Source organism: Ornithodoros turicata, chromosome 2 (genome assembly GCF_037126465.1).
Source record: "Ornithodoros turicata isolate Travis chromosome 2, ASM3712646v1, whole genome shotgun sequence".
Lineage (NCBI taxonomy): Eukaryota > Metazoa > Arthropoda > Arachnida > Ixodida > Argasidae > Ornithodoros > Ornithodoros turicata.
Window position 1 is genome coordinate 11,397,799 of NC_088202.1, and position 129,742 is coordinate 11,527,540.

Here is a 129,742-nt window from a genome sequence, read left to right on the forward strand (position 1 = left end):
GCTGGAGGCCGGTCTCAAAGAATACATCGGAAAAATAAAACACACAAGATATGACCCCACTCTAGATTGAATCGCTTTATCACGTTTCACACGTCTTTGTTTGGTACACACAGTGAAAAAACGACAAACATGAACCAAAACCATTGTTCAGGTTTCCTCCGCCAAAACTAGCGGGCTCCGCCAGTTCTGGCCGGGCAACACGGGGACGCCTAATTGCTGCTTCCTTAGTTTGACGGCAGTTTGGGATGAGCTCCGGTGACCTGGGTTACAGTAAGTATATGAGTGGAGTCCAGCACTGTGCAGTCCAGCACCCACCCACCCACTTTTTTTAAAAGATCTGGGCGGCTGTGAGGGAACATGCACTGAACAATTTATGCCATGAATTGCGGCAGGGATGCAAGGCTGATCCACACAAGCAATCGGCGATAGCGTGATCGCCAAACTCAGCGGTAGATCCCACACCTGACAAGCGCACTTCAACGCCTGCTGCGTGCTGAGACCATACCAGTGAACTGTAGGAAGACTGGACTACCACGGTGACTCTATCAAGATACCGTTCTGCTTAAAATTTAACGTTTAGATCTTGAGATACGAGCCACAAAGTGCCGCGCACATGCTTCAACAACAACGTTTTGTCGTCCGGCTGGTGGACTAATAAATCACATTTCTATGTAACACTAAGTCACTTACTTGTGAAATGTCGTCCACAGCGCCTTGCCAGTACGGGCAGTACACCCATAACCACAGCTGGCGGGCATGACACTATAAAAATGCTACGCGAAGGCGCTTCCAGAATATGCAGCTGCAGTCGCGGACGGCAGTGTTTTGAACTTCCCAAGATGGCGGCCGGTGACCGCACGGTTGCAAACTCAGTCCGCTATCCAGCCTATTACTATAGATATCGGTGGACTCCGAGATGCAAGGGGGGAGGAGAAACTGACTGGACGCAAAACCCGCGCAGCGCTCGAATAGTTTGCATTTTCGCATATTTTTTACTAGAGCACAGAAAGGCGCTGCGGTTTCAATTCTTGCGGGGTAGATTCCCCTGGGTTGTGCTCCACAAATGTACAATTACGCAATCAACCTATTTTAAGTAGTTATGAAGATTAATGATGAACGTTAATTAACGGCTGGTCTAATTACTGAAACACCACCAAGTATCCTAGGAATCGTCGGCTCCATCTGGAAGAGATATATTCAACGATTTTTGCGAAAGAAAAATAGATCGCGAATTTAATAAAATTCTAGTCAGACTTACACGACGAAACCTGTATATTGCGCTGTAGTTGACATCGCTGCTGTTTTCTCTTCTGCACGGCATATTCATCTGACCGCAGTTTGCTATGCTGTCACCAGACGACCAAGAAAGAAAAAGACGTCATTTGCTAAGGTATCGTCTGTGAGAGAAAGCGCTAGAGCTTAGCTCTAGATCATTGATGCACGTTTTGACGTTGTTGCTGACGTAGGAAATGTAAATTCGATTAAACAACAATCGAAAGAGTTCTTGTGTTTTTCTACAAAGCAGACAAGAGTCGTGCGGCTTGGTCGCGATGTGGTCAAGTTACATTAAAAGGCCAATGGCACGCGACCCAACACGGACGAACTAGGATATCGAGAATTCCCTATCCTGAACTCTGTCGTGAAAAGTGACGGGCTTTAGTGAGCGTAAGGCTTGGCGCAACGTATAGTTGAGGGCTTCCATCCACTGAACTTCGTTTGAGGTGCTCAAGGGATAAGCCGCACTTGCAGGAACGGCGTCTTAAGCCGAGATTGGTGCAACCGGCGGAGAGAAGCGAGTTTGCTGATCCTACTTGTTTCTTTCTTTCCTCCTCATAGAGAAACTCATAAACGGTCACTTCATCGTTCGTTCAGCGAGGTTAAAGTTACATGTAATTCGTAGCGCGTTACTTGATCTTAGTGTCATGCAGGCACACAGATGTGATGTGCTTCATTGCTTGCTTTGAGACAGACAAATGTTCCAAATCGTTCGTTGGCTGTTTTGTTCCTGGCGCCGACGGTTGAAAATTTAGCGAGGGGGACGGAAAGGGTAAAGGAGAGCGAAGAAAGGCAATATGCATCTGTGGAAAACATCCAAAATGAGAGGGTGACCTCTACCTATTGAAAATGTTAGTGGTACACTTAGCCATACCCTTTGTGGTACCCTTTAAATCAGGGCTTACATTTTGCAATGTTTTACCCTCTGAATAAGCGGTGTATGTTACCGCGTACGTCCCTCACCAGTTTCGAGTGAGGTATGGCAAAAAGACCTCCTGTACTGTTACCACGTCCTACAACAACATGCGCAACATTTCCCGGTATCACTCCGTCCTGAATTCCCGTGTATAGATGATAACGCCTTTGCACACAGGGCCTCCATTGCACGTTCAGCAGCGGGATCGGGTACCCCAAGAGTTACTTGACGATCTGTTATGCGCATATATTTCCATGCTCTTAATAGAACTGTTGTGTCCCTCGTTCAAACGTCTATGCGACGTGACAAACTCCAACAATTGGAAAACGCCAACCGAATGAAATAACAGTAAAATTGTTGTCATTCGAAGTGCTTTATCTTACAAGATAAGGTACAAAACACTGCCTTTCGTTATGGTACTCATTGTGATATATTGCCGCACAAATCCAAGATGACAAACAAAGCTTGCGGGAGAGCGAATGTCCAATGTTGGGTATTGCTGCAGGAAGACGTCCTCATCGTCGAACGACACCGAGCTTGAGCGGTTTACACAGCTCACGCAGCACAGAAGCAGGTTTGTGTTCCAGGCGATCCTGCATCAATTGAAACGTTTGGAAAAATTCGATTACGTTTGCCTTGAATCAGCGGTGGTGACACAGTGGCTTGTCCAGAATCCCAACTACGGCGGGGGGGGGGGGGGTTCAAAAATTGGGTGTGGGAGTCATTGTTACAGTTACGTGATAACTGCTAACCATATCCTTACCGACATGTCTTTAAAGCTAAAGTAGCAAGGACCCTCTATACGGGATGCAGAGGTGAAACAGCTACGGGAGTGTCGCCAAAGATTGGTGTGTTGGGTGTCTGGATAAACCGCTGCTGTGACAGATCTCCGTAGCGAGTAAGTATTGCACGAAGCTTTTCGTTAGACTGTGCACAGGAAGAAGCACACTGGAAAGATTATCTGCGACATCGCACTACAAACGATTACACCCAATGCTGCAGGTGTGAGTGTTTTTTTGATGCGCAGTGGTACATAAAGACATGTTCGCCACACTGACACCCGTAATTCATATATAATATTTCGAGCTACAGACCTCGCCCGACGTCACCTTTTGTATTTTTTTGCGTTTTTACTTTTTATTTAATTCTTGTACCTTCATTATGGTGTAGTTCTGTCGCATGATGCTGTCTAGCGATGTTTGCAACACCAAGTGTGTGTGTGTGTGGGGGGGGGGGGGTCAGACAACAAGTCATTTACTATGCGATCTGGAACACGCCAAAGCACGTCTCATACATCCAATAAGAACCAGCTTATCAACTCCATAATACGTTCGCAAGATTTGTTTACATGTTACGACTTAAGTGTCCGTGACGTCGTAGGTCTCTCCTACCTTGAGGCAGACTCGCCATGCAAATGGGACTGCTCCGGCTACTTTTCTCTGGAGGGTTATGACCTCACATACGCTCCTTTGGAATTTTCTGTAGACTAACTCGGACTTACTTGGGTTGAATGAGGAAATGCGGCTGAATAAAGAAACAGCAGAACACTAGAGAACAATCATCTCTCACAAAACTATCAGCGGTATATCTCGACCAGCGACCTGTCTCACTATTAAAGGGGCACTAAAATGCAAAAGCAACTTGCCCTCAAATGAAAGTCCGTGTTTCAATTCGTATAGTAGAAGGAAAAACAAAGCCGTCTTTGGCGGCAAAGAATGGGATTCACAGGAAGCGACGATTGGCGGCATCCAATGAGATAGCAGGAGAAGCGCGCGAATAGCTATCGTAGCCGTGTAGATTTGGAACAGGCCCGATCGTAGTGTTCCGTATACGCGCGGTGACGCGCACTATTGCATTTTTGAATACTGATTCACTAAATTCTAGCTCACAGCTTGTGAATGTTCTCGTGAATGTTCCAGTGACAACATTTATCTTCACGTCCTTCGGACGGCGACGCCAGCCCGCATCGCAACGCGCACTATGTTTTTCACAGAGACTGTTGCGTGCACGCTCAGCATAGGCTAAAAACACCGATGCACCAGCTGAAACGACGTTCACTGCTTACCGCCGAAGCAACAAAAAGTCCCGTAATTTTTTATTGTAGCTTCGTAGCGGAATCAAAGTTTTGAATTACGAGTACGAAATTGACATAGCGTGGAACGTGATTTCAAGTGAACTTGTTTTTGTATTGTAGTGCCCCTTTAAGCAAAGTCAAGTTGGCGGAGGGAAGCGTATAATCGTCCGACAGCTCCGAGATTTTTATGAGGCAGATAGATCACAACTAGGGACGTGCCAACCGAATCCACGAATTGTAGGCAGATATTCGAGATTCCGGAATCCGAATCCCACTGCCCAAAACGACGAATCGAACCTTTCGAATCAACCGACTACGCTTGTTCGTTTCTTTTTCAAATTGGCACCTCCGGAGTCCGCCGAAAGCCTCACTGGCCGACGGGTGTTTTCTTGTTTCTTTGTTTACATTGCTGTGGACTGAAAGAGGCAGGAAGTGTTACGTTACAAGTTTAAAAGTAATACGGTTCTGCTTTGGCTTGATGGAAATAATTCAGACTCGGGAATGTATGTATTTCTTGTAGTCCATTAATAATATGTCAAGTATAGTGCGACCCGGTCCTAGTATGGAATGGCGCTGGAACAACGCGAGATGAACGAGGCTCTCAAGCTTCAAACGTTTAATGCTTGCGCTCGTCGTGCTCGAGCCGTTATGACACTGATAGGCGTAACATAGGAAAAGATATCCACTCTCCCTGGTGGCAGCACATTACAAGGTTGATACAACAATTTATTTATTCATTAAACAAATGTACCATATTCTGCTTCGAAACACTCTCCAGCAGCAGTTTCCTGTTCTCTTTCTCTCCTATTCTCCTCTTCTCTCTCTCCTTTTGCGCTTTAAATTAGTTGAAAGAAAAGATTCGAAAAATTCGAGATTCGGAAGGTTCGTGGATTCGCAGAACATTCCTTGCATTCGGATTCGGAATCGCAAAAATCTAGATTCGACCCATCTCTAATCATAACCTTTTGCAATGATACGATTTTTTATGTGTATTCCTATTACACACGTAGGTCGTTTGCTTTTTACGCTTTACTCTGTGCTCATCATGAACGCCCGTGAACATTTCACCCTAACGGACATTCCAGCACGGTGTCGGAGATTTCCGACGCACAGGTGGTGTAAACTATCCAACTACGTGAAACAAATACACGGACTCACCCTACGTGTACATGTACTCCTAATTATTATTATGCCACCCGAATTATTCCAACCACATATATTCTTTTTCAAACAGTTGTAGAGGATGAAGCAGGACAGGTGTGCTCAAGAAACAAAATAGCTTACTCTGGTTTCGCTGCATCGCTCAAACTTGACCTTCTGGTAGATGCACACCACAGCAACCTTCAGCTGAATCATTGCTTGACGAGAGCCTATGCAAGTGCGTGGACCGCCTCCGAAGGGCATGAATGTGAATGGAAGAATGGAGTCTTTGTTTTCGGGAAGGAATCTACGCAGAAGTCAAGCACCACATTATAAAATAAACTATGCAGTCGTAGTGCGAACAACACAATTAATTTATGGATGATAATGTCGTGTTTTCCTTGTGGGTGTTTTCCCCGCTTCGGGTGCGAGCCCCTACCCAGTGCATACAAGTTGATATGATTTGATGAGACGGCATGAGGAGAACGTCAAAAGTTCGTTGTGGTGTAACAAGATGCATTTCCATAGACCACACTACTGAGGAAAACCCAGGAAAAACACAGACAGCACAGGCGACACCGGGATTCGATCCCGGGTACATCCCTGTTTGGCAGAGACACGGCCAGCATGCTAACCTCTGAGCACTATTAAAGCGAGACTTCGGAACGATCTTTGAAAAAAGAAAAAAAGAACTGTTGCACGACGCATTTGGTACATATTGGCCCTCAAATACAGGCTACGAGCATGGTTTCCGCCTTACCCGATATATTACGCGGAGATATCAGTTAATCTAAACCGAAACTACAGTCGGGGGACGAGGCGGCCAAAATTTCCCTTTCCCAGAACAGCCGTGCAAAGACAACGCATGACCTCACCGATGATGCAGAAGCAGCAGAAGTACGCGTGTGTCGCGGCGGGTAATAGCGGATGAGGAGCAGTGTTCCGTCATGGGTTGAGGCCCATAGGACCCTGTATGCCTTTCGCTTACTCGGATGAGTACGACGAATTTTTTTTTTAGCCAGAGGTCGATGCCGAAAGCAACCTTCGTGTTGCACGCGTGTTTGCCGCGTGTGTCGAGTCTTCCTTTAGAGAGTCATGTGCAATTTGTATGTTTTTATCCTCTCAGACTTGTGTCGATCACAAAACTAGGTAGTATGAATGAGCACCACTTTGTATATTTATTCGTCTTGGAGTTTTCTTTTTGCGTACGTATCACGTTGCAGCGTACCCAGCAAGCGACGTAGGAACAAAGTGGCTCGGCAACACTTTTCGTTTGGAAGACTCCTGGCTTGTGCATCAGACATGTTCTGATGTCGACTATCTCAGACTCGAAATTGTTAGAACATGTTTTACTCTATGTGGAATCATTCTACTCATTCCAATCGTTCGGAACGGTGCCCTCTAACTTCCGGAGACACCTTTCATCTTTCGGAAAGCGAAACTCTACAACATCTGACAAAGAAGTCGACTTGTTGCCGCAAGTTTTGACGAAACACATCATACTACCTCTCTTATCACTCATTGTTGCACAAAAAGCGAGAAAGCTACAAGGCATTGAATGCACGTCACAAGCACAGGTCAAGCGAGCGCCTACCCAGTGATGCAGGACGGCCGCCCAGTGTTGCTTACAACACATCCTTCCAGCGGCGGCTCAGAGCCAGCGCTTCTCACGTTTCAAAGACCATTTTTGTGACGTCTGCACAGGTTTCACTCGAGACATTTCGTAACCGCATTTCAAACGTGTCAATAATTCTAAAAGTAACAAAAACCTGTAATCGATTTTCTTCTGAGTTCTGCCTTTAGCACAGAACTTCGCCCAAAAGCACAGTCCTAGTCAACCACAATTCCGAACGATATCGTTCTAACTAATGTTTTGTTCAGAACAGGGGGACGCGCGTATCTTGGACAAGCATCCGCACTGGATCTGCGTTCACCAACTGTCAACTATTCAAGGCCGGCTCTATAGGGGTGACGCGTGCTGTGGCCACGGTCAACAACCTGACACAATCGAACACATCCTGCGACACTGCCGATCATACCATTCAGCGCGCGAAGCCCATCTCCCTCACTCCAGCTCAGGCACGCTAGCGGACAGCCTCTACCTCAGTGGTTCTTCTGCCGAACGTTCCGCTAAAGCAGGAAACCTTGTTCTCTCTCTGCAGAAGGCAGGTCTTTCTCAACGACCCCTCTAACACTTCGCTCTTCCCAACGAGCTCATGCACCCTCTACACACATCCACACTCCATACTCTATCCTCCATCCTCCTCTCTTTCTTTTATTCTGCTTTTCTTTTTTTTTTTGGCTATTGTCGCGTCGACGCCCACATGTGCGTGGCCAACCAACAACGGCGAGCCGATCCTGCAATCCCCCCTCCTTTGGACATGCTCAATTTGGCCAATTTGTGTACCTCCTCCCATTTTCAATAAATCAGAATAGATTGTGATATCATTCAGAATGGCGATGGAGTAAGAGTGTGTTATGTCGTGAAGTTTTGTTAGCGTGCTGGCCATGTCGTGTCGATCTATGTATGTATATCTCGTACGTATCTCGTATGTATATCTTCTGTCCAACGCGAGAAGGTGCTGTAATTGAAGTTGCGGTTGATTTGATTTGGCCTGCAAAAAATGATGGAGAAAGTGGTGGTACGCATAGACACGACATCGACCACCTTTCACCGAATAACCTATTAAATGTGACAATGTTTTGTTCGGTATGTGTGGATTACCGAGTGTTAAAATAACTAGTGCATAATTATAGCCCTTCACACTGAGCAACTGAATGTGACCTACGCGTTTAGAGATGGCTTTCACTGCGTAGAACGCTCCTACCCAACCATCGTCTAGAATGATATCGCTATCTACGCTGATTTGTTGGAAACGGCGAATACGCCGTACGCCTTTTGGTGACACTTATGCTCTTCATAGCTGTCACAGAAAAGGTGTACGCCTCCCGTTTTGAACAAATCAGGGCAGATAACGATACCATTCGAGATTACGGTTGGCTAGGAGCGTGCTATGCGGTGAAGGCCATCTCTAAGAGCGTAGAACTGATCTTGTAAGGGCCACGTGGTCAAGGCTTCTTTTAGCGGAGAACTTAAGGCACGAGGGGAAGGCTGAAGTAACAATCAATCATGGCTTCTTCATAAAATAGATGTCTTTAGGTGCTTGCTACTCAAAGCAAACTGCATAGAGGTGCACACGACTGTTAAAAATGCGGTTTGCTACGAGTAACAAGGAGGAAAACACCTCTGCTTGCATATACTGTGTCCATGGGATCGATTTATATAATGTTTTTTGTCTCCCTAACTTACCTCAGAATAGCAAATCTTTCGGTTAGTTTATTTTCCGTATATTTTTTTTATTTTACGGAAATTATTTTCCGTAATTTTACGTAAACCAGCAGAGCAAGGACAAGGACGCAAGCAAGAACGAGGAGCAAGGACAGACAGACGGTGCATCGGGACAAGCGCTCGTCCCGTTGCAGCGTATGTCTGTCCCTGTCCTTGCTGAGCACTTTTACGTTCGACTGATTTAACTGTCTTGAAGCTCTTTGTGACTGAGCTGCCCTTTCAATTTTTCCTGTCGACGTACTGATACAAAGCTAAAAAAATGATTCGAGTAGTAATTCGAGGGTTGTGGGACTTTCGGCAATCACGTTCTGGAAACTTTTGCTGCCATTAAGGAAGGCTTTGGACAATTGTTAATTGAGGGAAATTTATTTTTTTCAATCGAACTTCGAAAATTACAAATGGAATCTCATTTTCTTTTTCTTTTACAGAAATATGAAGCTTTCCACGGATAACTGCGAACCCAGGAAAAACAGTGCATAGCAACACAAATATTCGAGAAAATAAGTGAAATTGCTACTTTAGCCCCGCCTGATTGTTTGTGGCAAAAAAAAAGAAAAAAGAAAAGCGCGCAGAAGGTGCGGCGAGATGAGGAAGTGTTCGCGCCTCATGTTTTACGTTCCTTTCCCCAGCTTTGACATTGATGCTGCTGACGACCGTCTTATCACAAACAAATCGAAACAAATGAAGGCGGGCACAATCCGTCCTCTAGCTGCACATTTCGCGGTTCGTTCTTTCTCTTCCTTTTTGTTTTTTCGTCAATTAAGCAGGCGGGGCTAAAGTACCACTCTCACTATTTTCTTTACTATCTCTGTTGCTGTTGCTGTACGTTGTGTTGCGCTTGTTGGTTCTGCGTTTATCCGTGGAGGACATCACGTTTCGTTAAAGAAATTTGAGGTTTACTTGGCAATTTTCAAAGTTGACTGAAAAAAAAAAATTCTCTGAAATAAAAATTGTCCAAAGCCTTCCTAAATAAGGTCAAAAGATTCCCGAAGGTAATTCCCGAAACTCCCACAATCCTCCGGCAAGTACGTCGCCCGTTAGAAATTTTTATCACTTTAGGGGAAACACCCTGCAAATCAACACGATCACAACAGTAAAATTTTTCTCTGCACACTATGTACAACACTGTTCAAAGACAGATTGACCACATAGCACGCTCACACTCTTAAAAATGAACTTCACCGCATAGCACGTTCTTAGCCAACCATCATCTCGAATGATATCGTTATCTGCCCTGATTTGATGGAAACGGGAGGCGTACGCCTTTTTTGTGACACTTATGCTGGTCATAATTGTCACAGAAAAGGCGTACGCCTCCCGTTTTCAACAAATCAGGTCAGATAACGATATCATTCGAGATGATGGTTGGCTAAGAACGTGCGGTGAAGTTGATTTTTAAGAGTGCATAGCTGACCACGATTCTGAATTATATGACTCTGTCCTCCGATTTGTTCAAAACAAGAGGAGGCGCCTATCTTGGACAAGAGGACATCTTGGACAAGAGGAGGCGCCTATCTGGGATAATGTATCCCAGATAGGCGCCTCCTCCCATTATCGACAAATGAGGTGACGGAACGACATCATTTGTAAGGCCGCGTACCTACATGCGGAGAATCTGCGCGGAAACGCGAATGCGGCGCGGTAAACGCTAACCGCCGGGCGGGAAAAGTCACCTCCGCTTTCCGCTTTTTTTGCGATCGCGCAGTACACGATTTTTAGGGGCATCCGCACATGCTCGGCCAATCAGGAAGCAAACGGAAGTTGCGTGCGGTCTTGTTTTCTTCCGGCCTCCCGGACGGAGAGCATTGACGGCGTTGTTGACTGGAAAGTATGTTGCAGTGGTGCTCACGTTTTCCAACCGGCAAATTTATGAAGGAAATAAAATGTCATTGCTGCCTACATTATAGAGCGTTGCTTTAAAATGACATTTTGGACCGACACTAGAATAAAATTTGGGTGTGCAGGTAAGTAAAGTCTAAGACATTGACCGTCATAGATACTGCCAGGAAGTTGAAATCTAAACATTGTTCACAAGATAAGAATGCGCTATCGCCACATTGAGTGAACCCAAAGCCTGCGTTTCTTGCGTCTGAGATGTTGATTTCGCAAAAGCTCAGATGCAGGAACGGAAACGTTCACTACAGTAAATAACTCGACTTCGCTGTCGTTCGCCATCTTGTCAAACACTGTCTCAGAAGCTCTCGCTGTGAAGAGTCGCAGGCGGAGGCAGTATAGCTGGGGCGGCATGCATACCCGCGGCAAGCGGCAGGCGGTTGCGCACATCTTACCGCATGTGGGCACGCGGCTTAATGGTGGTTGGTTATGATCGCGTTATGGGGCGAAGCTCTGTGTTAACAGTGTACATCATCTACTGGTCGCAATAGCTTGTTGCCGTTTACCGGACTGGATGCGTATTTTTAATCCATACCTTTCAGGCTTGAATGTCTCTGGCTCATGGTGGAATTCAGGATCCATGTGTATTGCTTGAACAGGAATATAAATGACGTTTCCAGGATTCAGTTCGATTCCGCGGAGTGTCGTCTTCTTCGTACAATACCGCATTATGCTGGAAAGGAAACCGCAACAGAGTTAAACGCAGTAAACAATCGTAATAGCCCTCCTGTGGTGGTGGTGGCGGCCGTGACGAGATCGACTTGCTGTTGTTGCACTCCGATTCGGTGTGCCCAGCTAATCAGAGCGGAGCCCGCTGAGTGGGATGCTGACACGTTTTACGTGCCAGCGACTCCCTGAGCGTGAACACTTTAAAAACGTAACTTCACCACGTAGCACGCTCTGCGCCTACCATTGCCACGATAGGATTATCACTTCTGATTCGAGGAGAAAGGCAGGCGTACGCCTTTTTATGTCGATGATCATATATCCAAAATTGACACAAAAAGGCATACGCCCCCTCTCTCTCTCTTCCAATTTGGAGCGGTAACTCTATCATTCGTGGTAACGGTTGGCACAGAGCGTGCTATGCGGTGAAGTCCAGCTTTTAGAGTGAAAGGCAGCCCCTCTCCGTATCCGTCTCGCGTAAAATCAATATGGCGACACGGCGGGACTCGATGACCGTTTCGGGATCCTCGGGTCAGTAATTTTCCCAGCACCCCTGCACACACCCCTAACACCCCCTCCCCCCAAAAAAGTTGTCGAACACCCCCCCCCCCCCCGGGGAGTGTCACCTGGCCCTGGCGAGTGTTCAAATCAAACGTTGATATTTACAATGCCTACTGGTTTTGAACGCTGTGAGTAAAGCATAAAAAAGTATCAGCGGTTTAACGAGGGTCCACCGGATCATCGTGCGAGAGCACGGTGCACTCGGTGGATCACGTTGCTAAATATGTGGTAACTGTACTTGTGAACGAGATATAGAGGAACCAGACCGAGTGTTGTGCCCTTGCACTAAAATATTGGTTTCATCGCTTCGGCTGCCAGTAGAAGCAGCTCGCCTCTGTGCAGCTCTCGCGCGAGATGCGCGCGTCTCACGCAGGTTGACGCTCTCATGAAGATATCCATCGAAGGACCACAGATTCCACGACAGCAGGTGACGCCTGATGGCAGCGCTGACAAGTACCACGAGTTAATAGATGAGCTTTTGAAAAATGGGAAACCAAGGAAACCCGGAAACCAGGGAGGCTATGGAGGGGAAACTTACCGCTTCACATGTAGAGAACTGCTCTGCGTCGTGTGCGCTTGTCTTTTTTTTTTTTTTTTTGCGTTTCTCGAGATCTGTTCTTGTTTTCTGTTTTTAATGTCGCACAACATTTTTACCAGAAATGAAGATGCTCGCAACTCTGAACTACCTAGGTGGTATTTTGAGAGCAGCAAAACAATGATCATCGTAATAAAGCGTTACTGTTTGAAAAGTGAATGTCGCTTCATCTAGCCAGAAACACTGTTGTTAATGGGCAAGTCTTCTACAGCCCCCCCCCCCCCCCCCTCCATTCCACTCCTTCACATCCCGATTCCCCCAAAACGGAAATCCTGGGAAAAGCCACTGGGTCACATCATACGTGACGTCATAGGATATGATCACCTGGTTGTGACGTCATGTGACACCGTCACGTATTATGTCGCACCCCCCCCCCACAGATTTCCAACCCCTCCCCAGAAGAAAATCCTGGGAGAATCACTGCCTCGGGTATTACAGGAAAGCGCTGAAAGGTTGGCTGTGATTTATTCCTTATTTGTCAAGTACTTGATGGACGGAATAAACGAACAAAAAGATCAACAGTTGAGCAAAACAGCTAAGCGGACGGAATAGACCCATTCAATTCATCCATAGTTCATAGGTGTCGCCATGTCAGCGGAGTCGCAATCGCGCTTCGTACCGTGGGGAGGCGTACACTTGATTAATAGAACATGTGACAAAACTGCACCGAGGTAGCCTCGGTACCAGGTGCGGAGTGTTCCGCACCGATGGAACCCAGGGCAATGGTAATAGTGCACATAAACCTTAACCATGGCGGTGCACGTAGTGGGGGTAGGGGGGGGGGGGACTGGTGTCTCGCGACGAATTTGAAAAGTTCTGCCCTTCGGTTTTGGCATCTATATGGAAGCAAATATCAACGAGGCAGACCTTATTGTAGACGGAAGGAAAGATCGGCTAACAATGACACAAGCAGATAAAATAGATATTGAAGGATTAATGCCCTTTTTGCGATATTGATCACTACGAAATTGGCCCTCCCCACTTATTCACATCAATTATGCCCTAGCGTTCGTCGTTATCACCGTCCAAAGAAACTCATTTATCAAGCAGCACGCAACGAATTACGTCTCTGTGTGCGAATAAAGTGATCACTGTCACTGTGCAGCTTTCGGGCGTTCTTCGACTTCGGTAATTATTTTGATCCAATAATATCGCATTAAAAGCGCAGTCTTCCACACGGGACCCTCGTACTGTTGACCACTTCGAAAGACGCGATGGCGACAGGGCATTATGACACACTGAGCCGATCCAATGTACTTAAACCAAGGAGAAATAGGCTACGATGTCGCGGAAGAAGCACCGTATAGTTTACGCTGGCAAAATACGTTCATCTCTTGGCTTTATGCCGACGGGAATATCTCGGCAATCACTAGAACGGCATGTAAACAGAGTCACATGAGCTCAAAACGACGTTGCCTATGATGTGTGACCAGAACACGATGGCAGTTTGGCGAAAAGCACCTGCTCGAGGGTAGGTACAAAAATGGGGGGGTTTATGTCACCCCTGTGCTACGTCATCTGCTCATGCCACCTGTCGCTGTCGCAATGCTGCCTGTGATTGGAATCAGTCGCCCTGCCTGTTTCCTCGGTGCGCGTCGAGACAACTCGATAACGCACCGAAGGTGTGCACCCCGTTAATCAAAGATGTCCGGTGCGCACCGGTGTGGTTTATCTAAAATGGGTAGCCGCACCAGGGTGCACAGGTGGAGTATATCGAAGATGCTATTGAACACTACGAAAAGCGCTGCGTATCTCATTCTGAAACTTAGAGCGAGTCGGAGTCAGCGGGCTGCTTACTATTCTCTTGACCTCTCTGATATTAGCGAGTTGTAGTATATATCGATAGGAGACTATAAAAAAACTATACGATAAAGGAATTTTCAAAGCCACTTCAAAGGGATAAGGTGATACACGTCCGGAACCGTTATCGTGGACACCTTCTAATCTAGTAAAACTCGCAAATGATGTGCAGGATCCGCCCCCTATCGATTGAAGGACCGTGGTAACTACCGGTCTAGATTCATTTGTGCTCTATGTATCGACAGTTATAATTAAGTCATTGTTTGAAGTTTGTACCGGGTTCCAGAGAAGGATGTGTCCGGTAACTAATGCAGCTATATAGTCGAGAGAGAGGACCACAGCCGTTCGCGAACCAAGCGACTTTAACAACAAAAGTGCGTGGTCGGTTGGGTACAGACACAAAAGTGGATCCTTCGAAAATCGAATATAGACTGAGGGAGGAAATAAGATCAGGCCGCTTGCGTCTCTTGCTGAGCAGAGCTCAACCAAATCAGAACCTAAAACGAAAAGAAGCTGCATCAAACATGTCCAAAGCATGAATGGGGAGAACGACGTAAATTGCCTCTTTGCCTCTTTGATTGACAGTTCGCGCCGCCTTAAAAATCACTCCAGTGCATGACGTTGCAGTTTAAGCAAAGTTATGCGGATCACAGGAATGCTCGTCTTAGATATTCAGTCAGCCGTACGAAGTGAGGAGCAAAACTACATTTCGTGACTGATGCCTCCCTTAAAGGAGCGTGGAACTGACATTTAACATGGCTCGAAACCCTGCTTTATCTGTGAAGCTGTCCACCAGGAGTCACGATGCACAATATTTTCGCTCTGTTGTGTATTGTCACCACGTAATAAAATTTACAAAACGGCAGTCGGAGAAAGCAGTCGCGGACGACAGACACGATCCTCGCGTGACGTAGAAACTGCTCAGTGCCTTTTTTTTGTTTTTCCATCTCGGCTCACCTGCCGCTTATACATGCTTGAGCTCTGCCGTTGGACGTCACTGGTCAGTAATATCGTTTATTAGTCAGGTTCTGACAGTCGCGCTTTACCGATTTCTGAAGACATTTCTAGAGCCAGGCGCATCCACCTCCAGCGCCTATAGCATGCGTCGTCTGTTAGCGTTGACAAGGAAGACGACCCTTTTCCCATGCTTCTTAGAAAGCACCGGTTACCTATTGTAATCCACAGATGTCACATTGCGTCTTGCTTCCAATTATGTCATTTCAGCAGAGACTGCAGTCGTGCTCCGGCTGTGTTTTGATGGTAGACGATGACAGCAGCGCTTCGTTCACGTTCCTGGCCAGGCAGTGCCCGTTATCCTGGGCAGTGACCTCATCATCCGGCAGAATTTGGCGCTGTACCTGAATAATGGAGGACACGTTTACTACGGGTCGTCAGAATTTTTCCCCTTTGCCGCTGCACAGTGCAACAGTTCAGCTCAGCAAGCTGCTGCGACGTCCGTCGAACTGTCTGGACTCCCGATTGCCTTGGGGTCATTTCATGGCGCCGTCGTTCAGGACATCAGCGTCAGCTTGAACAAGTACTGCGGCAGTTCGACGGTATCTCCACGGAGAAACCCGTTAAGTCGTCGTGTTACGGCATAGCATAGGCACGAGTAGCGCTAGGTCCTGACGTTGTAGTCCGAGGCAATTGAAGGTGCATAAGCATACTTTGTTAGACGCTGCTCTTGATGAAATGCTCCAAATCGGTGCAGTTCAAAGGTCCCAGAGCCCTTGGGCATTTCCTGTCGTCCTGGCACCGAAACGTGCTAGTAGGCGGTGTTATGCGTCGACTATCGTCGACCTAATGCAATAACTATAAGGGACCGTGACTCCTTCCCATGCATCAAGTTCCTTATGTATGCCTTGGGCAACGCTACAGTGTTTCCGATGCTTGATTGTAGCAGAGGGTTTGTGCAGATCCAAGTTGTTCGAGAGGATGTCCCGAAAACTGCCTTTAATTGTCATAGGGGTTTGAGTTTGTACGGATGCCTTTCTGTCTGTCTCTCACGCCAGTTTCTAACACCTAAACTCTACCCAACTCAGATGCGAAGTATAATTTCGCAATGGCGTACATGAATGATGTCGTGGTGTTTTCCAGGAATTTTCAGGAACACTTGGAACACATGTCAATCGTCCTTGCAAGGATGAAGCAGGCGTGCTAACCATCAACCTCCGAGTGGTGCAGGTGGCATGGCCTAGGATCAGCCTTGGTGGACGGAGGAGTCATCAGTCCTAGATGTGACAAGCTAAAGGCGATCGTGGAGTATCCCGTCGCCGGTAACGTAAAAACCTTGCAGCGTTTCTCGGGTATTGTTGGTTTCTGCCAGGGTGTCGGAGCGAACCGAAAACCGGAACCGAAAACCGAAAAAACCCGCTATTTTGGTGCGAACCGGAATGGAATCGAAACCGTATACGTTTTTTTCGCTCAGGAGGGAAACCGAAAAATATATTTAACGGTTTTCGGTCCAAAAAAAACTTCGCCGGTTTGGGCTACGGATAGGCGAATGAAACAGACGTCGTGTGCTCTGAAGTCATGTCATGGGTAACATACGAGGGTTACGGTTGCGGTGGAATGTATGTCGGTATACTATGACCCTTAGGCTCCCTTTGTAATGGTTTATCGTTCGCGCACGCACACAGACTTAGAGGTACATGTGACTCTCTAGCAATGTGCCATACTGTTCGTTCTAATTTGATCCCCGCAAACTCTCCTCAACTAAACAGCGACCCAAGGAAGCTGCATAACGGCTTCTTTATCGGTAATGTCGCGCAACGCGTCCCTTGTTTGAGAGCAGCTAAGTTGAATACATTTACGTATACGCGAGGGCAAGCCCGTGCGAAGTGGAAACTCTTTTGTGGACAGGACACGAAGAAAATAAAACGGAGCCGTCGAGCGCGTTTGTGAGTGAAGGTGTTCCTCGATTTACGTCGTACTCGTGCGGTGGTGCTTCCTGGCTAGACAGTAGCAACAGACATTCGGAAGGGACGCGATCGCTCCAACCCAGCAAGAAAGTACTTTACGTATGACATCACGACAAACAAGTCCGTTTGTAGCATGTGCTTCAAGAAAGGAGAAAGCCTATTTGAACAGACACTAACCTACAGGAACCAGGAGCTACCAATTTCACAGCTGTCTATTAATATTAAATACCATGTATGCGGAATAAACGGGTTTACCTTTTGTAACATTGATTTTTTTTGTGGGGATAAATATTCCCATCAGAAGCGAAACCGGTTAAAAACCGGTATGAACCGTTGTTTTTTTGCTCCGGAGCAGAACCGGTACTGGATCGTTTATGATGTAACCGGAACGAAAACCGGAACGAAAAACGTTTCGGTTCGACACCCTGGTTTCTGCAGGTAGTTCATTCCTAATTCTGCCGAATTAGCGCAAGCGCAAGCGTTAGCGAGTTAGCGAACTAATGAACGTTGGGTACAGAATATACCTGCTTCCAGTAGCTTATGAGACCCACAAACACCAACCCCTTTGGCGCCCCTTTAACATATTCTGTCCCAATGCGTTTTCCCGCACTTTCTCTCTGTAGTTGCGCTCTTTTTGATTCCAGACTTTGCTTCTCTAGCTCCTTTGTCACGTAATGCGATTTCTTATATGAAATGCTTTCCGCACATGGACATTTTTAATGCTAACATCCGTCTCTTCTGGGAATCACTTTTAATTGATAGTTGTGTTCGCTTCTTGTGCACCATTATTATGGCGCACTGCTGTCATAGGCACATAAAATAAAGTTCGAGATTGATATTCAGGTTACCACCACCATCACCATCAGAAGGAGTACGAAAGCAGATTTCACAGATTCGATCGCTCCATCTTGAACCTCATCATGTCCGATAAGCAACAAAAGTAAACAAAAAAAACGATGTAGTTAAGGGGGAAGCGAATAGGAAGACGACAAGAGCAGCACGTGTAACAACGGCTGACAAGCGATTAGAAGCCGAAAACCAGTCTCTCAGTCTACTAAACTTAATAACAATAATACCTTTATTCACAAAGATGTGAAAAGCAGCGAGCAAACAAGCTTCACTTGAAGCTTGACGAGACTCGTCTCTTGTTAGCACGTGCTCTGTAGCCCCCTAGCGGGTTGGGTGGCATGTTGAACATCCTGCGACACTAGCGTTCTGCTCCCCCTTTTTTCCTGATGAAGAGCTTCCACTCGAAAGGTGAGTTGTCGTCTTCCCTATCACTTTCCCCATAGGTACACCACTCCTCGGTTTTTACCGACATGTTTTGTGTGCCCATCTTAGCTTTAGGATGAGCAATCTCTGCGTGCAAGTGTTCCTTACTATGAGTCCGGTGTGTAGATCCGGAGCGTTTCGTTGATCACAGCCTCAAGGTACTCCAAGGACTGCAACTTTTCGTAGGTCACTTCCTCCTGCGCAAGATACATGAGACGGATATCTGAGAACTTCCACATACTGAATGCCCGATACACGACGCTCCCATAGTGCTAATCGATGCGTTGAATAACAAAAATAATAGGTATAGTACGTACCCGCTGTGCTGGCAAGAGCCGACAGGCGATGCATTGTTTCGGTTTGTTAATTACGTTATCTAGACACTGCACTGCCCTAGAGCAATGGGCATGCCATAGCAGGATTGTTCTTCTAATCACACAGACAACGGTCAATGATATGCATATTTTTGAGAGCACTCCTGCTACGGACGATGACGTTAGAACAGCGTCGGTCGTTCCTATTGGTTCTCATAAATACGAGAACACTCCCAATGCCGCTCTCTAGGTAGCCTCACTGACTGCAGAGGAACGCTTTGTTGTCACAGTGGTGCTACTGTTGGTATCTTCAGAAGCGATGTTGCACTCGTGTATACGTGCTTTACTGTATGGAGCTGTGACTCTAGGTACACCTCGCAGCGTCAATCGGTTTGTAAGGCAATCCAATACAAGTTAGGGAGGGGGGCGGTTCCACTTAAGTTCAGGTAGGCTGGTCCGGACGTGGTCTCAGATTTTGATTGAGGAATTACATGTTGTTGGCCGATATCTCTAGGTGGGAGAGCCATTTGTTTTAAACCTCTATGTCCATTTGTTGCCGAGAAAAAAATTACGCCCGAAGTCAGGTGGAATTAGCATTTATCGCATTTTACCTTTTCCGGAACTATGGCCGCTCCTGGCAGGAGACGCGACGCCTATTTCCGATTCTCTATTTCCACATAGAGGACAGTGAACAGCAGTGTACAAAAAGAGAACAAAAGAAAAACTAGAGGAAATCTTATCTTTATTTAGAAAGGAGAAACGAAACAGGCAAACTTGGCCGGTCGTTCACTTTACTGTTCTGTTCCGGTCCGTTCTGCATAGCGTCTGTTGAAAAGTCTATGATGCGCAATATACGATTTCGTTCGTCGTGAAATGCGTTTTTCGGTGATATACGCTTGATGTTTGTACGTGCAGCCTCTCGCCAATTTGCGGCCGGGCAAAAATGGGAAAAGATCGGAAAGTAGGTCATACACTCGAGCCAGTTTCTTAAAAGCCACGTCATTTATTGCCTTGATATTTTTGTCGTTACTGCCTAAAGGCTTGTGGTGACAGGATATGCAAAAACATGTTGCATAATTCGCGTCGCATCGGAATTCGGCGACACATTGCGCTTGTGGTGGTTATAACCCAATAACAGAGACCCATGCACGTTTGACCAGAAGTGATGGTGATGCTTCCAGGTTCCATGTAGGTTCCTGACGCATTATACTAAGCGAAAGTAGACGAGGGTGTTACTGCTGATAGCAACAGTCATAAACGCAGTGGCCATGGGAACTTCCACTTCCCGGGTGCCGAGTGCCACCCTGGTGAGATATCGGCATGGCAAGGTTCGGGACCTTATAAATTGTCTACGGTTACCATGTTCCAGGTTTGGTATGACGTTTGGTGCCATTCCAAGCTAGAATGTCATTTGTAAGCATTGCGATCGCTTGATGGTGGCGCCACGCGTAGCTTCTATACGAGTGAGGATTTTTTTTCTCTAGCACCGCGCGCATTTAAGAGATATTACAGGCCAATTAGAGCAGGCCTTTACTACATACGGGTCTTTTCATGAATGAGAGGATATTGAACGACTACATGTCGTTCATGATGTGTCCTCCATCCTGACAGGAGAGGTTTGTAGTCAGGTCTTCCTCGACTTCCTAAACCATTCGCTTAATCCCTTTAACGGTTACTCCTGTAGTAGGGACACTCAAGGTTTTAGCTTTTGTTCCCTACCATTTAGTGAACTGATACATGAAGTGTATATCTAGCCAAACACAGCAAGTGGTATGCCAGACACGTGTGATATGCAGCAGGCAAGAGATGGGCACACTAGCGGTTATACCCGCCTCACGGGATCGGAACGGCTATCTGGGGGGGGGGGGGGGGGGGTTGAAGGGTCATGTATATTGGTTCAGTTCAGCGTCGAGTCTAGAGAGGAAAAAGTAAAGGCTCGAACCAATTTGAACCGATTCAAACCGCTCCATCCAAGCTAAATATTTTAATTTGCGGATAACACAATTCATATACATATACGTAGCTTAGCTCATGTTAAGTACACAGAACTCTAGTATCTCTCAGCGTGGTTTCATAGCACTCCGCGAGCAGAAATTTAGCTGACAAGTTTAGCACAGCGTGAAAGCTATCAGTGCGTTATACGCTCCGTAAGCAGGTTTCTACGCAGCAGCAGATGGCAAGGGTGTAAAGTGACGTGCGCGGCACCTTGCCGCGCTCCCATTCGGCAAGGACCCTGTCGGTTCCACGTGCCAACCACAAAATGGTATCCAGTAGGGAACCCGCCATACGTTTCCTGTGTTTTCTCATTAAGCGATACGATGTTTAATAGCTGCTGTATTTATCAGCGTACTTCGCCGCACTTGCATGCATAGTGTCACTCTCTCTCTCTCTTTGAACTGCACACGGTTGCACCGGCGGTGGGAGAATGCGATTAACTGTTGCTGCTGCTGGCGGTTCCAAACAGCATGCTGACGGCTGGGGGATGTTCCTGTGTTGTGCTGTGTATTGCGGTGGCTACAGAAACAGTTCGCACATGGTGCACTACCAAGGCTCTGCCTTCGTGGCGAAAACGAAGAGCACGACGGTAGGTCACAGCTTAATAAACTGTTTTAAATCGCACCATACAGGTTGTAACTTCTAACAACTGTGGAGTCTCACACTTTACTAGGAATGAACCTCATCATCGTCCGTTTGGATGCACTGCCACAGTATCAGGTTCCCGTTGGCTCACATTATGAGATACAAGTTCGTACGCGTGCTGAGGCACGGTTGTCTTCGTCCCGTATTTCACGGTAGTTTAGCGAATTGTGGCTGTCACGTGACTACATGTGCCAATTCTATGAGAACGCTAGTAGCTCGCGCTAGTGGGAAAGTGGGAAAAATGTTTGCAGGATGCTCACACGAATGAACTTATACGATAGCCGAATGGTTTAAACTCCAGCGACCGTATTGCGTTAGACATCCGTTTGTGTTCCGTCGATAAACCAAGGTCATCCCCAATGAAAAGTTGGAAATCTAGTACAGAAGTCAGAGCACTTTTAGGACTCCCGGAGGCACTCTGTGTATCGAATGTCCCTTTGTTTACCTTTATGAGGCGCGCACATGGTTCCTTCGGCCAATCGGGAGCGTCCTAGAAACGTCACCGTCGATGACGTGTGCGTGACGGTGCCCGCACTGACTTCCTGGACTTGTGGAGCGTACAGATAGCATCACCCTTTAAGCCTTTAAGCTTGAAGCCTTTAAGCTACAAGTGTGAGCTGTGGTACCTCGTGGAACGGAATAACAAGAACAACAACAACAACAACAACTTTATCTTATCATCGCTAGAGGCGGAGGGGAGTTTCATCGTGGAATGGAATATGTGTTCCATTTGGAAGAGAACTCAGAAACGAATTTTGGGGTTACACGAAACACTGCATTTACGACAAGTTGGCAATAATATCTCTTGACAAATAAATAAATAAATAAAGACGAGAGAGATAAGGTTGGAGTAAAGACAGAATTTCACAGGGTGGTTCTCGCCTTTATCCATGCTCGAAATTCAGAATGAATCAAGCAAAGTTGCTATTCGTTCCATTGTTAACTTTCTGAGCAAGCGCACACTGCCACGAATGAGCTCTGGTCTGGAATGCGACAGTACTTTGTACTAGATTCATATGTTGGTTGACGAAAGGCAAGAACTTTACATAAGGTGTCCCCACAAGAAAACACAAACACAATATAACTTGCCGTCTCTAGCCTGCCTTCAGGCAGCACAGGGATATTGAAGGGAAATCATTATCACATTGAATACTCGTTTAAGCACATTTCGGCTTGCGAATTTACGCACATTACGGAATTTCGGCTTGTGAATTCCCTGAACGAACACACTTGATTTTTCTCAATGTAAGGTTTTTAAAACGTAGCGTGTCTATTGGAACTCGACTACATGATTTGTAAGACAAACACTGTCGGAGCTGTCTTGCTGCAGCAAGCATCCCACCTGAACAGATGCTTGAGATTCATTTCTGCTCAGTTCCGGTTCGGTTCACAGGTAAAATGATGAGATTCACAGGTTCACAGGATGATGAGATGATTCGAGTTTTTGTGGCGCATCGACAACAATGAGGTAAAATATGCAATATCGGATCGGCGCAGTTCCGGTTTAGCAGAAATAACGGCTTTTAGCGGTTTTCGGCTCCGGTTCGGCTCTGGTTCCGATCCCTGCCGCCACATGCGTATTGTGGCCGGAAGGCTAACGTTGGAGACCTGTAACGCCGACGCCACTCAAATATTGCAACATGTCCTCTTCTGTTTTGCATATTCTGTAACCATACTCTGTTAGACATTTTTTTTTTTTTTTGCATTAAGTGATGGTTTCCTACAGCGTTTCTGCGCACCTCTGTCCAATGTCCTCTATGTAGACAACAAGAAAAGAATCGCAAAGGTTTGATCCAGGCGTCGCGTCTCCACCAGGAGCGGCCAAAGTGCGAAAAAACTAAGAGTGCGATAGAAGCGAATTCCACCTGACTTCACGCGTATTATTATTATTTTTTCTATGCAACGAATGGATATAGAGGTTTAAAACAAACTCATTGGTCACTAAAGACATCGGCCAAGAAGATGACCACGGAGACCACGTCCGGAACAGCCGGCCTGATCGTACGTGGAATCACCCCAGGGAGACCTGTCACAACCCATTTAGAACCTCATATTATAATTGTTTCTTCATCAGCCCCGCCGTCCCAAAGTTTAAAACAGAAGACACAACGATGGCCGTACTTTTCCGATGACACGGTCGATCTCTTCGATGACCTTCTCTTGATGTTCCGGACGCAGAACGAGGTTGTGGAACACGTAGACGAGGGTCGAAGCTACTGTGTCAGTCCCGCCGAGCATCAGAGTGAACACTTGAGCTACAGTGTCGTCCAAGGAAATGCCTAGCACACCAAAAGACATGTAGAATATATTAGTGCTGCTTCCCTGGTGAGTAGGCTTATCGAATCTAACTAGGCATTGCTTACTCGTCGCATTTTTTACGAAGTGTTATACTGGGGGAGGGAGAATTGAGACAGGCAAATAAAATAAATCAAAGAGAGAAAATAAGACAGAATAGACCAGAACAAGAAATACGGCTTTTGCTGCCTGTACCTGTTCTAAAATACTTTGTAGATTTCCCCTCTCGCGGGACGCATTGCCATTCTGAAGTTGCCTTTTCGTTTTTCGTTCCGTGAGTACGTGAAGGCCGTATTACACCATTTCGTTCTCATAATACAGTTATGCCGAGTGAGGTTCAGATGTCACTGCCGACAGGAGAAGGGCAGAGCCATGTATTCAAGCAGCACGGACGTCATCCTCAACACGCTGCTTTATTTCTGCGAAACTGTTAACCAGGTCTGTAACATGCACCATGAGAAGTATTCCACACCGCAGCGTCTGAATTATCGCAGAAATCGAATTTAAAGTGCGCCGCAAAAAGCGGTAGTGTGCAGTGGTGGTGGAGAGTGGTAACAGCCCCAGGTTTGCAGAGTGCAAAACGAGAAATACCCAAAGATAAAAAGAAAAGGACAGGCGGCGACCTCCACTGTCAGAGGGGTGACACAATCTCGCCATTGTCGTAACTACCCTCAAGCGGGTGCTTTTGGCAAAACTGCCATCTTATCCTGGTCGCACGTCATAGAAAACGTCATTTTGAGGTCATGTGACTTCCTTGACATGTCGCTTTGCCGCTTACCGACATATCTCCGTCGTCACAACGCCAAGAGATGAACGTATCTTACCCGCATAAAATGTGAGGTGCTTCTTCCGCAACATGGTAGCATATTTCTCTTTAGTTTAAGTACATCGCATTAGCTCAGTGAGTCTTAACGTGCTGTCGTCATCTCATATTTGGTAGTCGTCAACAGTACGAGGCCTTATGTGCGAAACTGTGCGTTTTACTGCGAGATTATCGGATAAAAATAATTACCGTGGTCGGAAGACATCCAAAACGTCGCGCAGAAACAACAGTGTTTACAAACGGTTTGGCCGCCAATCACGAGCGCCTCCATCCTTAAAGGAACTGTAATGTGAATTTCAACACAGGGTAACCTCATGATTTTGTGAAAGCCTAGAGGAAGAGTACATCTCAGTTACGAAATATTGCTTTTCGAATCCCTCTTTTCTTTGAGTAATCGAATTTCAAAGATTACATTGGAGAGCAAAGCTGAGTACTCCAGCAACAACACTGGGTTGGCTCGTGTCCGCTATGGCTAGTCTCGCCTTTCTCATCCGCGTCCCGGTGTGTGCCGAAATCGTAATGGCCGAAATGTTTTAGGAAATCCCGCTGTGTGATGTCGATTTTTCCAAACTTGAATGTGCTCGAGCTTGGGATAGGCCAGAAGTCACGACGGCAAAACGTTTGTTCTTACGTGGGCACGCCGGAGACACAGCATGACACGGTAGCATCCGCAGAATCATCGACGGAGAAACGGAGTTGTGGGAAACGGTCTTCATGTATAATGAAAATGTTGAGAGCTTCATAGCGGAAATATGGTATTGCTCCTTCGGTTCAGGTGTCCTTGCGGCAAATGCGTGCCGATGCCGACGGCACACGAATGCCTTTGTTCCCACGAAACATGACGTTACTGAAGCAGCTCACCGGTTGCATTTCAAGAAATATGTACTTTGAAATACTGTGCCTGGAGACTGAGGTGCTCCAGGGGTCCTACTGCTACGTGAGAGAAAGCAACGACTACGCCATTATCAGGAACACCGAAGTCAACAAGCGAGTTCATTCGCGTGTGCCTTCGGTTTGTTATCATTAAAGTTACATATAATTTTACGCTGCTCATGGTACATGCAGGAACTTTCGGTACGTTGCCTACAAACAGCTTATCAGGTGGCTCTGGGGACCATTAGGAAAGCACTGCAGAAAAGTCCTCGAAGCATGTGCTCTACATGCCATAAGGGAAAACTTTCCTTCTGAAGCATGCAAAGGTTTTTGCCTTTTTGACGTGTGATGAAGTAGGTGCTGTCAGACCATGTGTACGTTTATTCGCTTTCACTGAGATGAAGGTCTCACTTTTCTTTCATGTGGTTGTGGGCAGCATTGAGCGCCTGCCATCTTGACAGAGGTACACTGGCTGGTTCATTCGTGAACACTGCTTGATCACAACAGTATAACCTTTTATGCACAATAGAGGACTGTTATATACCCTTCTGGAGTAACCAGACAGCCACTACACAGTTAAATACATTCTGCAGACACCAAAGCTTGTAAATATTGCTTTATTGATCACTGTTTTATGAATGAACATACGAGCGATAGCAGTAAACAAACAAACAAGCAAGGAGAATATCCTCATACTATATCCATATCAATTTGCAAGAGCCGTATCTCTTACCAACCAGTAACGCAATGTATGCATGCTTTTTTTCTCCTTTTCAATCCACAGGTATTTGCTACAATCTCGTTCCAGTCCATAAGCTCTAAGAGAACATGGGCTATCACCTTGCCTATCAAACTTCACGAGTTCATGACTTCATCAGTATAAGAAGGCCTCAGATGGAGACATGCCAATGTCTTCAATAGAGGCTTCTCTTCTGAGGCATCAATATCATTGACTCCGCAAGCATGTGAAGAACAATTTTAGACGTTTTCTGTGCACATCCATCTTCGTAACCCTTTCCCAATTTTTTATTATAAATTCCCCATGTTTTCCCTCGTACCAGTCCAATTGCAGTCATTGGTGCGGGCTCAGGGCTTTTGTGGACCGCTACTATTAGCTTACGTCTTTGCAAGTCGTCGGAGTTTCCTCAGGAGATGATCTACATCCTCTGCCAAGAAAAGATAATATGGTCATGACTAAGTGTCTTCCCGACGCTCTTTATATGAAAACATGTTTTCCAATGGCTCTCACAGATGTTGATAGCGTGCCAGGACAAACCCAGACAATTATGTCGAAGTAAGTATACACTGTTTCCTGAATGATAGATCATTTGTACATGTAAGCTCATACTTCCCCACATGGTAAGTAGAAGCTCTGGATTTCCCTCAGAATTGGAACTACACCTGTGAAGATGGTTACAAGTATGTTGCATCCACGGGTTTAGCTCAGCACCTGCACGGGACTTCACCGCAGCCACAAGCTTTTTTAACCCTCTGTTACAAGATCTTGTGGACTACATGGCCCATGATCATTTCCAAGCATGGCAATTGCATATCGAGATTGTTTACTATAAGTAACTACAAGCTAGTTCTTTTTACCTTTTACGTCATTGTTGCAGATAGAATTATTGTAACAGAAAATTCAAGTACGCAAAGATCGTGTGCCTGCTTTTATATTTTTTTTTGCACCTTCAATCCTTTCTAACAAGAATTTTTATTTTCTCCTCGCCACCTTCTTTGCCCCCTTTCTCCAATGTACATCAGTATACATATCTGTACCAAGTGTGTGTGTGTGTGTGTGTGTATGTATCGTACCTGATGAAAGAAGGACAGCCTCTATTCGAGACAGCCTCACTATTCGAAAGCTTGTGTTTTAGTGAGATAAATTATTTGAATGTTTTAGTCTGTTTCAGTTGGTGAGAAGTGTGCAATGCACCATAAGTCATTTCTCAAACAGTTCTAATAGTGGAGTTCTGAATTTGATGCACATCTTGCACAACACTGCAAAGTAGCAGAGCTTTTAGTATCAGCAGGCTATGTACGATTCAAAACTGTTGACTCAACAGCTGGTTCCTCTAGTGGTGAAGATATTGTCATATCATGCACCTGAAAGGAATGCAGAAATTAAAATGTAAAAAAAAAAAAAAAAAAAAAAAAGAGCTTGACCCACCTGTGAGCATGAGTGTGTATGGACAACAGGTGTTGAAATCATCACCGGATAAAGGTTGAGAGGTGTCGACGGTAAATCATCCGTTTGCCTGCTTTTACTTCCGACTTTCACTTTCTTGTCAGCCACGATGGAAGCCTGTGTCGTTGATATCAATGAATAATACGGTCAGTAGCTATAGCGCACAATTTATCTGATGCTTATATTATCCTGCGAGAGCTCAGGGCTCCACAATGGAAGGGGGTTGTTCCGTTTGGTACATTACGGAGCGTAGGCATCACAACAATCAATCTGAATTTGAAATGAACTATATATATGTATTACCCCTGTTTATCGGCACATACCTCGTGTGCACTGGTGTTCGTATCGTCAGACGTGACAAGAAGAAATACTGGTGTCGGAACTGCGGTTCGTTTCAGAAGTTTTCGGCCCTCCGCTGCTACCATTTCGTTCGACTCGTCAGAGAAATGGGTTGAGCAAATACAGCGTGGATCACGAATGTCTTGACCAAGCGCTTGCAACCACTTTCGTTTTCGCGCATTATGCGTTGGAATCTTGTGGTACACAACGTCCCTTGTCGAAAGAGCACACTTGGTGTATCACCGAACACTACGGTAGATGTAATGTGTTTATTGGTAATTATAGAGGAGAACTGAACAACCGAAAGGCGGGCTTACAGCAAAAGTGGACAACCGGAAGTGGATACCCGCAGTCAAGTATAGAGAGCAAAGGGCGCCCAATGCATTTCTCTCGCATTTACCTCTAAATTGCCACTGAATGTTTCTAGGAAAATTTGCATACATCAAAAACCGCTTGCCCTATTCGGCAAGTTAACGCACAAACTTTCTCATGATGTAGGAAAACCACTTGCACATAGTTTCATCGGACGTCTTCAACTGAAAAATATTCTGCGTCGAACCCCGTACTCATTTAAAAGTGAGTCTAGGGGCTCGACCTGTGAACCAAACTTGGGCGCCTTTTATTGGTTGCTGTTTTCTAGACAAAAAATTTTCAGAAGCTATGGAGGTGTTCCTTGGTACTGCGAAGCGCAAACTTCGTGACAGAAAAGTTTCATAACCTACTGTAATTTCATTCGCTCCGTCGTCACTATATAAACGAAAAGACATGGAGCGTCGCTAACGTTAGGCCTACACTCTAAAAACAGAGTGACGACCATAAAAGAAAAAAAAAAGCAAAAAAAAAAAAGGAGAAGGAGAAGCTATTCCTAAAAGCCCTAACCCTATCATTCGTATCAATGGTTGGCACACAGTGTCATATACGGTGAAGTTCTGTCTTAAGAGCGTGGTGAAGACTGTGATCCCTCCAAAAAAGCAGGAAAGATGCCATTCATTCGTAATATTTTGTAGTATCACATTGAATTTTATTTATACATACATCTTTGCCCATTTTTGATTACAGCTGCTTGTGTTATGTGATTAAAAGCAGTACCGGCAGCCGTCTGTGGTCGTAGGAGCAACCCTCGCACCAAAGCCCTGTGGACGGCCAACGGAGATCTCGTGTCACTGCCCACCTCATGCCTGCCAAGTGACGGATCACCTCAATCCAACGGTGGAGCTTGATCTCCAAACTTCTAATATGTTTCTTCCAAGAGAGCCCAGCATCAACAGTAAATCCGAAGAACCTACGGTGAGACCTTTCCCTTCTATTTTTTTACTTTGCATTAAACATATCCCCCCCCCCCCCCCCCGTGCTTAAAAGGTGTGCCAGCAACTGAAAGCTAGAAGGGCCGCGTGTTCCGCCTAGTAACTGGGACTATTACTATCTTCTGCGTCGAGATGTCCAAGCCAGCCAGCGACAGCTACTGTTGGATAGCGTCGAGAGCGAGCTGAAGGCGTGGTTGAAGGGCAGCATGACAGGATTCATCGCTGGTCCAGAAAAAAATGTCATCCGCATAGATGAAAAGAGCCACCTTGCTGCCGATGCAACCAGGAAGACCAGCCATAACAACTTTAAATAAGATGGGGCCAAGAACGCTCCCCTGGGGCACACCATGGGTCAAAATGACACGCTCTGTATCACCCTGGCTTCTGCGGACGAACAGTTCGCTGGAGAACAGAAGCGTGGCTTACTTCGTACGCCCGTTTAACATCGAGGAAGGCTGCCAGCACGGTCTTCTCGTGAACCTTTGCCTTTTCCACAGACGTAATTAAATCCAGAACAGAATCTACCGCTGCTCTGTGCCGACGAAAGCATGACGTTTCTTGCGGGAAAACGCAGCGGTGTTCGAGCCATCATTTCAGTCTCCAGTCTGGCGAGTACCATGACCTTCATGAACTTTCCAAGGCAACTAGTTACGCTCACTGGTATAAAGGAGGAGAGCTGCGATGGTGATTTACCTGGCTTCAACAGCGGAATAACACGTGTGCGCTTCCAACTGTCAGGTACTTTCACTGACTTCCATGACTTGTTAAAGACCTCCAGCAGATACTTCGCACATTTCTGGTCGAGGTTGCGGCGAGCCCTATAGGTGACGGGAATATCTTCCAAAAGCCGGGAGTCGACATAATAAAAAAAAAAAAAAAAGACCGACTTAATGTAGCGAAACTTTAATTGCCGTTTCGTCTCTCATACGGGAGACATAACTGATCCATCCTTATCCTCGTCTTTCATTACTCAGGCAGTGCACCACATTTCGCGCCCTCTGGGTTCGAACAACCGTCCCGTAAACCGTAATCTCTCTCCTGTTAAGTTAGTTCGCAATGAATTGTCTGAGAATAATTTATGTCTGTTGCAAACTGATAAGTCTGCAAAATTCGCTGTTCTATACCTGAAAGTGTTTTTGCATCTAAGAGGTCGGCAGCTGTTGGAAACGTTTTGGAAACCGTATAACCATGCTTTGGACAAGATCAAGAAGTCGATTTGTTCTATCCTTCTTGACAATGATCTGACTGCCATATGTAACTGTATACGCTCTGCTTCTCGTGGAACTTTCGCTGTAAAGTTCTTGCTCAAGGATCACAAGGTGTACATGCCGCTTAGAATCGCTTAGAATCGTAATCAATGCGAATCAAACCTGGCAAAAAATTGTTTCGATCTTTTTGCAAAATGGGTTTCCCACTATTTTTGTCCCTAGCGGTTAACTTTGAAAAATTCTGAACAACTTATTTCGGATTTACAATTGTTTCATGGTAAGAAATGTTTTGCTTTTTCCTTAGGCATCAAGGATCTATACTATTCACTGCAAGAGAATGTGTTGTTGATCAGAGTACGCAGATTTTTTTTAAGATAACTTGGTGCGCTTTCAATCGAAAGTTGGTACATCTGTGACTGAATTTTTGCGCTTACTAGAACTTTATCTGAGATCGACTGCCATAAGTATTGACGGGCATCTGTACACCCAAAAAACTGGTATCTGTATTAGCTCGAGCATCGCGCCTTTTCTTTCTGAGATTTACCTGAGTGTAATTGAAAACGCTGTATTATCCTTTATATCCTCTCTGTCTTCAAATGATGTCGTTGTAAAAAGGTTTGTAGATGATCTGGTTTTCATTTCCAGAAATGAGAGTGTTATTGATCAGTGTAAAAATGTAGTTGTGTCCGCGGCCCCAGAGCTTGTATGTACCGGTGAGTTCCCCACTGTTGGCGTGCTTCAGTTTCTTGATATCAGGCTCTTGTTACAACCCGCTCTTTGTTGGTCTTACGGCAAATCTCAAGCTAAACTCATTTTGCCCGATTCAAGTTGTCATTCTAAACTTGTTAAACGGGGTTTGATCACAGGTATCCTATCAAATGCCGTAAAAAAATCTTGTTGTCATCATATCATTCCCTCTGTGGAAAGTCAGCTTCTCCATTTGAATGATGCTGCTTATCCCCATCACATCCTACTTGGTGCTTTAAATGTTTTGTTAAACACTTTGCTACCTGGTTCGCCTGAAACTAAGCCCTCTGTCCCCAAACGGGATGACGCCGAAATAAATCATGTAAAAATAAAACGTTCAAAAATAAATCTCTTAAATATCAAATTTGCAAAATAAACTCTTCAATACAAATCATGAGAAAATCCACGCCGTCGAAATAAACTCCAAAAAATAAACTTTGAAGAATAAACACTTCGAAATAAATCTTTTAACATCCATCGTCCCTGATTGGTGGACAGCCGACGGCTCTACGTCCGCCGCGGAAAATAGTACCCTCCTCGCGCTTGGGGCTAGCCATTATGAACGAGCCAACTGTGAACGAGGATTTCGGTACACCGGAAGTAGGTTGTCTGTCTGTATGTGATCCGTGACCAGTTTTGCCAACTTACTAGGGGGGAGGGGGCGGGGAATGATGGATGCCCGCGAGCGTATTATTCGGTGAAGTTCTGTTTTAGCTGTGCAAGTAACGCACGACATCGGTGTAATATAGTCTAATATAGAGCCGACTATCAGGAGAGTTTGGCCATTCTTTGGTATGTTTTCTGATTTTGAGTTTCTCTTTTTCGTGTGCGTGCGCACTTTCTTGGCCTTTTTTTTACCAGTGCGAATGACCCTCGCCGCGCAATCCGTCCACAGCGCTCAGCTGGCTCAAGGATCAAGAGCATACCTGGGTAAATTACTTCTAAAATGTAATTAAATTGCATTACTCCAGTTAGAATTTAATTAAATTGCATTACTCCAGTTAGAATTTAATTAAATTGCATTACTCCAGTTAGAATTTAATTAAATTACATTACTCATTACTGGAATTGAAACGTAATAAAATTACATTACAATTACTACGAAAAAGTAATGACATTACAATGTCATTACTTTACCATTATTGGCATACATGTTCCCGAGTTTGTGGAAGGCACAAGGGACACACAAGTTGACGAAACTTGCCTTTCCCCGAAATTTGAGGGAAAAAATGTATGCTTACAATGTATCAACAGTTAGCTTGTACTGTTCTATTGTCTCTTCTACATGTCATGCTAGTGTGCCACGTATGACGTATCGTTCCACAATGTAGAGACGAAGGAGACACCGTGTATCAGGACAACAGGAAGATTGTCAGGAGGATGGGGCCCGCAAACAATGGTTCTCCAGGGCTACAAACCGTTGACCTAACAACGTTTGTTTGTGGGTACCCTGCCTAAGGCAACTGGCTCGTCGAAGGGAATTGACGTTCCACGTGCCGATTGTGTGCGTCACCGTTCATAGTGCCGTTGGAATTCTTTTCACTCGTCAGTCCCCCAACTCTCTTTCTGCCAAGTGCCAACACAGAACACACATTCGATTCTTTTGTCAAAAGTAATGAGTAATGTAATTAAAATTACAGCCCAAATGTAATTAAATTACATTACAAATTACCTAATATCAAAAGTAATGCATTACATTACAAATTACCAGAAAAAGTTATTCATTACTGTAATTTCATTACAGTAATGCTATTACTACCCAGGTATGATCAAGTGTGCGTGTCCTGTATTCATACGCGCATCGTCGTCATCACTTTTAAGCTGGATATTTCAAAATCCTAAGTTGTTATGTAATTGATAACAATACAAACAATAGTAAGAAACATCATAATAGCATGTTTCGCCGAAAAGAACATCGTGTCGCCCATACGGCTATCACTACTTTGATACGGAGCGTTACCTTCCTAAGCCTAACCATGATTTATTTTAACAGTGTTTATTTTGAGGACGTGTATTTTTAAACGGTTTATTTCAGAAAATGGATTTCGAAGGGTGGAATTTTAAGCGTGGATTTTTTAATGTTTTATTTTAAACGATTTATTTCGGCGTACAGCCCCCCAAACGGGTGGTTTTACCTTACTTTCACAAAGTGTCTCACAACTTGTTAGCCGTTGCGAAGAAGTTTCAAGTCAACCTCGTTTTTGAGATAGTCGGTATGCGTGGGAATAACAACGATTTAATACGAATAACTAGGGACGAGACAATACATGTTGGAGCCTATGTCTCCAGACGAATCAGCCAGAAGAATGATCCAGGCCGAGCTCTCGCGCATCGTCTTCAGTGTCCGCAACCCAACCCACTAGCGCCACTACAACACCTCCCCCTTTAATTAGTAGAGCCATAGCGGTCTACTGAACGACGGATCCTCAAGGGGTATCGGCGTGTATTGTCGACCGTAGGAGCCGCTTCACTTGAAGGTGTGACAGCCTGTCCATCCCTCGGTGGTTGAACACTTAAGGACGTATGACGATTTCCGTCACTCAATGGTGGGTCCTCCACTTCGGGGAACGGCAAAGGAAATTCCGGTCCCTCGAGCACAAGATCTTGATCTGCCGTTGTCTTCGAAAATCCGCTTTCCCACGATTCCAAAGATTCCCTGAGCTTAAGATGGTCCTTATGTACTCGATTAATCTTCCCATCAGCATCTCGCACATGGAAGATCACTCTCCCTTCTTTTTCCATAATTTTTCCTGTTTTCCAGTGACCTTTCCTCTGCGGATGAAGCATCCACACGCATGCGTCTTTTCCAAAAGATCGGTCCCGTGCCCGTTTATCATGACAACGCCTTTGTCGCTCTCGGGCACCCGCATCCGTTGACGTAGGAATCGGAGAAAAATCAGAAGGTCTAACAAGGTCCAACACAGACCGATAGTGCCTGCTGTTGAGCCGCTCGCACGGTGGACGACCTGTAGATGCATGTGGCGTTACACGGTATTTGAACAGGGACTCTAATATTTTCTCTCCCCTCCATAGCGGAGCGAGATAGCGCTGTTTTAAACGTTCGTACGAAGTGTTCAGCTTGTCCGTTAGACTTCGGATGATATGGAGGCGTACGAACGTGATGAACTCCAAGTTCCGCAAGGAAGGTCGTAAACTGCTGACTGGTGAAGGGAGGTCCATTATCTGTCACCAGAACCTGTGGAAGCCCATGCTGCACTAAAATGTCTTTCATGGCATCCATTGTCTTCGTCGCTGTAGTTGCTGCCATAGGCACCACCTCTGGCCACTTACTGAATGCGTCAATTATTATGAGGTAATGTTTCCCATGCAACTCTGCAAAGTCCGCGTGTAGCCGAAACAACGGTTTCTCTGGCGGCTCCCATTGATGAAGTGGAACCGGGGACTCCTGGGCTGCAATGGCTGCACACTGATGACGTCGTCTCACTGTAGCTTCAATATCTTTATCGAGGCCTGGCCACCACATGTATGAGCGGGCAAGCATTTTCATCTTTGTTTGACCGACATGGCAATCATGAAGGGTGTTCAGAAGTTGCAGACGATACTTATCAGGAACTACCGTACGTAATCCGAGAAGTATGCACCCTCTGTGAGTCGTCAGCTCCGCTCGTCGTTGAACATATGGTGCGAACTGAGGTTCGGTTCTCTCAGGCCAGCCGTTTGTAATAAACTGAATTACTTCTTTTAAACAGGGATCTTCGTGTATTGCTTCAGCAATCCGCTTCGCGGTGACGGGAAGGGTAGACATTCGAAAATCTTGCACAGACTTTATCTCTTCAACCTCGACGTTGAAAATACCCTGTTGCATTTGCAGATCAAATTGCACATCCGGCCCTTCTGGAAGTCTGGAAAGACCGTCAGCATTTGCGATATTTAATGTTGACTTGAACTGGAAATCAAAAGAATAACTCATGAGGATGATAGCCCAACGTTGCAGACGGCTTGCTGTAGTAACGGGAATGCCTTTGGACGACCCAAAAATCACCGTTAGAGGCTTGTGGTCTGTGAAGAGCGTAAACCTCCTCCCCCAAAGATATTGGTGAAATTTTTTGACACCAAAAATTATGGCGAGAGCTTCCCGTTCTATCTGAGCATACCTTGATTCGGCGGGTGTCAGAGTCTTTGAAGCATGTGCGATCAGACGATCTGCGCCGTTAATACGGTGGTAAATGACGGCCCCAAGTCCTTTCGAGGACGCATCCACGGCCAGAAATATTTCCTTGCGCGGGTCATAATGTGTCAGTACTTCGACTGAAGTCAATTTCTTCTTAATCGTCTCGAAAGCTTCAACACACGACGCCGACCATTGCCATGGCACATATTTCTTAAGCAAGTTGTTCAGCGGAGCACACACGTCTGCCAAGTGTAGTGTTCGTATAACCGAACATACGAGTATAATATCACATACACGGATGGCATCGAAGTAAAGTAATACACACCGCCACGTAGGCGCGTCGATCCAACACGATGTCTGTAAACAGACACGCTGGGAGAAAATGTAGAGGTATGAGGGAGTCGAAAATAAAGCATTGAAGTGTACGGACGGAAAGGAGCCTCTGTCGTTGTTCTGTTCAACATTGGGCACGATACAGAATATCCTGTCAAGACACTACACCAAGGAGGGTATGTATTTGCCGTAGTGCTGAACCATGCCCAGAAACGAACGTAATTCCGATACTTGCGTGGGAGGCGGCATGTTCAGTATCGCGGATACCCTTTTCGGAGATGGTCGAAATCCCTCCGCTGTAACAACATGACCAAGGTACTCAACCTGTTGCTGCATGAACACACACTTCTCTTTTTTCAGTGTGAAGCCAAATTCACGTAGTCGCAATAAAACCTGCTTCAAGTTTTCCAAGTGTTGATGGTCGTTCTCGCCACTCACAATAATATCGTCCAGATAACAAGCCACTGAGGGTATTCCAGCGATCACCTGTTCCATGATACGTTGAAACACCGCTGGGGTAGACGCGATTCCGAACGGCATTTGGTTGAACTGATAGAGACCCTTATGAGTGTTGATGACCAAGATTCTCTTCGCATCTTCATCCAGCTCCATCTGGAGATACGCCTCGGACAAATCTAGTTTGGAAAATTTCTCGCCCCCGTTTAGCGTTGCCAAGAGTTCCTCTGGCCGTGGTAGGGGATATTGCGTAATCTCGATCTGGGGATTCACCGTAACACTGAAATCTCCACAGACTCTTACAGCCCCATTAGGCTTTGGCACGACAACAATAGGAGTGGCCCATTCCGAGACTTCGACAGGTTTCAAAACGCCGTTCTTAACTTGGCGTTCCAGATCAGCTTCAACTGCCTCACGAGTCGCAAAAGGAATCGGGCGGGGCTTAAGGAACCTTGGCCGGGCGTCCTGTTTGAGATGAAGGTGCACTAAGGTCTTAGTACATCTTCCCAGCTGACTGCCAAAAAGTTCGGAATACGTTGCCAATGTTTTCTCCAACGCCAAATTCGAAGTGATCCTGTCCACTCCCACTCCTCCAGATATCTTGCCAACGAATAGCTCATTGAGGTTCACGCCAAGCTTACGAATCCGATCTCGCCCAAGAAGGTTGGTATGGTCAGGTGAAGAGGGCTTGTAGTATCTCTTCTTTTCCACCGATGGCAACCTTAAGATCTGCCGCTCCACGAAGTGGAATTTCGTCCTTGTTAAAGGCACGTAAGCGATATGGAGGTGAACGTAGCCTTGGCTCACCCAGTTTCTTGTAAATGCGGTTGTCCAGCAGTGTTGCCCGAGATCCAGTATCTACCTGCAACACAACCTCTTTGTCTCCCACGCGACAAGTCAGGAACTTTCCATCTTCTTCGTCAGCGAGGAACACATCAGTCACCAGCTTCACCTTCCTGACCCTGTTACCCTTCTGTTTCACCTGTGGTCCAGAAGAGCAACACATTTTTGCAATATGGCCCGTTTTCCCACAGGCATGACACTCTTCCGTGCGGAATCTACATGATTCTTGGAGGTGATTGGGATTGCCGCATCTGTAGCAAGCCAAGCTGCTGGCGTCCCTAGTTGCCACCTTATGCACGTCCGTCCCCGCATGCAGTTGCTTTGATTCAGCCTCCGCGGCTAAGCAGCTTTCAGCCAGCTTAATTGCCGATTCTAACGACAAATTGTTTTCCAACACAAGCCGGGTACGAATACGAGTGTCATTAAGGCCAACAATGAACGCAGTGAGGAATGAGCATGCTCGAACATCCGTTTCCTTTTCGTATTCGCAACGAGAAATGACTGCAGATAATCGCTGAACGAATTCTCGGACTGATTCGCCATCTTGCTGATGCGTGGAGAAGAGTTTGTACCTTTCAAACTCCTTGAAGCTTTTAGGCGTAAAGTGCTCAGACAACTTGGTCGTTATCTCTGAGAACGGTACCTCTGTGATGTTTCGAGGCTGCAACAAGTTGTAGAGCCGTTTGAAGACGTCCGGAGTGAGCGCCGAAATTAGAAGTCCAGATTTGTCTGCGTCGTTAGTGACCCTTGCCACTTGTAGCGATGCCTGGAAACGAATTTCGTAAAGCTTCCAGTCTTCCTTCTCTGGATCGAATGTCCCGGGACTGCGAAACCTTCGGACAGCATCATCAGGAACTGCGCCCGTAGTAGGCGCTGGAGTCTCGTCCCCTTGCATTTCCAGACAGCAAACCCGCTCGTCACCAGTTGAGATAGTCGGTATGCGTGGGAATAACAACGATTTAATACGAGTAACTAGGGACGAGACAATACATGTTGGAGCCTATGTCTCCAGACGAATCAGCCAGAAAAATGATCCAGGCCGAGCTCTCGCGCATCGTCTTCAGCGTCCGCAACCCAACCCACTAGCGCCACCACAGTTTTCAAGAACAACTTCCGTCTTGACCGCCTCACGCCTTTCGCCAAACCTGAAGTTTTTTGCAAGAATCACCGGAATAAATTTGTCCCCTGTTCTTCAAACGTTGTTTACCAGATCCCCTTAGCTTATGGTTTCTGTTATATTGGCCAGACAAAACGTTGCCTAAATGATCGTTTGAGAGAGCATTCATTAAAAGTAAAAAATAAAGCTTCAAGCTCTGAAATTGCAAAACATTTGGAAGAATGCTCAGATTGCTTCCCTCTATGGGATGAAACAATTGTAAAAGCATCCGAAGTGGACCCTCACAGAAGGCTTTTGAGAGAGACCCTTTTCATAACTTCTTGTGGGAACTGTGTCAGCAAACCTTCCGGAATCTTCAGTCCGGCCTTGAACAGACTGCTCGTTCCCCCGAAATGACCTCCAATTTTGTCCTCAACTGGTGTTCCCTTCCCTTCTGTTTGTATATAATTCTTGTATGTGAAGTAAAATTTTCAGCTGTGTTTGAGACTTCGTGTTGTGTCTGTCCCTTCGTGTTCCCTAGTCTCGGGGTTTTTACATTATGCATCATCTTCACCAGCTCGCTTGCTTCCTAGCCATTTTTTCATTGACATAATCAGTGCTAGCATTAGGGGCAGAATGAGGATACAGCAAGCCGTTGCGCTATTTAACGATGTCAATGTGGACATCAGGAAGATGGCAGCGGTTTACATTGGATGATGTCTTCTTACGCTGGATCTACCATGATTCCAGGAACTTTGGAGGTCCTCATCTTTGGTCTCGGGCCAGTGTCTCCGCGTTTTCAAAGTCCAACTCGTGACCTGTTTCCCAACAATACTCAACCAGTTCCGCCTTCGACCTTGTCGCGTTCGTACTCTTAGGCACGTCGCGTCTGTGTTCTTTTATTCGGGTGTTCCGCTTTCATCGGGTTTCACGCCACTTTGCGACTCCGGTGGTATAGGGTCTATGGGCTTGGAAAGCAAGTCGCGGAGCCTTATGTGGGGTTTAAACGAGTTTCGTATGCTTAAGGTACAAGTGCCCGGAGAATAGATTCGGAGGTACCCTTGGCGTAGGGGATAGTTATCACTTGGCTGGAGCTTGAGCCTTTGTTTGGCTTTTCATTCAGCGTCTGCCTCCGTGTGTTCTCAATAAAATGAGCCGGGTAACCACGTTTCATTAGCAACCGTGAGGTCGTAGCACTCTCCGAAGTGTGGAGCTGACGGTCAGAAGAAAGGTTTTTGGCGCGTTGTAGGGCCATCACAGCAGAACGTTTATGGTGAATTTGTTTATGTGAGTCGAAGCTCAGGTAGTTTCCTTTGTCACAAGGTTTTCGGTGAACACTGGTGGCAAATTGTCTCGAAGGTTCGCGGTGCAGTTTCACATCCACCAGGAAGTCTAGGGTGCTGTTTAGTTTCTCCTCGCGGGTGAATTGGATGGATGGATTTACGTTGTTCAATGCCGAATGAAAGGTGTTCACATGTGTGTCCACAGGTGTCCCTACGTCAAAGATATCTGCGAATCTACCCTCAGGCATACGAACCTCCTTTAAATCCCATGTCAGGCTCCGCGAGTTGCTTTCCATGCCCATAGACCCTGCACCGCCGGAATCCCAAAGTGGCGTCACATACCGGCTATGCTGTCTGGACTGCAGCACAATGTACGTGGGAGAAACCGAACGAAAACGAAATACCCGAATACAACTACGCACATGCGACATGGCTAACGCTACGAACGCGACAAGGTCAAAGACGGAAATGTTTGAGCATGGTTGGGAAACAGGTCACACGTTCGACTTCGAAAACGCGGAGACACTGGCCCGAGAGCAAAAATGGGGACATTGAAAGTTCGTGGAATCATGCTGCATCCGGCGCCAGAAAACATCATGTAATGTAAACCGCGGCCCTCTTCCAGACGTTTGCATTGACCCCGTTAAACAGAGCAGCTGGTTGCTGGATCCTCATTCTGCCATTAGGGCAGCACCGATGATGTCTCCCGTACGGGAGACGAAACGTCAATTAAATTTGTTCCTAGGGGTGACGTTATCTAGACCAGGAGAGGACCCAACCGGAGACAGCAGCAGCGCATTTCTGAACTCGGCCTGCGAGGAATCCATATTCATGTCCGGGTTATTGACTGTGGACGCAGCTTGAGTCCGTTCTAGTAAGGTAGTCATAGGGGAAGAAAACCACGTTGTATACAACGTGGTGTTGCAAAACGCCTGAGCCACCTCACCTCAGGACTTGGAGAAGGATAACGCAAGCGCACCTAAGGGACGCTGGTTCGTGGGAGGTTCGCTTGAACCTCTTGCCACACTCCATATCTTCGCAGGGTTGTATATAAGCTTTTCATTCAAAATCTGTCGGGGTTCTTTGGTAGGAGGTAGGAGGCAACTGCTATGAGGTATTGGCGCATGCGATGTTTTTCAGGTGCTCTGGGTGTCGGGTTTGTGCTATAGTGTGTCGATGTAAATATCTTTATTTCATTTAAGGGAAAAGCCGCCCATATTTCCAACAGAGACTGTTTTTTGGTAACCGTCCCGTCGTTGGCATCGTATGGTTAGGGACGACGTTTTATAGGGTTCACAGTTTTCACATTCACATTCTAGTTCACACATACTGTTGGCCTACAATACCTACGAACCATTCACGCTTCATCCCTAACGGTTTAAATACCGCGCAAATAATGAGGATTGTGTCCATGAAAAGAACAGTGTATTTTCGAAATACCTCCGGCTCTCGGCCTGTGGATCTTCTCTCAACGTCTCATTACACGTTCGTCTTTTACCTTTCCACATTTGGTACATTTAGTTCGTTTCTGTTATTGCTAGACCAGGTACGTTGAAGATACCATTACATCGTTTCTCTTTTGCTTCGTGCATCTCTTATATCGAAAACGGTTCCCCAAAATCACGTATTAGGTGCCATGGAAGCGTTTTGACTGCAACTCCTGAAACGAAAGGCTGCGTGCTACTTCTCTTTCGCATCTCTCAGGGGAAAGCTTTGCTCATACAGTTGGAGGCGAGCCATTCCTTCCCCAGCATAAAGGCCCGTTCCGACATACAGCGCTTTGCTTCACAGCACTGCAAAACAGTGCTGTATTTCCACTGTGGGGTTCGCACTTGCAGCCCTTGTCCCAGCGCTGTACTTGGTGATGTCACGTGATCGAGAAAAAAAAGGCAGCCCCGTCACGTGAACGCGGCGCCGCGTTCTCATTGGTTCAGGGAGCCTATCGCTGGGAGACAGCGATGGGAAAGTTCACCGAAGCTCAACTTCGGCAAGCGCTGTTTTCCATCAAGTCGCAGCCGGAAGAGGAGGGGAAAACAGCGCTGTTTTCCAGTGCTCTGGAGCAAAGCGCTGTATGTCGGAACGGGCCTTATGTGCCGTTCACTGTACAGCCAGTGTGGGGCCCTCGACCACCACTCTCATCTTCGAGCCCAGCCCGTACCACTCGGACATTGTATCACTCACCGCTGACAGCCACCGCCGCCGCCAGCCACGCACCCGTCCGGCACATCACTTCCACGCTGTTTTGCAAACCGAACGGGAGAGGGCACTTGTCGCGCCCGCCGTTGACGAAAAAAACCAGCGGTACCCATCGCACGACCGGCGAGCGTGCACAACATTCGGCTTGGCAGTCAGCCTCATCGGCACCTTCAATTAAACCAGTTCTGCCTACTTGGTCTCATGTCCTGTATCCCATCTCCTCTACACCGGTCCCGTAACCAGGGAAGGGTATCGATAAGGGTAGCAGAAACAGAAACGGTATATTACCGAAATTGGAGATGGTAACAATAACGGAAACGCATACCACTGTCCTCCATTACCGGAAACGGAAAAGGAAACGAAAATTATCGTCCGGTATTGAATTCGGGTAATGACATTTTAGTGACTTTTCGTTTTATTTTTGCTCCATTCCCTCTAATGCTCTAAATACTGCATGACAGCATGGAAACAAAGTGCAGTATTGGATATCGAGGGTGCATGACTCGCTTACCGTGATATTACCTACCTGCATGACATCAAGACTTTCTACTCCACCATAGCACGAGGATGACAGCGTATGATTTTTTTGTTTATTATTTTTACTTTCTTCATTTCATCGTGGCTATGGCAGTATTGTATACTACTGCAAGCGTCCGCCTATGAATGCGACATTGGATGAAGGTTTGGTCCATCTTGGGTTGCTGGACTCAGAGTGACTGAAGACAGAAGACTGGCTGAACACATGTTCCTACACTTCTTCAAAAATCTTGCAAGACGTGCGCATCCCAACGACGCAAAATTACTTGTGTAGTGTGTATGCGTGACACCGAACACACAGTACTTGAGCAAAACAGGGTGCTGACAGAGCCGGATGGGCTGTTCTCACGCAGCTCTGTAACAGCCGTTCCATTACCGGAAACAGTAACGGAATCGTAACGGAAACGAAATGAAAAGCTGATACCAGAAACGGATAACGGAAATGAAAATGTAGCAGCGAAAATGGAAACAGTAATGGAAATATGTCCGTTACTCTTCCCTGCGCGTAACTAATTAACGCAAACACAACTACACGAACAAACATATCTCCAAACTCTACAACATACGCAGCTCTTAACTGTACCGAAGTAATAATGCAAAACACTTTAATACCTCTATTGCAAACACACAAAAATATACAAAAAAAAATGGCAATAGCGCAACACCCGAGAACTTCCTGAAGAAAAAAAATATTCCTGGAAACAGCACAGCAAAGCAGCAGCCTTGCACCCATCGAACGTCCGCTTTGATCAGCGCCCCTCGCGACCGTCATGGAAACCATTGCCGGCACAGGCTGTGTGTGACACATGCATGAAGACACCGAGACACCGAGGGACACGGACACTGAAAACGCAAGTTCTCAGCGTTCCCCAAAACTCGCTAATGTCACTGAGAACTAGCTCGTGGCGTTTTCTGTGTCCGTGCCTCTCGGTGTTTCTCATGGATCTAGACCACTAGCCTGCACCCCTTCCCTAGTCTCATTCATGCGACAGGCCGCTCCAAGGGAGCATGAGCATACAAACGGCCATGCTCTGGCACTTAGTACTGAATTGAGAAGGCAGTTCTATACTGGGTGTTCATCGTTGCCAAGGTTTCCCACACAATCCTCGGTGAGGATTTCCTGTTTTCGGTGAGGATTATGATGGTGAGGAGGTCGATGTTTCCCGATCAGAACTCATTCATAGAGGAACAACATCTCCTCTACACCTAAACCATTTTCACTCGAACAGTTTGCAAACGGTTTAGAGAAGAAGGAATGACTTATAATAGAATAGATTGGGCTGTGGCAATACCGCTCACGAACCCTTTGGGTCAAAAAGACTCACCAAGGCTCCCTTATGTCACAGCGGCACTTACTTTTTCCGCTGGATAAATTCTCCGACGACTCTCCCTTTTTACCACTTCCTGCTTCCCTCTCCAGTGCATCGAGGAATATTTGAAGCTGGTCATTGAATTTCTGCGAAATCAATTATATCCAATACAGAAACTGAAATGCATGCTCCGAATATGATGGCGCACAGAACTCGAAAAAAATGTTTTAGTATATTGTTTGCTTTACTTACCTGCACGTAACTCAAATAATCCACCCAAGTGCTCTAGTCAGTCACTTTTTACCTTACACTCAGTAACTTCAACATATTTTGTCCCGGCCAGTACCATACTGGGAATCGTAGACCCAACATTCTCGTGTCGCTTACCGACATCTCTACCGCGCGTCATTAAGTCCCTCCTACATCGCTTACGGCTGAATGTTGCCTTTTCGCCGTACTACCGTTACCAGATAGGGTGTGCCAGTAGTCCCTTGTGCCGGGAGTGTGGTGTGCCAGCGACCGCGGACCATGTGATCATCGCATGTGTCACTTATAGGAGGGAGCGTCACTTGTTGGTAAACGACCTTGCGCGGATTGACAGCCGACCCCTTGACCTCAGACTCATTTTGGGACCATGGGACACACGAAAGCAGATGTCCGTCTTACGACCCTTCATCAAATTCCTGCAAACTACCGGCCTGATCGACTCTCTCTAAAACCCTGTCAGCGTCGTCAGCATCATCCTCATCACCATCCTCTCATTTTCCCCCAATAGCAATGGGGTAGCATTCCGCTCAATGAGCGGAAGTCATCCCCATATCATCGTCATCATGTATTTCTCTCTCTCTCTCTCTCTCAACATATTTTGTGTGTGCGTGCGCGTGTTTTGACCCTTTACTGCTACGCGTCCAATGTCCTGTAGATCTTTTGCAATATTCCAACTACCAGGCTGGCACAGAAAGAAAAGACGACATTTGAGGCGAAAAGGAACGTCCCCACTTTCAGATGTTATCGTGCGAATTTTCGTTCGCCTAGGGAGAGCTGTTCCTTATTTGCCAAACTACTGAGCACTCCTGAAGTTTAAAAGTTTCTGCGCTCAACTAACACATATACGATGACGACACGCGTGCTTTATTGACAATGCAGGATGCATATTCAATTTCTCTCAGTATATAGGCTCAGGATGTCGTAAGACTTTTGCGGCATTTGTGTTTGATTAGAGTACTTCGTAGTGTTTACCTAAGCCTAGAACAAACGTTGTGTAAATGAGAGCTCGGTTAGAATGTTGGCGAGAATGCCGCTTAGTTGTGAGCCTTTGTCTTTTAGATATACGCGTATACAGGATGTTTCACCTAAAGTGATAAATATTCTAGCTGGCGACGTACTCGCTGGAGGATTGTAGGACTTTGGGCAATTACCATCTGGAAACTTTTGCCGCCATTTAGGAAGACTTCAAAGAATATTTAGTTGAGGGAAATTTGTTTTTCAATTGAACTTTGAAAACTGCTAAGCGAACCTAACTTTTTTTTAACAGAAATATGAAGTCCTCCGCGGGTAACCACGAACCGAACTAAAACTGTGCATAATATCGCAACAGAAATAGTCGAAAAAAGTACTAAATATCGCTTTAGCCCGGCCTGTTGATTGTCGCACAGAAGAGCACACGGATGGTGCGGGGAGAGTAGGAAGTGTTCCCTTGTTTTACCTTTCTTTCCCCCCTTTGACCTTGATGCCGGTAACAACCGTTTTACCACAAAGAAAACAAGACAACCGTCTTATCATAAAGACGGCAAATCAAGTGAAGGCAGGGACACTTTCTATTCTAGACACACAATTCCCGTGCGCTTATTTGCAACAATCCAGCAGGCGGGGCTAAAGCGGAATTTTCACAAATTTTTTCCACTATTTCTGTTGCGATATTATGCATATGCTTTGTTGGATCTGCCATTATCCGTGCAGGACTTCCAAGCGAGGCTCGCTTGGCAATTTTCAAAGTTCAATTGACAAAAATAAATTTCCCGCAATTAAAAAAATGTCCAAAGCTTTCCTCAATTGTGGCAAAAGTTTCCAGAAGGTAATTATCGAAAGTCCCACAATCCTCCGGCGAGGACGTCGCCGGTTCGAATTTGTTATCATTTGAATGTTATCATTAGAATTTGTTATTTGTTATAGTTATGAAAAATCTATGAGAGCAGCATAGCTGTTTTTGTGGTTGAGTTCTACGGCCAGGCGGACATCCTCTTGAAGAAAGTGTGCAACTACAAGATGATTACCTAAAATTCTTTAATTACCTTTTTATGTAGGATATTTTTAACAAACCCGAGATGGCAGATTGAGAGACTATTCTATTTGCAAGCAATTTCACGTTTAACAAATCCTGATATCCTCATGCGCGTATAAAATCCATCCCCGAATTTTGATGTGCAAATGAGCCGCAACCGAAACCGGAGAGCACCGCGCTCATTACATGTAAGAGGGCCACGTCATTTGGAGCAGTGGAGATAATGGGAGTAGGTGCCGTCAGCTGGCCAGATAAACCGCTTTCCGACCCAGATAAGCCTCCATCGGCGCCGGTGATGCGCTCCTCTGGCGCGCTTTTTCGGTTTCCGCTCATTTGCGTGCCAAAATTCGGGTATGGATATCTTTGCGCACGTGCGTGTTTCAGGATTTTTTTTAAACGCGGAATGATGCTCAATGAGGATAGCCTCTCAATCTGCTATCTCGCTTTTGCCCGAAGTCCCCTAATTAAAAATTTAATGAATGAAAATGAAAAAATGGCTAGGAAGCAAGCGAGCTGGTGAAGATGATGCATAATGTAAAAACCCCGAGACTAGGGAACACAAAGGTGTTGTGTCTGTCCCGTCGTGTTCCCTAGTCTCGGGGTTTTTACATTATGCATTAATGAATGAATTCCATGTAATAGTCATTTGTGGGCGTAGTTAGCTGACGATTTTAAAATAGCAGAAAGAAAAGAAACACATTGAACTATAGACCTTTGTTTATATGAATTATATTCTACAGTTCATGGAGATTAATTCAAACTCAAACGCACGCAAACACAAAGTGATATTAGCGGATAAGTTGTCGCTAACCAAAAATGACGTCTTTCGAGTGGTCGCCGCGTGATGGTACACAGCATTGAAGTTTTTGTGTGAAGTTTAACATCACGGGAACCAAGACGTCCTGCCCAATACTTCCAATTGCTCGCTCGAGCAACAACTTTATTTTTGACCTTGGAGAGTGGGGAGTTTCATCGCCACAGGCGATACTCTACCCCATTGCTGGTGGGAATGGGGGGAATAAAATAACGAGCCCCTTCACAATAACGATCGAAGTCCGATGGTGTCCAGAAATGTCAGAAGAGCTTTGAGCGCAGAGCGTTGCTGGGCTGGATTGGGCCAGGGACCAAGCAATTTCGATAGGGAGAAAGGGCGAGAGTCCAGCTGACGAAGAGACTTTGAGAGTGTGGTTCGGGAAGGTTGGTAGTGAGGGCAATGAAAAAGAATATGCTCCAGACCCTCAAGAGCACCACAGTGGCAGCAGGTGGGAGAGTCAACTCGTCTCAAGCGGTAACGCCACTGAGCTGTAAAGGCCACATCGAGGCGCATTCGGTGGATTAATGCAGCATCTTGACGAGAGGTGTTTCGCGGCAGGCGGAAAGCAAGCGTTGGATCAACTCTGCTCAACATAGAGGGGGAAGAATGTCGGTTGTCCGTTGGCGGGAAGCCAGGGGTGTCACTAGGCGTCGCAGAATTGAACGGCGGTCTCCTCTCAGCAGAACAATACGGGCCCATTTCCGATACGACAGTGCTGCTTCTGCGGCGCTGTCGGTCTACTCGTTCCCCACGACACCACAATGGGCTGGAACCCACTGGAGAACTAGCCTGTGGCCTGCGGCGTAGATAGTGTGGTAAGCCGATAACACATCTGTGACTAGGGGTGGGGATGGGCCTCGTATGCCGGAATTTTCAATTGCTTGAAGTGCAGATTTGGAGTCTGTAAAGACTGCCCATTCCCGGGGTGTAAGATCTGCGATAGAAAGAAAAGGATGGCATAGAGTTCCGCAGCTGTGGAGGAGGCTGCATGTGAAAGGCGTCTTCCGTGCACTACGCCTTCGGATGGTATGACGAATGCTGAGGCGGACTTGTTGTTTCGGGATGCGCCATCGGTATATGCTGCCGTAAACGTTGAAAACTTCTCGTCTACCAGCGCATGAAAATGGGCTCGGAGGACTTGAGGGGGGACCTGATCTCTTCTTTCGCGCTCGCTCGATGGACTGCTTCAGGTCCTCTATGGTCCTTTGTTTAATGCGGTAAACGGTTTCTTTCAGATGTCGCCAAACAAAAGAAAAAGTCAGGCGGGCTAAGGTCTGGAAATGACGGAGGCCAATTAAGACCACCAGATTCAGAAGTAAGGCGCCCTGCAAACAGCTGATGAAGAGCTTCGATGCTCAAAGGTGCTGCATGTGGCCGCGCTCCGTCTTGTTCAAACCATGTGTCCTCCTGGTTTGCGATTTTGGGGGCAAGGAACTAATTGATCATGGCAGTGTAGCGCTCTGCGTTCACTGTAACAGCTCTCCTATTCTTATCTTCAAGGAAGTACGCATCAATAATGCAGAAAGATGAGACGGCACACCAGACAGTAACCTTTGGGCTATATAGTTGCATCTGGTGAAGTTCGTGTTTGTTTTCAGCCCCCAAGTATCGGCAACTGTGTCTCTTCACCGCCACGTGAAGATGAAAATGAGCCCCATCTGAGCAGAACAAATTGTTCAAAATATTCTAGTCAGCGATCAGGTCCAACAGTGCATGACAACTATTGACCTGTCGTTGCTTCTGTGCATCGTTTAGTGATTGCAAAACTTGGTTTTTGTAAGAATGAAACCGTAAGTTTTTTAACATGCGGGACAACCTTCGTCGTGACATGTTCAACGCAACAGCGTGTCTCACTATTGATCTCCTGGGACTCCGGGTTACTGCTGCCACCACGCGTTCCTCACTTTCCACATTGCATACAGGACGACATCTTCCTCTTCGGTGTGCGTCTCAAACGGAACCTTCATCACGAAACTTGGACACAGGGTCGTGTTGCGTGACGGAGTGCCACGAATATAAAACTGTCTTCCGAAGTCGCATTGGGTGGCTATAACTGACTGTTTTGAAAAACAGCTCTATTGCTGTAGCACGATCCCGCACGTGCCAATGCGCTACAGCTAAGAAAACTCCAGAGTGGCGTCCGTCACGTGTGTCGAGGATTGTCATTGTTGCCAACTCCTACTGCAAAAAATATCACACTGCAAACCGTCAGCTAATTTTGCCCATCCCTGTATCTTTCAGAGGATGCCCGCCTGGCGGTGGCTATATTGCTTTCATAGGTTTTGATAAAAATTCTGGTCAATCTTACGTGACGCACTCTGTATACATATGTAATGAAAATTTAGTACAGACTACAGATGAATGTGAAAAAGATATAGACTACAAGTAATGAAGATGCATGGGGAGCCGCATGAGGGTTCTAGGCAATTGATAGTTTTATTACATTTAAAAAGAAAACTAAATGGGAAGTGCTAGAAATAGATTTACAGTTACATTTAGGGGTGGATGTTTCGCAGTCAGCGCTGTCTTCAACAGGACTAGGTTAGGTTTGTTAGTCCTCAAAGAAATGGTTTCGGGCAACCGACATATGACCGAATAACAAATGTCTCTTGCAGTTTTATACAACGGTACAATCACTGAAGCTTTGTATAAGCCTAGTAGTACTGTATAAACCTCCAAGCGACATTCGTTATTCTTCAGTCATCTCGAAGGCGTAGCCTCCGCCGCAACGTTGACGTGTCCCTTAACTTTCTACATGTAAACAAATAACTACCCAATTTTCTCACTTCTTATGCCTGCGTTCTCTACCTCTCGTTTTTCGAGGGGCTTCTTGATTCTCCAGGTTGATTTATCAGACGAAGTTGAATAAGACTAAAATAATTAGACGTGGAAAACAGGTTACAGCGAAGTTAACATAGACTAGTTAATTTGGTGGGTAATTTAACACAAATGTAATATAATATGAGGCGTTTAAAGGAATGGTCGACGTTTCGATAGTGGCATTGTCTATTCATCAGTACAGAAGTGTTATAAATGTAGGGCGCAGCTTAAAGGGTCCATAAACAGGCCGCCAAACATTTCACAAATAATGGCACCCCATGAAAGAACGCCGGACATAATACCGAAATATACCTTTCGTTCGGCTCGTGCCAGCTCAGTGACCCACATAAATGCTTTCAAAGATCAGTAACCCGCGCGCTTCTTTCAACCACGCCTACGTCACATGGCTGCGCGACCTTTTGCCGTCCAATCGGGGGTCGAGCTGCACGCTCTGGAGGGACGTGACGTTTCCGATTTCCAGCCAGTAAACACGCTTCATTATCAGCTGTGAGGCGGAGTGCTCCGTCTGTTTCTGCAGAACTACATTTTGCGCTCCGTGATTCCGAAATTCACCGTCATGACATCTCCAACACCTCCGGCTGGACTAACCAATATTGAGCGCCTGAGCGCGATCGTCAACAGTTGGGCTGCTCTCATATGACGCGATTCGAACCCGGGTACCTCCCATTCACGACGTGACTTGGCCGTGTTAACCGTTAAGCGCGTTAACCACTGAGCCACGCGAGCTGACGACGCGATGACGTGTGGCTCAAACCAAAGTACGGCCTGCCAGTGTCGGAACTATGGCGGGCTAGTCGGAACCATTCGAAGATGACGAATATGACCCATCGCGCACCTGGGACTTCCTGAGATTCCGAAACAGTATCGTCGGACACCCATTCGCGCTCGCTGTGTGCCGCCTTGAATAGAATAAGACACACACTCATCTAGTCAATTTCCGCAAGTGAAATAAAATCGTACGTGGCAACGTTGACCGTAATTGGTGAAGAAAAGCGGCACGTCAAAATGACGTACAGTTACAGCGGAGGGCAGAGCTAAAAGGCGAAAGAGTGCTGTGAATATTTCACCCGTACGCAAGCGCATTCTGTATTTGAGCACTAATAATTACAAGGAGCTTTTACTGCATAAGTTTGCAGTGTGCGCCACGTGGCGATCGTCTGCTTGAGGAACTTGAGGGTCCGAGGAGTGATGTCCGAAGGGTGATGTCATCGTGTAAGTGTCCCTGTACGGCTTATCGGGAAATTCCAGAGAACTACCAGCTCGCGTGGCTCAGTGGTTAGCCTGCTGTTTTTACAGCGCATGAAAAGTGCCGGAAGACTGCCTTTCCCTAAAGGAAATACACAGCTACCTCGTGTCACCTAGAGGAGCGCACGCAATCTGCACGATAGCTCGGTTCATTCTAAAGTCAACGAACCAAATGATTCACCAACGGGTTGTCACCCATGTGGAGGCCTGAGATGACCAATACGCTACTCAATGGAAGGTACCACCATAACCGAAAGTACTACAGCTTTTTCAGCGGTTATTAATCCTTTTGTTGTACATTTTAATCCTTATACCATGGCATTTAATCCATTTGCCATCAGAATTAATCCTCCCTTCATTATTTTTAATCTTCGTTTCACATAAATTTAATCAATTTCTCATGCAATTTAATCCAAGTGGGTATGTGTGGGCTACGCGACTTTTTTTGTATTTTGGGACAATTCCCATGTGTACGGGTATTGCACATGGACATGGTATTGCACGGGTATCGCACACGGGGGCTGCACATGGGTGGGTTTCTGCACCATAATGGGATACTGTGGGACTGTCAACTTGGATTACAGTATTGTGGTACTATTCTCAAGCCTACGGGTTTTACCCATGGTTTTCATTAAAAACCTGGGTTTCTGCACTGTGACTGGATACTGTGGGACTGCCAATCTGGATTGCGATATTGTGGGACTATTTCCATGTCTACGGATATTACTCATGTACAGTAGGTATGCGGGTTTCTGCACAGCAATGAGATACCGTGGGACTGTCAATCTTGATTACGATATCCTTGGACTATAAGCAAGTCTATGGGTATTACCCATGCTTTTCATTCGAAATGCGGGTTTCTGCGTCATAATGGGATACTGTGGACTGTCAATCTGGATTACGCTATGGTGGGACTATTTCTATTTCTGCGGATTTTCTCCATGGTTTTTATTAAAAACGTGGGTTTCTGCACTGTAATGGGATACTGCGGGACTGTCTATCTGGATTGCGATATTGCGGGACTATTTCCATGTTTACCGGTACTACCCATGCTTTTCATTCAAACTGCGGGTTTCTGCACAATAATCGGATATTGTGGGTCTGTCGATTACGGTATTGCGGGACTATTTCCATGTCAACTGGTATTACCCATGCTTTTCATTCAAAATGCGGGTTTCTGCACTCTAGTGGAATACTGTAAGACTCTCTATCTGGATTATATTGTGGGAGTATACCGATGTCTGCGGGTATTACCCACCCTTTTCGTTAAATGCGCGGGTTTTTGCGCTCTAATGGGATACTGTCGGAGTGTACATCTTGATTACGATATTGTGGGGCCATTCCCACATCTACCGGTATTATCCATGGTTTTCACTAAAAACGCGGATTTCTGCACTGTAATCAGATACTGCGGGACTGTCTATCTGGATCACGATAGTGTGGAACTATTGTCGTGTCTGCGGGTATTACGCGTGCTTTTCATTCAAAATGAGGGTTTGTGCAGCATAACGGGATACTGTGGGGCTCTCTATCTGGTTTAGGACATTGTGGGATAATTCCCATGTGTACGGGTATTGCACATGGACATGGTATTGCACGGGTATCGCACACGGGGGCTGCACATGGTGGGTTTCTGCACCATAATGGGATACTGTGGGACTGTCAACTTGGATTACAGTATTGTGGTACTATTCTCAAGCCTACGGGTTTCACCCATGGTTTTCATTAAAAACCTGGGTTTCTGCACTGTGATTGGATACTGTGGGACTGCCAATCTGGATTGCGATATTGTGGGACTATTTCCATGTCTACGGATATTACTCATGTACAGTAGGTATGCGGGTTTCTGCACAGCAATGAGATACCGTGGGACTGTCAATCTTGATTACGATATCCTTGGACTATAAGCAAGTCTATGGGTATTACCCATGCTTTTCATTCAAAATGCGGGTTTCTGCGTCATACTGGGATACTGTGGACTGTCAATCTGGATTACGCTATGGTGGGACTATTTCTATTTCTGCGGATTTTCTCCATGGTTTTTATTAAAAACGTGGGTTTCTGCACTATAATACTGCGGGACTGTCTATCTGGATTGCGATATTGTGGGACTATTTCCATGTTTACCAGTACTACCCATGCTTTTCATTCAAACTGCGGGTTTCTGCACAATAATCGGATATTGTGGGTCTGTCGATTACGGTATTGCGGGACTATTTCCATGTCAACTGGTATTACCCATGCTTTTCATTCAAAATGCGGGTTTCTGCACTCTAGTGGAATACTGTAAGACTTTCTATCTGGATTATATTGTGGGAGTATACCGATGTCTGCGGGTATTACCCACCCTTTTCGTTAAATGCGCGGGTTTTTGCGCTCTAATGGGATACTGTGGGAGTGTACATCTTGATTACGATATTGTGGGGCCATTCCCACATCTACCGGTATTATCCATGGTTTTCACTAAAAACGCGGATTTCTGCACTGTAATCAGATACTGCGGGACTGTCTATCTGGATCACGATAGTGTGGAACTATTGTCGTGTCTGCGGGTATTACGCGTGCTTTTCATTCAAAATGAGGGTTTGTGCAGCATAACGGGATACTGTGGGGCTCTCTGTCTGGTTTAGGACATTGTGGGACTATTCCCATGTGTGCGGGTATTACCGATGCGTTTCATTAAATATGCGGGTTTCTGCACTGTGGGTTTCTGCACTGCTGCTTGATGGGATAATGTGATCCAGAGAGAGTCCCACAGTATCCCATTACAGTGCAGAAACCCTCATTTTGAATAAAAAGCATAGATAATACCCGTATACATGGAAATAGTCCCACACTATCGTAATCCAGATTGACAGATCCACAGTATCCTATTACAGCGCAAAAACCCGTGCTTTAATTAAAATCGCGGGGAATACCCTTAGACGTGAGCATAGGCTCACAATATCGTGATCAAGAGTGACAGTCCCACAGCATCCCATTACAGCGCAGAAACCCGCGTCTTGAATGAAAACCGTGGGTAAAATGGGTAGGCATGGGAAGAGTCCTACAATACCGTTATCCAGGTTGACAGTTCCGAAGTATTCCACTGTGGTGCAGAAACGCGCATTTTGAATGAAAAGCACGGGCAATACCCCTAGACATGAAAATAGTCCCACAATAGCGTAATCTAGATAGCCAGCCCCACAGTATCCCATTACAGTGCAGAAACCCGCGTTTTTAATGAAAAGCATGGGTAATACCCGCACACGTGGGAATAGTCCCACAATATCCTAAACCAGATAGACAGTCCCAAAGTATCCGGTTATACTGCAGAAACCCGCATTTTGAATGAAAAGCATAGGTACTACCCATAGGCATGGAAATAGTCCCACAATATCGTAATTCAGATTGACGGTCCTATAGTATCCCATTACAGTGGGAAAAACGCGTTTTAATGGAAAGCACGGCGAATACCCGTAGACTTGCTTACAGTCCCAGTATATCGTAATCAAGATCAACAGTCCCACAGTATCCCATTACAGTGCAGAAACGCTCATATCTAATGAAAATCATGGGTAATACCCGTACACATGGGGGGAATAGTCCCACAATATAGTAATCCATATACACAGTCCCACAATATCCCATTACAATGCAGAAACCCGCGTTTTTAATGAAAAGCACGGGGAATACCCATATATATGCTTATAGTCCCAGGATATCGTAATTCGATTGACAGTCCCACAGTATCCCATTACAGTGCAGAAACCCAGGTTTTTAACGAGAACCATGGGTGAAACCCGTAGACATGGGAATGGTCCCACAATACTGTAATCCAGATTCACGTTCCCACAGTATCCCATTATGGTGCAGAAACCCACATTATTAATGAAAATGCATGTGCAATACCCGTGCACATGGGAATTGTCCCAAAATACAAAAAAAGTCACATAGCGCACACATAGTCACTTGGATTAAATTGCATGAGACATGGATTAAATTATGTGAAATGAGGATTAAAAATAATGAAAGGATGATTAATTCGGATGGTAAAGGAATTGAATGTCACGGTATAAGGATTAAAATGTACGACAAAAGGATTAATAACGGCGGAAAAAGCTGTAGTACTTACTTCATTGTGACAATTAGAGCAAACCTAGAGTGTAACTCATCCAACGCTATCTATCTCCTCCAAGGTAACGCTAAGCGTGTCACGGTCGCCAGGGAGTCAGGTACGGGAATATTCCCGTATCTAACTCACCGACGACCGCCACGTGGCGCGTTTGTATAGATTATGACATATCACGTACCAAACTTATTTAAGCAGTGTGTAACCCCTGCAGTGTTGTACCGCTACCCGAAACAGGTAGCGCAATACTGATACGCGCTACCGGAGCAAAAAGTAACGAAATCCCGATATCGTTACACGTACCTAAAGGTAGCGGAATACCGCTACCGTTACCCGTAAAAAGTAACGCGCTACATCATGCGCTACTTTTTAGGAAATAAACAACAGCATCGTTGGTGACGTACTTCGAACGTCTTAAAATAATAAATAATAAAATAAAACAATATATCAAAATAATAAATCGACGTCCAATGGAGGTTACACGTAGGTTGCCTGAAGGCTAAAATTTTGAAAACCGTTTTTTACAGATTTACTAAAGCCTACTAAGCACAAAGCAAGTCTACCGATAAAAGGCTCAACAGCTTTGTCACAAAAAGAACTCGGATTGCCCGGAACGAGATTTTAGTAAACATACCATGGTTACATCCCATTTCGCCTATTCCCATTTTGCCTAACCCGGATTATCGGAGGCGGGAGGGGTAACAGCCGTTAGGCGAAATGGGACTGCCGTGCAACCTCATTAGGCAAAACGGGACTGTCGGCAAGTGGGCGTTACTTACACGCTCCGACCCGATGATGACGTGTGCAAGAAATGAATGTGCTCGTCGGACAACTACCTTACGTCGTCCGAAACAAAGACCCTTTACATTTGCAAATATAAGGTGTAAATATAATGTACAAATATAACAAAAACATTTTACAAACATTTTACATAGTGACTCCTGATGGACAGCATGACGAATGAAACAAGGCTTCGAGCCATGTTCAGTGTCACCTGAGCGATGTTAAATATGGAAACTGGTGTCACTACAGTCGTGTTTAATTTAACTCTCTTTTTTTTTATTTCGTGTTAGCACCGCGAAGCTATATGAGCGACGGCGAGGTGGCTATGAGCGAGATGTGGCTATGTGGAGATGAGAGGTGGCTATGAGCGACGTACAGATGAGAACAGATGGAGAGAGGACAGCAGGAGGGAGTGGGGGGATAGGGGGTTAATATGCGTCTTGGGCAGACTTCAGGGGAAACTGTGCCGGTATTCGTCTCGAAAGTCTTCGGAAAACCCAGGGAAAACCTCAGACAGCACAACCGGTGGTAGGATTCGAACCCACCGCCTCCCAGTTAGCACGACGCCACCGAGCGAGACGCCTTAACCCACGTTCAACCTAACTACCGTATTTTCCGGTGTATAACGCGCGCGTTATTCGGTAAAAAGGTGCTCTGAAGAGGGCCTGCGCATTATCTAACGGTGGGAGTTATACACGGAAATATTTTCCGACAGGAATTCCTTTTCTGGTCGGTGTCGTACAAATTCTAGTCTCCTCAAGGGTGTGCTGTGAATTTCTCCCAAATCACTTAGGGTCAGTTGAAAAAGCCGGCGTAGGGCGTTGGAATTAATAAAAAGTTGTGATGCTACTTAAGAATGTCATTGAGCAGTCAATAATTCAGAATGGCGAACGGGACATGATGTCGTACCTCGATGCCGTGGGACATCTAATGCATATTGAGTAGAGCTGCAAATTTGGAAGAATTTTGAAGTGCAGAAAACAAAGCTGCCCTTTTAATTAAAAAAAATGTAAATAAAAACTATGTTTTCACTCTTGCACAGTCTATATTTGTGAACCAACAGTAGAGAGAAGAAACCCTAGTGTAATATGAATTATAAATACAGACCTCATGCTTCAGTGAAACCAACAAGGTTGCATGTAAAGTTATATGAAGATCCGAAATTGACTTTTGGCAGCATGCCACAGGACCGCCTTCTTTCTTACGTAACACGGATTAGTAGGCGAAGTGGGACTGTCTGCAGCATACATTAGGCCAAATGGGACCCCCTGCAGTTCGAGGTCGGGGAACCTGCTAAGGGATGGCGAGATAATCTGCTAAGAAGCATTAGGCAAAATGGGAAGACACGCATACCATGGTGTGCTTTTTCAAATTGGACGTTGACTTCCTTGACGCACAGATAAAGCTTTCCCACCTAGGCGCATGGTAGACATCTGAACACCACGCTACTGTTTTGTACTGTAGCAGGCCATGGTCCCTCCATTGCAGCGGACAAGAAATTGCAACTGTCAAGCACCTGAGCGTACGTGGTGCAATGTCATGTGGAATGTCATGTCTCATAGCTAGTGAGGACGGCTCCAGAATGGAGTGACGTCAGTTTGCAGACAACTCCGACAATGCACCAAATCTTCAAGAAGGTTCATCCCAAATATAGGGAACACGTGGAGGGCACATCCTCTTTGTAAGATAACGACCTCTGTACCTTCCTTTCGGCTATTTGCCCGGTTCCCAGAATGAGTTGTGATATCGGGCAGCTTGATCGAAGGCAGGCAGAGTGGAGGTTTGATGATAGGTCGAAGTCGAGTTGTCGCGAACCCCAGCTCGGAAAGTAGTGGTAACGCTCAAAGATTGCGCTACCGCAAATTTGTAGCGGAAGTACTTCTTTCGTTACCAGTTTAAAAAAGTAGCGCGATCTCTACTCCGCTACCGAAAAAAGTAACGGATACGGTAGCGCCGCTACTAGTAACGGCGCTACGTACAACACTGAACCCCTGTTTGTCCTAACAAAGACAGTGCCACTGTCGGAACGCTGACCCTTTTCCATTTAACTTTTAGTATCTCCCTATTAAATAAACCAGTGCCCCTAACTTCCCTAAACTATGTTGTCGGCGTCTTTTTCTTTCCGCAGCTGTGCGTTTACATGCGAAGATGTACTTACAGCTTCGTTTTTGAAGCGTTCTTCAATGATCCGTCTCACAAAGAAAGAGAACTTCTCCAAGTATTCTTTGGTGAGTATTGACAGCCTTAAGAGCTTGAAGAGACCTGGCATCTTGACTGAAAAGATGTTCAAGAACAGTTGACAGCGTGCTGTTTTGTGAAAAAAAGAAGAACTGACAGCAGCATATGCACTTTCATAGTCACGTAGCAAGCTAAGAGACTGCAATAGCCGTCGCGCTTTTTACGAACTGTAAAACGTGAAGCCGCGAAGCTCAGTGCACTAACGTCCCATTTCAGATTGCAACTACGTAGTTGCAGTACTGACGACAAGATGAGACGCAAGCGAATGCTGCCCTACGACTACGTCAAGAAATACCCTTATTTCAAGGATACACAAGGAGCTCACATCGTCCCGCGACCGCGATGCAGATTGTTGAATGTAAGTACCGCCGTTTAACACTGAGCACTGCACAGAGAAAGGGTACATTTGGAATTGCGGAACACCTCTGTGTGTGTCGCACGAACAGTAATGTTAAGCTTGTGTCTCTTTAGTGTTGAACCAATAACTGTGACAACTGCGTTTTCGCTGCACAACTTCGCGTGCGTCGTGAACTTTTCTCCAAATTCCGGATATTAACTGAGCTGTAAGTCATACACTCCCCAAAACTCCGTTTTTTGAAAAAATAATAACCTCCGAATAACATCCTCCGCTAACACCCAGAACTGAAATCGGAAAACCCGAAACATACAGTACAACAGTGTCTTCCAGGCTCCAGCTCCTCCGAACATGTTGAAGTAGTTCGACATGATGGGATTATTGGGATCTCTGATGCTGTCTATATCAGCATTGAATGCCACGGCAGCTATTGCGTCCACTGACGACATCAGGAAAATGCTGAAAAGTACAAGGCAGGACAAAATGCGTTGCTCGCTTTCTCTTTTTCTGACTTTCTCACACTTTTTGCTTTACAAAATGATTTTAAAAAAACTTCAGATTGCTCCGATCTATACACAGACCGTGAACAAATACTTTCAGAATTTCAGAGGTAGAAGGCAGGGAGTGGCACGTTTTTCATCGACCGTTTTTTATCCGTAAATGAAAACACAGAACGACAACGAAATTACGAGCACTTCAGGTTGGATATATTCGTCTTGTAAGTTATGCGAGTAAAACCGGCAAAGACGCAACATGGCAGCTCCATAGTACAGTTTGTGCGTAGCGGCAACGCATGCTGCACGTCCCACACAGGGGCAGCCTTCTGCCACTCATGCTCCGAATATCGCTTGCGTGAATTCGAAATACGAAAAAGATCTAGCTGCCCCACAGCACCATGTCCTGAATAATCTGTGAAAAGGACAACGAAAATTACACCGAAAGAAGGTGATATTCTAAGGGTAATGGTAACATCGTAGCCACGAACATCTATTTGCTATTTCCGAACACACAGAATCAGCCTCGCCACATTTAATGCTCGCTATGATTCGTTCTCGAAGCAACTGATTTATGCAGCAATATTTGCGTATGGATGACGTTTTTTTTTTTTTTTTTTGCGCTACTTGGCTGCAGGCGTTTCTGATCATTTTTCTTCTGTTGCATTGCTAGCGTGTATTGCTAAATATCTATTTATGTCATTCGTTATGCAGCTGTCATTATCCCGCTTCATTTTGTACAAGCTTAACATTTTGCTGCTCCACCCAAAGGAAAAGAAGTAGCGTTTGAGTAGCATTTCAGAAAAGCTAGCATTTCTGACAGTTGCACGAAATTGCAATTGTGCACGATTACTCCATCAAGTGGAAGAGCAGTACCCTCAAAACACAGAACCCTTAAAATTCCAGCATAACTCCGTTTGTTCCTCTTCTGTGCGGCTATCATGTCTCCCATCCCTCTTTCACACTCCCCGCTTCTCCCTCCCCTGAGTGCACCGCGCCGGGACCTAAGAGCAGACTGACCGCATCTTACCCCGCCATCCCCCCTCCACAAGGCCGATCAGCTTTCCCCGCTGTGCTTTTTCTGTGGCTCACTATGCCGATCGACCTTGCCAATCGGCGATACAATTTTACACCCTGCTGTGTGGGACAAAGATATTAACGAAAAAAGCATACCATGCCCTGGTACTGTTATTGCTTGTCGGTACTTCAGAGGCACTAAGAGGAAAGCAATGCCGCCTCAGGCACCCCCAAATCACTCGATATCACGATAAGGATCCCGAAAGCATAATAAGCCAATATTCATAAACACGATCGTAAGTAACGGTAAAATGCGCCTAAGACGTCGCAGCCTGCGACGCGCGTACGACGGTATCGTAAGCACGTTTCACAGAGCTATCGCAGTGGCGAGAGTACCCTTTTGTTGAGGAAGAGAGAGTTGCTCATTTCCTATCACGTGCGACCCGGAGAGAAACATCCAACGGGTTCGAGACTATGTATTCACTAATAAACGATGACGAAAATCTGCAATCGTACCAATAAGAGGCGTTCCGTTAGAAGAAGTCGCCCGTCCCCAATTGTTGGTTACTACACGCGCTCTCTGTCTTTGGGTAGCAAAACTTCATAATGGATTCTATGGAACCACAGACGAAACGCGTTCGATGGCCCAATTTTTGTGGAGCGCGAAATTGAAGCACTTGTTCAAGGACACCAAGCAAACAAGTGCGCCATTACGGGGATGATCCCCAACGCAGGAGGGACACCGGAATTTTTTTTCGGGGGGGGGGGGGGGTGGAGAGGCAGGGGTGCTTCAACTGCGCCCGCAACCACATTGTCTTGGATCAGCAACCTTGCGTTTCTGCCACAGAGCAACCGCTCCCTTGCGCCCCCCCCCCCCCCCCGTGACGACGCCCATATCCTCAAGGGTCTGTGGGAAAGTGCAATGCATAGGCGCGTATTACGGAATCGTTATTTGCCGTTTCCAAATCCACCGCTGCTAACTACGCCGCCATCTTTCATCATTAGACTGCTCTGGACCTCTCGTAGAATTCCGATGTAAGTTAGAAGGATTTTGCGACGCGCGCTCTCGTGAATCTAGACGTCGTGGTAACACGGTCTTTCTATACTCCGTGGAAGGAACACAGTCCTTCTATAGAAGGACGGTGATCGTAATTACCTCGCACGACCGAGTTACGACAGCTAGATTCCGTCATACGAGCTTTTTGTGTATCGGACACCTCCCAAGCAGCAAAATGTACTGAAAGTCGGGTGCAATAGGGGTGGACGGGTAGGTGGAAGGCCTTGAACAGACTCGTGAAACTAAGGAACATCGATAAGACACATACCGTCCACCCCTATTGCACTCGACTTTCAGTACATTGTGCTGCTTGGGCTATTTCGTTCAAGTGGGTGACATCAAATTACTAAGCTTGGATTTGATAATCTCCTTTATCATATCGTCCAATTCTTCCAACGTACTAAAAATCGGTAATAGCAAACGACCTGTAGGGCGGAAAGCCCGAACAGGAATGCCACAATCCCAGGGGGACGTTTGACTGGACTTCAATGCAGAAACGATAACCTATGCAGCACCGTAGCAACAGCAGTTATATTTCTGAATAAGATAGTGGACGCCACGATCCGTCGAAGTTGACTTTCGCAGTCCTTGCAGTTGCAAATCGGCAAGACAAATACACAAATTTGAAACAAGAAATTAGGCCGGAGGAGGGGGAGTGTACACTGTAGCATTTGCCTAAACCCTCCAATGTCCATGGAGGATGTTACTACATCGTTTGCCTCGAGTTCTGTGCGCGGTTCACCACGCGTTATGAAGCCCACGCGTTATGCGCGTCCGCTGCACTAGCTTTGTGCTGGCATGACAGCTTGAAAGCGGACTTCCGAACTTAATGACGCCTAATATGCCAATGAAAATATAGAAAGGTGCGAAAGCACTCAACTTCTCAAGCCCCCTTCACATACGAAATTGTTTAGAAAGGACCCCAAGAAGAGCAGATACAGTTCAATAATGAAAAGAGGAGATGGGACATGCACTGTGAATGTGCTAGGGTACGAGCCCCAACGCGCATATTCGCCAGCAATGCGAAATTGATTGCAAGTACTACGGTAGAAGACAACTGTAGCTGTCAAGGCGAAGGCGCGCGAAGTCGGCCGATTGGTCAATAAACGGGTCAATAAACTGGGGTTGCCACCAGCTCCATGACCCACTATACTACTAGCGTTGCTTTCCACTTATCTGTCTCTGAAGGACTGATCAGCGATAACTGTAGCATTGCGTTGTTGTGTTTGTTTCGAATTTCAAATTCACGTAAGCGGTATTTGGAGCGCGTGATGTTCATGCTGAACCATAACTTAAAAACCTGAGACTGGAAGTCCCCCAGTTTCGTGTTTTTAAGTTATAGATCTATACCATCAGCTCGCTTGCTACCTCTCTATCCTCTGGTTCATGCTGAAGTTTACAAAGGAGCCCCACACTCGGGCATCCAGGTGCAGCTTCCTCGGCAAGTCCAGCTGAAAAGCTCGGAACCTCAAAGGGACCTCACGATATTCTTCCACAAATGTGCATCACCATAAGAGGACCACTGTAAGGAACGCAACGCACTCTCCAGTGTAGAGCCGTGACGAAAATCAGGCTCACGCGTTCTTCGATTTCCAATGCGGGCAATCAACGGCGGTAGGTTGGTGATATATGCTTTACATTTAGTCCCAACCTCATAGGAGGCAAAAGAAATCAACTAATATCGCCCTCTGTATTTGTTTACCACCGCTTGTTTATCACGATATTCCTTGCCTGCGCGCCACTGGCCAATTTTCTCACCAGCTGCGTGCATCGAAAAAAGAGTCGCGCGACAGCAAGATACCTGTTTTTTGCATGTGCAACAAATCTGCGAACTTGTCTTCCTGTACGGTGTTTGAGAAGCCGTACAGAGCCGTCAACTCACGCGTTTCTTCAAAATCCATGGTGCATTTACGATAACTCATCTGGTCGGGGCTTGAGCCAGTGCTTCAGTGCATCGCATAGTGCCTCTTTTACGGGCTGGAAATTTGGAACCACAATGGAACCTCTAAGACCCCAATATTCGCCAACCCATCTTGACAATGCCCCACTAGAGAATGGATGCAAAGCGGTATCAACGGAACGTGCTGCACGCATTTTTCTAGTCCTAACACCTGGCTTCTTTGGGAGCATTATCCAGTGAAGCCCGCTTTATGTTTTGTCTGGAATTGCTATGCATAAACTGTGTTTCGCAACCTTATCGTTCGGAGCAGATAGATAAAGCGTCGTGTCTTTTGGAACAGGGATACAAAAATATACCGGAAGTACAGCGAAATATCACCGTAGTCGTTGCACTTCAAATGTGCCGCCGGCTTTGCTTTAGGGTGTTTGCGCCTCAAGTAAAGCATTGCTGGCAAGATTGAATTATACCTTAGTTTACTCAAGTTGCTGAACGCGATCTGGTGATTTTTTCACATTAAATAAGTTATGGGTAGGTATATTACTCGGGAGTATGGCAACATAATGCAAAAAAGAAGGCACTGAAAAGGTTCGCCAGCTGTGGGACTCGTACCCACATATCTTGTACCGGACCCAACAATGGACCGGAAATCCAGAAGATTCGAGAAGTTCGAAATTCGAGCCCTACAGCGGGCTGACCTTTTCAATGACTTCCTTCTTTCATTATTCTTAGGGATTTGAGGCTTGTGTGTTGTATTGTCCTTTCTTCTGTCCAGCCTCAGAAGATCAATTTTCATTGCATGCCAACATATATGTTATATATGTTCAGGGGAGAGTTACATGACTTTCTTTTTCTGTTTTTATAAATGCGTCATTACGGAGGAAGCAATCTCACATGGTAGACCCATTCTGAGAAACTCATAAGCCCGGGAAAGAGCGCTTGAGACGTAGTTTTTGCTATAATCAAACGCTTTGTAAGCGAAGCCGTCCTGTGGCCGGCAGAATGGAAGCAGTGGGTAGGCATGATCGAGCGTTCATCGTTCTCTGGACTACACCCTGTTTTTTCTCCGTAACGCTGGTGTCTTCTGTACCCTATGACACGCCTGCGTACTTCTCTCCTGCGTGTTTTTGTGTTGTGTTTTTCCCTAGCTTTTTGTTGGTGTTCTCGCCGCCCTTAAAGAAGCAATGAGGTGACATAACCCTGCCTCATCTGTCAAGCTGTCCACCAGGAGTCATCATGCAAAATATTTTCGCCGTGCGGTACGTTTCAGCTGTGCAACCGAATTTACAAAAAAAAAAAACACGCACACACACACACACACACACAAAGAAACAGTCTTAGAAAGCAGCCGCGGACGGCGCACGATTGTCGCATGACGTATTGGAGGATCCGCGCCTTATTTTCTTTTCTTTTTTTTTTTCTTCACCGCTCACACGACGTTTGTACATGCTTGAGGTGTGTCGCTGCACAACACTCGTCACGTAAGGGGAGTAGCATACGTTGCGACTTGCTCTCGTTCTGCGATGCGCTCTTTTCAGGAGGAGGAGAATTTTTTCAAAGGTGTGCGGAACAGAGCCCTCGCGCTCGCTCTTTGGTACACTAATCGTTCTTTCGCAGGAGCTCATTTGATTCGTTGGAAAACACTCCGCACCGAAAAACGAAAACAATTTGGTGCTCAGTGCTACTTTAATATTGACTCACCGACTCAGCTGACTGTCGACCACTTACTTTCACGTCATTACACGACTCATCATCATGCCACATGTTATTCCGTACACTGCGCCTTCAGGTAGTGAGACGCACCTCGTGTGGCGAATTTCCACACTCATCAGCATTAATTTATCTGTTGTTGTTGTTGTTGAGGGAACATAAATATTACACAGTCATTACACAGGTTCGGTAACAGGATGCCTACTGTAACACGTTGCTTAGAAAAAGAGAGATAGCCTATAACAGAAAGAGAGCTTCGCACAATGCGCACTGCCACCAACGCTATCCCTTACGTACGCAAAAGGTACGATAGCGGCATATGGTATTTACGTTACTTTTATTAGGTAGCGGTAGCGGCATCGCGTTACTATATAGAGAGAGTAGATCGTACGCTATCGCCTTAGCGTACGTAAGGGATAGCGTTGGTGGCAGTGCGCATTGTGCGAAGCTCTCTTTCTGTTATAGGCGTGCGCAGAACCATCAACGCTATCCCTTACGTACGCAAAGGCGATAGTGTACGATCTACTAAAACTCTCTACTCTTTCAAATTTGTAGCGATGGTAGTATTACGCTACTTTTTTGTGGAGTAGCGTGTAACGGTGTTTCGTTACTTCGCTTTGGTAGCGAGTACAACACGGTTAGGCAGGCGCTCTGCCGGGTGGATGGGGTTTTGACATATACTCTGCTTTACATTGTAGCTATGTGCTGCCATGATGCGTGTGTTATTTGAATCACAATGCGGTTCAAGCAACGCCGATTAACGTTTGAACCGGGATCAGCAGCCCCTTACCCCTTACTTATTTACTTACCCCTTACTTATTTAACGCTTCACTCTTCTTCACTAGAGGGAGTTATTGTCACTGAAGATATCATGTCACCAACTAATGTTTGATAAAAACATTCGAGTCTGAACTTCAAGTTTTAGCAACCTTTGAACTCAGTTTAAGGTTAACCAGCGTTTGTGAAACCGGGCCGTAGTAGGCTACGCGAGCTCAGGTTCACGTAAACCGTACCACGCCGAGTGTGAACCGTTTCTTGGAGCTTAGATTGACAACTGGGCAATATAGAGGACACTTTTTATGTGTACGACATGCTAACCGAAGATAAAATTCCAACATACCCGTACATGTCCACTGGCTCCTTGTTAGTTGCGTGCTCCACCAATACATCGGCTGTCCGGCTGGTGACACGGACAATCTTGGGTACCATCTGAATATTTCAAGAAATAGGTGAGTGTTATTTCCCAGAACAGCATTAGGAAAACCATATGTTTGATTACGTGCACGACTTCCTGCACCATAAAAGAATGACTTGAAATTATTATTATTATTATTGGTCCCTGCTGCGTAGAAGGAGGCAAGTGTAGCCCCATCCTGAAACCGGGGAAACAACCCTCTAATCTGGCGTGTTTCCGACCCGTGAGCATCACCAGCTGCTTAGGCAAGGTCCTTGAACGTATGATACTGCACAGGCTCGAGTGGTGGCTGGAGCGAAGATCTGTTTTTCCACAGGAAATGGCGGGTTTCTGCAGGAACCGTAACTCCATGGAATGGATTCGGTGGTCGATTTAGTCTCTTCAGTCGAAGAAGCGAAGGCGCGAAGACAAATAGCGATGGCTGTCTTCCTGGACATCAAACGGGCGAACGATTTCGTAAGCCATCCTTGTGTTATTCATGGGTTGTTGCAGGCCCACGGACCTCATAGGGCGCTGACGTGGCTCTCCGTCTTCCTCCGTGAACGGAAGATTTTCGTCACTACACGCGAGGCTGACACGGAAAAGATCACTGTGCCACAGGGAGTTCCTCAGGGAAGTGTCCTTAGCCCCCTGTTATTTAACATTGTCTTGATGGGCCTCATGGGGTGCCTTCCTCGGAGGGTGCATCTGTCCATCTATGCTGATGATATTTGCGTCTGGACGGTTGGCAAGTCCCGCCCTGCAGTTCAGCGTCGGCTCCAGAGCTCACTTGATGCCATACATGCCTACTTCCTGAAAGCAGGGATGGACATCTCCACTGAGAAAAGCGTTACCCTTCCGTTTACCCGGAAAGAGATGCGCCGGTTCCAATTACACATTGGAGGATCTCCCTTAAGGCAGGTCATGCACCACAGGTTCCTCGGTGTTGTGTTGGACCGCAACCTGTCGTGGGCAAGACACACTGACTATCTCACTTCAAAGGCGCAACGTTGGGGAAATGTGATACGTCACTTTGCCGGCTTGCGCTGGGGATGTACTGAGCGGGACCTCCTTGCACTCCACAAAGCGCTTGTTCGCGGGTCAGTAGTCTACACCCTTTCTGCGTTGCAGGGACTATCACGGACGGCCGAACGGAAGCTCCGTTACGTCCTGGCGCGCCGCTTGCGGACCTGTCTTGGCGTTCCGTGTTGCGCTGAGACGAGGATGGTGGTAGCCGAAGCCAGGGAACTCCCAACTGGCGTCCTCCGCAAGAGAGAAACTTTACGGCACTATTTGCGATTACGCGCTTACCATCGCCGTCGCCCAGTGGTACAGAAGCTACGTAAGCGGAACCACAGCAAAATCGCGCAGTGTGCGCAAGAACTAACGGACCATATACCTGCCTTCACTGTTGCCCCAACCGCTTCTTCAGTAGCATCATGGACACTGCCGAAACCATCCATCTCGTCTCACGTCCCGGGGATCAAGGGGACGAAGAGTCAAACCCCTGCTCCAGTCCTCAAGCAGGTTACTGTGGAGTTGATGGACGCTGCATACGGAAACCAAACCGCCGTAAATACGGACGGTTCCTCCACTACTGGCGGCTCATCTGCGGCATTTGTAATTCCAGAGGAGTCAATTTCACGTAGGTTCCGCCTATCGCACCGCACCTCGGCCACCTCTGCGGAGTTGTATGCCATCCTGTTATTCCTGAAGTCATATACCTGCCTTCACTGTTGCCCCAACCGCTTCTTCAGTAGCATCATGGACACTGCCGAAACCATCCATCTCGTCTCACGTCCCGGGGATCAAGGGGACGAAGAGTCAAACCCCTGCTCCAGTCCTCAAGCAGGCTACTGTGGAGTTGATGGACGCTGCATACGGAAACCAAACCGCCGTAAATACGGACGGTTCCTCCACTACTGGCGGCTCATCTGCGGCATTTGTAATTCCAGAGGAGTCAATTTCACGTAGGTTCCGCCTATCGCACCGCACCTCGGCCACCTCTGCGGAGTTGTATGCCATCCTGTTATTCCTGAAGTCTATTTTGGATCACTACCCTCGCCTGTGGGTGGTTTACACAGATTCGCGGGCAGCGCTGCGGTGCATAGACAACATGGGCATCCGTGGCTCCTTGGCTGCGATGGTAGTGAACATCTTGACGACGCTCAAGGTTTTAGAAAACAGGGGCCACCGGCTGACCCTCAAATGATTCCCTAGCCACATTGGAATAAGAAACAATGAAGTAGCGGATCGGGCAGCTGCTGCGGCTCACCATCGCCGCTCAGCAGTCCCCATCATACTTTCGAATGGGGATAGACGCTCCCTCTTGTCCGCGTTGACGTCGTCTTGGGCCCATCAGGAATGGTGTCATGACATCACCCGGTGGTCGCTTCTGTATGCTGTTGACCCAACTCTATTAATTGAAATGCCAGGCGGTTTCCCTCGCCTCTTTACGTCTCTCGTGCATCGTTTACGACTTAGCGTCGCATTCACCCCTGCACTCCGGTATAGGCTGGGCCACAGCAACACGGCGCTGTGTACAACTTGTGATTTCCCGGCAACAATCCGACACATTATAGAAGACTGCAGCCAGTACGTACGCGAGCGACGGGCCTTTAAATGTGAACTTGAAATGCTGGATCAGAGGCCATTCAACATCTGCAAAGGTCTCGGCCCATGGAGTAACCCTGGACATCAGTGCCGTGCACTTAGCGCTCTTCTTTCCTTTCTGAAGCCCACCGGCCTCCTTCACGAACTGTAGGGATTTCCTTCCCTCGTCATCTTTCCATGTGAACCCTTTTGGAATGGGGCAGGGTCCTGCACTCAAAGCAGGAAAACATTCCACATCGTCATCATCATCCATTCATCTATGTTGTATTATTATTATTATTATTTATCAGCTATGTTATGACAATGTATGCTTGGTGGTGCATATGACTATAACGAGTTATTAGCTTCCGTGGTAGTTATCAGATAGGTGGTCAAATCGTGTATATACTTGTTTGGGTTTTGCATCTTTCCCATCTATAATTTAATGAGCGTGTCATCGGAAGCCATTGACACTTGCTGAAGTCCTCTAGAAAAACGTTGTCTGCGAGTCCCAACAAAGGTGTTCAATTTGTGCCTCCCTCTCGAGTGCATTGTGTAGCGTAGCTTGATATTCTGAATAACTTGGACGACTGAATTTAAAAGAGAGAGAGAGAGAGAGAGAGAGAGAGAGAGAAGAACAATCATCAATACACAACCTCAACTCACAACACATACAACACAACACAACTCCAGTTCGATAGTGGTAAAAAAAAGTATGCATACACGGTAAACACAGGAAGTGAGTGCGGGGCCTGCACGTCTTAAGGCGAAACGCAACTTGCGTATTTTCGGCCGCACCACAACTATTTTGACCTCGTACTCACAATTGCATGAGGCATATTTCGCGCTGAAGAGTGACAGCAGACTGCAGGTTACCGAATCTTCCATCACCGTGGTAACTCCAAAATACGTTACGGCGAATGTAATGCATTGTGGGATTACACGCCGAGAGTCTCACATAGCTCTGTGTCCGTATTCGTAAAGCTGAGCCTATGTCATGACGTTGTGTAGGCACCTTACCCTTTCGGCATCTCTACTGCTGAGGGGTGACCCAGCTCGAATCCCGTATTGCTGCCTGTGTGTTTTTCTCTGTTTTCTCATAAAACAACTGTTACCCGGAGCGCACAATCCTGGCACCACGATGATATGGCAGCTAGATTCGCAGGAGAGTGGCACGGGCCGCCATTTTTCTGCCCGGCCCAGCCCCACCAGCACTTCTAAAAAATAACCGAAGCCCGACCAGGTCGGCAAACTGAGAAGAGTGTCCAAGCCCGGCCAAGACCAGATTCAGAAAGACGATGGCCGCACATTACACAGGTCAGCATTGGCGAAGTCCTTACAGTTTATAGTGCGAACAGTAAAAAAGTCATACCTCCTTGAACCCCACGCGCTCATCCGATTACACATTTCCACCAAACACTTATTCATACATTGCACTCTTTGTTCACTGCCAGAGATTATTGTGGAGGAAAATGATACGTAGACGGACGGTGTATAGTGTCTGGTTCGTACATAGACAGCTGCGCTGAAGTTTTCGCGAGACATTTTGCAAACACAATGCGAACCAGCTTTTCTCCTGCTTGCAGAATATAATTCTCATCAGCCGTATTGGGTTATGATGTCTCAATTGCTTCAAAAATCAGCATTTTCTAAAGGGGTACACTCTCTTCTTCGCTCAGTATTCCGAGATAGCGAAGGCTAGTAAGCGGCAGAAATCTTTTTGTCTTCATTCGCTCTCTGTTCTTTGACGCAGCAATGGGAATCGTAAACAAAGTCTGGTGAACCTTTGTCGTAATCGTACGTGGGGCACAATCTTCGCCCATGTTGCTCATGTACGAAGGCAATGGGCAGGCTGAGTCCGCCCGAGTAGCACAGAGTGTTGTGAATACATCGGGCGACTGGATAGCTGCCAACGTAATCCCTTCGCCTGTCCGACAAGTGAAGCCATGAAATTCAATATTGACGTACTTCAAGCCAACGTATACCCACTTCACGCCGGTGGCAACGGGATTCCACCGACTACCTACGTTGCCCCCGCATCGAACCCAATGCCGCCGTATAACCGATTTACGATCTGGTGCAACGGGTTTCCACGGGCCTACCGACACGACCCGGTGCTATTAGCTCCAGCGCTCAGTCGCGCATGTGCGAATTTTGTTTTCTCTTGTATGGTCTACACGGGCAGTTTGCAGTCGGCAGCATCTTGTGTCATGGGAGTTCACGCCCGTCAACGCTCGGAGATATTGGAAACTCGTCCGTGTGTTTTCGATTGCGTGTACTAAGCGTGATCTGTCCAGTTTACCTTTGGTGTAATGCGTGCGCATTGCCTATTACTACATGTTATACTTCGCTGCACTCTATGTGCCATCGCCTCAGCCATCAGCCAGAGCCGTTTATGTTTCCAAGAGTTGGGACATCTATTGTTGCAGCAAGCGATAATGAGGTGGAAAGGAGGCCACGAGGGCGGAGCAAAGTGGCCGGAAATTCCAGAGCGAGCGCGGCCTTTTATTCGCTGCTTGAGCCTTGATGATGATGATTATTATTATTAAGGTTTTTTTGGCGCATTAGCGACGAAGGCTATAGTGCTTGAGCCTTGGAGACGGCTTCCTCCCTGTTGCTATGGAGAGGACGCTGGCCTCCCGAGCATCAGTCCGTGTAGAAATGGCGCGGTGCATTCGTTTGCGCGCCACGTGGGCGTACACGAAGCTGCACATCCGCATGGGTGACTCCCAAATACCGAGTACAACAGAAAAATGATAACGCGCTATGCCATGCAGGATAGCCAGTTTCGAGGATAAGAGCGACAAAAATTGAAGTAAGAAATACTATGCGAGGAGGGGAACTGAATTTTGGGTATGTTTTCGTCATTTGATTAATAATAACTTATACTTTACCGTGAACCCAGCATATATGAACCTTCGAAAATGCTTGTCGATTTTTAGAGAGTTGGAAAATATGAGAAGAATTACAGGAAAATATAAATATAAAAATTGTTTAGGTACTTCGCAGCTTATTTTGCTACCGAATAATAATACGATATTTTCGATTCAATCATTCCTGAAATGAACGGCATGTGATGCATTGTAATATATCATATGTTTATAGCAGCAGATGTAGATGATGATGATGATGTTGATGTAGATATGTATGTGATACGTGTGTTGGACTATTCGCGGCGCATAATGTGGTTATTTCCGCATGTGAGCCTACACCCTTGCATCCAAGTAACCTTAATACAAATACAGAAAGCCCAAAAAGTCTCAAAAGTCTAATGAAAATAACGCTCGAGATAAAGTATATGGGTAATAAGTCGGTAGATGCTGGTGATGCCCACATGCAAATCTGTAAACATAGGCGCCGTCAACAGCATCCGACGACCGTGTAAAGATGGCGGCGAGCGCGGGAGAAGGCGAGAGCGGGGCGACGCATTTTGCGCATGCATATTAAGCTCCTCCCAGTGACCCAACCCTTGGAAACATAAACGGCTCTGCCAACAGCGTTACCTTATTGATACACGGGCGCTGCCCAGTTTCTTCAAATGCTATCGAAGCGAGTACTCGTTGCGAATAGATAGACGGCACTAGCCAAGCAGAACGCTAATATTGGTCCAATATGGGATCGGTGTGGCCTGCTAGGATTACCAATATTAGTCCAGTATGGTATGCCAATATGGGACCAATACGGGGAGTGCACCCAGGCCTCATATTGCACCAATAGGGCTGCCTATATTGGCAAGCCCATTTTGCGCCAATATTTCCGTGTTAACACCAACGAGGAGTTTGTGTAATAATAAAGCGTTATCTGGTATAATATCCACCACTGATATTACTGCTCTCTTCTTTTTGCTTTTTCATTTCTACAGATCTTCTTATTGATCCACGTTGCATAGCGTTACAAAAACAACATGCATCGCCTGGAAACGAAGAACCTGTGCTAGGCCCGTCTTGCTGAAGGGCCCACACAGTCGTGTTACCAGTTGTAGGATGAGACAAGCGAAATCTTGCCCACAACACATTTCAAAAATAGTACTGGTCTTGCCCTAAAAACTAAGAGCAGGAACAACTAAGTGCTAGGCAGGCAGTCCCACAGAACTGCCAATGCAAACGTTTCGCAGATGCCTCCACTAGAATAGCAATACTGCATGAACCAAAAATTTCCGACCCGCTCCTAGAGCACAAAGGAGTGAAGCACTTTTGTGATTGTGACAGACATACGCCTCAGCAACTCGCACTGTCTGCAGCAACTTGAAAGCACATTGCGTTACAGAAGAGACATCCCTTCCTATCAAACATTGCGTTTTTTGCTTGACCTGCCGCAATTCTGTTGTCATTAGACGAACCAGCGACATTTTAGCCCGAATGAAACGTACGTTCCGAGCGTCGACCACCGCATTCGTGACGGACGCGTAATTTTGTTCAAACGACCAGGCTCTCAGTCGGTTTGGCATTGGCATCGCGAAGCAAGATTGCGGCTGTTTGCAGCACGTGGGAAATTGAGTTGAGTTGCAGTGCATGTTACAGTGGGATTGTCACGTATGTTGACTGTTTCGTACAATGTGTATCTGCGGGAAATTGTTGGATGTAACGACTTATTGGATTGGGCATTCCACGCGCTTCAACGTCCAATCTTGCCGTGCGGCTTGGGCATTTGGTACAAGCATACCAACACCGGTACCCATCATTGCCTGCATTTTCAGATAATATGGGGTGTACACGGGCAATCTGGGGCCCATATTGCCAGGAAGATTTTCCCTATATTGGTTCAAACTTGGCAATATTGGGCTAATTTTGCCAGGTTTGAGCCAATAGGGGGGAAATCCTGGGAAAACGGGTCCCATGTTGGATCCGTATCGCCAATGTCCAGCTAATATGATTCCAATATTGTGTGCTGCTTGGGTCCGTTGCTCAACCATTCCATTTTTAACAGTAGACTCATTTCATTTATTCTAAGCACACACATACCAAGCAGCCGTAGGTGACCCCCTCGCTTAACTAAGACATGCTATGAGATTTAGCTGGGGCGCCAGGCCGTGAACAGGTAGAGAAGAAAACCGAAGCCAAGAAACCTAGACCAAGACTAGCACAACGTGTCAAACTCAGCTACCTAAAATGCTCCAACTCTCCCAGCTTAATACTTTCGGGTGTTAATATGCTTATTAACATCGTTTTGAGCCTGGCAGGGTATAGGGGGCAGGTAAGTGTGTCCAACGTGTTTCCGAAAGGAAACCGATATACCGGTAAAACATTGGTTTTCGGTGCTTGCCCAACTGCTCGGCTTCCTGTCGCTAATGCTTTGGGCACGGGTGCCTGCAGCCTATAATGGGCCGCCCGCAAGCCGATGTTGACCCGATGTTGCATTACCGCGTTGCTCAGTTCTCGGTGCCAACAAAGCCCCGAACAAAAGAGGGTCGCTCCCTGTTCCTGGCACGGTGTCGGTCCTACAGGCTGCGCTGCACGGGCGGGCCATATGTCGGTCTCTACCGCCGGCACGCAAAACAGAGGCGAACAAATGCGACCCGCCCGGCCTCGATAGTTAGGGATGTGTCGGCTTGCTGTGCACAAGATTCTTGCTGACTGAGCTCAAGGTTCGATCCCGGTATACGTGTGAGTGTGTTGGGGGGGAGGGGGTTAAAAATTGAGTACCCTGTGGCGGAGATTTCCCGCGCACGTCAAAAGAGCACTAGATGGTCCAAATTATTGGGAGCCCATCCCTGCGGTACATGCAGCATGTCGCCACTCATATCGGCTGTATCCCCATCTACTGCAAATTATTAAATGGCAGAACCATAATTGTGTCTGTACCTTCCTACCTTCTAATTGTACGTAAGACTGAAAATTGATCAGACAGAAAGTTCGTTCCCTGGCGCAATTGAAACATATATGTGAGACAGAAGCGTGAAAACCAAAGTGTGCGAATTCGTGCTTTGGCACTGGTATGATGCGCACTGTGTGTTAAAGAAGATTAGGATAGGTCAGCCGAGGCAAATATACGTACCGCTTTGAGCCTCGTCGTCGTGAATGCTGTGCTGAAAATACTTCTGACGTTCTTCCAATCCTCGTCGTTGATTATAAAAAGGGAACGGTCCCAAAGCGGCTCATCAACTTGAAGGTGCTGACAAGGTGAAAGAAAAAGTTGTTGTTGACCTTTAAGATATATGATACTATATATTATATAATTCCCCTTCCTGTCCTTTAAACTAAAGTATACTAATCAATTACGGAATATACGACACAAAAAATAGGTGTCGGAAACGTCACAGCGCTACAGCAATTCAGAACCAGCTTTCCGCTCAATTTACTTGTATGCAGAATGCGCTCTACCAGTAGCAACTGAGGACACGCAGAGCGAGCGCCCCCTCGTAGATGAGTACTGTCGCGTAACGTCCCCGCTCTTCACTCTTCTTCGGACTAAAGAAGAGTGGAGAGGGACCAAATCAAGCGCAGGACGCAAAGGAGTCTTACTTTTGCTTGATCTGCTTGCTTTGGTTTCTCTTTGCGTGGCGACGTAACCTTGGGGTCATTCCATTGTTATTCAATAGACCGCCAGTGCCCGTTGTCGCCGAAGTACATCCCTTGTTTCTTTCTTTCTGTTTTGCGGAATAGCAAGCCGACGTCCCGTTTGGCTGACCTTTCCTCTTTTTTTTCTTTGTTCTAATAAATATCCCCCGCACCAGGCCCAGTGGTCCTACTGAACTGCGTCGCCGCAGTAGGCCGTTCTCGTGAGAACCTGAAGCGTGGAAGATTGTTTTTCTTTTCTCTCTCTCTCTCTCTTTCGCTGAAGAACGCAAATCGGCTTGGGCAACTCCAGTGTCAGTTTGGCGGCAGCAGCGGCGATGCGTCTTGGGGTGAAGCAGCTTTGCGGGGCAATGCCAGATGACAGCGGGGTGGTCAAGTTCAAACATTTTTTTTTAGCTGCTAAAACAAAAAGTGTTTCGATGAAACTTTTTAAAAAGAAGTGTTCAAGGGGCGTACTATTCAATGCAATTTGTCTCATATTTGTATCAGGATCACCTCAGTGTGCAATTGACGGCTGAATAACTGGTAAAAACAAATATTTCAGAAATTCATTATTTTTCTCTGCGTACACTTCCAAGTCTGCGCCCCTCAAAATATTTTTAACACGTTCTATGCCTCCTGCACAACAGCGCTAAATAGTTTAAACAGCTATGAAAAAATGGCACAGTTCCGTAAAAAAATCAAAATGTTCACAAAATTTTACATTGTTCTCGGGTCATAAACTCTCGATAAAAGGCGTCGATCCAACTTCAACGGATCTTGCCACGAAAGTAGTATGCTTTGCCTTCGCTCAGAAGAGATTTGATTGGAATTTGCGCAAAAGCTATTTCATTCGAGTTTTTTTTTTCGCCATGTAGGTTACATGTCAAATCGCGATCTTCTAGAGGCGGCCACCACTCGAAAAAAATTTTGCGGCAAAAATAAGCCGGGAGAGCATTGGCTGCATGGGAACAATTAACCACATTATGTTTGAAACAAATCGGGGATGGTCGAGCGGAATGTATGGGACGTTTGGCGTGGAATGACCCCTTGCTGATGACTTGCTGGACATAGAGGGGCAAACAAAACAGGAAGATTTCCGCGGCGGGATTGTAGTTCTGCCTTTGCGAATGATTAGGCGTTACATTTAGTCAAGGTTTAGGCGAGCAGAGCGTTCCGTACGCAGAGCAGGCAGGAGCCCACATATGGGACATACAGCGGTAATCATAATGATGGCACGGTACAGTGCTGGACAAAAGTTTACAGAACACGCTCTAGGGCATTCCTTTCTCAGGGTGAGACGTTAGCTGCCAATGGTACCGCACGGACTTGCAAATGGGACACTGGACTATAGGCACATGTCTGTAAGTCCGTACTGTCCAATTCACTCCTATATAGTGTGTCACTCTGTGTAAGGAATGCGCCGGAGTGTGTTCCGTAAACTTTTGTCCAGCACGCATCAGATCATTTCCTCCTCTGCCTGTCGCCAGTTACATTTAATCCGCGTCTCCAGTATATGTCAGGTACCTGTGTACGTCCACGTCTGTATCTAGAGGTTGAATTTAGATAATCGAATCAATCATTACAGATACAGATTACATTACCTTATAAATAGGGTTCCTCGTTCTCGGTTTTAATCGGAAACATCGAAATGCGTCGGGTAAATTTTCCCTCATTCGGCTTTAATCGAAAAACACTGAATACAGATACATGACAGCGATAAACTGTTGCACATGCCCAGCAAGCTGTTGATGCAGATCAGAGAACCAAGCAGAAATACGATGGATGTGAAAAATGTCCGTTTACTTTTTCGTTAGCCGTAAAATACCACCGCAGCGAACAACGCCATGTTGAATGAGCGTCTTGTGGAAATTACATTGTAATTTTTATTCGCCGATAACCGTGGGGTAAACTGTATTCACGCCATAATAAATAAACGTCGCCATAAATCACGCCATAAATCGCCATAAAAACGTCATAAATCAATAAACATCGAAAAACATATGCCGAATCCGCCCGTAAATAAAAACAAAAAAACGCAGAACCCTAATTATAAAATACAGGATGAGGGCTACACCACTATAAACTTTCCAGACGGCTAATCATTTTGTCTATAGTTTTATTGCAAGCGTAATCATCCTTTTAGGACCAGGGTAGTGCACGATACCGAGACTAATTACCGGAATGCTGCCCCGGGGTATTTGACTAGCACAATGCTAGCGTTGCTACAAATGAGGCTTGTGCAGTGACGTCACGTTTGGTCAGGTCACTCAAGAAAACGTATTGTCGCACCGGAGTTACTGTAGGGGGGCATGCCGTTAGTTGTTGCAGTGTGCGTGCAATTACGAGCGCATATTGTAAAAACATAAACTGTTAGCTCATTCGGCACGCAGTATGGCGCCTGTGACGCATCCCCATGTTTTCCCCAGTCACGTGGCTCAAAGGCTGCACACGACGTCATCTGCGCGAGCCTCATTCCAGAATATATAGTCTTAGTACATCGTACGTTATCGCCTCTGCGTGTGTAAGGGATAGCGTTCGTAGTTCTGCACACACGATATACATAAAAAGAAAGCTAAAGTGGATATTTGGACGCGTTGGTAGACTTGGATCTTGAGGAGGGCACTGTTTGTCTTTCACCCCGCGCTCTTCGTCTCTGTGCACTTTGCTCCATAAAAAGATAGCTTCGCGGTGTCCGTATAGAACGGTACGCTATTACTTACGGGGCCCTTAGGGCCTGTAGGTATGAGTTGCATTATTTACATGTACCATGACCACAGCCGTACACCTAGAGTTGATCACCGATCAGTCGTAGCAACCTGTCTCGTGGCCTTCAAACGATTCTATCGCGACGGTACCTACCAAGCGAGGTTTACTCTGACAATTTCCTGATTTTAGGAAGGCGGCAAAGGAGCTTCCTGCCATGATGTCCTCCCAGTTCCATGCTGTGCAGCAGTATGCGCCCAACGACGAATTTCATATTAGTTCATCGTCTAACGTGCTGCATGGTAAGGAGAGGGGGGGGGGGGGTTTGGAAGCCAATGGTTCGCTTAGTGAAGGAATCCTTAAGAAGAAAGTTACGTCGTAGTGAGCTTAATTTCGAGTAGTTGCAAACTGCATTGACATAGATCGAGGCCATCGTAAACTCAAGACCGCTTATGCAGCCGTCAGTGGACCACAACGATTATCGAGCCTTGTCTCCGTTTCATCTGCTTCTTAATAAGCGACTTACGGCTTTAGCGCTCAAGCGGGCGCCACCACCTCATCCTGGTAACACACAGACACAGATTCTGAAAACAAGAGAGAAGCTAGAGTGTAACCGGTATTGGAGGCAGTGGTCCCGCGGTTACCTGAAAACGACGCCTCTCTCTGGCTCCTTCCTTTACTCTAACAATGTTTTTGGCACCATGATTAAAGTTTTTTTGCTAGTTTTAAAGCTACCGCCTTTTTTAAATTTGTGGTCGCCTCTATATTCCAGTGAAATGACATTACATAAGTAGTTCTTAATATGACTTTTGCACAATGGTTAAGAAGATTTCTTCCGCTTTCAAGGGCTCTCCTTCCTCCTTTTCCGAATTTTGTCGTGACCTCTATTACGACACCAGTAGAATAGAATGGTATAAGTCGTTGATGATATGTATTTGTTACTATGATTGAAATGGTACGCCCATGACGGTAAACACATCACGAGTTTTCATACGCACGCCGCCGCGAGCCAGGCTGCGAGATTTGCGGATTGATTAGGAACTGTTGGGAGGAATGGTTTCCGTCTCTCTTTTTCCTATCATGTCACAGACAATTGTGCACAGACAACTGGACAACGCATTCTGCATGGTGCAAGTCTGGTCAACACGACTGAATAACGTGTGCGGATCATACTCTACGTCCCCAATTTTGGTTTCGTAATCCCTAGCTCTTTTAACCTCCTGAAGTGACGTACGTTGCCTTATTCTTTGTGTGATCTTACCACTCTGTCGGCGAATGAGGAGAAATCCTTGATGTAAACTTCACGCAGCAAGTCTGGTTCTGCTACAACTAGGCAAGGGTCTGTGTCCTGGTAAGACCTGAAACATTATATCATAATGTGCAGACTGAACTCCAATCGCGGTCACACCTTTTTCGCATCATTTTCTCTCTCTCAGCACCCCCTTCTTCTTTCCATCCATCAATCTTTTTCACATGAACAGCGTATATGTAATAAGCACTTGTGATACAGGAAAACATGTATTTATTGAATAGGTATGCGTTTGTTATGTGGTTCGTAACAATCTACGTCGAGCACGTGATTTGTGAAGCCAGACCGCGCGATTCTTAGAATATCCCCATCGAAATCTTCATATTCCATGCTCCAAGGTGGTGGGTTCGATTCCGGTCCAAGCAAGTCAGCAACTTGGTGGTGGTGCACGTTAAAGAACCCCAGGTGAGAAAATTAGTCCATGGACCTAGAAGTGTGTCGACGCTCAGCATCGTTGTATCGCGACGTAAAGCTATTAGGGTGATTCCATCTCAACTCAGGCAAGGTGGTCCGGGCACCATCAGTAATTTTTTTTATTTATTTATTTAAGTGCGTTAAAGACCCCCAGGGGGTATTACATGACGGAGTTGAGAGAAGCACATAAGAAAAGTACAATAGAAACGCGTAACAAAAGTATTACAAAAAGTGAAAAATGAAGTATCAAGTTGATAAGGGAAGAAGACCATGTGTACCATTGGAAGAGCATGATGAACCTGAAACCCTGGATTGGAGGAGGGCAGCCTTAAAATCAGCAGGGTCGTGTGTACAAGCAACATGTTCAGGCAAGAGATTCCAGTCACTTATTGTTTTAGGAAAGAATTATTTTAGAAAGGAAGTGGTGTTACAATGGGGTAGCTTAATCTTATGGACTTGGTCCAGACGAGATGAAATGTAGTTAGCAGAGACTAGGAGGCGATCGCGAGCGTTTGTGTTGTAATACATTTTATGGAAGAGGCACAGCCTGGCTATTAACCGTCTTGACGAGAGAAGATCAACGTCAAGGTTATTCTTTATACGTGAAACACTTGCGTTGTTGGATGTAATGAAGCGCATCGCCCTGTTTTGAACTGACTCTAATGCTTGAATGAAGTACTCTTGATGGAGATCCCATATGGCCGATGCGTATTCGAGTTTGGGCAGCACGAACGGTATGAAGGCCGTTTTACATGAGGTGGTGCAAGCACAAGGTGCCTACGAAGATACCCGAGGCTCCTAGTGGCGTCGGCGACGACTTTTTGGATATGAAGTGCCCAACGCACACTCGAATTCAAATGCAGCCCCAGATACTTATATGTTGAAACGCATGAGAGCTGAGTGTTGTTAAGTGAGTAGGATGGGTTCGGACTAATTTGAGAACGTGCAAAAGTCATAATTTTGCATTTCGAAACATTTAGTGACATGAGAAATGTTTTGCACCACTGAGAAATTGTAAAAAGATCATTTTGAATGAGTTCGGTATCAGCACTAGACTCTACCTGACGATAAATGATACATTCGTCAGCAAATAGACGGACGGAGCAAGAAAGGGATTGGGGTAGATCATTAATGTATATAAGGAAAAGAAGTGGTCCGAGGATGGATCCTTGAGGTATGCCTGATGAGAAAGGGAGAAACTCTGACAAAGGTATCGTTAGCAAAAACCGCCTGTCTTCAGCGTGATAAAAATGCACTGATAAAGTTGAGGGCCGCGGGGTCGATGTTTAGTGACGCAAGTTTCTATAGAAGTCGAGAGTGGGGAACGGTGTCAAAGGCTTTTGCAAAATCAAAAAAAAAAAAATCGCGTCTGTACGACCCCTGTTGTCAAGTGACATTTGAATGTCATGGACGAACTCGACCAGCTGGGTTTCACAAGAGAACCTCTTTCTGAAACCATGCTGGTATTTCGAAAAGAAGTTAATGCGTTCGAGGTGCTTGGCAATATGAGAGTGAACGATATGCTCCAACAGCTTGCATGGGATGCTGGTAAATGAGATGGGTCTGAAGTTTGAGGGAACAGAAAGATGTCCGCTCCTTGGAATGGGAATGACTTTCGCTTGGCGCCAATCCATTGGAACCTCCCCAACTTGTAGACACTGGTTAAAGATAAGGGATACTAGAAGTATGTCGGGTGCTTTTCAGTATTTTGGAGTTAATCATGTCAAGGCCAGGTGATGAAGATGACTTCAGGGTCTCTATGAGCTTTACCATGCAAGTCGGAAAAATGGAAATAGGTGACATAGTGATATTGCTTACAGGATCAGGTGAAGGAAGGTGCAATGTGGTTTCAACAACAAACACTGAGGCGAAATAACTATTGAGCGTGGCGGCGCTTTCTTCGGCAGGAACATCATCACCAGTGTCATTTTTTAGTTGAATAACAGAGTCGTGGGCTGGGTTGATAATTTTCCAAATTTTTTGAGGGGGTTACTATTCAGAAGGGCAGGAAGGGTGGATTTGAAGAAAATTTCCTTTGCTTCCTTCATAGCTCTCATATATTCGCTTGAAGCTATCTTGTACGCATCCCAAGACGCTACACTACAACGCGTCCTAGCTTTCCGATAGGCTCGTTTTTTCTTATTTGTTAAGCGCTTTAGTTGGCGCGTGTACCACGGAGCACTTTCACATGATCGGATAGTAATCTTTTGCACATAACGCTCGGTTAAGCAGTTTAAGACAGCCTTAAACGCTGACCAGTTTTCCTCGACAGAGCGGGCGTGACATACCTCAGAAAAACTCTCCAGAAAGTTACAGAGTTCCCGGTTTATGGCATCGTAGTTGCGCCTATTATAGTCTCTTATTTCGATGCTTCTAGATTTGTGTTCAGCCCGAGGGAGGTTTATAAAACTGTGTATAATCCTGTGTATAATCCTGTCACTAAGACCGTCGAGAAATGTAAGTGAAGAAAATAACTCTGGTGATGTTGTAAGCATGAGATCAAGAATACTCTCACGTGATTCGCAAATGCGTGTTGGTTCAGTAACCAGATGTTTGAGGTCAAACGTTAAGCACAATTCACAGAACTTGGAGCTACATGAGTTAGGAGCTTTGGGTTGGTAAACGTTACTCCAGTCAATATCCGGATAATTAAAATCACCAAGGAGAACAACTTTATGCGCAGGAAAACAGCGCCGGACAAATGAGAGTGCATCGTGGAGTTTAGTGACAAAACAGCTATCATCGGGAGGTCGGTAACATACACCGACTAGTACCTTCACATATTGTGGCCCAAGCATACACCAAACCATTTCAATGTCACCAGGCACACACATTTCAATGCACCATGGGACGCGAACACATATTGCACTTTTAACACCGAGCAGAACACCGCCGCCACGTCTGCCATTTTTATTTTATTGAAAATGATTGATATTGATTTTATTGAAAAAATATATTTTGTAGCCTGGCACAGTTTGAGAAGGGAACAGCAAGTGTTTTTTCTCAGTTTCCGTAGTTCCTGAGAAAAAAAATCCGGAAGGATATGGCAGGTCCGGTGCACTTTCAAGCATATCGAATTTGGCGTTCAACATTTTCCCAACGAACGCGTTCACGGCTTTGAATTTTTTCCCACGCACTGTCGGCTATGTTGGCTTCTAGTGCTTGGGTTCGGTTCCGGCAGGGATTTTGTTATTTTGTAGCTAAAAATACACAAAGTTGGTGGCGACGACGAAAGCTCATATTCTTGCGGCTATTGCGGCACTTGTGTACATGCCAGTGAAACGACAAAGGCATCTCCATGTAGCGGACACTGAGCTATATAGTTTTGTATCAAATTTAGGGGTCTAGGGCAGGTTGCTGTCACGCATGGAGGCGTCTACAACACGTGAAAAAATGCAGTTTTTGAGCGCTCATATCTAAAAAACCCCACCTCGAAAATTCTTCAGACTTCGTAGGCACATGCTTCAGTATATGATATTAGAAACTCGAAGGTTTTTTCTTTGCGCAATAAAAGTTAGAGCGCGCCAAAGTTTTAGTGTCGGACTCTGGTGCCCGTAAAGACCATGCAAGCGCTGCGACAAGTTTACTGGTCGATATTCGTGTTTTTCTTAAGGCAGCGGGCTGTGGTACCTGTAGTCTACCCAAGAACTCGTCCTTCAGTTAGCATAGAAGCATAGACAACAATTTCTGTGCCCGTCGGCGAGTACTTTGCCGTGACAGGAGCCGCCGCTGCTGCTAATGAACAGCGAGGAGAGTAACAGGATTAGCGCCACTCACACTGGAGCCGTATCCAGCTTCAGGTACAAAACCCAAGTTAGTTTGGAGTCATTGCGAGAGTGAGTGGTTCCTTTAGCTGTTGCCAGCAGTGATTTTGTTTGTAACAGATGTGTTTGACACTGTTTCGACTCGCCTCGCCATCGCTTTGCCGTCTGTATCTTCGCGATGAACATGAAATTAAGTAAAGACCGTGTCTACTGCGCGAACTACATGAACAGAGGCAGACACAAGATAAATTTTCAAAGGAACTTCGGCCGTGTATATTCGCTGGACGATGCGTTGATGACAAACGTTCTGACGCCTGAACAGTTTTGTAACGTGCGCGAGTCTGATTATCTTTGTCACAATTGCTAATGTAATGAATCAAATGTAAATAAACAGTGACTCATCTGTAGGAGGATGTAGAACACATCCTTCTCAGGTGTCAGAAGTACGTCGATGCTCGAAGGGCATTAGAGACAAGCCTCTCTCGTTTGGACTCCCGAGCCTTCGACATCACGAAACTATTAGGTCCTCCTTCGTCCGACAAGGCGCTAAGGGCACTTGAAGACTTTTTGCATGCAACCGGGCTTATGGACATCCTATGACACGGTGAATGTGTGATGTGTCCTGTGTGTGCCCCCGGTGATTCCGCCACTTTACTCTAACTTGGGCGCAGCTCTTGAACTTTTGACCTACATGTTGAACTCAATTATCATCTCTGTTCGTCTCTGGACATCATCCTTTTGCGGTTTCATCATCTCATCATCAGATTGAACTTTCTGTATTAAGTGTACTGGGGTAGCCAGTTTGACTTCGTCGAAACTTACATCCCCATTTTTTTCTTTATTCACATCACATCACATCACATCAGTGACTCATCTTTACCGGCATGGTCTAGAGTGCTGGATGTAAACATCGAATTTTCATGCACGTCCCTCGCAAGCAGTGACACATAACGCAATCTACATTTCTCCATAGTGTCCTCGTGAAACCGTCGTGCTGCTTTCGACGTCCTGGGAGAATATTCCACTCCTTGGGTTCTCAAATAGCAGCACGAACAGCACGGGCGGCTGTCACAAGAAAAACGTGACTATCGACCAGTTAACTTCTCGCAGCGCTTCCATGGTTATTACACGCACCACAGTCGGACACTGACACTTTGGCACGCTCTAACTTTTATAATGCAAGGAAAAAATCTTCAACCTTTTGTGCACTCAGACGTCACGTATGGAAGTATGTGCCTACGAAGTTTGAAGAATTTTTGAGGTGAGGTTTCTTAGATATCAGCGCTCAAAAACCACATTTTTTCAAATGTCACGTGTTGTAGACGCCTCCGTGCGTGACACCAACCTGACATAGACTCGTAAATTTGATATCAAATTATAGAGCTTAGTCTCCGCTAGATGGAGATGCCTTTATCGTTTCACTGGCATGTACACAAGTGCTGTAATATCTGCAAGAATATGAGCGATTTTCGTCGTCGCCACCAACTTTGTCTATTTTTAGCTGCAAAATAACAAAATCACCGCTGTAACCGAACCAAGCACTAGAAGCCAACATAGCTGGCAGCGTGTGGAAAAAAAAAGTTCAAAGCCGTGAACGCGTTCGTTGGACAGATATTGGACGCCAAAATCGCTATGCGTGAAAATGCGCCGGACCTGCCATATTCTTCCGGCTTTTTTTTTTTTTCAAGGGAACTATGGAGACTACAGAAAAAATACTTGCTGTCCCATTCTCAGTCTGAGTCAGGCTACAACGTATATTTTTTCAATAAAAATGACTCATTGTGGTCGGACCACCTTGCCTGAGTTGAGATGGAATCACCCATTACATCAATCAATGATTATAACATATATTAAGTACAACCACTGAAGTAAGCCAGCAATGAGTACGGGGACTAGCCCTTGGTGGGAGTTAATCGGGCGGATGTGGTACTGAGGCACCCAAGCCCCGGCCCATATTGGGCTCCTGTGTTCCAAGACAACAGCAAGTTCTAATAGATCTTTAGTAGATCGGATGGGCTTTACGAACATGCGATACCATAAACGACGCCGTCCAATCCAACCTCAGCAATGCAGTAACCCTCCCCCCCCCCGCCCCCTGAAAAATATTGGATCTGCCTCTATTACCACTTTCCGATCTACTAGAAGGCGCCATTCGGGCAAGCGGGCTTGATCGTTGTGTACGCTTTACTCGGGCGTTATTTTTTCTGGACACGACTAAGTTTAACAGTGTCACATGTTCCGCGGCATATCGATGTTTAACAGCATCAAGACTAAACAAGAAAACGCTTTATATCAGCCATCTCTGAGCAATGTGTATAGCAAGTACATGTGATGCGCTTACCCGTACAGTCGTCCATAATTCTTGTAGTCATCAATCACACTGACGTGCGCTGGCTGCAAAGAAAGACCAATGGTAGAAGTGCAAGGGTGCAGGCGAGCTGGTACATTGTAAAACGACGATAAAACCTGAGACACGGAACAGAACGTGTCGTGTCGTCTTTTTCTGTTCCGTGTCTCAGGTTATATCGTCGTTTTACAAAGAAAGACCGACTACTCACTGATTATGATCTCTTTGTTACGTTGCATGGATACTGAAAACTGCAGTGCACCAGCATGGCAATCATAACTAAATTAAAACTCGTCGAGCGACCGAATATGGTAACAGCAAGAACGCACCTACGTGTTGCTTACAAGTTCATGTTACGCTTACTGGTATAAGTGTAGAATTTGTGCTACAGTTATCCTGCTAGCGATTGCTTTCGGTTCATAACTGTGCCTGCTGTGCGTAACTGTCTGATTTCAACGAGACAAGTGGTATCTTTGAGTCGAACGAAAACTGAAGGCAATATCAGGATTCTTCATATCAGTGCCAGATTTAACGTATGCTATAGGAGACCGAAGAGATCACAGCCCCCTCATCTCTCTAATAGCTGTAAGAAATATATAAGGACAATAACTAGGAATGTGCGAGCTCTGGGGTAACCCTCTCAAGGAGTCTATATTTTGCACTTACCTTTGTGAACAGCTCGTAGACGACGCGCATATACTGCCAGAATCCTTGGTGAGGAATCCCCTTGTCATCCCAATACGAGAAAATTTTCCTGACCTTCCTGAAGCAAAATCGGAGAGGAAGAAAATGAACGATATTTGAATGAGTTAGAAACGCAACACAATTTCCTTCAAAGTGAATCCGGACAACAGACCCGATATTTAAATTACGCGAAAATTACGGCGCTTCACTGATGCCAATGCATCTTTGTAAAAAGCGTAAAAATAAATGTACATGAACATAAACATGATTTTTGCACGCGTACCTAGTACAGTACCTAGAGTACGTGTGCTGAGATCTTTTGTGTGGACTTCGGCCCGCAACAAGGCTACCTGCTTGGGACTGGTATACGACAGACGTCAGTGTTCCCTGTGAAGTCGTCCCAGGACGCACGATCACCCCCTACTATAGTCGTGACGTTGCCCGCCTGAGCGTGGCCGACTACGGCAAGCAGTTCCACCACCACCGTGAGATGAAGATGGTGCCCTAGCTGCTGTGGTATGAACGCTATATTGCTGTCATACCATGTTGTATTCCCTGGTTCCCATTCGTTGATACTACCTGTATTTCTCTGAAACATCGATACGTGAGTGGGGAAGACGAGCGCGATTGAACGCGAACCTCGGTACCACACGTGCGTATTCGTGTAGCGATGCAGTAGTTCTCTTTCTCATTAAATGTGGTCATGCGTCTCGGTGTGCGCACAGGACGACATCAGACATAGGGCCTGAACGCTAGCGACGGCATTCGTGATAAGCAAGAAAGAAAAAGGAAATCAAGAACTGGCACAATAACGACCTTGCCCTACAGAGTAATTTTTCTTCCCTCGAAGAGTGAAGCCACACTTCTGGACACAAAAAAATGTAACACATACGCTTTCGAAAAGAATAGTTACGCTACGTAAGGGTATTCTCAGTTACGACAATTTTACACCGACATAAGCGTATGAGGCATAGAGAGTATAGTATTTTTTAATGCGAAAACATTACTGGGCTGCCCCCTCGCAAATTCGTTTGCTCTGCGCCGAAAACTCAGCTCGGACGATAGGGGGCGCCACGGGAACTGTGGGCGCAGAAAAGTTTATGGCACGGTAATTAGCGCCAGGGTTGCGGTGCAGGGTAGTTCGTACTTGGGTGATTCCATCTTAACTCAGGCAGGGTGGTCCGGACACCATCACCGATTTCCCTTGAAAAAATATATGTTGTACGGCAACACGCATACACACAGGTGCAACAAATATTTTGGCTCTATGTGTTGTGGTCCACCCGAAAAAAAAATCCCAAAGAAATTGACTCGGCGACGGAGCTTTCTGACGGAACGACTTTGACATTTTATTCATCGCCATCGGACGGTCCCAAACTATAGATTTTTTTTTTTTGCACAATATGTCAGGTACAACGACTTTCAGTGTGTATAAACAGCACCGGTCAATTCTATTTTGAACTTTAATTAAAAATCGCCAAAATTGCAACAAAATTCACATTTTGCTCATATTTGTCCTTACGCAGTGCTCCTGCTATATACGCCATCGAGATATATGTGGTACCGCTGTATAGGTCGAAGCGTGCTCTTTAAATTGATGTCAAATTTACATGTCTGTACCTTGCCCACTTTCGTCAAGGCGGTGTAGAGTACAGCTATGTTTTCAAAAGTTGGGTTTTTTGGGCTCTCGTTTCTCGAAAACCCCACCTCCGATTGGCTTCATATTTTGTAGTTATATAGCCCAGGCTATGGCCTACATGTGTTCGCAAAACGAAAGGTTCCCTCTCAGCACAACTCGGGAGAGCCCGCAACAAACGTGGAGTGCGGAGCACACGATGTAGGCCGCGACCGGGAGAACTACGCCAGAGTTAACAGGATTATTTATTGGCGTCCGCTACTGCCGACGTCTCCGGCTTTGAATGACAGAGCTCAGGATGCAGACCTACCGCAAATCCCATCCTAGCAATATATTTTGAGTCTCTCTGACTCGTTTTTCCCACAGTCGAATCTCAATGCCGTTCACGTGAAGTTCGGCGACCGGTGCTGTTTGCGCACGCTGAAAGTCGTTGTACCTGACATATTGTGCAAAAAAAATCTATAGTTTGGGATCGTCCGATGGCGAGGAATAAAATGTCAAAGTCGTTCCCTCAGAAAGCTCCGTCACCGAGTCAATTTCTTTGGGACTTTTTTCCTGGCGGACCACAAAACATAGAGCCAAAATATCTGTTGATCCTGTATGTATGCGTGTTGCGGTACAACATATACTTTTTCAGGGGAAATCGGTGATGGTGTCCGGTCCACCCTGTCTGAGTTGAGATGGAATCACCCACATATCTTACAAAATGAAGCAGCAAGAAGAGATAGACACACAGAACCAAAATGTCTCCATGAACCAGAACCAAACCATGTCCATAAGAGCGGAACTCGTATCGGTTCGTTTGTTTCTCCAAGATTGTGTGGCATCTATCTAGAAACCATAGATGTGCGCATTAGCCGAGATCTCAAGGGCGTGTGCAGACCGCAGATATCGGGGTACGTGGACGATTTTGTAGTGTTGTTTCACCCAGAAGGGGAAACTGCGGAACAGCCGGTCAATGAGTTGAAAACCATGAAGTGTTTAGAACACACGCGAAAGGACCGAAGTTTGATTGAACGGGTGTTTACAGTTCCTAGCAGTGGTCTCGTGCGGTTCTGTCTGTGTATCGTTCCTGTGGTGGTGGTGGTGCGATGTTATAAGGAAGAGGAGTGAGGTCTGCCTGCTCAGACAAGGCGGCAAGTTTCACTCCTTTGTGAAAGGGGAGAGGGAGAAGGGGAAGTAACAGAGAAAGTATAGAGGATCAGAAATTAGAAGAAATGAGTAATTAAAAACATAGATAAAGAAATACTGCTTCATTTCGCAAGGCTATTCAACGTTACTCCTCCCCTTTTCATGTACACAGCTCGCGTGCAGAGGGCGTACTCGATTGGCAACCCGCTCCCGGCTAGGAGTGCCTAGTAAAGCATAGCACCGGGCGTGTTTCCCCCGAGGCAGCTGCTGGCATTGGAATGCTACGTTATATTGCATCCGGCAAGCGAGGCTACTAAGGCACGAGAGCGATGTCTTGCTTCGTTGTGGCATTGACATGCCAAACAAACGGTCGTTTTTGGACTTCCCATTGGAATTGGAATTGGAAATGAAAGAAAAATATGGAGATGATAGTCCCGACCCAGTCAGGACTGGCTACTAGAAAACGCGTTTGTGGATGGAGCAATAGAGCCAGAAAAAAGAGAAAATCAATCAAACAAACAAACAAACAGCCAAGTGGTATAGGTTTGGAACTAAGAGCAAAACACAAGGACAGCAGAACGGCACACCACACAGCTCCGCTAACAACAGTTTAATGAAAATTCGTCCCACAGGGCAAGCCTAATAAAAACAGGTAAAACAACATAAAACGATGACGTATATGGAATATGAGAAATATGACCTCCGGTGGTATGTAGAAACTCTCTCATGCTTTTACTCTGTCCTCGAGATACCTTATACCCTCAGTGGTTAGAGCAAGGGAACGTTCACTAATACATTCCGTTCCGTGTTTCTTCATCAAAAAGGCCTCAACCATTTCTCTTTCGAATCTTGTCTTAAAGAGACCTTTAACATCAGTCTTATTAAAAACCGGAGCGCACCCGCACTGTTTTACATGGTCCCCCAAGGTTATCACTACATTGCCGTTTACATTGTTCTGGTGCTCTCTTAGCCTTTCATTAACACTCCGTCCGGACTGACGCACATAAACTTTTTTTACATGACAACGGAGTCTGATATACAATAGAGGACTGACAAGACCGACTGATGGCACACCAGGAGCTGTGTGGTGTGCGGTTCTCCTGTCCTTCACTCTTAATTTTTTTACACCCTTTAGGGTGTAATAAGGGTGTAATCCCAAAGTGCGATAACTCACTCCCTTTAGGGTGTAATATTACACCCTTTTCCACCGGCTACAACCTAAAAAAAGGGTGTAATTTGCTACTTCAAAAACACCCTTTAGGGTGTAATCCAAAAGTGCTATAACTCACTCCCTTTAGGGTGTAATTTAACACCCCTGGTAATATTACACCCTTCAAAAAGGTGTTGTTTATCTGTCAAGTAATACGTGTGCTACTTGAGAGATGGATGCTATAGTTCTCACAAATGCCAGGAGCCCGAAACTGTGAATCTATGCACATGTACGCAGTCCAATAAATGAGGAGTTGAATTACTCATACATAATTCAGGGGAGTGCCTCTCTGCTAATTACTGTGGACACAAGAAATTTCCACGAGCACCAAATGCACAGCCACTGCAGCATTTGGGAAATGCACCTGAAAAGAAAAGTCCAGACGTAGGTCAAGTATACAGGTTCTTTATTTCATAGGGCTTGAGCTCCAATTGCTACCGCAGCTACAATCCTTGTATTGCTTATGAGGCCAAACCAGACAAACACCACATATCAATACTAGAACCGTAATTACCACCGAAGCTATATATGGCATAAAGCTCTTGCTTGCCAGGATACAAAGCACCTGCTTTGTGCATTGCATAACAAAGCTCGGTCTCCCTTAGTTCTGGGGTCTTAAAAGAAACATTCAACAAGAATGATGTAAAGTCCTGCTGGGCAACACTGCTTTAAAACTCCTGACGCCAGTATATCAAAGTGTGCCAAAGCTTCTCTGCTCCACGCAGTGGATCCTTCTCTTTCACTGTCGCTTCCTCATCGCCCTCCGCGACACTACGCATCCCTGCTTCACCGCATGCGGCTGAATGTTGCATTTACACCAGTTATGAGGCAGCGTCTTGGCCGTGCGCCCTCGGACCTTTGTGCAGCATGCAGTGTGCGTGCAGACCTGCACCACCTACTTATGGACTGCCCGGACTACCAGCGGGAGCGTGCGATATTGCAGCACGAACTGCATGCGATCGATCATCGCCCCTTTACCATAGGCAAGGTGCTGGGCCCATGGTCCAGTCCAGCTCATACACGCCAAGGTCTGCGTCACCTCTGGGACTTCTTGTCATCAACAGGCCTCTCCACCCTGCTTTGATTACCGGACCCCTTATCATATCCATCATCATCTCTCATCACGTACAAGTGGCACTGCGGCAGCGCCCAGCCTGCTGGCCGGCATCAGCCCCATCTCATCATCGTATCTCTATTTGTGTGTGTGTGTGTGTGCCAAAGCTTAATGTGCCCTCAAGGAGCAGCGGCTTTTTCGCTTCACAGGTTTTCTTGAATGCTCTGAAAAAAAGTCATATTGAGCTGGACATGTACTGCTGGCGACATACTGTCTGTCATTTGGGTTTCATGGTTTCGCTGCTTTCTGCGGCATGCTGCAGGTAGTGAGTAAAAAACAGGCACAGCAGATTTTTCCCGACCTGCCTGCTGCTTACTACTTGCAACGACTCTTCACAGAGGCTGCAGAATGCTGTGAAAGCCCGAAACTCAAACTTCAGACAAGTACGTCTCAAATAGGTACAATGTACATTCTAAACCCATTGACGGATAGGTGCCGCCTGATCAACTGGCACATTTCTCAAAAAGTGCACCAGATGACTTCAAGAGGCAGCCTGCGAAAGCTGTAGGTGCCCTGTGCCCCCTGAAACAACTGGTACGACATCGCTGCAGACGCCAGGAGCCACAGTGTCCCGGACGTAATGAAGGAATACTTGTACCAACTAATACGCGAGACACATTATGCCTCTCGAGTTCTCTAAAGAAAATGATCTCCAGGCTTCGCAAAAAAAGAAAAAGAAAAAAGAAGGAGAAGAAAATAGGGGAAAAAATGCACCAAGGACATTGAACTTGAAACACCAAATTTTATTGGCGTGCACATACCTTTAAATTTCATCCAGTACATCATCATTGGCCGAATGGAAAGCATACACGGTTCACTAAACCCAACACACACATATGGAGCACACGTTGCATGGGCACAACCCCTCCGATGCACCAGGCTGGCACTGCAAAACTCAACCAAGGTCATCCTTAGCGACGAACACGACAGTTCCTCAAACGAAATGGCCGACGAATAATTGTCCGAGCATGTGGCACCAGACCCCTCTTCGATGTGAGAAGCAGTTGCAGTTTTGCACGCATATGCGTGACCGTTGACACAGGACACTACCTGTAAAGAAACCGAAGTGAACATCACGCTGGTATTGTTCAAACGTTAATGCTAGAATATTACAGCTTTTTGTAACTCACGTCCTTGCAGTCGATACAGTCCCACGTTCACCTATAACGAAAGAATACAATTAGCCTCACTTGTAATATAAATCGTCGCTCCACCGATCCACTCCTGCCGCCATTTGCAATGTGTCCATCGTCTACAACAGAACAATTGTTAAACACAAGTAAAACGCAGGCGTCGTATGTTGCATCACAGCCAGGTTGACTTACCTTAAGCAAACATTAAACTTGTAATTAAAAAGCAAGGTTGTCGTCCTTTCAAAGGCGAGGTTGCAGCGCACATAACAGGCACGAACGCAGCGACGAATGCACTGCGGTAGAATACGCGGTGCCACGTCACTCCTCACGGGCGGAGCGCGGAACAACGTAGTACCGGTAGTACGCTCCAGCGAAGGGCGGCGAAGGCACACATATTCAACCGGCACACGGATTATTCGACAAGCACACGAGTATACGGCGCAGGAGGCACACATATTATTCAGCGGAGCACACATATTTGGCGATAAGGATCGTTGAGCTTACTATTTGATAGCTGTTACGGCTGCTTCCAGACGGTTACGGCTGTGTACCGGCTGTACTTTCTGAGGGAACCTTTTTAACCGGCACATGTTCGTCACAGGATTTAGAGTGTAGACTCAAAATTTCTACTGAGTTGCCCTATTGTATGCATCTGCAGGTAACATGAAGCATATCATTGTGCTTTCAAAAGGAATACAGTTCATGTAAAAGCTCTATGCCCGCTACACCCATTTTACGCCTCTTTTACACCCGAGCTCAGTGGACGTTGTAAATAAGGTGTTACGTTATTATTACACCCATTTAACACCCCTCATCCCAGGATGTTTCTTCGAGCTGGTGTAATTTGGGAGTAAAAATTAGTTTACACCCCAGTTACACCCGGATTACACCCTAAAGGGTGTTTTAAATTTAAGAGTGTGTTTTGCTCACAGTTCGAAACCTAAATCATGTACCAACTGGCCCAACCCGCCATTTTAAGTAAAGTGGTAAAGTGGGTCAAGGAGAAGAAAGCATAAAGGAGAAAGGGGAAAAGGAAAGGGGTAGACGTTATGCACCGAGAAAGACTCACTGGTTCATAATGCCAGAGACCGCGCGAACACAGTGGCACAGAAGTTCTCACAGAGTGTCAAGCATGTGCGATGTGGTAAGGAAGTCAACAAGAGCGCACAATGCCGTCACCTGGTGATGGGCGGGCCAGCAGCCGAGAACCTTCCCAACAAAGAAATGGCAATTGTCGAGGCGGGCTAGTGCCGCAGCAAGGGAACAAACTTCCCATGTTGGTGGCCTTTGTTAAGCGTAGCAGTAAATCCAGATATATTTGATTTGATTTGTAAAAGAAAAAAATGGAGATGTGAGTCCCGAGCCACTCGGGACCTGCTACTCCAGGACGCATTGTTCAGAAAACTAGAAAGGGAACTACACAAATCAATACATTTTGAAACCGAATAGATGAAAACATCACCACAAAACTTGGCACCAAAAGCAACAGTGTATGAGAGTTCACGTGTGAAATCTCAATGCACAAAACACAAAGAGCGTCACGGAGCGTCATAAGAGGTCCGTTGAGACGAGGCATTGCACGAGGGCGCGTACGGCAGGTATAAGCTGATTTCCGGGCCAACACGCAAGCCTTTCCGGTGGGGTATGGTCGACTATCCAGGCTGGGCAGCGATGATACAAGGTACGTCGGTGTGCACTGTACCTCGGGCAGCCTGGGAGTATATGATTATGATCCACGTCTTCAACTACTCTTTAACTTATCTGAAGATAGTCCAGAGGCCGGGAGTAGACATGTTTAATAAGTTCAGCGCACCGGCAAGCAACACAGTAAACAACATTATACTTGACGTTTCGGGTCCCATACGGGTCCCATCATCTGAGGTGAGCCGTGTTTTAGGGCAGTTTTCTCGATATCTTTCTTGTGCCCTTTCATCCGAGTCTTCGCCGAGTCTTCACCTGAGGATGAGAGGGGCGTTGTATACAAGATATCTTGTCAAGATTGCCCGGCGGTCAACATCGGGGAGACGGGAAGAAAAACGATGACTTGGATGAAAGAGCACAAGAAAGATATCGAGAAGTCTGCCCTAAACAGGACTGAACTAAGTGAACACGCGTGCAAGGTAGGAGACGTGGTAGACCTTGATAACTCATCCATTCTTGCACGGGAAACCAAGTGGGGTGTACGGAAGCATCTTGATTCCTGGTACATAAAGAAAAGAAAATATACTATCAACAAGCACCCTGGCCCTCTACGAGACTATTACACCCCACTAGTATAAGCAGTAGAGGATAGGACGGCTCACTTCTGATGATGGGACCCGTATGGGACCCGAAACGTCAAGTATAATCTTGTTTACTGTGTTGCTTGTCGGTGCGCTGAATTTATTAAACATGTCTTCAACTACATCACACAGACCGCCATTGGGGGAAGAAACCTTGCCGCGAGCTTAAAGAAAAGTCGGCCACTCTACGGCACGTCTAGGCGGAGCTTGTAGATGAGCGACGTGATGGGTCGAGGAAGCGCTGACGGCATATAAAAACGGAGATCATGGTCTACCTTGCACAGGAACGAAGTAGAAGGGACACTTCTTCGCCAGTGTTCACTGCACAGACGTCTCATAAGGGTACCAATTAGGTTGGTTGGTTGGTTGATTTTAAGAAAACATAAAATGGAGACTTTGGCTTCACTAGCGTAAGGCCAATTATAGAGATGTCGTCATCCGCATAGATTTCATGTAAATGCTTCAGATCATTAAGGTCAATCGCTCCCGAAATTCGTATATTTCAGCACTCATAAGGAATATGCTATATGCATATGCTAAATCCATGTACACAATGAAAATGAAACAAACAAGTTATCCTCTAATTTGGGTCGGTTGGTCTTATTTCTCCATGCCAAACCCTACAGCGCGTTATGGGTTAGCATTACACGTAACTCATCGCAGTTCTGCACCCACATCTCACCCATATATGTAAATCATTATGCGCATTTTCTGAGCAGTTCAACAATTGCTATTATATTACTTTTCGTTCCAACAGCATGAAGACAGCTCTTTTTTTCCTTCGCTGGGATGTAGCGAACAAAGACGCTACTACAGTTTATGAAGAATGCTGTCGTTGAGAATACAAGCTCAACGACGGGAACATCCCGCGTTGTTAGTCTGATACGGATGTGATCAATGAGAGGTCCGTGAATGAACGCACTACGCCAGGGTATTGTTGCATGATCTCCCATCAACCTCTATCATATTTGCCATCAAGTGGTGTTGTTTCGTTGTGATATCCGAAAATATTGTAGAAAACGTTGAACAAGGCTTTACTGAACATCAAATATGCTAATAATAGAGTTTTTAGTACGATTGATTCCTCTGTGGACGCTTGTGGTTTTCGTGTTTTTGTTTATGACTTCCAAGAATATATAATTATGCGGGTCAAAAGTATTTTTGCTCAGTGCCTGGCTTGAGGTATGGCTGAATTTGATGACTGACTCCGCATGAAGTTTCTTTGTTTGCTTGCTCGTGGAAAATAATATTTTAATATTTTAGTTCTAAATAAAATATATCTGCTGTGTGTTGACTAATCTACAAGTCTGGTTTGATCAAAACAACAATTTAGTTTTTCAAAATATTTTATCTGATAATGTTGTGTGCCACAATAATTTCAAACAAATCGTGCCATAATTATCTCAGCACGTACATTCTAAACTGTAAGCAAGTTGACTCTGTGTATCTTGACCAATTCAAGGCCTTCGATTCGATAAACCACGCCTTATTATTCACTAAGTTATCGCACTATGGTTTTCTTCTGATATTAGTGATCGTTAAAAAAAAAAAAAAACTCTTCAATAAAAAAAATAAAATAAAAACTTTCGGGTCCATAGATTATGACCTCTGGTGTGCTCCAGTGTTGCATCCTAGGGCGACTACTTTTCAACGTATTTGTTAATGACCTATGTAACTGTGTGCAGAACTGCGGTACAATATGCTAATGACGTCGAGTTATTTCTATCCATTAATTGCACTGATTGCACTGATTGCATTGCTCTAAACGATGATATCAGTCATGTTCATGGTTCATGTTCGAAAAATATGCTGAATATTAATCCTTCAAAAACTATCGTTGTCTCTTTTACCACATAAATCAATGTAATCCACTTGAACTATTCCCTTGCTTCCGTTAGTATAAGACGGAAATCTTCTGTTCAGGACCTAGGTCTATTCCTCGATAGTTCTTTGACCTTTCACATTCATGTCACTCAGATATCTAGTTCCGCTATGCGTAAGCTCGGCGTTATCTCTCGAATCGCGTGAATGTTTCTTGCTTGTGAATGCCTGTTATTTTCCATTGTTGTACAGCTTTCTGCAACGTTAACTTTAACGGCTGGCGGACAGTTGGAGGGCCACCCTATCGTCACCCTAGTAGAACTATGGAGAGAGAGCGTTGTGGGCTATCCCACTCATGCTTGGGGGCATTTGTCTAGTATCAGACGCTCCGCTCAGAATGTGCGGAGGAGGAAGTTTCTAGACAAACACTCCCAAGCACGAGCGGGATAGCCAACAACGCTCTCTCCCTATACTTCTACTTAACGCCCATAGGGTGGCTCTTCAAATGCTCCTCCAGCAGTCGCTGCGTTAAAGTTAACTTTGCAGCAAGCTGTACATATACATGCATTCGCGTCTGTAGTCTGGAACTGCTTATCTAACGCACTTTCTCCTGAAATAGGAAATGTTAAACGACGTTTCACTTCGGTTTATCACTGTCGCTATTTAGGGTGTAGTAGGTAATACAACTGGCGAACATATTTTGTGCAAACTGCAGATTCCAACTTTGACAAGTCGTAGAGGTCAGCTTTCGAACGGCGAAGCGAGGATTTCCACGACATTTTTTTCCCCACAAATTACGTTAATTTTATTCCTTGAGTGCGCACTCTGTCGCAATTGTCTTGCAAATCACCTTTAAATTACGCTTGTCGATGTATACCCGTTTGCTTCGTCGTTCTTGTTAGGCTTGGGGGGAGGGATATGTTTTATGATAACAAACAAGAGGAACGAGGGAAAGGCCAGGTAACGACAGCGATCACAGGCAAATAGCAAGGAAAACGCTACGGATGGCCAAAAATTTGCATTTTACGACATACTTTGATTCATATGCGCACCTTTGCCCGTTCTTGATTCACTCTTGCTATGTTTCATAGTTAAAATACGTATAATACCGGCAGTCTTCCAACTAGCGGTTCTGCCGGTCAATCAGTTCTGCTAGCAAGCACTTCTGCTTCTGCTACCTCGTACTTCTGCCCTTCTGCTATTCTGCGTCTTCCCGACACGCCCCTCTCCATGCAGATGACGCCGTTAAAAGTGGACGCAAAATCCATTATGTCGCTTGGTCGTCAGGGGGTATCCTATTCGATCTAAAACAATCCAGTGATTCCAGTTGGCACCCAGCGAATACTAGTAATATATAACTTGGATACCTGTGATTAATAGCGAACTGTATTTTGGCTAGTGATTGGCCAGGGAGCTCAAAAAGTGGGTGGAGCTCCAGGTATAGGCAGGTCCCATTAATGGCCAAACTCTCTTTGGCATACACGACACTGCTGCTACAGAATATCTTGTGGCTGCGTCCCAGGATATTCCCCACGGTTATCAGTGTACGTGAACACTGGACGTCGAGTGCTCGCGCTCAGAAAGCTATGATGTTTTTTCGAGTCTTGCGCTTCTGCGGAGAATGCCGCTCGTGTGAACACGCGATGAACGTAGTGTGGTTATTACATGTGTCCAGACTTGTGCCCGTTACCCGAAAAAAGTAATTGACTACCGTTACCGTTACTTCTAAGCAAAAAGTAATTGGTTACCTTACCAATTACTCGACTCCAAATGTAATTGAGTAACGAGTCAAAAAGTAACGCATTCCTCCGGTCGTTACTCTGCATTCACTCAAATTATACCCGTCTTTGTGTGCCTCAGAAAAAAGGAAAAAAAAAAAAAGCTCTACAGCGGAGCAGCTGAAATAAGACAAAAAACAAAAACGCGTAGGATGGGTAGATCTCTATGTCTACTGTATTCATCGCCAGGGAAAACGTTGACCCGATTGTGGAAAAACATTGCCTGGAACTTCCCCGTGACTCACTAAACCTCCAAAGCTTCAAGTACCACCACATTGGTGTAGGAAGAAATTAGAAAGAGAGACCCTGAAATTCCAGAACGTTATTACAATGACCTGCGCTTGCTATAGTAGAACGACCCGACAAAGGCTCACGGCACGTGGGGCTTCACTTGGGACAGAACATCTGAAAGATAAGTTAATCTCTGCCGGAAAAGTAATCAATTACTGAGTGATCGATTACTCCAAAAAGTAATTGATTACTCGGCAAATTACTCAAAAATGTCACTGATTACAAGTAACGCAATTACTAGTAACGCGTTACGAACAAGTCTGCATGTGTCAAAAGGATATATGCTCCAAGTGCCTTCGTGCTGCTTTCAACTACAACGAGGAGGCGTTTCCTTTCATTCAATCTGCCTTTGGGCACTTCGCGTCTGATATATTTTGCCTTGCTTTCATTTGCTGGCGTTCAGCTTCTGCAGGCCGTTGGTACGCGCCAAATGTCCTTGTGAAGGCATGCAAGAAACTAGCCACATCGTTTCTGGTGTGAAACGACACAGCAGCACGACGACATAGAAGCACTTCGAAGCACTTCGCCTTCAACTAAAAGCCGGCAGGCATGACGCGTTTTCCTCGTGTAAGAGCTCAGTTTTCACGCCTAGAGCGAAATTATGTACGTCGCGGATTCTGGTAGCACGTGATTCACTGCATCAGCGTAGGTTTGATATTTCACGCAGCAGTCAGTTCATGGGCGCCATAGTAACCGATCACGGCACAGCAAGTTTGCAGTGACTTCCTGCTTCTTAGCATCCTACTTCCTTTTTAGGAATGGCCGCTCTCACGAAAAAGCTGCACAAGGACATCAAGTACAACAACTTTCGCTCGAGAGGGTCAATTTTACCCAATGTAAATGGAACGCACATAAAACCAGTCATTTCAGGGCGGAACACGAAGGAAAGGAGAATGCTGCCAACACTTCGTAAATCATATGCGCGATACCCGTTGTACACGCCGCAGCGGGATTTGTGCCCCATGCGGTCTGACAGGCGTATTTCTTTCGCGGCACGAGGCCATGCAGAGTTTTACGCAGCGCGATATTCACAGAAACCAGGGGCGGATCCAGACCCTCGGTTGGTGGGGGGGGGGGGGGTTTCTTTGTCGGAGCGCGTAGTGGGGGAGGGTGGAGGGAAATCCAATGTATAAAATGACGTTTTAGGGGCCGATCGCCCCCCCCCGCCCCCCCCCCCCCCCGCTTGAGTCCGCCACTGACGGAAACACACACAATGCGGGCCGGCCATAACACAAGTTTGTGATATTCCCCACATGTGGACAGCCTGAGCAGCTTCCGACAACCATTCATCCTCGCCTCGCTTTCTATCCTTTGCACATCTGCCGATTATTCAATGCCATTGTAGCTATAGTAATTCGTATTACATGTAATTATCATCATGTTATTCGCTTCGGGTGTATAATTATTCCAGCATCACACATGTCACTTTTCTTTTTCATCCAAGCCAATCCAGGACCCCGATCCTCAACTTTCACATAGCGATCGTTATCGTTATATTTAAAGTTCGCGCTCTCCATAGCCCCTGTGGTAGGCTCGCGCTACAGCTCGTGGCGAATCACGGGCCGAAGTGATGCATATAACGCCAGTTATGAGATAATGCCAGGTTCAAGATCAGCCCCAGTGGTTCTTAATACAACACATAAACTTTGGGAGTTACAAGCATTACAACACTTTCGAACTTGTAGTCCTGGGCGATAGCCAGCTCCAGCGGCGTAGCCAGGAAAATATTTCGGGAGGTGTTCTATGGGGCTTTACGTGGGAGACGAGGATTCCCCCGTTCCCTATCCCAAATACACTACCAGAGATGCCATTTGGGGGTTTGAACACTATTGAATCACGAAATTGCGATAGAGCGAAGTAATTTAGATTCTTCGGCAGAGTGCCCAAAAGATCATTATTTTGATGGGACCATGTATTTTAAAGGAACCGTAAACAGATATACAAGGTGCGCATTTCTGTGCTTGATATTATTGCAACTTAGGCGGTGAGAGCTCCTTGCAACTACTAGTTCTCAAACCAAAACGCTCTTGCATACGGATGAAATATTCACTGCACTCTTTCGCTTTTTAGCGCCGGCCTGCGCTCTAACTTTACGTGGTGGTGGTGGTGTGAAAGGGCTCGCCGTCACTAGCTGGCTAACTTTACGTCATTTTGACGTGGCGCTTTCCTCACCAATTACGATCAAGGGTTGCACGTATGATTTGATCTCACTTGCAGAAATGGACTAGATGAATGCGTCTTATTCTATCCAAAATCTAAAGAGTTACAACTTCAAATTGAAAAAAAAAAAGGCGTTCAATTTAGATATTACACGCGCACTACGTTTTCCGCGCAGTAGCACGCAGTACACCGCGAACGCGAATGAATATCCAGCGCTACAAAAAATCTTAGGTAGGTGCGCGTTGGGTCATCTTCGTCATCTTCGAATTGTTCTGACGACTGGGCTTCCGTACTTTGGCTTGAGCCACGCGGCATCTCATCATCAGTCACCACCGTGGGACAGTGGTTAGTGTGCTGGTCATGCCACATCGTGACTGGGAGGTACCCGGGTTCGAATCGCGTCATATGATAGCAGCCCAAGTGATGACGTTGCGCCAGCCGAATACGTTGTAGATCTCCTAACGCTGAACTTCCGAACCACGGAGCATGAAATGTAGTTGCACACAAACAAATTGCAAGCAAGCACAAGCACTCCTCCTCACAGCTGATAATGAAGCCTGTTTATTGGCTGGTAATTTCAAACGTAATGCTCGCAGCTCGGCCCCACGATTGGACTGCAAAAGGCTACATAGCCATGTGACGTATGCGTGGTGGAGAGAGGCGCGCGGGTTACTGCTCTTCGAGATCATTTATATGGGTCACTACGCTGGCACGAGCACAAAGGAATATTTGACCTACGTTCTTTCATGGGGCACCATTATTTGCGAAATGTTTGGCGGCCTGTTTACAGCCCCTTTAACTCCGACTACAACGAAATACTTTTTAGCTGCGGCCTCTATACAGCGAAATAATAAGATCAGGTTTATGACTCAAAACCGACTTCAGGGTCACGGAAACAAAAGGGCGCAGGCAGCATGATGTTCCTTTGGCGAAGGATGGCACCATACCTGGGTAGTAATGTCATTACTGTAATGAAAGTTACGAGTAATAATACGAGTTAAAAGAATTCCAACTCCCACTATGAACGATGACGTACTCAATCGGCACGTGGTTGGTCAGTTCCCTACGACGAACCAGTTGCCTTAGTTAGGGAACCCAAAAAGAAACGTTCTTCTAGTCAACGGTTTGTGACCTTGGAGAATAATTGTTTGCGGGCCCCATCCTCAGGACAATCTTCCTGTTGCTGTGATACCTTGTGTCATCTTCGTCTCTACAATGTGGAACGATACGTCATACGTGGCACAGTGACAGTAGCCTAACATGTAGAATGGACAAACAGAAGGTTACAAGCCAACAGTTCTTACATTGTCAGCATGCATTTCTCCGGGTTTTGGGGAAGGCAAGTTTCGTCAACTTCTGTGTTTTTGTCGGTTGTGCCTTCCACAGGACTCGGGAACATGTATGCCAATAATGGTAAACTAATGACTTTGTAATGTCATTACTTTTTCGTAGTAATTGTAGTGCAATTTCATTACATTTCAATTGCAGTAATGAGTAATGTAATTTAATTAAATTCTAACTGGAGTAATGAGTAACGTAATTTAGTTAAATTTTAGAAGTAATTTACCCAGGTGTGGATGGCACGCGCGATTAGGGTCGGGAGGGATACGGGGCCTACTAGATATTTAGTGACTCTAGTGTCCATAAAAGAAAGGTTAAGGATTTTCCTTCTGAGGTTTCTCCTTTTCGCGCTGGTTTTAATCTCTCCGGTTGCAGCCAAGTACTGTACGAAGGTAACAGCAAAGAGCACGATACGCAAGGCGCTTCACGCGCGCGCGCGTGGGGAACGCTCCGTTCGCGTGGCGGCGTTACGCGACGAAATCAGCCTAGATGATTTTCTTGGCGGGGACAAACATGTGGTAGGAACGGAGAGCCTTACGGAAGACGCACCGCCATAGACGTACTTAGAAGGTTTGCGGGATCGCAACAAGCTGCAGAGTCTTTGACGCTTTAAAACAATACGTGACACCGCATCTTCTATAGGCACGACGCAGACGCGAATAACCGGCTATTTCACGCAAGAATAAAATGCCGTAGGTGTTCTTTGGCGCTGCATTTGTAGTTGTCATTTTTTCCGAAAAACTTTTAGCGTGAGTTATTGAACCGTAGCGGGAGTTATTGACGCTTACGTACAGCGCGCGCCCTCGCGTAAGTTCCGATTCGTGACCTTCAGAATTTAATACAACGAAATGTTCGGTACGACGAAAGAAACCGCGGTCCCCGTGGGTTTCGTTATATTGAGGTTCGACTGTATATCATCTAAGAATGCTGTTCTTGCTATACCTGACCTGCCCCTGCATCACCTTGCTTGAGACGCATACAATGTACCATTGAGGGTATGTGCGTCGAATTATGTCTTAAATGCGTACAATAGGAGGTTCAAGAACAGCATCAAATAATATATCTCGCAAACTGCCACGTATCCGAAGGAACATAAATTGTACACCAGGTATGGAGACATTGAGGCAAAAGATGCTTGAACAACTTTTTTTTTTTTAGTTTGTGATGAGAATAGGATTTCCCTACTTTTGTCGTGAAGTAACGGGTATCAGTGTTACGTTACTTAGTTTGGTATCGACTGTGTTTAGCCCGTGCACTTTGGGATAACCCTACCAATGTGGGGGTACACCCTGATGTAGCATGAAGGAAAATATTCAGTAAGAAAGACTTCAATCGGAACTGTGCCGACATTTCTCTTGAGTCTGAGGAAAACCCGAGGAAAACACACAGACAAAACTGCCGGTGACAGGATTCGAACCCGTGTCACCTCCCAGACTCAGCGTGGAAAGCGATTATCCTAACCAGAGTGGCCACTTGTCCACTGGTATGTGATTTCCTGCGCGTATCCCAACCAAGGGGAAAAATGGAAACAAATATAAATAAAGACGCGAATGTATTAGACTTACCATATGAGTAGAGACAGGATCGTTACGAGGAATATCACATGAGCTGTCATGGCAGCGTTGAATGCGTCGCCGAAGAGCTCTGGAATGAAGGCATGCCGTCAGATAGAACACTTGGACGGTTGCCAAAAAGGCAATTGATGCCTGATAATAGAGTACTTTAGCAGGCAGGATGAAAGCCCACAACAGCCGTACTGCAAGCACGATAAAGCTTGCTTGCGAGTGCATTATGTCACATTGCTTATTTAAAGCGCCACCTTAAGAATGCGAATTCATAGACGAAATTGAAAGCAAAACTTATGTCTTTCCAATATGTGGAAGTACATCGAACTAAACGTCGGGGGCGTCCGCACCTTGCAGAGACCAGAAAACACACGACCACTTCGTAGCGTTGAAAAGAGACGACTATTTCATTTACATAAAAAAAATGAGGGGGAGACACAGGCACCAGAAAAAGGGACCAGATGCGCCTCTCGGATGACGTTGCCTTGGGTATCAGGTTACACTGACCCATTCGGGGACGCTCCGACGTGGGGTGCAAATGCAGCGCCCTATAAATAATATGAACTGGCTGATATGCTTGAAAGGGGGGGGGGGGCTATTGACGGCTATCCAACAGGCTATTGACATTGGATATTTTTGTCGACCTGTCTAAGGCTTTCGACCTTGTTGATTACAGTATTTTGGTACATAAGCTCGAACACTATGAAGTGCGTGGTTGCGTCTTAGACCTTATCACCAGTTACTTATCCAGTAGGAAGCAGTATGTAAGCTCGGTTCCTACTCTTCATCTCAACAACACATAACGTGGGGGGTACCGCAAGGTTCAATACTAGGCCCCTATATATTTTATATAAATGAACAACCCAAATTTCTACCTGCTGCCGTTGCTCTGTATGCTGATGATATTAACATCTTTTAGAATGTAACTCTCTCGATCATTTGTATGTGACAGCAAACCTTGCAATATGAGAAGTTACCCTTGTGGCTCTCAGTAAATAAGCTAAGGCAAAACCTTAATAAATCTTGTTACCTGTTTTTCCATCCCCGACAGAGAGTCGTGCACTGTAATAATACATTTTATTTAATGGAACTGAACTGCAAAGAGTTGACAATACTATATTTCTTCGGGCAGCTACCGACTCGCACTTAACGTGACATACTCACGTGTGTTATCTTCAAAAAAAGAAAAAAGAAAAAGCTTACCAAGGGCATTTATGCTGTAACCCGCCTCAGGTTTCTTTTGCCTTTAGGATGCCTGTTAACAGTTTAGTACTCTCTGTTCTATAGTTACCTGTCTTATGCTCTGGAGATACATGGTGTTACATATGATACGTGTCTTTTTGACGTTCATATGTTACAAAAGCGAGTATTACGACACATACGACAAGGAGTTGATTCTGTTCCTTGATGTTTCGTAAAGCACAATGCAGATGGTACGCTGTCGACTTCTATGCATAGGACACCATGTGATACAGGTCAAGTATTCCATTTTTCCTCAACGCACCCTGTGCGGAGCGCGGAAGACCAGTGGTCCGGTTTCCTGCGCTCCACATCTCACTTCTAGTCCAAATTCGAAAGGAGAAGAAATGGATTGCATAAATGTTTGTCTAAAAAACAGAGCTTACTCCAGGAGATTTATAGATGATACCTGCCATAAAAGGTGCCATAATGGACGGAAGTCACAGAACGACAAGTTCACACCGCCGCAGCCAGAAACACAGACAAAAGGCACACACAAAACAGGACGAACTGCAACTCACGACTACTTTACTGTTGAACACACATACACTCTTAAATACCAGAGCAGGCACCTGTTCCCCTATGTATCTGACCTATTTTTTTAGATAACAAAATTCCTCCTGTATGAGGGCGATAGAGGGAGCGCTGACACATTTTTCTCCTTTTTCCTCAATCAAGAATGCTTCGTATATCTCTCGATCCTGCTGTGATCGGAGATTAATTTCTATTGAAGTTTTATCAAAGGCAGGCGAGCATCCACATCTATCGCAGTGGAATGCCAAGTGGCCCGACGGTGGCATATCCCTTTCAACAACGTCGCGTGCTCACGTAACCTCGTATTGATACACCTGCCCGTCTGGCCGATGTACACTCTTCCACAGGATAGCGAAATACAATAAACCACACACTGGCGGCAATCAACCCATCTGTTTTTGTGTTTGGTGTTACACACATGTCTTTTTTGTCGCTTGTTCACCTTAGGGCAAAGACTATACAACTTGCAAGGGGCTGAGATCACAACAGGAACATTATGTCTGACACCTACTTTCTTTATGTTATGTGCAAGTCCGTGAAAATAGGGAATTGAGACCGGTCTACCCTCCACCCGGCTCCCACCAAACTTCGGTAAGCCCTTACATTTCCGAACAAGGCACTCTGCCACAGAGATGAGTAGATCCTCGGGATAACCCCCAACCCGCATTTTTTCTAGCTGAGACTCGAAACTCCCCTGAATTGTATGTTGACAGGACTTCTCCAAGGCAGCCCCCAGGCATGAAGTGGCAATAGCCCTCTTAACAATGTTGGAATGCGCCGAATCGTACGGTAGTACCAGCTTTTTTGATCTACGGTGGAAAGCCCAACAAATATGGTCGTGTCCCACTCTTAGCTTCAAATCCAAAAATTGGAGGGTACCCTCCACCGGTAACTCAAATGTGAACCTCAGGCCTGGAGCACAGGATCTAAACATATCTAAGCAGGCCTGAACATAATTACCCAAAACAGGTGACCCTAAACTTGAATCAAGAAAAATGAGGAAATCATCAACGTAGCGAAACACTTTCACTCGCTGTTTGGCATCCATCATGTTCTGTATGGCGACGTCACATTGACCCAAGTATATGTCAACTAGTAAAGGAGACAAACAAGAACCTATGGGGGTGCCACTCTTCTGTAGAAACAATTCACCTTCCACTTCCACCACAGTTGCAGTGAGGCACCCTCTTAACAACTCCAAAAAGGTAGACAGCAATCCATGCGGGTATTCAAGCCAAAAATTACTTTGAGACCACTACGTTCACACGCGAAGCACAAAACACCGTTAAAGAGGGACGGGGAGTTGTATACAAGGTTCCCTGTACGAAACGTGAAGCTGCATATGTGGGCCAAACGGGGCAGGAAGGCGCAGACTTGTACGTAACGGGTAACGGGTAATTGCGTTACTAGTAATCAATTACTTTTTTGAGTAATTTGTAACGTAATCGATTACTTTTGGGGCCCAGTAATTTTTTGAGTAATTCAATTACAATTTTCAGTAATCAATTACCAAGTAATGGATTACTTGGAAACTAAAGCATCCACATTGTTCGGGAAGACGCGCACACACATAGATGGGATGATTCACCGCCGCGAGAAGACAAAACCAACTGCCCTCTGCAAGTTCGGTGCAAGGCAGCTGTCTTATCTCTAGGACTTTTCCCGCAACAATTACTTACCCGAGGACCCCGAGGTCAATTGCCGCAGTGTTCCGCACGTGTCGTGTATTTTTGAGTCCACTGTCCTCTCCCCATTCATGTGTACTATCTATCCGTAACCCGGCCTGTATGCAGTAAGTTGGACTGTAGGTTGTACCGTGAACCTGATGAGTAATTTGTGGGAGTTCCAGTTGGGACTCTTTTCACAGAACTCTCAAAACTCTCAACCCGACACATTTTTCACAGAACTCTCGACCCCGATAACCTAATGCCACTCTTGTGACCATGAGCCCTGTCAGTCTTGTGCGGAATACTGTCGATATCACAACGATGTCGACGATTTTTTTGTGGATATCTTTTTTCTACCTTTTTTTGATATCGTTTTCTCAGATATCGAAAGTAATTGGCAAAGTAACGCGTTACTTTTCAAGGCGTTACTTCATTACTTTTTCCGGCAAGTAATTTGTAACGGTGAAAAATTACTTTTTCGTACAAGGTAACGGTAACGGTAATCAATTACTTTTTTTTAGTAACGTGTACAAGTCTGGGAAGGCGGCAGGAACTCGGATGAACTCAGAGTTCAAGGTAACTCGTTACAAGTAACTCGTTACTGTAACTAAGTTCCTTTTTTTTGGTAACTTGTAACTTAACTATGTACTTTTGCGGCGTGGTAACTTTCAGAGGAACTCGTTTTTTTTTTTTTTTCAGGTAACTTTGCCGAAGTAAGTTAAGTTAAGTTCCAAGTTACTGTTAACTCGCTTTTCACTCACGTCCACATATTTTCTTGCTTTCTCTCTGGTTCCTTCATGGCATTTTTTGCCATAAAACGTGATAATCAATCACTGACAGTATTTTATTGGGGAAGTAAGAACCGCTGCCATTGAAATGAAGCTGAACCATTGTGCGCCCACAGGGAGTAAGATGCAAAGCGTCCGAATACTACCAAAGAAACGTCATCATGACATTGGTAGACGGACTGAAACTGAAACAGATCGGAAGGAGAGGGCTGGGTTCCACAAACGGGCACTTGTTCGCTACCTCCCATTGAAAGAAAAGTAAGACCGAGGGTCGCGTCCCTTTAAGGGACCATATCGTAATCCCCTCAAGACCGTGGCTTTCGTGCGCGATCTTGTTCACCTCTAGCTTCGAACGTACTTCAATTCTACCAAATTTTGGCGCTGTCGAACATTATGGCGTCATTTGTTTACAAACAGGGAGAGGTCTATTGTTGGACATAACGAAAACGATCTAAGCGTGTTGCGCTCCTCCGCAGGCAACTCAAGGTCTAACTCAACTGCTCATGCGCGCTGCACCTGTGTAATGCTGTTTTGTGGCCGAAGTAACTTGGAAGTAACTCGTTCTTTTTTTAAGTAACTCAGTAACTGCGAGTTACATTTGAGGCTGAAGAACTTCGTTCTTAATTTAGTTACATTTTGCACACGGTAACTGAACTTGCAACGAGTTCGTTTTGACGGGTAACTTCTCAATCTATGGATGAACTAATACAAGAAAGATATCAAGAATCCGCAAAGCAATCAGAGCTATAGTAAACAAGCGGACGACAGGTCACGACTTCAAGTTATATGAGCCGATTATCTCAGTCCGTGAGGATTGTTGGGGAGTTCCTAAACAATTAGGATCGATCAAGAACACTGATAAGACTGTCAAGAAACTTTCGGGACCTCTCCCCGACTGCTATGCTCCCCTCCCTCCCGCCCCCGCTGCGTAAATAGCCTTGGTTGGCGGCTACCGTGTTTCTTCTGATGATGGAACTCGTATGGACGACCTTCTGTTTACAAACATGTGTTGTCACGAGAAACCAGGTTCGATGTTCTATTTTTCCCACCAGCATGTTTTGCGCAACGGCGTTACCAAATGCCGAACTTTCTGTTTTTAAGTGTTGTGTACACCAGTGTATAATTTAGAGGTCCAGTAGAGAATAAAGTACAACAGAAAGTATGCAATTTGAAATGTACTTCGAGCGAAGTACAAGTACCAAGAACTATAGTGGAAGGTAGATGGGTAGAAATCCAGCGAACCGGTAGAGATGTAGGAAGGGAGTTGCCTCAGGACAGAAGCCGCCGATATTTCGAACAGAGACTGTTCTTCTTCTGGGCACCGTCCTCATCATTGGCATGGTATTTAAAGGGTTAGGTGTGACGTGTTTAAAGGTCCATGCGAATTGTGGGTCAACAGCCCGGAGGGAAGAAAGGGTCAGTACGGGCTTCTACGGCCGGAGTGAATGGCTGCTTTGTTAGAGTGTGGAGGGGATTATGTGAACGTAGTGATCTAGGCTACAGACCGGTTACAGAAGAATGGAAGGTTCACGAACACGTGGACGAAACGGGACAACAGGCAAGAATTGGCAAGCATAGCGAAAGATAAGGAGGTTAATGGTTACGTGGGGAAAATTCCAGAACGAGCAAAGGATTTTTTTTAAATATAGGCCTGTTCGGCTGCCCAGGGGGCGCCTCCGTTTGTTAAAGTCCCTCGATCGCTCTTTGAGAAGTAGCGACAACCCTTCCCTCGCCCTTTTTATTTTTCTCCCTTTCACTCCTCCGCCCGCCATGTTCTTCCCAGGTATCGACGCCGGTTCGGTTCGCTGATACATTGTCTTGCTAGCCGACTGCTAATTTCACTTCAGCAGACCGAAATTTTGTGTATGTGCGTGCGTTTTGAATGCTAAACGTCCTTGACTTGTTTTTGAACTCCCAAATCAGAAGTAGGAGCATGCCGCTTAGTGTTACAGCATCACGAAGAACCATTTGGCTGTGCAGTGAAACGCTTGAATGAAAACCAAATGAAAACGTCTTCGAAGGAAGACTTCTCATCTATTTCTCGGAAGTGCTGTTTGCCAGTCCTGCACGACTCCGTTTGCTTGTTAGGAAGATAAAAAGACAAAATATCTGCACAAGCATGACCGATAGTGACTCTCTGTAATGCATCTGCTAGGGAATTGCAACTTAGCCTTTTCATTCGTCTCTTTTTTTATTCAAGAATCAAACAAACTTCAACCTCAACTACACCAAACTTATTTCATTTTCTGCACAGCGTCTTGTAAGGAGGTAGCTGTTCCAAGTAATGCCCCGGTTTACCGTAATTTTTCCCACTAATGTCCCTATGCCTGGCTACTATAATTTTCCCACCCTCAAGTATAAGGGAAAAAACACACAATTTGGATTTCCTGCTAACACAGCTGCAAGCCTCATGCTGACTAATTGGAACGGCCCTGAAAAGGGTCTTTTTTTCAGCGCGTGTTGTCATGTCAGGTTGTTCTTGTCAGGTTGTCACAATCGGGTTGTCTTCATAGGTAATCTTAACCATCTATAGGTGTTCTTATTAGGTTTTTGCCACCTCCTCATGTGAATGTCGTGTAACGTTAGTTTAATTATGTAAATTTTTGCGAGCTTAAGTCGGAAATTTGCCTAGTAAAGGTCACTTTTTTACCCCACCAATGTGAAGAGCGTGTCTAATTTAGTCAAATTAACAGGCACGGCTTATCACGTCCGACTTTCGCTGGGATAATGCTTTCCCTCTCCCAATTTTAGGAACTGTTACTTTTTCTACTATCACTCTGTGGGCTGGCTTCGGAACCTCCTTTCGTCGCACTCAGAGCGATTGCGCTCAAAAAGTCATCGCGCGCTATGGTCCGGTGCTCCGAAAAGCATGATATTCGGCTATTTTTTCCGATGCGATAGCTCGTGAATATCACTGTGAATTATCATGATTTTGAGTGAATTTGGCACGCTCTTCATATTGGTGAGGTAAAAAAGTGACCTTTACCTGGCAAATTTCCGAGTTCAGTTCACAAATATTTACATAATTAAACTTGGAGTACATGACATTCACATTAGGAGGTGACAAAAACCTAATAAGAACAAATGCTGTTGACCGCATGACTCTAGGTGGTGTAGTTTTTTTTATCATAATTCAATGACACGTTTTCTGGGACACCCTGTATATATCTGTTGGCCGTGTGATAAATGGTTTCTCGAATTCTTTAACACGTGGGGAACGTCAGCAGAGAAGTAGAGACGGCGGCTTGGGTCACAAGGATGAAGACTATGACACTTGTGCTTTTCGTTGGCTTGAAGTTTTTTCCTCCAATCTTGTGCAGCCACGCCTTCCGCCTTGCTACTTCTTTACTGCTTTTCCCCATTGGAACGGCAAACATTGCCTGTCCTGTTTCAGGACGACTATTGCACCCGAAGGCACAGCAGCCAGTCATTTTCAGTCGGTTATGATAGGCGATTCAACGCGATAGTTCGGCCTTCAAAAACTACGCGCAAAGAGCACGAACGCACGAACTGAGCAAGGAGCGAACTTGGGAAGATCATGGCGGACGGAAGCAAAGCGACACGGCGGAAGTGGCGCAAAACTACCACGTGAGCACCTTCGACCAACGAACGCTCCCTGTCGACGCCGCAAGGGTTGTCGCTACTTCTCAAAGAGCGATCGAGGGACTTTACCGTTTGTTGCATGCCAGCGCCGCCTGTGGCAGCTACGTAAGTCTTCTCGCGCACGGAGTGCAGGCTCCCACGTGTCAGCTGCACGGCCGGCGGGATGTTGAAGCTATATTGCGCGTTCAGGAAAGTTAGGAACGTAAGAATTTCTTTTCTAAAGCTAACCTGACGAAGGGAACGAGTCTTCGATCCCATGTTTACGGAGTTGAACAGGATATATCATCGGACAGGTTGGCGGTTCAAGGCAAATGCGTGTCCCAGGTGAAAGACAGCGTGGTGTACGGCATACGCATACTAGTAAGTGGGAGATTTTCCTTGTACTATATTTTATAGGTTAGTGTGTAAACTGTAAATTAGTACACTGTATGCACTTTTTGTAGCCTGCTAATAACCTGTTTCTTCCTTTTCATTTTCCTCAGTATCACAACGGTCGTGGCTTTCTGAAGTATGTGTGCTTGAAGTTCTGGCAGTCTGCTGATAAGCGTGCTCAACCTGGGTTTCACCATGCTGACCGTCACACATCGAGAGAAACAGCTGCAGGACTCCAGGCGCCTGTTTCTTTCAACGCTTCTGTCTGTGTTACCTGCAATTAAAAAAAATGCATTAGTCGTCCTTGCCAGAGCTAGTTAGCACTATATTTACGCACTGCATCAGCATGTGTTGGTAGTTTTGAAGCCCCAGCTGCAAGGCCAGAAAGGAGAGCAAGTTCAAAATCGTCTTCAGGCATGGGCTGTTCAGTAACATCATCTGCCATTCCCGAGGCACAACTGCTAACACAAGATACACTATCTGGCACTTTGTTCTCCACCGTCATGTTTCTTTCATCGCCTGGCGCTTTTGCCATCTGCGTTGAACGTACAATATTTTAAGTTCCATAAAAAAGTCACGAAAAGCAACTCGATCGTGCCACTCATCAATGTAGTACATACGGTATTTACGTATATCAAAACATTGTAGTGGTGGTGGCTAAAGAAAACAAAGAAAAATTTGAGACTTATATCAAAACGAGCGCTGCCTGTTACCTTAAGTTTCTCTAGCATCTGGTGTTTTCTTCCTGTACACTTCAGGAAAGAGAGTTGGCGTGTACGAGGGGCTCGACTGGACGTTGCTCACATGATTTCCAGCGAAGTGGCGACTGCAAATGACGGTCCTCTTGGTTGGTTGCCATGGGGTACCGTCCGGACTTGAAAACAAACAAGGAAAATTGGCAAGTTGTTCACAGTTGTCAAAGCAGTGATGTCTGCTTTCGCAGCCGTACTTACTTTACACGACGAACCGCGACTGTCCACGCTTGCCTCTTGTCCTTCTCGTACCATTTGCCAGGAAAGGAATTGAATGTCACTGGAGGGCTCAGTCTTACCGTATTCTTCACACTGCTACTACAGTTTACGACACAGCAGTAAGCCGATACGGGCCTATGCTGTGATTTCTGAGCTTTCGACATAGGCCAGCGCGTTTGCACATACACGAACAGCCGTAAACGATACGTACCGTCCCGCCAATGTGCTCGAGAGAGGTTTGGACGCCCACCGCCAGGGGAGAAACACGGCGCTGGTATCGCCCCGACAAACTCCAGCCAAACAGGCCTATATATTTGTAATACAAAGTTGTGGCATGCAATAAAGAGAGCAGAAAGCAGTGGCCATGCAGAACATAACAGATGATAATGAAGGTAGGAGGGAAAAGCATATTTTATTTGTGAAGTGTTTCTAGGGTACCTTGTGATTTGTTGATACCCGAAGGTGTAGGTGTGGAAGGTGTACTTCAGTGCCTGATACTTCAACACGATGGAAAATAATGTTCTGAGGCTGGAACACAGAATAAGGGACAACAACATGCAAAAGCCTCAAGTGCCTAAGAACAATTAAAGAAGGAAGACACTGAAAGGTTAGCCAGCTGCAGGACTCGAACAGACATCTTCTGGATTATCTTGTGTGGTAGCTTGGCTCAACTGGTAGAGCCCTGGACCAGTAATCCGGTAGCTGTGGGTTCGAATCCTGTAGTTGGCTAACCTTTTCAATGACTTCCTTCTTTCAGTAACTTCCTTCCTAACATGTTACTTCAAGGCAGGGTCTTGAACCGGAATTGAACCACTATTTTTTTACCCGAACCGGAAGCCAAACCGAATTCCTGTGTTTTGTCATCTTGACACTGAACCTGAACGGGAACTAGTGGAAAGTACTGGTCCGAACTATTACGGCAGACGGTTCAGAGTCACTCTTTCTTAGCATTTTTTTTTTTTTAAGGGCGAGTTTTAGGCTTCGACGAGTATGATATGAAAGCTGTGAAGGGCACCCTATAGCAGAGCGCTGAAGTGCCTCATATGCTGCAAATGTTGTTCGAAACTTCATCTACATGCGAATGTGGTACATGCGATCCGTATTGCTTTTGGTTATGCGCTTTGTGTTTGGGTTAGATCCCAGATGCGAGTCGTGTTTGTAGTAGTTATTTTAGTTTGTTTTCGACATTGATTCGCCTACTATGGGCTCGCGACGATCTGGACACTGCAAGAGGTTGATACTATACTACTAAAAGATGAACTCTTTATTTTACTTCTTTCGCTTGCGTTCAACAACACGCGTGCGCGCTTGCGTTGTCATCAGCTCATCATGCATATCTTCAATAAAGGAATTCTTGATGTCAAAAAGCATTTGTCTTAATCTGTTCGTGGGAAAGCCTGCATCCTGTTCTAAGGGGGTTGCCTCAAGACGAGAGCAGCCGATATTTCGGACAGAGACTGTTCTTCTTCCGGGCACCGTCCTCATCATTGGCATGGTATTTGGCACAACGGGATGACAGGCAGAAATTGGCGAGCATGCCTTCATGCTCGCCAATAGGTAATATGCAAAATTACTTTCACGTCGGGCAATACTGGTTAGGACTTTTTGGTCGGCCATCTTGGTGGATTCAGGATTCGTGAGTTGTGAATGGGAAGCCGCACGGTTCAGTCGGCGGCCGAAATGACTGAACTGCGACATTTCCCTACGTATGATGACAACATGTGAAGAAACGACTTAGGCGCTCCGCCACACCTGTCAGATGATACGTTACAGAGGTTTTCGGCAGCGTCGTCACGGCAGCAAAGGAAGTCCTACGGCTTCGCCATGGAAGCGTACACAGTGCCTTCTTCACTGCTCACAAACAACTGTGACTCGAGATACGTGAACTGCTGTTTTGTACTGGAACACCTTGTGCACAATATTGACTAGCAAGCGCTATTGAGCACGAGCAGCCGCACGGCGTTCGGTGTTTAGTGCATGCGCCGTTCACGTGCATTCGAAGTAACGGCAGGTTTCCTTCTTCACCACTACTGTAAAATGTGCGTCCGCCGATGTCACTGGTCACATCTTTGCGTATCGTACGCTATACGTAAGTACTCTTTCTATGACATTCTGAGATTTAAAAAAAAGAAGAGAAAAGCAAAATAAACACACTTGGCTATCAGCGCAAGGATGTGAAGATTGTGTTGGTTGAAGTTATACACATTGCTATTAACGAAAAAGACAGAGGTGGGCACGGATAGCCCGTGTCCGTCTGTTTCTTTCTCTTTTTTTTTCTGTCATCGCCACACGTGTGCTATGAACTTCGTGTGACTAAGTTACGTCTCGCTTGATGGCAATCCACTTCTTGTATAGTGTCTCATCATTTGGAAAACGGTGAATAGGCACCTACGAAAGACAGAACACTGTTATGACAGTAACAAAAATCTCCAACCAAGGTACAGGACGGGGATACCCGACGTTTCGGAGCCAGTTCGGCTCCTTCCTCAGGGGTGACCGTAGTGTTACCGTGGAACTCGAAAAGGACAACGTTTTGCCTTTTCTCGGTGTACTCGTAAAGAAAGAAGGAATTGACCTAAAGTTCACCGTGTACAGGAAGCCAACTCATACGGGACGATATCTGAGGTTTGATTCCAATCACCCCACGTGTCACAAGGCTTCTTTCGAGAGCTGAGAAGATTTGTTTGTCGGAGAAAGACAAGAAAAAAGAAGCAGCAGCAATCACTTCCGATTTAAAAAAGAACGGATACACAAGTAGCTTTGTTCAGAGAGTCGCCCGTCGTCAAGCTCGCGGTCTCCGAAACCGACCACGTCCAACTGACGACCAGCCTTGTCAGACTAGACGAATCACCATGCCATATGTGAAGGGATTCAACGAGTCTCTGGCACGCATACTAGCGAAGGAAGGAATACGTGTGTCTCACAAGCCCGTCTCAAGAATCGAACACTATATACAGCGGCCGAAAGATCGCCCACCGAAAGAAAAAGCACAAGGTATAGTCTATAAAATTCCATGCACCAAATGCAGAGCATCATATATCGGCGAGACAAAGAACTTCCCCGAAAGGCTACGGCAACATAAGAATGATGTACGGAAGTCGGACATCGACCGAAGCGCTCTCCCAAGCAGCACAATGTACTGAAAGTCGAGTGCAATAGAGGCGGACGGTATGTGTCTTATCAATGCTTTTTAGTTTCAAGAGTCTGTTCAAGGAATCCCACCTACCCGTCCACCCCTATTGCACTCGACTTTCAGTACATTAATTGTGCTGCTCGGGCTCGCTCAACACTGTCCAGTTCGAGACCATCATATTGACTTTCAAAACGCCTGCATCATCGACCTTGAGGGTAATCAGATCACAAGAATGTTTGTAGAGTCCTGGCATATACAATCCACACCTGGAAACCTTAACTGATCTGTTGGAGCGTTACCCAGCGTATACGTCAGCGGCCTCCGTCACGTGACTGTAAAACAATCCGACGAATCACGAAATTCGAACCACGGCAAGAACGCTGCTGCCAACGGCCACTACAGTCACCGGAACGTGTGCACGTGTGGAGAAGGAGCCGAACTGGCTCCGAAACGTTGGGTATCCCCGTCCTGTACCTTGGTTGGAGATTTTCGTTACTATCATAGTTCTGATCCAACCAGACACACTTGTGTCGAATATGTTCACTTTCAAGAACACTGTTAGCATGTAACATGTTTTGCGTGCCAGCAAGGCTCGGGGAGAACAACAATTTTATTTATTATTTGATTCTCAATAAGCTGCCCTTCTGGAAGCCCTGTTTGCTCAGGTCAAGCGGGATCTATCCACAACGAGGTCCGCGCATGAATGTCTCAGCTTACACAGCATCGCAACATTGCGGGATCGGAAAATTCCCCTCCTATGCAACACCTATCTTTTCATTCGCGTGCGTCACGCGATGCGCGATCATAGCCTCCTATATACTCTGTATAAAGGAGGCTATTGCTCGATAAGAGCAGCTTACGTTCTGGGGAGAAGCTCAAGCGTAGTTGGAAGACAGACACAGCCAACTGGCACACGAGACTGCACGTAACACAAGTACTAGCCTTTTTTTTTTTTTTGCTAGCCCTGTTTCATTATGTTCGGTATTATCAACGTACAACACACTCACCACTTAAAAATATCCCGTGGCGTACTGCGTGCGTACCATTCACTGCATTTCACGGTCGCTTGCAGGGTTCCTGCCGGGCACACTGAACAGAGTAAAGTGAATGATACCAACCTTGTTCCCGTCGCTGTCTTTGGTTCCACGTTGTTTACACAATGGAACGCAACAGCGCGTTGGCATTCTTGTGTAAAAAAACGTACGATCCCGTAGTATATGCGCACATAATGGACGATACATGTGTACAGCAGCAGCCTAACGCGCGCATTTCTCGACTCTACCAATATGGCCGATCTAGTTACGACCATTACCGTGAGATGGCGCGTCGCATTTTGCATATCGCCTATTCCTGCCTGTTGTCCTGTTTCGTCCCCTTGTTCGTGAACCTCCCATTTCTGTATCCGGTCTGGAGCCAAGATCACTTCATTCTACTATCCCCTCCACACTTTAACAAAGCGGCCATTCACTCTGGCCGTGAAAGCCTCTACGGACCCTTTCTTCCCTCCGGGCTGTTGACCCACAATCTGCATGGACCTTTAACACTTCATACCTAACCCTCTAAATACCATGCCAATGATGAGGAGTGTGCCCAAAAGAACAGTCTCTGTTCGAAATATCGGCGGCTCTCGCCCTGAGGCAACTTCCTTCGTAATTCCCTACCGGTTCGCTGGATTTCTACCCACCTGCATCCTGTTCTGTACGCTCCCGCCACCATATTACCAGATAATGTTGGTACAACGTTTTCTGTAGTGCTGTGAACCGTTATGAACCCGAATAAACCCGGTCGAACCGCTATTTCGGCGCTCCAGAACTCAACAGGAACTTAACCCGTAATTTATTTAGTTCAATACAGCCTGTTTCAAAGACTCTCCATCAATGGCTGTCAGCAAGGTCTTAAAGGGATCGAAAAGTGAATATAAACCTATCGAAACTTTATGTTCAGCGAAAAGCTTGAACCTTCAAAAGTTCAAATATCAAAGAACTCGGCTGAAATCGCTGTAGTCTTTCTGTATTGGAATTTGAATTTCCCATAATTGCATGTTCAGGAAGCTAGTAGGAAACCGAGCAGTCTGTCAACAATTGCATCACCCCGCGCCATCTCTCGAGGACGCATGTAATACGCGCGCTTTCTCTCGCTAATCCGGCGAAAAAGAAAATGGCAGTTGGCATTTCTGACCACTTTCTACGTCGAGAATGTCGAACCTCTTGAACATGAGTGCGCTAGAATTCAGCATTCGATAACTATCGCTCACACAGAACTTCTGTTCGTGCGATTGCGTGCTGGAAAGTGCGTGCTTCGCAGCGGAAGATTCCTCGTCCAGAGATTTACCCGAGTCACGTTCACCCTCACCAGTTGCTCACCGTGCAGTGAACACGGACTGGTTTGTGAAATTTACATGTATCAGGGAGAAGCACTTGTGTAACCCGAAACAAGCGCTGTTCTTTCGTCGTGCAGGTGTTCATGTGGGAAATGCAAACCGATGGATATCACGGACCAGTGCTTTTGCTGCCGAGAGGTAGAAAATGCGTGTGAAAAGCAGACATCAATTGCATCACAACTAACAAATATTTCGAAATACTGTGGCTGGACACGGAAGTACTGCAAGTATCTTTTACATGCATCCGAGAAACCGAAGAGTATGGCATCATACGCGGCAGCACCGTGTGGTCTTTAGCGCTACTTGAACGGCAAACTGGACGGAAACCTCTTATTTCTGCAGGAAATTCCGTTATATCACCTGTCGGCTATTCACAAGGAGGATATGGGGGTGCTCTGAAAAAGTACAATAGAAAATATTCTTCCTGCTTGCGTCGTGCATGCTATTAGGGACGCTTTCCCCATCAGTGTGCAGACTTGTAGAAATGTATATATCGATGTCAGCAAAGTTTCACTTCTTGCTTGCAGCAAGTTTTTCTCATTGCTTTTTCTTTGCAGTCACATTATATTATAATTATTAGTTTGTTCCTGGAGGGTTAGGTGTATTTGTATATTATACTCATGTCTTGTATATATGAGGAGTAAATAAGATCAGTGTCACTCAGCTGAACTGTGTTCATAACCTTTAATATACATTAATGTACTTCTTATTGACCAGGTTTCCAAATGCCAATTAATATTTGAACCCAGATTGGGATTTAACACTTAATTAACTGTTTTGCTAAAAGGTGTACTTGTAACTGATTCATTATCATATCACCAACTAACATTTGTAAAGAACTTGAGGGCTGACTCCAGGTATTGCAACCCTTGACCTGGGTTCAAAGTTAACCATGCATCATTGGTGTGGGCAATAGTACTCCGAAATGGCTAAATAATTTATTGCATAAGTTCTCTGTTGCTGTAATTGAGATCTACTTTTGTAAAGTGCTTTTGACAGCCCTGCAAATTGAAACTGGCTTCAGTGTACAGGGCAAACGCATCGTAACATTTAACAGAAATATAATGTAAAAGGAGAATCAACATTTTGTCACAACTCACACTATATCTTTCTTTATTGTCCAAAGATTTAGGAAACAGAGTAGAACTTCCTGCCCTCTGATGTTTTGACGTACTTGATAGAGTTGTAAAACCTGCAGCAAAATAAACAAGAGCAGTATAAACAGTTTTGTCTTTCCCTATTCAATTTAACAAGCAAGTTATATTTTACCATTTGTGCACTTTTGTGTTCTCTGTTGATGAAAAGATTACAGGAACAATAATGCCGCAGAGAGATCCAACAATGACCTGTCATCTTGATGAGGATGAGAACTTTTCTTCACGTGTGCTAAGTGAGACAAAAGAAATGTACAATGAAGGTTGTACAAAAACAGCAAATCTCCGTCGACTAAAATTTTTCATATGTGGATGTCACCACATCGTGTAGTTTCCACAGGGTAAATATAAATGGTAGCGAAGGCGGGGAAAGTACGAAATCTGTGTTAGCAACCCTGCGCCCTTCATGATACACATTCGAGCGTGGTTGTTGCACTGATCTCGATTGTAAAAGGCTGGATCGCGGATAGCGAGCGCGAGCGTGAAGAAACCGGCCGCCATCTTACGGTGCCCACAACAGTCGCCGCAGCGATCATGGCAACTTCTTGCAATTACGGTCGTACCAACCGTACTGGCAAGGTTACAGGGCCTAAATTTATACAGGTGAGTCACTCTTCATCAATGAATAAATAGGCGTCCATTCTGTACATTTATTTGACCATTATGAAGTGTGTTTTTGCCCAAAACGAGCACTGGATGCAGGTGTCTTGATCGCTCTTCCGACGTTCAATCGAGCACACTTGCATTTTTTACTGCAAACTGTATTACCCGGCGGCAAATACAGTTTGAGTGCATAATATGCTTGAAAGAACATGTTACACTACACAGGTAGTGTTGTCATCAATATATGTGCGAACACTCGAGCGCTTTTTTGCATGCATTACTAGCATGGTACATGGTGTTCTCTGCGGAAGCAAGTGCCACATTCATTTCTTTGAATTACCTTCGCGCACAAGTTCGGTATTACGTCATAATAAGACCACGATTGTCACATTTTTTCATGTATTGGTATTGTTTTGTGCCTTGGTTTGATTTGTGACAAAGAATCCTACGTAACGGTGGTGTGGCGCGACTTGAATAATGCCTTTGTGTCTGAGCTGTATCGTCAGCTTGTTACGATAGTAATAATTTGTAGCGTGTCGTGCTATTTGTAGCAGTCTTAAGGCAAAAGTGGTCTCTCAATACAGGTTTCGTCATGAGGGCTGCCCAGTGAATAATCTGTGCAGTGTGATACGGCTGGATGTACAGGTAAGTATCACGTTCCTCATCCACTGATTTCGACTTTACAGGAAGGAACAACCTCAGTGCACGCACTGTGGTTAGCCTCTCTCAGTTTTGCATATTTTCTTACATGTTCACATCAGAAACACACCTTACACTTTAGGCTCATTCACCCAGCAATATAATAATTAGAGATTATAATTCTTTTTAGAAGAGTTCCCCATATTCTTTTTAGAATATTTTTTAATCTTTTTAATTATTAGAAGATACAGGGATTGTAAACCATGTTTTAAACTGATGTTTTAACATTTGTCCAATGCATTTATTAAACAACATATTCATTTTTAACTGGTTGCACCCAAACCAATGTTCTGATGTATTATTTCCTTTGTTGTCGATGCACCATAAAAATTGGAATAATCATCATCAATGCAGGTTACTTCACAGCTGCCTCGACATACTCAAGAAATGGGTGCAGAACCTGCGTAATGCCCACAAACTTTGATTACCGCAGCACCTCCAGAAAGTATGTGTCACATGGGATTTTTAAATGTATTCACAGTATATAATACCTTGTATTAACTGTTGTAGATCTAAGCCGTCTCTACAGTACACTCTCAGAAATTAAATCCGTGAGAATCGTGATAATTGTTTCAGTTAATAGGCATGCACATATATGCTATAAGAAGAAAATTATTTCTTGAGAATGCACTTCTCTGGCTACTGGTGTTGTTTACATGTACTGTTGATCACATTCATTTATCACATATTATATTCTTATATATATTATTATATTAACACATATTTGATCACATTAAATTCAAAATTCATCATATATAAGAAAATATCAGGAGGGAAGTTGCTATTCATTGCTCATTCTAACCTAAAATTGAGTGCTACAAATTTAGAGAGAGTACCTGTCCATTGTCATTCCTAAAATATATATTGTCATTGTAGCAAGGTCATAAAACAATAAATGTAGTCTTTTGTGACCTCCCTGCACGATCATTGTATCCTGAAACGCATAAGTGCAAGAAATAACTTGAATAAACTTGATGTTGTATAAACTTGATATAAAATGTTGAATAATATAATGTATGATATAAAATGTTGAATAAACTTGAACTTGTATATTCTCTTTACTCACCATCAGTGACCTTCTTTACGAAAGCATATCGTGTTTTTTGTTTACGTTTCACAGACGGGGTACACGAGGGCCAAAATGACAAAATCACAACTGTTTCAAGCTCCAAATCGTCCTGCTGCAATTATCCTGTTGCAGATCATACGTGTTGCAGATCATACATAGCCCCTCTCCCATGCGCCATCCAGCTATGGCGGGCTAGAAGGGCTGGAAGGGCGGGCTAGAAGGACTGGTGTGCCAAGCGCCTAATCTAATGCATGGGGAGCGCGTGGTCACGGCCGTGGACAAGATGGCGGCGAATTGCACGAGCTTTTGCGCTGTCGCTCGCAGCGCGCCACGCGGAAAGTCACATTTTTGTGGGGCTCACAAACGCCCTTCTGTTGCGAGCCGACCACGTGCTGTTCCTGCAGCACAGATTCGCGCCGGCTGAAAAGTTGTACAGCCCATCTGCGCCAAAAGTCGCGAGCGCTCGCGCAAGGTCTTCTCTCTGGTTGTTTGTTTAGTTTTCATGTGCAAATATAGCTCGTCTGGGACGTTGAACGATTGCTGCGTAAGGCATTCTGTGAGTTGGCAATACAAAAAGGCATTCTGTGAGATGAGACTCACTAAAGCAAATATTCCGTTGCCGCAGTAACAACACTGTGAAACGTAAAATTTTTGGGAATGCCCAATATGGGTCGGCTAGCTACCAATGCATACACTCGTAGACACTGATTAATAAACACCCCCTGACATGGGCGCCGCAAGGATTTTCTCCAGGGGGGGGGCAAACCAATGCCGACCGAGGTGGTGTGGTGGTGGTGGTGGGGGGGGGGGGGGTCGTTATGGGTGCCGCGAGTGCAGGGCGGGTGTGGAAGCGTTCGGGCTGGTGCTCAAGGTACGGGGTGTTCCTCTAGTTATGGGTGTCGAATGCGACCGCAACTATGTTGTTTTGGCTCAGTAACCCTATGCTTCGGAATTTTTACGTTTTGCCGTTTCTCGGCAACGCAATCCCTTGTTCGTGCAAAGGCTCGCTCCTGATTTTCTGTTTCATACTACGTTTGCCGTCGCCATTCCTGCTGCCCTTTCCGTCAGCGATTATCTCATTTCTGTTGATTTCGCAAAAACGAGAACACACGGTGAAACAGCCGTGTCTACTTGGACAAGTTGACAATATCAAGTGGTGATTTATTTTCAGCAAATATGGACATCAGTATCAGTATAGACGATAATTCTCTACCCTCACTGTAGGCGCCTTTGCTTTTCCCGCGCAAAAGAGTTGACACCTTTTTCCACAAATGTGTTGTCGCCACCCACTTTTTCGCGATGAACCGTTCATCATGCACAGCGCGTTTAGCCGGTCCTCAGTCATTGTGGAACGAAGCCAGGTTCTTACCCTCCGCAGGGTGCTGAAAAACTGTTCCGCGGTACATGTTGTAGCAGGCAAACACCATGAAAGAAAAGTGTGCTGCTCCCAATACGAGCTGACCCCAGATGGACATTGTTCGTCGTCATCCTCCAAATGCCCATTTCCACCGACGTCCCAAATCAACCAAAAGCTGATTTCATCCGAAAAAATGTTCGGAGGTTCTGGGCTTTCGGTTGATCTGGGTACGCGGGTGGCAGTGACCCATATCCCCGAAAAGCCCTTTTCATCCGAGCGCCCGAGGAGGAGGAGGAGGAGTGTCGTTGGGAGGAACCCGAGAGGTCTGCCTGCCTGATTAGGCGGCATGTTTCTCGGGAAGGGAAAGGTGGTGGAGAGGAGGAGAGGAAAGGGTGAAGTGGAAGACCGAGCGGAATCCGCTCGGGGGGAGGATAGCTGCGTCCATGGGCCGACTTCAGGGGAACTGTGCCGGCATACGCCTATTACACATCTGAGGGAAACCCAGGAAAAACCCCAGACGGCACAGCCGGCCTGCGGATGCGAACCGCGGACCTCCCAGTCTCCAAGCGCACGCGTTACCGCTGCGCCACCGGAGCTGGTATCCGAGCGCCCAGAACCACCGAAAGCGGGATACTCGAAAGAAAACGATTCCTCTGTTTGTCAGGGAGAGGAGGAAGGCTGAGCGGTTTTTGGGTGTGCGGGAATCCAATCCTGCAACTGAGTCAGAAGTGAAGTTTGCAAAGGAAAGGTATTATTGAGGTCGATCGCGTTCAAGAAATGATCCGATCCGAACAGAGAGGTATTTCCATGTCAGTGACCGGGCTCCAGGCACTGTGTAGGTCGTCATAGTGGAAAGCAAATAGTAACAAAGCGCCTACTTCACAGGTCTCGAAGAAGGTTACAAAAAGGACCTCCTCCTTTACTTTTCTTTTATGCGTTCTGTTAATACAGTTCAGACGTTCAGAAAACATGCTATTAACCGGCTGAAACAACCCCTAGAAAAAGCGTGCAAACAGTATGAATGCATGAAACTAGCATATCGTCTGAACTGTCGATCTCCTCTGAAGGCGCTTGAGGCTTGTGTGTTTTCCGCCGTCCCGCTAAATTTTCCAGCCACAGAACATACCATTCCCACCATGCTCTTTTACCGTGAATCATGACGCGGACTTCCATGACCTTCCGAAGATAGTGCTTCTCCCGTCAGCAACGTGCATACCAATAAAATTCATTTTCGGGATACCTCTCCGTTCAGATCACCTCTTGAACGCGATCTCATTTGTACAGACCGAGTGTCGTGTCATTTCTATCCAACTACGCTCAAGGTTCCTTAATATACACTGTTAAAAATAAATCCGTAGAAAAACTGGAATTTTACTCGATATGATATTGCCATCATGCCATCAGCCATCATGCCGCATGCCCAGATCAACCGAAAGCCCAGAACCTACGAATATTATTTTGGAGGAAATGAGCTTTTGCTTGAATTGGGACGTCGGTGTAAATGGGCGTTTGGAGGATATGATCTGCTACCCCCGCTGTCTGGCGAATTGGATATCGACGAATTGGATATCGCTCTCAAGGGTCCCGGGGCAACGGGTGCCCTTAGGGCGAAGTTGCGGGTGGTTTGGGAATACAGCCCATAGACGTGCTATGTGCGATCATTTTTTTTCGGTCCTCATAAACTGTCTTTTGTAAGCGTCGCTTAATACTTCAAAGGGTCCTCAACTTTGGACTGCCACTCAACCATGACTCCCAAACGCTGGTGAACGTTGAGGAGTTCATGCTACATCACTGATATCAAAATGATATCAAAAATGCCTCAAGTATGTATAAGGAAAATGATCACAGGGTTTGAGCCCCGTACGACTTTCCCCTGTTGCACTCGAAGAGGTTGCGTTTGACAATATCGTTTCCGAAATCGCATTTGTCAGGGCATATACAGCCTAACCATGCTGCTTAACCATGAAACCGTAGAGGCGCAGCTTATTTCATTGCACAGTGGTTAAAGGCCACAGGCAGTTCGTGTAGCTTTTCGCAGACAATTGCTATTACAAGTTGAAAGATGAAAATCCCAGAAAAGGTTAGCCAGCTGTAGGATTCGAACCCACATCTTCTGGATTACCGGTTCTGGATTCCAGCCTCAGAACATCATTTCTCTCATGCTATTAAGAGTGTTCGTCGCGGAGAGAAGAAGATCTCTTCCGCAACTTTGAATATGCTACTGAATATACTAAAACAATATCTGAAACAGTGCAGTAACCTGTATGAGTAACACACACACGATCTGTACTGTCACTGGGCGCATTAGGCCAGGACACAATGCTTGTTATTCTTCGTCACCTTCAATCTCCTTTGATGGGGAAATCAAATCGTGCCTTTTTGTGACAGCTCTACACGAACCGTCTCCTTTTGTACGCTTTGAGATGTACTGCATGGGACGCATTTCATTACCCAGTAGTTTGACGGCTGGCACTGGTTTCGTCATCCACCAATATGCTCTATCAAAACTGTGTTCGAAACAGGCAATAATATGCCTCATGATGACTTTTGACTTTTTATTTGGGATACGCACCTTTGCCTCAGCTGCCAATGCAAGACCGCCTATCACAGTACACATCGATACTAACTCACTTAATTGATACGCCGCATAATTTTTTATGTGTAAAAAGCCATGCGGCAGTGTAAAGTTTCTATTTGTGTGCTTCACCAGTCGTGCAAATGATGTTCGCACATTACCGTTTCTGCTTATGTTTGCCATATACATGTTGAAGGAAACACGATTTGTCTTTGAGAGTGCATTTGTTGCAGCTGCCGAGACCGACAGCACGTGCGTGTAAGACAGCTATGAGCACGCGCACGCTTCGCTTTTATTTATTTTGTATTTTCGGTAGATTCCATCTATTTTTCTCATGCGCTGCACTCCGGAGCGCGCTCAGGTGCTGTTCACATAGCCTATCACGTGAGGGTGAGGGCGCCGTAAACGACAGCGCAAGCAGCACGTGGTAGCCACTTGTCGGCAGGCCCGTCGTCCCGACCCGACTTCATCCTTCGCTCAGCACACCATAATCCAGCCTTTATAGATAGAGATCAGTGCTCGTAGGCTCGTCACACTGTCGTTGTCGTCGTTTACGCAGTCATCCACGGCATCTCTTGCGAAGATTTCTGTTCGATGTGCACCTGCGAGCGTACTTCGTCAAGTAGAAAGAATAGTGAATTCACGACTTTAATGTTAAAATCTTTAACGGAATTTTCTATTTTGACGTCCACGATTTATTGAATGTAAATGCGTAACTAACGCTGTTCATGTTGTGACTGTATTGTTGAAATGCGAGCGGGCTCCAGTGGCGGGCTCGTAGGCTCGTCACACTGTCGTTGTCGTCGTTTACGCAGTCATCCACGGCATCTCTTGCGAAGATTTCTGTTCGATGTCCACCTGCGAGCGTACTTCGTCAAGTAGAACGAATAGTGAATTCACGACTTTAATGTTAAAATCTTTAACGGAATTTTCTATTTTGACGTCCACGATTTATTGAATGTAAATGCGTAACCAACGATGTTCATGTTGTGACTGTATTGTTGAAATGCGAGCGGGCTCCAGTGGCGGGCTCGTAGGCTCGTCACACTGTCGTTGTCGTCGGCCCAGGACGCACATTTCCCCAGGGCGTCAGTCGTGACGTTGCCCATATACGTGAGGCCGACAACGGCAAGCCCTTTCACCATCACCACCACCACCACCACCGTTGTCGTCGTTTATGCAGTCATCCACGGCATCTCTTGCGAATTTTTTTTGTTCGATGTGCACCTGCGAGCGTACTTCGTCAAGTAAAAAGAATAGTGAATTCACGACTTTAATGTTAAAATCTTTAACGGAATTTTCTATTTTGACGTCCACGATTTATTGAATGTAAATGCGTAACCAACGATGTTCATGTTGTGACTGTATTGTTGAAATGCGAGCGGGCTCCAGTGGCGGGCTCGTAGGCTCGTCACACTGTCGTTGTCGTCGGCCCAGGACGCACATTTCCCCAGGGCGTCAGTCGTGACGTTGCCCATATACGTGAGGCCGACAACGGCAAGCCCTTTCACCATCACCACCACCACCACCACCGTTGTCGTCGTTTATGCAGTCATCCACGGCATCTCTTGCGAAGTTTTTTGTTCGATGTGCACCTGCGAGCGTACTTCGTCAAGTAAAAAGAATAGTGAATTCACGACTTTAATGTTAAAATCTTTAACGGAATTTTCTATTTTGACGTCCACGATTTATTGAATGTAAATCCGTAACTAACGCTGTTCATGTTGTGACTGTATTGTTGAAATGCGAGTGGGCTCCAGTGGCAGGTTCGTAGGCTCGTCACACTGTCGTTGTCGACGTTTATGCATTCAGCCACGGCATCTCTTGCGAAGATTTCTGTTCGATGTGCACCTGCGAGCGTATTTCGTCAAGTAAAAAGAATAGTGAATTCACGACTTTAATGTTAAAATCTTTAACGGAATTTTCTATTTTGACGTCCACGATTTATTGAATGTAAATGCGTAACTAACGCTGTTCATGTTGTGACTGTATTGTTGAAATGCTAGCGGGCTCCTGTGGCGGGCTCGTAGGCTCGTCACACTGTCGTTGTCACTGATCTCGATTGTAAAAGGCTGGATCGCGGATAGGGAGCGCGAGCGTGAAGAAACCGGCCGCCATCTTACTGTACCCACAACAGTCGCCGCAGCGATCATGGCAACTTCTTGCAATTACGGTCGTACCAGCCGTACTGGCAAGGTTACAGGGCCTAAATTTATACAGGTGAGTCACTCTTTATCGAGGAATAAATAGGCGTCCATTCTGTATATTTAGTTGACCATTATGAAGTGTTTTTTGCCCAAAACGAGCACTGGATGCAGGTTGCTTGATAGCTCTTCCGACCTTCAATCGAGCACACTTGCATTTTACCCGGCGGCAAATACAGTTTGAGTGCATAATATGCTTGAAAGAACACGTTACACTACACAGGTAGTGTTGTCATCAATATATGTGCGAGCACTCGAGCGCGTTTTTGCATGCATTGCTAGCATGGTACACGGTGTTCTCTGCGGAAGCAAGTGCCACATTCATTTCTTTGAATTACCTTCACGCACAGTTCGGTATTACGTCATAATGAGACCACGATTGTCACATTTTTTCATGTTTTGGTATTGTTTTGTGCCTTGGTTTGATTTGTGACAAAGAATCCTACGTAACGGTGGTGTGGCGCGACTTGAATAACGCCTTTGTGTCTGAGCTGTATCGTCAGCTTGTTACGATAGTAATAATTTGTAGCGTGTCGTGCTATTTGTAGCAGTTTTTAAGGCAAAAGTGGTCTCTCTATACAGGTTTCATCATGAGGGCTACCCAGTGAATAATCTGTGCAGTGTGATACGGCTGGGTGTACAGGTAATATCACGTTCCTCATCCACTGGTTTCGACTTTACAGGAAGGAACAACCTCAGTGCACGCACTGTGGTTAGCCTCTCTCAGTTTTGCATATTTTCTTACATGTTCACATCAGAAACACACCTTACACTTTAGGCTCATTCACCCAGCAATATAATAATTAGAGATTATAATTCTTTTTAGAAGAGTTCCCCATATTCTTTTTAGAATATTTTTTAATCTTTTTAATTATTAGAAGATACAGGGATTGTAAACCATGTTTTAAACTGATGTTTTAACATTTGTCCAATGCATTTATTAAACAACATATTCATTTTTAACTGGTTGCACCCAAACCAATGTTCTGATGTATTATTTCCTTTGTTGTCGATGCACCATAAAAATTGGAATAATCATCATCAATGCAGGTTACTTCACAGCTGCCTCGACATACTCAAGAAATGTGTGCAGAACCTGCGTAATGCCCACAAACTTTGATTACCGCAGCACCTCCAGAAAGTATGTGTCACATGGGATTTTTAAATGTATTCACAGTATATAATACCTTGTATTAACTGTTGTAGATCTAAGCCGTCTCTACAGTACACTCTCAGAAATTAAATCCGTGAGAACCGTGATAATTGTTTCAGTTAATAGGCATGCACATATATGCTATAAGAAGAAAATTATTCCTTGAGAATGCACTTCTCTGGCTACTGGTGTTGTTTACATGTACTGTTGATCACATTCATTTATCACATATTATATTCTTATATATATTATTATATTAACACATATTTGATCACATTAAATTCAAAATTCATCATATATAAGAAAATATCAGGAGGGAAGTTGGTATTCATTGCTCATTCTAACCTAAAATTGAGTGCTACAAATTTAGAGAGAGTACCTGTCCATTGTCATTCCTAAAATATATATTGTCATTGTAGCAAGGTCATAAAACAATAAATGTAGTCTTTTGTGACCTCCCTGCACGATCATTGTATCCTGAAACGCATAAGTGCAAGAAATAACTTGAATAAACTTGATGTTGTATAAACTTGATATAAAATGTTGAATAATATAATGTATGATATAAAATGTTGAATAAACTTGAACTTGTATATTCTCTTTACTCACCATCAGTGACCTTCTTTACGAAAGCATATCGTGTTTTTTGTTTACGTTTCACAGACGGGGTACACGAGGGCCAAAATGACAAAATCACAACTGTTTCAAGCTCCAAATCGTCCTGCTGCAATTATCCTGTTGCAGATCATACGTGTTGCAGATCATACATAGCCCCTCTCCCATGCGCCATCCAGCTATGGCGGGCTAGAAGGGCTGGAAGGGCGGGCTAGAAGGACTGGTGTGCCAAGCGCCTAATCTAATGCATGGGGAGCGCGTGGTCACGGCCGTGGACAAGATGGCGGCGAATTGCACGAGCTTTTGCGCTGTCGCTCGCAGCGCGCCACGCGGAAAGTCACATTTTTGTGGGGCTCACAAACGCCCTTCTGTTGCGAGCCGACCACGTGCTGTTCCTGCAGCACAGATTCGCGCCGGCTGAAAAGTTGTACAGCCCATCTGCGCCAAAAGTCGCGAGCGCT

General features: G+C 45.8%; 1 protein-coding gene and 2 long non-coding RNA genes across 3 annotated transcripts; 1 reads left to right on the forward strand and 2 right to left on the reverse strand.

Annotated features, from left to right (window-relative positions):
- Window positions 1-2,545: 2,545 nt before the first annotated feature.
- LOC135385198 (cytochrome P450 3A6-like) lies at window positions 2,546-103,274 on the reverse strand. The gene is made up of 14 exons (XM_064614391.1): window positions 103,166-103,274; window positions 85,686-85,782; window positions 85,014-85,066; window positions 78,447-78,543; window positions 73,980-74,096; window positions 65,340-65,428; window positions 58,358-58,503; window positions 57,610-57,725; window positions 43,423-43,522; window positions 23,538-23,695; window positions 18,571-18,659; window positions 11,183-11,320; window positions 5,550-5,712; window positions 2,546-2,784 (listed from the first exon to the last, which is right to left on the reverse strand). Exons 1-14 carry the CDS (start codon window positions 103,213-103,215, stop codon window positions 2,707-2,709), a joined length of 1,491 nt encoding a protein of 496 aa, XP_064470461.1. The 5' UTR covers window positions 103,216-103,274; the 3' UTR covers window positions 2,546-2,706.
- Window positions 91,505-92,309, reverse strand: LOC135383108 (uncharacterized). The gene is made up of 3 exons (XR_010419669.1): window positions 92,120-92,309; window positions 91,925-92,046; window positions 91,505-91,844 (listed from the first exon to the last, which is right to left on the reverse strand). It is a non-coding gene; the product is annotated as an uncharacterized LOC135383108 (long non-coding RNA).
- Window positions 103,275-119,452: 16,178 nt separating the features above from the next.
- On the forward strand, window positions 119,453-121,057 carry LOC135383109 (uncharacterized). The gene is made up of 3 exons (XR_010419670.1): window positions 119,453-119,609; window positions 120,194-120,254; window positions 120,663-121,057. It is a non-coding gene; the product is annotated as an uncharacterized LOC135383109 (long non-coding RNA).
- Window positions 121,058-129,742: the final 8,685 nt, after the last annotated feature.

Coding starts and splice junctions, on each gene's coding strand:
- LOC135385198 (XM_064614391.1), bottom strand. CDS start 103,215: ATGACAGCTCATGTGATATTCCTCGTAACGATCCTGTCTCTACTCATA. Junction 23,696..43,422: donor GAATTTATCCAGCGGAAAAA/GTAAGTGCCGCT, acceptor TTGGTGTGCTAG/GCATTTCCTTGGACGACACT. Junction 2,785..5,549: donor AGCGATGCAGCGAAACCAGA/GTAAGCTATTTT, acceptor CAATTGATGCAG/GATCGCCTGGAACACAAACC.